This window comes from Sorex fumeus, unplaced genomic scaffold, assembly GCF_029834395.1.
Source record: "Sorex fumeus unplaced genomic scaffold, SorFum_2.1 ptg000125l, whole genome shotgun sequence".
NCBI lineage: Eukaryota > Metazoa > Chordata > Mammalia > Eulipotyphla > Soricidae > Sorex > Sorex fumeus.
This window is the reverse complement of record NW_026606182.1, coordinates 5,158,392-5,291,250: the sequence shown is the minus strand read 5'-3', so window position 1 is coordinate 5,291,250 and position 132,859 is coordinate 5,158,392. Positions and strand designations below refer to the sequence as shown.

General features: G+C 59.3%; 7 protein-coding genes across 9 annotated transcripts; 3 read left to right on the top strand and 4 right to left on the bottom strand.

Moving 5' to 3' along the window:
- Positions 1-11,332: 11,332 nt before the first annotated feature.
- Positions 11,333-30,147, bottom strand: SEPTIN3 (septin 3). Its single transcript, XM_056137411.1, has 11 exons — positions 29,913-30,147; positions 25,390-25,575; positions 23,007-23,135; positions 22,170-22,251; positions 21,090-21,227; positions 19,972-20,089; positions 18,771-18,866; positions 16,271-16,367; positions 14,147-14,198; positions 13,801-13,894; positions 11,333-11,917 (listed from the first exon to the last, which is right to left on the bottom strand). Exons 1-11 carry the CDS (start codon positions 29,920-29,922, stop codon positions 11,852-11,854), a joined length of 1,068 nt encoding a protein of 355 aa, XP_055993386.1. The 5' UTR covers positions 29,923-30,147; the 3' UTR covers positions 11,333-11,851.
- Positions 30,148-40,397: 10,250 nt separating this feature from the next.
- Positions 40,398-42,248, bottom strand: SMIM45 (small integral membrane protein 45). Its single transcript, XM_056137540.1, has 2 exons — positions 41,986-42,248; positions 40,398-40,655 (listed from the first exon to the last, which is right to left on the bottom strand). The coding sequence occupies exon 2, from the start codon at positions 40,636-40,638 to the stop codon at positions 40,432-40,434; it is 207 nt and encodes a 68-aa protein (XP_055993515.1). The 5' UTR covers positions 40,639-40,655; positions 41,986-42,248; the 3' UTR covers positions 40,398-40,431.
- Positions 42,249-45,863: 3,615 nt separating this feature from the next.
- CENPM (centromere protein M) lies at positions 45,864-51,174 on the top strand. The gene is made up of 6 exons (XM_056137500.1): positions 45,864-45,991; positions 46,432-46,511; positions 47,368-47,460; positions 47,950-48,029; positions 49,009-49,100; positions 51,034-51,174. Exons 1-6 carry the CDS (start codon positions 45,935-45,937, stop codon positions 51,172-51,174), a joined length of 543 nt encoding a protein of 180 aa, XP_055993475.1. The 5' UTR covers positions 45,864-45,934.
- Positions 51,175-56,994: 5,820 nt separating this feature from the next.
- Positions 56,995-57,976, top strand: TNFRSF13C (TNF receptor superfamily member 13C). Its single transcript, XM_056137478.1, has 3 exons — positions 56,995-57,161; positions 57,260-57,496; positions 57,795-57,976. The coding sequence occupies exons 1-3, from the start codon at positions 57,026-57,028 to the stop codon at positions 57,974-57,976; spliced, it is 555 nt and encodes a 184-aa protein (XP_055993453.1). The 5' UTR covers positions 56,995-57,025.
- Positions 57,977-65,533: 7,557 nt separating this feature from the next.
- On the top strand, positions 65,534-69,955 carry SHISA8 (shisa family member 8). Of its 2 annotated transcripts, none has more exons than XM_056137499.1 (4): positions 65,534-66,325; positions 68,538-68,659; positions 69,114-69,248; positions 69,555-69,955. In XM_056137499.1, exons 1-4 carry the CDS (start codon positions 65,826-65,828, stop codon positions 69,953-69,955), a joined length of 1,158 nt encoding a protein of 385 aa, XP_055993474.1. In that variant the 5' UTR covers positions 65,534-65,825. The 2 variants fall into 2 exon arrangements, with proteins under 2 accessions (XP_055993474.1, XP_055993473.1); XM_056137498.1 differs by having other exon boundaries at positions 69,534-69,955.
- A 2,795-nt stretch (positions 69,956-72,750) lies between these two features.
- SREBF2 (sterol regulatory element binding transcription factor 2) lies at positions 72,751-118,447 on the bottom strand. 2 transcript variants are annotated; one of them, XM_056137545.1, is made up of 19 exons: positions 118,200-118,447; positions 92,796-93,248; positions 91,715-91,887; positions 91,027-91,173; positions 89,564-89,785; positions 88,442-88,556; positions 88,183-88,364; positions 85,878-86,070; positions 85,297-85,478; positions 83,961-84,237; positions 82,780-82,949; positions 79,922-80,090; positions 78,369-78,486; positions 77,893-78,002; positions 76,462-76,594; positions 74,965-75,133; positions 73,797-73,982; positions 73,122-73,233; positions 72,751-73,002 (listed from the first exon to the last, which is right to left on the bottom strand). In XM_056137545.1, the coding sequence occupies exons 1-19, from the start codon at positions 118,285-118,287 to the stop codon at positions 72,785-72,787; spliced, it is 3,417 nt and encodes a 1,138-aa protein (XP_055993520.1). In that variant the 5' UTR covers positions 118,288-118,447; the 3' UTR covers positions 72,751-72,784. The 2 variants fall into 2 exon arrangements, with proteins under 2 accessions (XP_055993520.1, XP_055993521.1); XM_056137546.1 differs by having other exon boundaries at positions 91,721-91,887.
- Positions 118,448-122,652: 4,205 nt separating this feature from the next.
- On the bottom strand, positions 122,653-132,145 carry CCDC134 (coiled-coil domain containing 134). Its single transcript, XM_056137564.1, has 7 exons — positions 132,097-132,145; positions 129,403-129,627; positions 128,549-128,670; positions 128,297-128,381; positions 126,329-126,510; positions 126,172-126,243; positions 122,653-122,962 (listed from the first exon to the last, which is right to left on the bottom strand). Exons 2-7 carry the CDS (start codon positions 129,479-129,481, stop codon positions 122,837-122,839), a joined length of 666 nt encoding a protein of 221 aa, XP_055993539.1. The 5' UTR covers positions 129,482-129,627; positions 132,097-132,145; the 3' UTR covers positions 122,653-122,836.
- Between the last annotated feature and the right edge of the window lie 714 nt (positions 132,146-132,859).

Sequence of the window (132,859 nt, the reverse complement as noted above, 5' to 3'; positions counted from 1 at the left end):
GACTGCTGAAAGTTCAGGTTTCACACCAGCCTGTTTGGGCAGGTATCACCAGGAGTTGGCTTCTGGGGCCCCTAAGCACCACTCGGAGAGGAACCCCCAAATAGTACTATTTCTAGGTTCTGGAAACTGGTCATAATTTTAGGTGGCCACGCAGGTTTTCTCCCAGTGAAGGAGCTCCCTGGAGCTCTAGCCGTCTGGGTGTCCCCAAGGGCCCCTGCCCCCGTGTCTGCTGTACTCGTGGCCCCAGCTGGAATGCTGTTCTTGTTTCTGCAATTGTGGGTTTGAACCCAGGTCTCCTGAGTGCAGGACGTGCACTTTGCCACTGAGCCACATTCCTGGCCCTCGCGCCCCAACTCTGACCTCCCTCTCGCTATCTGACAACACTGTGGCTTCTGCAGCCACCTCCAAAGACGCAGTACTCTGGGCTGCTCAGACAGACCCTGTGACGAGCCCAGGCCTGCCGCTGAGATGCAGTTTCTGCCTGTGTTTTAAGGGATATTTCCTGGAGACAGTCTGTTCTGCCATATTTTATGGATATATTCTTTCTTCTTATGACACATTTATTTCTCCGGCATCCTGGTTTTTTTTTTTTTACTACTGTATCCCTAGCCAACAGTGACCACTGGTATTAACTCAAGGAATCAGTAAATGAAAAAAATTAATACAGAGAATAAGGCAAGTGATACATGATATAAATCACACCAAAAAAATGGCAACAAAAAAGTCATGGCAAGGGCTGGAGAGATAATATAGAAAGTAAAACCTGCATGCTGCTGACCAAGGTTAGAACCCCAGCACTGCATATGGTCTCCTGAGCACCACCAGGAACAACCCCTGAGCACAGTGCCAGGAGCAAGTCGTGAGCACTGACAGGTGTGGCCCAACAACTGCCCCTGACCATGCCCCCCCGCAAAAAAAAAGAAAAAAGAGTTACAGCAATTTACTGGAAAAAGAAATTTGTTTTTAAATAAACTATATATAACCATATACAAAGGTTAAAATTCGGACTGTTTTCTTTTTTGACTTTTTTGAGGTTTTGTTTTTCTTTTTGAGAGGGAGTGCACAGCAGACAATCCTTTGGGGCTCAGTTCTGGTTCTACACTCAGGGAACTATATGCGGTGCCAGGGATCAAACCCAAGTAAGCTGTGTGTAAGGCAAGCACTTTACCTGGTATATTATCTCTGTGGCCCCAGAATACTTAAAAAAGAGGGCATTTGGGGGGCCAGAGTGATAGCACAGTGGCTAGGGTGAGTGCCTTGCACCCCATATGGTCCCCAGAACCCACCAGGAGTGATCCCTGAGCACAAAGCCCGGAGTAAGCCCTGAGCAGCGTCAGGTATGGCCTGCCAAAAAGCCAAACCAACACAAATGATAGTGTTTTGACCCAGGGATAGAGCTCAGCGGTAGAGCAGTAGGCTCGGATATGTGAGGCCCTGGGTTTGATCCCCAGCACAACAAAATAGAAAAGGCAAGAGAAGAGAGGGGAGAGGCGGGGAGGGGAGGGGAGGGGAGGGGAGAGGGAGTGTTCAGCAGTGAGGTGAGCTCAGGAGATGACTCAGATAGGAGATGAGCAGCCTTCCTGTAAGCACAGAAGGAGCAAGGAGTGCGTGAAAGCAAACTCCCGGGGAGCAGTCAGCGTATCTGCGTGGCTCTATCCAGCACAGCATGGGGAGCGGCCGGGAGGGCCAGCGTTGGGCTCCAGCAGGAGACATCATCCTGTCGGCAAGGAGAAACTGGGAGCTGTAGGAGCTGCCGCCAACTCAGCAGGTCACTCACATGACGAAGGGGGTGGCAGTGAGAGGGATCCGTCAGAGACTTCCGAAAATAGTGCTGATGTGAGGAAAGAAGAACTAGCGCTGCAGTGGCAGTGTCTGGACTGAAAGGGATTCTTAAAGGAATATGAAAATCTGAAGCCCCCGCAGCACCCAGTGGCGGACTCCAACCCCTCGTACAACCCCACACGCCATGTACAAACCGTGGTGAGAAACGGCAACAACTAAGGGAAGGAGAGGAAAATAATACGACATTTAAAACATTAGCAACAATATTGGAAAATGAACCTCAAAAGGAGTCTAGGGGCTGAGCAACAGTACAGCGAGGAGGGTGTTTGCCTGGAACACGGATGAACCGGATTGGATCCCCAGCATCCCACATGGTCTCCCAAGCCCACCAGGAGTGATCCCTGAGTGCAGAGTCAGGAATAAGCCCTTAGCACAGCCAGGTGTGTCCTCAAATAGAAAACAAATGAACTGAAAAGTCCGTCTAGAACTCTAAAGTACAATAATAATGAAAGAGTCACACCCAGGAACTACCTCCGGTGCCAAGTAAGTTCTTTCACCGGCCATGATCCAGAGACTCATAAATAAATCTGGAAAGAGATCAACAAGTTGCAGAAGATTTTTCCGGACACCCACGCCTGGCTGAGTCGTCAAGGGCACCCCAGAGAGGGCTGCGTCAGCCCAGCACCTGCCCAAACAGAGTTCCGGCATCAAAAGCTCCCACACTCCACAATTGCCACCGCGTCCCTGGCCAGACTCCACTGCTCAGGCCAAACCTCACTTTGAAATTAATCTGCTGAAAAATTTGGGTATGTGGGTTTTGTGGCTAAAATTTCCAGGCTTTCATAGATTCGGGATGGGCTACCACCCCACATCTCCTTGTACTTTCGGAAGCCCCGGCAGTCACACACATACCCCCCCAAACCTACCACCAGTTAAAAATCTAACTCCAGCTATATTATCCCATTAAAAATCCTGGACTTCTTGGGCTGGAGCAATAGCACAGAGGGTAGGGCGTTTGCCTTGCACGCAGCCAACATGGCCAACACAGGTTCGATTCCCAGCATCCCATAGGGTCCCCCGAACACTGCCAGGAGCAATTCCTGAGTGCATGAACCAGGAGTAACCCCTGAGCATCGCCGGGTGTGACCCAAAAAGCAAAAAAAAAAAAAATCCTGGACTTCTGGAGTGGTCACACAACATCTCAAATGCTACAACATGAATAAACCAGAAATTGCACAACAGACTGGATGGGAAGTTAACAGAGAAGGCAACCAATCTTGATTAACAAAATATAAACACAGGAGGCTTAACCTGTAACAATTCTTAGTAATTTTTTATACAAAGACTTAAGATACAATGTTGACTAAGTTTCTCCTAAGAAAACATTTTTTGATCATTCTGTTGGCAAATTATTGATAACAAGCAATATAAAATAAATTATTGAGGACCAGTTATGGGGGCAGGCTTAAGGAGTTGTTGGGAAAATTGGAGAAAATGGTGGAGGGGAGGTGTAATAGTGGTGTGGTGAAATGGGTGTCAGAATACTGAATGCCTGTAACAAATCGCCACCATCACGAACAACTTTGTAAATCACAACTTTATAAATAAAATGTGGGCTGGAGCGACAGCACAGCAGTAGGGCGTTTGCCTTACAAGTGGCCAACCCTAGTTCGATTCCTCCACCCCTCTCGGAGAGCCCGGCAAGCTACCGAGAGTATCTCGCCCGCACGGCAGAGCCTGGCAAGCTCCCCGTGACGTATTCAATATGCCAGACACAGTAACAACAAAGTCTCCAATGGAGACGTTACTGGGCCCGCTCAAGCAAATCGATGATCAATGGGAGGGCCTTTACCTTTACCTTTACCTTTACCTTATAAATAAAATGTAAGGGGGAAATGTACATATGTAGGCCTTACCTATTCCTATGTTATAAATATATTAACAAAGAATTGCTTTAGAAGTGTAATTAATGACAGGTGAGATATGATTATTACCATAATGAAATCTAAGTATAAAATAAAATTAAATGTAATTACTTTAGATTTCAGAATTGAAAACGTATACGTGTCTAGAGTTGAAAATGTATATATGTAAATGAGAATAGGCATTTTAAAATATTGTATTAAATGGTTTTAATTTTCTTATTTATATAGAACAAAACCATATAGTAATAATTAATTGGCCCTTATTAACTTCTTTTATTTATTTTTTTGATTTTTGGGTCACACCTGGTGATACTCGGGGGTTACTCCTGGCTCTGCACTCAGGAATTACTCCTGGTGTTGCTCTGGGGACCATCTGGGATGCCTGGGACTGAACCCTGGTTGGCTGCATGCAAAACAAATGCCCTCCCCGCTGTACTATCACTCCGGCTCCCTTAACTTATTTTCTGATCATGTTATTTGCCAGTTCTCAAAGTTTTTCTGGGGTAAACAATATAAAGTAATAATAATAATAAACCCTTATAGTTACTACAGGAATGTTTAATCAAGACAAAATAGCTCTCACTGAGAACTTTAATTTACCCCATACAATCCTCCAGTTCTCAGCCTGACAACAGCCTTGAAAACAACTATTGCTGGTGTAGGATCCAAGCAGAGAGGAAAGAGAAACACTAAAGTAGGTGCAGGAAACGAGAAATAACTCAAACAGGCAACAACAACATACACTGAGGAAGAGGGAGAAACCTGGGAGCGGACTGCTTTTAATCTGGTACCAGATCTGTGGTCAATATACCAACTTTTTGCTTTCAACAAAAAAATTACAAGGCATATAGAGAAACAGGAAAAGACGGCACAGTCACAGAAGAAAAAGAAACCCATAGACACTTCCCCCAAGGAAGGCCACGCATCTGGATTGACTTGGCAAAGACCTTAAGTAAACTTTGAAGTACACGCAAAGTGGTAAGGGAAACTCCGTCTACAGGAGAAAAGGAACAAATGAGAACAGTGTCTAAGTGGAAAATAACAAGAGACAAAAATTACAAAAAGGAACCAAGGGCCAAGGATATGGCTCAGTGGTAGAGCATTTGCCTTACATTTGGAGGCATTGGGTTCAATCCCAAAACTGCAAAATGATTTTTTGAAAGGAACCAAACAGAAATTCTGAGGTTACAGACTATACAATAAGCAATGTGAATATTTAAACAGTGTGGGGGGCTTCAGTGACAGATTCCAGGAGGCAGGAGAATCGATGAAACGAAGGTCATATAGAACCAGAGAACACGGGAGGTTATGGTGCCTCAGTGCCTGGCATTCACCTGACCCTGGTTCAAATCTCTGGCGCCACATATGGTCACCCCAAGCACCTCCATGGGTCACTCCTGAGCACCAAGTATGCCCCCCCACCTCACCCAAAAGATAGGTCAAATAAGTTACTACTCGAGTAATGGAAAGAAAAAAATAAAGGGAATGAGATATAATACATGAGAAAGGTATCCTACCCCTAGGGCCAGAGCGCCCTGCATCCTTGGGTTTCCACTAAGCACTGGTGGAAGAATCATTGCAAGCGATCACCTCGCATTTAGCACCACTGGGGAGGCCCCAAAATGATATAATAATGATGATGATAAGAGGGCCTGAGCAATAGAACAGTGGCTGGGGTGCTTGCCTTGCACGTGGCAGACCCAAGATCCAAGCTCAAACTCTGGCATCCCAGATGGTCCCCCAAGCCCACCAGGCGTGACCTCTGAGGGCAGAGCCAGGAATAAGTGCTGGGCACTGGCAGGTGTGGCCTCCAAACAACAACAAGATAACAATAATAAGGATAATAGGAAGATTAAAATTTTAAAAAGAAAAAGTATTGAAGAAAAAGAAACAGAATCTAACAGACCAAGCATCCTAACACACATGCTGGGAGAGTCAAGAGAGGAGAGAGGAAAGAGACATAACAAATAACTGAAGAAAATCGCAGGCCACTATCCTGGAAAGTTGTAAAATTCCCCAACAAAATCTAGCAAGTTAAATGTAACAGTACACTAAAAGGATTAGACACAATAACCTAAAGGGATTTATTTCTGAATGCAAGGATGGTTCGACATACAAAAATCAATCAATTTAGTAGAGGGTGACAGCAACAGTACAAGTACAGTGACTGCCTTCCATGCAGCTGACCTGAATTAAATCCCTGGCACTCTGTATGTTTCCACAAGTCTGCTAGGAGTGCTCCCTGAGCACAGAGCTAGGAGTAAGCCTTGAGCACTTGTTGCCTTGCATGTGGCCTGGTGTGGCTGCAAAACAAAAAAATCCCCAAACCACATAATACAAATAAAACTACCGCTCAATCCAGAAGTCCCATTTCTGGGTAACCAAAGAAAGTAAAATCTGGATGCCGATGAGAGAGCTCCACTCTCACACTCATTTATTATTAATCATGCATTATTCATAACAGCCATGAAAACAAACAAGGGTGTGCTATGTGTCTGTATGTATAGATGTGTAAATAAACACATACACACAATGGAATTATTCAGTATTGAGAAGGAAGGAAAGCCTGTAGTTTGTGATAACAAACTATTTGTGATAACAAAGATTTTAAGGACATAAAGCCAAGTAAAATAAGTCAGAGAAAGACAGAAACTACATGGTGTCATTTATATGTGGAATGTTCAAACTTATAGGAAATAGTAAAAGAAGAAAACTAAAAAAAAGGCTATTTATGAAAACCTTGAGCAAACATAATAACTCTTTTTTTTTTTTTTTGCTTTTTGGGTCAAACCTGGCAATGCATAGGGGTTACTCCTGGCTCATGTACTCAGAAATTACTCCTGGTGGTGCTCAGTGTTCAGGGGACCATATGGGATGCTGGGAATCAAACCCGGGTCAGCCGCATGCAAGGCAAACACCCTACCCACTGCCACTGTGCTATCCCTCCAGCCCCCAAACATAGTGACTCTTAAGAGAGATGACATTTCTAATCTAAGAGCTGAAATAAGGTAATTTCACCATGTCCAGTCAACAAAATACTGGGAGTCTTAGCCAGAGAGATTAGGCAAGAATAATAAATAAAAGGCATTCATACTTGAAAGGAAGAAGTAAAATAAATGGCTCACAGATGACATGAGCTTATATATGGCAAACCCAGGGGCAGAATAGATAATACAGGGGGAAGAGGCTTGCCTTGCATAAAGCTGGTATGATTCCCAGCATCCCCTACGGTCTCTCTGAGCCAAAACTAATCCCTGAACACAGAGCCAGAGTAAGCCCTGAGGATTGCTGGGTGAGGCCTAAAACAAAAAAAGAGAAAGAAAACCCAAAGTATACACACATGGACAAGAAGTCAACGGCCTATGGCCCTAGAGAGGTTAAGACAGATTAGAGAATAACAGGGCCCAGCACAGAAACCCAGATTATAGGGCCCTGGCTGAACATTCCAGAACTCATACACTGGAGGGAGAACATGCAGGGGCAGGACCAGGATATTACACACTGTCAGCAGGCCAATGGTGCAGGGTCAGGGCCAGGCCAGGATGCAATTCAGACTGGGCATCGGGAGCAGAGTAAGTGACACTGTACACTGGTAAAGGAGAGGCCTGGATATTGGGGATGGACCCAGATCCACCTACTTAAGCTGTAGAATAAACAATAATTGCTTAAGTATCTGAGGGTTTTTTTTTTTCTTGTTTCTGTTGGGGTTTTTATTTATTTATTTATTTGTGTGTGTGTGTGTGTGTGTGTGTGTGTGTGCCGTTGTTATTTTGCCATACCTATTGGTGCTCAGGGCTTATCCCTGCCTCTGCATTCAGGGGATCACTCTTAGCAGGCCTTGGAGAATCATATGAAGTGTCAGGGATCGAACACGGGTCAGGCATATGCAAAGCAAGCACCCTACCTGGGGTACTCTCTCTCAGGACCCAGGCGTATGAGTTTTATTTACGGTTGACTTATTTTTGCCTTGCATTATATATGCAAATCTTTCATGCTCAAGAACTCCATCCAGAGCTCAGGAATAAATCCAACATCGTGATAACAAATCTCTCAGCCATGTGTGGTCACCTAAATTTGGGAGGAGGTGTTGGGTCACCCCTGCAGTACTCAGGGGCTATTCCTATTCCTGGCTCTGTGCTCAGGAGTAATCCCTGGCAGTATTCAGAGGCGTACAGGTGGCGGGAGATTTGAACCAGACTCACAGCAGCGGCAGCAGCAAATGCCTCAGCTCCTGTATACTCCAGCAACACCCCCTTAAATTCTAATTTTTCTGCAGTGAATATATACAGCATCAGCTGCCCACATTTAAGAATAGGCTATTAAAAAATAAAACGTAAGTCAATGTTTTGTTTCAGTAGCATCTGGCCCATTCATTCATTCATTCATTCACAGGCTCCTCTACAAGAGTTGGAGAAAAAAAAAAAACTCCCCACAAGACAGAGCCAAGCAGTGATGAATTGTCCCAACGCGCGTCTTAGGCAGAAGTCAAAACAAAACCATTATTCTTCCTTTCCAGCTCTGTCTCTAAAGTAGTTCCTATTCATGAAGCCAGAAGGCACACAGGACCTTCTTTGAGGAGAGAAACCTGGCAGCCATCCCTGGCCCCTGGGAGGGACAGCTGGAGTGCAGGAGTGAGGGCGCAGGCCCTGAGGTCAGACCCCCGAGCTCTCCCACCTGCCCAGCGCGTCTGACCCTGAGCACCTTCTTTCCCCTCCTGTGCAACGTGGGAGCACGGAGCGGAGCCCCACGGTGGAGGGAACACTCCTAAGCACAGAGCTCTGAGAACAGTGTCTGAAAGCACTCGAGAATGCACCCCCCCAGCGACAGTCAAGTAAAATCGGTGTTGTCTTTGTTCCAGGTGTGCTCCAAGCCCTGCCTCAAACACACACACACACACACACACACATGGTAAAGCAGGGGGCTGAGCGCCGAATCCCCCATCCCGGCGCCAGCAGGGGCGTCACCGCCCTGACACTCAGGCTGCAGGTCAAGGTGCTCTTGTCCCTTGCGGTGGTGGCACGTGCAGGTATGAGAGGGGCGGCAGGCAGGGCAGGGCTCGGTTCCCACCGGGTGACAAACACGGCAGCCCCTGAGGAGGGACGGCGCGCACACCTGTCAAGAGGGGAGGGCGTTTGCCCCGCACGCAGGCGGCCGGCTGGGGTTCGATTCCCAGCATCCCATAGGGTCCCCCAAGGACCGCCAGGAGTCATTCCTGAGTGCAGAGCCAGGAGGAACCCCTGTGCATCTCCGGGTGTGACTCAAAAAGAAAAAAAAAGGGGGGGGGAAGAAAAATAAAAGAAAAAGAAAACACGCCCAGGGGCTGGAGCGATAGCACAGCGGGCAGGGTTGTTTGCCTTGCACGTGGTCGACCCGGGTTCGACTCCCAGCATCCCATAGGGTCCCCCGAGCACCACCAGGGGTAATTCCTGAGTGCAGAGCCAGGAGTAACCCCTGTGCAATGCCGGGTGTGACCCAAAAAGGAAAAAAAAAAAAAACAACAATCCCAAGCATCTCATATGGTCCCCGAGCACCGCCAGGAGTGATTCCTGAGCACAGAACCAGGAGTAACCCCTGTGCATCGCGGGCTGTGACCCCAAAGGGGAAGGAAGGAAGGAAGGAAGGAAGGAAGGAAGGAAGGAAGGAAGGAAGGAAGGAAGGAAGGAAACACGGAAGGAAGGAAGGAAGGAAGGAAGGAAGGAAGGAAGGAAGGAAGGAAGGAAGAAAGAAAACACTCCCGGGCCAGAAGCAGGAGCCAGAGAGCTGGACAGCAGCGTCCGGCACTGTCCACACGGATCTTCCCGACGACCCCCTCAACGTGCGGACTACGGGCACCGAGAGCGCCCGAGGGTGCTCCCCTCACCCTCTCAGCACGGCGAGGCGCCTCGCGTGAAGGTGGGAGCCGCGTCGGGGAGGGAGGCGACGCATCGCATCCGTGAGGGGGTGAGAAGGCGCGCGAGAGGGGCGCGCCGTGAGGGGTGCGAGGGGTGCAGGCGCCCCACCCCCCGCAAGCCCCGAGCCCCCTGTGGTGTGGCCGGCGGCGGCGTCCGTCCTTCTCCTCAGGCGTTGGACGCGCAAGCCCCTCCACACGAGTCCCTTCACGTCAGGGCCCCTTTGACACGGGGGGCGCTGACAGGAGCCGGGGGTCTCTTGGGTCTGAGGGCCGGAGAGAGGCTGGCCCCTGACATTTCGGGACCCTTCCAGAAGGTTCCACCGCCAAAGAGCTCAAGCTTGGGTGGCAGCCCCGCGTGACCGGGAATGACCATGTGTCTTCTGCCCCTTGCCAGCGCGCACCCACCTTTTTTGTGGGGGGTGGGCAGCGCCTCACACCCCCTTCCCCGAACGCCGCCGCCGGAGTCCCCTTCCGGCCTCCTGGCTGGCCAAAGTCCCGCCTCCACTAGGGGCGCTTCCGGCAGGCCCCCCAGGAGGTTAGTGCGCAGGCGCCCTGCCCGCGGGGGCGGAGCCAAGCGGGAAGCCCGCAGAAAAGGCGGGAAGAGCCCTGATTGGCCGAGCCCTCCCGCTCCGCCCCATCCAGCCCAGACCCCCTCTGCTAACGAGGCCCCAGCCGCCCCCATAGGCACCTGTCACCGTAAGGGATTTGAGCCCCCACGCGGCTCTCGGTGTGGTTCTGATTCACAGCCAGCTTGCTCGGGGCACCTCCTACTGACCCTGGGATGGGAAGGGGTGGGGCCTGCAACCACGTGATGGGCGTGGCCTGGAGGGGTGGGCGGGGATTATGGCGCAAGGGGGTTGCTTGCTGCCTGTTTGGGGGTCGGGGAGGGGGCACTTGAACTGTCTCCTTGAACCCTGCGGCTGCTGCTCATCACCTCGACAGTCCCTGTCTTACCCGCCACAGGTGGGTGGGAGGATGTGGGACCCCCAAAGAAGACGCAGGCCAGGCGGCTGTTCAAACAGCAACATTTAGTTATACAACACAGAAAGTCTAGCAACATTTACACAACCAGTTTGAATGTTTGTTGGCTTGGTTGGGAACTTGAATCATAATGTCACCAAAAGGTGGGCTGGGACTGGTCACGTTGAAGAAACAGGTCGTTCTGCATCCCCTAGGCTTGGGCCTCATGCTCCCACAGGACTTGGTTGTAGGTCAGTGGCCCACAAGTCACCAGCCTTTGAGCAAGTTGTGTCCAGGTGGAGATGGGGGGGGTGTTGGGGAGGGGAGGTGTTTCATAAAGACACAGTGAGGGGGGAACTGGCAGCCAACATTCGCGAACATTCATGCATCTGATGGAGGGCTTTGCCCTCTGCGGGGGACTTTCCATTGGCCCACAGTGAGGACTGTGCGCTATTAACTCATGACTCACATGAACTGGGTAGGACTACTCCAGGGGTGGCTGGGAAGAGCTCCCTCTTATTGCTACATGGCAGAAGGATAAGTTTTTCTTCCTCAAATTCACATCTTGTGGGCTTCTGGAATTTTCTGCGTGTTTAGTTCCCTTCCTTTTTTTTTTTTCCTTAAAAGTCTGAGGACAAGGAAGTCAGTTCCAGAAATGTCTCTTCAGGGAAATCACTCTTCCAAAGTAGCTACTTGGTGGGGTAAGAATGGATATGAAACTATACGGCCAAACGTGGTGAGGTGTATTTAAAAAAAAAAAAAGCAAAACAAAATTAAAAAAAAAAAAAAAAGCAATCCTAGCCCTTGCTCCCCCTTCTGGAATGATCCATCCTGACACATAAGCCTTAGGTAATGCAGGAGACACCCTTGTTCCACATCGGGGCTCACACAGCTGACGTCCACAAATCTGACAAGAAGCAAGGTTGCCTTCTTGGCCCCTGCGGGGGATCCAAGAGCGGCGCATGCAGCGAGCGGGGAGGGGGCCGTGCCCTGGGAGATGGTCACAGGTGGCTGGCATGGGGTAGCAAGGGCAGAAGCAGCTCTTGGTGAGTTCCTTCACCCCACAGACAGGCCGGGACCGGCGGACACAGACGATGGAGGGCAGTGCGGCGAGAGCTCCCTTCCACAGGGAGGGGGTGGTGGCGTGGAGCGTGGAGGAAGCAAGGTGTCCTAGGGAGGCAGCCAGCCGCTGCCGCCTGCTCGGGGCGGCCCCCCTCAGCGCCCCAAAGGCCACGGCCCGGGCAGCTCTAAGAGCCGCCAGGCGTGGCGGGAGAAGCGGCGCTTGGAAGGGCCGTCACTCAGCTGTGGGGCAGGGGGTGGCTGGCACCGGTGGAAGGACAGTGCTCAGGAGACCTTCTCCCTGCAGGGGGGGAGGGGGTGAGAACGGGTGAGCTGCACGGAGGCCAGCAGCTGGCCACAGACATGAAAGACAGCTGCTCCAGGGAGGTCTGAGATCAGGGTCATAGGGCTAAGCCTCTCCAGCACCCGCCCCCACCCTGGAATCTACCCTGGAGTCGGGGTCCGCGGGTGTAGGCCCATGTCCATCCCGAACTGGCTATGGAAGCCGGGACAGGCCCTTCTGTGGAAACGCTTGCGTGACTCAGGGCCCTGCTTCCTGCCTCAAGTCCTTGCTTGTGTGTGTGTGGGGAGGGGGGATGCTGTGGGGTCGAGAGCCTCAGCACAGATGGGGACAGGAGCTCAGGGTCACTGGCAATCTGGTCACCCAACCCCTTCTCCTGGTCTGCTGGACCCTGGGCTTTTAAGTCTGTGCGTTTTCCTAGCACCTGAGTGATGAAATGACTCTAATGTCCGGGATTCCCAGAGGCCCAGAAGAGCTGGTCCCAGAAGCGGACCAGAGTCAGAACCGAAGGTTGGGACAGGGTTATTGTGAACTGCATCATTTGGTGCTTCCCAGCCCCCAGATGTCAGCCACCTGAGGGGCTAAAGGAGGAAGGATCTGTGTAGAAAGGCTGCGAGGTTGCGCGTGTGGAAATGTGCATTATAAAGAGAGGGCGGGGGCAGCGGCTGCAGGAGGTTGACGAGGATTGGGGGGGGGCACCGTCGGGAATGTCTGCGGGATTCAGGAGGGGGGCGTCAGGGATGCACAGAGACAGGCAGGCAGACAGAAATGCGGTCAAGTTCAGCACAAAGGCGAGGAGACAGCAATGATGCAGAGCACAGAGCAGCGAGGGGGGTAGGGGGCTGGGAGGGGCAGGTGTGAGCGGAAAGCAGCTTCCGGGGAGAAGAACTGCAGGCCAGGCTGACTCGGGAGGGTTCTGAGCTTTCTTTTACTCGGTTGTAGAACGGAAGGCTTGCGAAAAAGGCTGAGCAGAGCTCGGGCACCCGGGCCCCCCTGCACCTCGGACAGCTCTGGGTCAGGGTCAGCATCCACGTGGCTGTGGGCACTGTCCGCCAGTCTCCCTGCCACCCCGCTCCTGCCAACCTCCCTCTGGACTGGCGGCTGCAATCCGTTTTGGAAGTCGGGGAAGCGTAAGCCCCCAAGTACAGGCAGGAAGATGCGGCTGCTTATCCCTGGAGGGGGCAGGATGAGGAGGAAGGCAGGAAGGGGAGGAGGGGACAGGAAGGTGCAGTGGGGGGGCGCGCAGCCAGCAGTGACAGCGACAGGGATAGCCTTTGGACAGCGACACAGACCCAAGGGTGGAGCTCCCTTCCATTCTGGCCAGCCCTCTGCTCTCCCAGAAATTTCAGCCTGTCCCTAGCATCCCAGACCACCCTGAGCCCCCAGGGAAGGTGGGGAACGCTTCATGCTCAAATGCTTTCCCTCGGAGATTCGGCAGTCTCCCTGGGGGCAGGGTCAGAAACAAGCAAGAGTTTGGGGGGGGGGTCCCTTGCTCCTGTCATTTTGAAAGGAAACGTCCCCCAGGCCTCTTGAGAGAGACCCAGCGCTCTGTTCTGGGACACGGGGAAAGAGGACAGATCACAGACAGCCATGGGGAACCCAAGTGACACAGAACTTTCCCGGGAGGGCCGGGAGAAGACCTCAACCCCCGCGCTCGCTCGCTTGCACACACAGACACACGCGCACACGTGCACACACAGACACACACGCACACAGACACGCAGCGGACACGGCGCTCCACAAACAGCAGACAGACCCTCGGGACAGAGGAGAGTGGGAGGCGGTGTGTGGGATGCTGTTTGTGTGTGTGTGTGTGTGGGGGGGTGATGGGATGGAGGGGGTCAGGGGTTACTGTCGTGGCTGGCCTCCGTGTCCGCGCTCACCGGGGGGAGGCCTCCGTTGTCATTGAGCCGCTTGGCCCGGTAGGTCTCGTAGTGGATGTTGTGCGTCACTTCCTTGAGGTCCTGGAGGTGGGTCCTGAAGGAACAAGAGGTGGTGGGGTGGGGGGAGGGTGGGGGGGGCAGTGGGATGGGGTTAGGGAGGCAGTGAGTGGTTGGCCGCAGAGCTGAGGTGGTTGGTCCCCTTCCAGGCCCACAGCCCCAATGACTGGGCCCCCGTCCCCAGAGCCTATGGGACTTCCTCAGCCCCTCCTGCCTGGGACAGGAATCGGAAGTGGACCGAGAGCCCCCAGACCCCAACAAGTCCGCCATGTCGGGGAGGGCAGCTTACCGGATCACGAAGTCACGAAGCAGGGCAAATTCACAGTGGCTGAGGTTCTCCACTGCGAACAAAACCAAGCGGTGACCCCCAATGAAGACCCCGCCGGGTTCAGATGACCGCCCCACGCCCCCCTGTCCCCAGCAGTCTGCTCCCCCGCTGGCCTGCATCCAGAAACACATCTGTACTAAGTGGCTATAACAGCATCGAAACAGTCAGGCAGCAAATAAGAACTATGACTTTTCCCCTGCTCTACGATGAGGAAACTTGCACTGCCGCAGGCCCGGGGACGCTGAGACTTGGTGCCCACCCTGGAGAGGCCCCTCACGGGAGTGGGAGAAAATCTGCAAGCCAGGGCGAGGGTTCGGGAGACACTGGCCTCACTCAGACTGAACACTTAACCCCAGGGCAGTTTCCAGCTCAGAAGTGTCATCCGAAACCAACTTGGAATTCCCACATCAGCACCACTGAGTTCATCTGCTCTGTAAGACCTGCTCTCTTCCCCAGCAGGGAAGGTGGCTGTTCCAGAACAATCCTTTAGGTTCTGACCCATGTATCGCTCCCTTTTTCTGATGATAAAAACCCTCATTTCCGGGGCTGGAGTGATAGCACAGCGGGTAGGGCCTTTGCCTTGCATGCAGCCGACCCAGGTTCGATTCCCAGCATCCTAAGCACCGCCAGGAGTTATTCCTGAGTGCAGAGCCAGGAGTAAACCCTGTGCATTGCCGGGTGTGACCCAGAAAGCAAAAAAAAAAAAAAAAAAAAAAAAAAATCCCTCATTTCCTGCACAGCTCTGCAGACCTTGTCACTTTCTGCGAAGTCTCCTGATCCCTGTTTCATAAATACTATTAGATTTCTAAATGTCTGAATTTTGTAACGTAGAGAATAAACCATTTTTATTTTATTGGGGGGGGGGGGGGAGTTTGATTTTTTTTTTTTTTTGCAAAGCCCAGCAGCATTCAGGAGCACCGTTCAGGAATTGAACTCCGGCATCTCACATGCAAAGCATGCCCTCAGCCTGCTGTGGTCTCCCTCTAAGATACACCTTCCGTCGGAAGTTGCGGGAGACGTGTCATTCCACATCCATTAAGCGCCTACGATTTGCAAATCCTTTGGCAACCATTGTGGGAGCAGCAGAGAAAGAGGAAGACGGGAGCCCTCCAGGCTTAATGGACAGAACAGACAGGCTCATAAATAATTTCAAGTCAAGAACTAGATGACGATGACAAAACACTATTTTTGTAAAAAGGCTCCCAAGTCCTTTTGTGCGGCTCAGCGGCAGAGCGCGGTGCCTCGCGTGCGTGAGACCCGGGTTTATCCCCAACACCACAAAAGACTGAAAAATTCTAGTGAATAAGGAGAGAAATGGGCTGGAGCGATAGCTTAGTGGGTAGGGCGTTTGCCTTGCATGCGGCCGACTTGGGTTCGATTCCTCTGTCCCTCTCGAGAGCCCGGCAAGCTACGGAAAGTATCCCGCCCGCATGGCAGAGCCTGGCAAGCTCCCCATGGCGTATTCAATATGCCAAAATAATAAGTCTCATAATGGAGACGTTACTGGTGCCTGCTCGAGCAAATCCATGAACAAGGGAAGGAGAGTGTTGTGCTAAGGGGAGAAATAACCCAAGCCGATGGTGTGGACCTGGTAGTGGAGTCAAAATCACCAAGTCTGCCAGGGGTAGCCAGGCTGCCTCCTGCCTGGCATCACGGGGTGTGGTCAGGAAACCAAATCTGAGTCTGAAATCCCAGGATCACTGCTAGCAATTCAGTGGCTTCGGCAGGGACCTTAAGCTGAGATCCGACCGCCTCGGGAGCAGGTACAAAAGCCGTTCTCTGAAAACCATCAGAATCCTTAGACTCGGCCACCATGACTCCTGGGGAGCACCCTGTCAGGCAGGCGCGCTTCCAGGGACAGCCGCTCCCTGGGCCCTTAGCTGTCCCACCACGGGAAGTATCTGACACCACCGAGTCAGTGCCAAGGTGGGCCCAGAGCTTCCAGTCAGGGTTCTCCGCTTCTCCGATGAAACTGTAAACTCCTGACAGCCCCCCGCTGGCCAGCGCATTTCATTTCTACCATTCTCAAGCCGCTAAACAGCTAAATCAGCATCATTCATGGCCAGTTGCTGCAGATCCAGTTACCTTCAATGATTCCCCAGGGCGTCTTCCTGCCGAGCACACGCTTGCCGTTCACTTGGTACTCCTTGTCACTCCCCACCACGGCAAAGGGCATGCTCTCCTGCTGGAGGGCAGAGACACCAGTCAAGGCGCCGGGTCCATCTCCCCCAACAAGTCTGCAGGCCAGCCCTGACCTTTGGACTGGACCATGCTTCTGTCGCCGCTTTGACAGGTTCAGTTTTTTTTTTCTTTTTTTTTTTTTTCCTTTTTGGGTCACTTCCAGCAATGCACAGGGGTTATTCCTGGCTCTGCACTCAGGAATTACTCCTGGCGGTGCTCAGGGGACCATATGGGATGCTGAGAATCGAACCCGGGTTGGCCGCATGCAAGGCAAATGCCCTCCCTGCTGTGCTATCGCTCCTGCCCCAGACAGGTTCGGTTTGATCGGGAGAAGAATGTTATGAGAGATCGTAAAACGGACACCCTTGGGAACTGCTGCTTTCTGCTGTCAGCCCCATAAAACCACTGGGCAGGGCCACTCCTCAGCCGAAGGCTCAAGTTTCAACGCCCACTTGGTGGGCACCAGCTTCTCTGCCCCAGCAGTTGGGTTGCGGCTCACCCCAGCCTGTGTTCCTCTATTTGCCTCACCTAGTGAGGTTTGTTTTTCTTCTCCAGTTTTTTTTTTTTGGTCACACCCGGCGATGCTCAGGGGTTACTCCTGGCTCTGCACTCAGGAATCACCCCTGGCGGTGCTCGGGGGACCATATGGGATGCTGGGAATCGAACCCGGGTAGGCCGCGTGCAAGGCAAATGCCCTACCCGCTGTGCTATCACTCCAGCCCCTCTTCTCCAGTTTTTATACTTTTATCTGTGGCGGCAGAGGGATTGGGCCATCCCTGGTGATGCTCAGAATTTGCTCCTAAATCCATGCTCAGTGGACCATAGTGGTGCCTGGGATGGAACTGGGGTTGGCCACACCCAACGCAAGTGCCTTAGCCCCATCCTATCTCTCAAGCCTCTGTACAAGTTTTCTATTCTTTTGGTGGTGGGGTTGAGGGGAGTTGTTTGGGTCACCCCTAGCAATGTTCAAGGGTTACTCCTGGCTCTACACTCAGGAATCACTCCTAGCAGGTCTGGGGGACCATGTGGGAGGGACGCGGGAGTCAAACCCTGTCAGCCACATGCAAGGCAAACACCCTCCCATCTGTACTCCGTACTATCACTCTGGCCCAACAAGTTCTTTTTTTTTTTTTTTTTTTTTTTTGCTTTTTGGGTCACACCCAGCGATGCTCGGGGGTTACTCCTGGTTCTACACTCAAGAATTACTCCGGCAGTGCTTGGGGGACCCTATGGGATGCCGGGGATCAAACCCAGGTCAGCCACATGCAAGGCAAACGCCCTCCACGCAGTATTATCCCCCCAAGTTCTTAATAGCGGTTCAATTCACTGTCCTGCAGCAGAGGTACCGGGCGACGAGTGTGTAGATGCTGCTTCCTAGAGAATTAAAGTGTTTCAGAAAGGCTGGATAGGGAGCTGGAGGTATGGCACAACGGGTAGGGCGTTTGCCTTGCACGCGGCCGACCTGGGTTCGATTCCCAGCATCCCATAGGGTCCCCAGAGCACCGCCAGGAGTAACTCCTGAGTGCATGAGCCAGGAATAACCCCTGTGCACTGTTGGTTGTGACCCAAAAAGCAAAGCAAACAAACAAACAAACAAAAAAAAAACCAGAAAGCTTGGCTAAAACGAAGCTTCTCTAGCAAAAAGAAGTGGGTTTAGACTCAAAGAAGAGGTCTGGCCTCCACAAGAAAACTGTGTTCAAGGTTTAGGATATGTATGTTCAACATGCCTTTAACCCCATACCTGATCAAATTAAAATAAGTTTTAAATAAATTTTAGATGATTTCCTCCTTTAATGATTTCTTCATTCCTACTCTTTCCATACTATGACCGGGGAAGAAGCTGTCACTGAGAGTAACGTGTTGATGTTGGTGCTACAATCTGTGTGAGGGCCCAGGCAAGTGTGAGCCCCCAGTGTGAGGCCGGCATCAGCTGTTCACCTCACACTCCTCCAAGGAGGGAACGGACCCACACAGGGAGAACGTGTGTGCCAGGTTATGCTAGGCTGAGAGAAAAGTCCAGAATAGAACTCGGGGTTCTGATGCCAAAGCAGACTGCAGAAGGTCAGAACTGGGAAAGAGCTCAATTTCCCAGCCAGGTGGCGGAAGCCCTACACAGTCGGCCCAGGTTCGATCCCGGCACCCCATTATGGTCCCGTGAGCACTGGCAGGAGTGAGTCCCTGAGTGCAGAGCCAGGAGTCAGCCGTGAGCATCGCCAGATGCGGCCCCCAAAAGAATAAAAACAAAAACCCGATGATTCCCCAGCCAGATCCCCTGGAGCTACTGTGAGGCCGCTGGGTGGGATGCAGATGACGGGCAGGGTGGGGGGGACGGGGTTCTCGATGGCCCTCCCAGGGTGACCAGGGAGACCCGAGGGGGCTCTGAGGAGCCGAGATTTACACCCACCCGAATTTTGTCATTCTCCGTCTTGTCCTCCAGGTCCTCGTCGAATTCCTTCTGGGGGTAGAACTCGATGCCGTTCACTTCGAGCTCCTTGCGAACCTGGCGGGAGGGGCGGGAGGTGTGCAAGAGCCATGGGGGCTGAAGGGGGTGCACCCATGTGGCACACATGGTGGGGTTCCTCTGGAACTTGTACCCTGGCACAAGGCAACACAGCCTCACCTGCTGCCTGAGGTGACAGCCAGCACACCCCTGGGAGCAAAACTTGTGACATCCCCCTCCCTGCCCACCTTCCCATTTACAGGGAGCCCAACAGCCACCACTCCTCTCTCTAGCCTGAAATCCTGCTTCCTCCAGGAAGCCGTCCAAGACCTTCCCAGCGCTGGTCTACTTGACTGTCTCAGGGTTAGCTGCTCCCCCCCCTTTTTTTTTTCTTTTTGGGTCACACCCAGGGATGCTCAGCGATTACTCCTGCCTCTGCACTCAGGAAATACTCCTAGTGGTGCTTGGGGGACCATATGGGACACCAGGGATCGAACCTGGGTCGGTTGCGTGCAAGGCAAATGCCTTCCCCGCTATCGCTCCAACCCCTGGGTTAGCCTTTTGGAGGGAGGAGTCCCAAGCATTGCTCAGGGCCACAGGGCAACCCCCAGTGATTCTCGGCCCGGCTGTGCAGGCCTGACAGTTCCATACTCTGCCCAGCGGTGCTGGGGAGCAAACGGGGTCCTAATCATGCCAGAGTTGACTAAGTTTCTCTCTTTTTTTTTGTTGTCTTAGGGCCATACATGGCAGTGCTCAGGGATCACTCCTGGCGGTGCTCGGGTGCCCCATGGGATGTTGGGGATTGAATCCTGGTCAGCTGCGTGCAAGACAAAATAAATAAATAAATAACATAAAAGCCTAACTCACTGTGCTATGGTCCAGCCCCCTGACTCTTAAGTGTTTTAGAGGCAGGAGCTGCCTGTCTGCGGATCTTGCATCTTCCTCCCCAGTGGTTCCTGCACAGGGAGGACTTCTAGAACATTCCACTAAGGTCTAGCTTGATGGTTAGTCCCCATCAAGCAACCTAACAGCATCGTCTCCCGGTCCGGGCTTGTGGGTGGCAGAGAAGCAGGTCCCCACCTTGGCCTTCAGTCCTCAGCCACAGTCCCCTCTGCCCCGGCTCAGGGCTGCACGGGGAGGGGCGGGGGGGGGGGCGGGGCCTCACCCTCTGCTTGAACTCCGACTTCTCCTCCAGCGTCATGGTGTCGGCCTTGGCGATGACCGGGATGATGTTCACGACTTTGCTGAGGTGCTTCATGAACTCCAGGTCCAGCGGCCGCAAGCTGGGGGCACGGAGTGGGCTGTCGGCGCCACCCGCCGCCCCCAACAGCAGACGCCTCCTCTCCTGCCGGCCCCACCTCCTCTCACCTGCTCCATACAGGCCCCTACACCCCCTCCCCCCAGTGTCCTCCACCATCCCCCCCTCCTTTCCAGCCTGGGTACTGCTTGGTCCTGCCAGCCACCACCCCGCCCGCCCGCGACCCGCCCAGACGCCTTTGCCTGCTGGTGTCTTTCTCCTAATGACGGCGTCTCTGCAGGGGCTGTTCCTCTCTCTGCTCAGGCGTCCTGGAGGTCCCTGCCCCCTTCTCAGGGTTCTGGCTGGGACCCCAATCGTGGTGGTGAGGGAGAAAATGAACCTTCCTATGGAGTCTCTCAGCCCCTCCATCAGACGCCCACTGGAGTGCCTGGTTCCTCCAGTGCTGGGGGGGGGGGGGTCTTGGCTACATCGTCATCTCTAGATCTGAGCCCTGACCTGGAAGGTCCCCCAAGCCCACCCATGCTGGGAAGAGGCCCCAGGCCACCCGATGTCTTCATTGTCTGCCCTGCTGCTCGGTTCACACCCATTCAGGCCCAGAGCTCTCACGTCCTGCCCGCCGCTGCCAGCCTGCACCCTGCTCTCCGACGCCCGGGGGGCCTGCTTGCCCTCCAGCTACCCACAGCGTGTCCCCGTCCAGGTGTGGCCTGTGCCACACCCACCCCGAGCAGGCAACAACAATGCCCAGGAGGCCCCATGCACAGCTGAGCACTTTTCCTGGAGCACCATTGTGCAACAGTCCCGGGACTGGTCCTGGCTGCCTGACCCGGCCCATCTTGGCCTCCCGGGCTGAGTCCAGGTCTCAGCGTGGACAAGTGCTGGGGACAGCACTGGGGAGTATGTCCGAGTTTCCAGTGTGGGGGAGAAGCCTTGGGGATGACACCCCCACAGCACTGGGGGGTACAAATGAGCGTCCAGTGGGGGAGAGGAACCCCCAGGGACGCCCCCGCAGCACTGGGGGTACGTACGAGTGTCCGGTGGGGGAGATGAAATAGAGGCAGCAGTGCACGCGCGTGTCGGGGATGCGCTTCTTCCGGGCGATGTTCACCTCCTCCTTCAGGAACTTCTCGTACTGCTCGTTGATGTACTTCTCAATGGGCTCCCAGCTGCGGGGCAGGGAGGGTGGACATGGAGGGCCGGGGGGAGCCTGCCGCCCCCCATCTCCAAGACCCTCCAGACGGCTGGCCCCGGGTCTCTAGGAGCCTGTAGCCCCCACTCTGCCCGGCCCTCCAGGCTGTTTCTCATGAAATGAGGGGCCCTGCAGGAAGGCCCGTAGGGCTGCACGGAGCAGGTAGGGGGGTTCAGCACAGACAGCAGCGGCCATGGAAAGTGCTGGACCACTCCTCGCGGTGACAATCCCCAATTACCGCAACAACGGACCTTCATCTGTGAGAACACACACACACACACACACACACACACACACACACACGGGAGGCAGAGGGTCATCCCCCCTAGCTGGGGCCCTGTCTGTCTGGGGGGGCACCCCAGCTCCTTCCCAAAAGCACATAGACTTGGGGCTGGAGTGATAGCACAGCAGGTAGGGCATCTGCCTTGCACGCAGCCGACCCGGGTTCGATTCCCAGCATCCCATATGGTGCCCTGAGCACCGCCAGGAGTAACTCCTGAGTGCAGAGCCAGGAGTAACCCCTGAGCATTGCCGGGTGTGACCACCCCCAAAAAAAATTTTTAAAAATAGCACATAGACTCCACCCTTGCCTGGGGGAACACTTCAATCTAGAACCTTCCATCTGTATACCATAGTGCCAACTCCACCACTGTCCCAGCTGCCAGCCTTGGCCATGGGCAGCAGTAAGAGCCAAGAAGGGCCCTTTTCCCAAAAAAATTAAATTTTAAAAAAATTTAAAAAAAAAGAAAAAGACTGGCCCTTCTCAGTGGCCCGGAGAGAGTCCCTGCTCAGATGCCCAAGGTCCAGGCCCCCCAGGCCAGCCCCTCAGCTCTGTCACCCCAGCCCCACACTGGGCCCCAGGCGGGCCTCTGCCCTCCCCCTCAGGCCCTGAGCCTCCCCGCCTGCGGCAGACACATACCAGTTCTCGTTGTTGATCTGGTCCCCAAAGCCCGGGGTATCCACGACCGTGAGCTTCATCTTGACGCCGCCTTCCTCTATCACTGGGGGGACATAGCACCCGGGGAGGGGGGTGTCACCTGGCAGGCCAGCCAGGGTGCCCCGGCCCCACCTTCAGGAAAGGCAGCCCTAGAGCTTCCCCGAGCCCGATCTCCTTCCCGGTTTCGGGTACCCAGGTAGGCGCGCCCCCAACGCTGTCCCCCTGTATTTTTGTTGTTTTGGGGGGTGTTTTTTTGTTTGTTTGTTTTCTGCTTTTTGGGTCACATCCATCGATGCACAGGGGTTACTCCTGGCTCATGCACTCAGGAATTAACCCTGGCAGTGCTTAGGGGACCATATGGGATGCTGGGAATCAAACCCAGGTTGGCCGCGTGCAAGGCAAACGCCCTACCCGCTGTGCTATCGCCCCAGCACCGTGGGGGGCATTTTTTTGAGCCATACCTGGCTGTCCTCAGCGATCACTCCTGGCAGGGCCCGGGGGACCATTTGGGGTATCGGGGATCGAACCAGGAAGGCAAGCACCCTGCCCGCTGTACTGTCGCACCAGCCCGCTCAGGCTGTCTAAACCCACCCACCACTCCCGCAGGACCACCCAGCTCAGAGGAGGGGTCACCCCTCCTCTGTCCCGAGCCCCAAGAAGCCCTGATCGCCCTGCACACGCCCCTCCCCAAGTCTGTACACCTGCGCCCCGCATCCCCGCCCAGCCCTAGGCCCCTGTACACGCCCTGCCTGCGGCCTCACCACACCCATGCCCACACTGCTCTGCACCCCACACCCCTGTCCGCGCCCCGAGCCGCACCGTGCCCCACTGCTTTGATCTCCACCGTCTTGGGGATCTTCTCCTCTCGGTTCCAGCTGGAGGCCTTGCGGCTCACCTGGGATTTGAAGAGCGTGTTCACCAGCGTGGACTTGCCCAGCCCGCTCTGACCTGCGCAAGGCGGGGGTGAGAAGGCCGGGTCGGGTCCAGCTCTGAGCCTCGTGCTCTCCCCCGACCCCCCCATCCCACCCCACCCCGCAGAAGTCTAGAGCCGTGAGTCACCGTCACGGGATGGAGCAAGTGGCTTCTCGATGCCCAAGGTCTGGGAAATCCAGTCCCTCCGTGTGGAGCCCAGGAGTTGGGGGGAGGACCCCATCTCTCTGCCTAGTGAAATCCTTGCGCTCCTGTGTGTGTGTGTGTGTGTGTGTGTGTGTGTGTGTGTGTGTGTGTGTGTCCAGCGGAAGTTTCCCATCTTTATCACAGCACCAAGAGCACCACTTTTTTCCCTCCTGCCCTTTTGGCCCTGGTGGTATCCAAGCACCCCTCGGTGATCACGGACCCCACTGGAGTGGGGCTATAGAGGGGGATGCGCAAGTCACTGCGCAGGGAGGGGAGAGGAGGGCAGGGAGGGCCGCCCCCACCCATCCCTACTCCATGGGCGTCAATGTCTCTGCTGGCTGCACCAGAGCTTGTGTTTCCAGAAGTTCCACAGCTGGAAACGGGGCTGGGAACCCACACTGGTCCCCGAGACAGTCCACAGCCAGGCTTGCGAAGGAAACCCCCACACACACCCCAACACATGCAAGAAAAGCTAAAAGCGGCTCCAGCAGCCTCTGTCAAAGTGGGGGACACTGTCCCTCCAGGGGGGACATTGGAAAGATGGGGCCAGTGGCCAAAGGCATGACTGGGGGGCACTTCCCGTTCATACACTGAATGGAGGTGGATTTCCAGCAGGGAGCTGAATCTTTCTTTCTTTCTTTTTTTTTTTTTCCTGAAATGGGGACAGTAGGGCACATGCGGGGGGAGGTGTCACCTTCACTCTCAGGAGCTGGGTCAGGTGGAGGAGACACAAGCACCTGGAGAAGCTGGAAGGGTGTGTGCATATGTGTGTGTGTGTGTGTGTGTGTGTGACCGTGGAACAGTGTGTACAAAAGGCGGGGGGCGGGGAAGGGAAGAAAGAGCCCGGAAAATCCCAGCAAACCGTGTCTGGGAAGGGCGGTGCAGACCCGCCACCCAGGAAGAGGGTAGGGCTGTGTGGTTGGGTGGGGGGGTGGATGAGGCCACTCAGGCTTAGCCAAAGGGAGAATCATGAAGGGTCTGCAGTGGGCTGGGCACTGGGAGGAGTTTGGAGGCTGGGGGAAAAAAGGGGCCTGAAGGATGAAGGATCGAAGTCCTGGAGGAAGGAGAACGCGGGTGAGTGGGTGCCACTCACTTCCGCTGCCTGGCGTTGAGAGATTTGCGCCTACGGGCCAGAGAGGTGCTCACGGGGCTGGCACTATTAGGAGACCCAGCACCCTACAGCCCCCCACGCGTGGCCAGGGGCAAGCCTGGGCCTCCACTGCATAGAGACCAAAACAGCAGGCAGCACCAAGAGGGAAGGGGACCACGCAGAGCCGCCGGTGCTCCTGGGGGACCCACGTGCTGATGCAGGGGCAGACACCCCGCTACCCGGCGCAGGGAGGAGAGGGCAGACCCCCGAGACCCGGGCAAAAAAGCTGACGGAAGCAGTGATGGAGCTCAAGGTGAAAACGCAGGGGGCAAAGACGCGGACCAGGTGCGGGTTGGACCACCGAGGAACCGTGTCCTGCTGTTATGTTCCACAACTCAGGGGCACTGCAGGGACCGAGGTCCTGAAAATCCTAACTTGAAAAGCGCCCCCAAAAGATCAGACGTCCTTCCCCAGCCCGTCACCCCAGCTCATAAGGATGGTGGGGGGGGAGGAATTCAATCAGCTTAATCAATGGCTGAATAAATAGCAATACTGCTACATTATTGGCACTGCCCTCCCGTTGTTCATCGATTTGCTCGAGCGGGCACCAGTAACGTCTCCTTTGTGAGACTTGTTGTTACTGTTTTTGGCATATCGAATACGCCACGGGGAGCTTGGCAGAGTGCAGGCAGGATACTCGGTAGCTTGCTGGGCTCTCTGAGAGGGACGGAGGAATTGAACCCGGGTCGGCTGCGTGCAAGGCAAATGCCCTACCCACTGTGCTATTGCTCCAGTCCACTGCTACATTTAAAAAAAAAAAAAAAAGGACTGAGAGAAGGACCTTGATGCTCCCCTAAACCAAATTATTGAAAAGTAGTGGTGGGAGAGGTGGCCTGGGGGTACCCCCCAATCCACCCCCTGCCACTGCTGAGGCCAGGTCTGAAACCGAGCACTGAAGGGAGGGCCCCTGGCCCCCAGCCCCCCGGCCCCCCATACCCACGACCATGACGTTGAAGTCGAAGCCCGTCTTCATGGTCTTCTTGCGCATCTGCTCGATGATGGTGTCAATGCCCACGTAGCCCAGCAGGCTGGAGTTGACGCTGACATTCACGGGCTTCATGGGCACTGCCGGCTTCGGCCTGGGCTCAGGCACCAGCTCTGACATGGCTGCGTCCGAGAGCCCTACGGGGCCACAGCAGGGGAGGGCTGCAGTCAGCACCCGGGAGCCCCCGCTCCATGGGGACCCCGAGTGCCTCGCCCAGGAAGCCGAGGGACTTGGCGGGAGGGACACTCGCCAGTGCACTTAGAGGGCCCCAAGTACTGGCCTGCGGGTCACTGTGTCTGTAGGTCACTGTGTCTGCAGGTCTGAAAGGGCGTTTCTCCCACAACCCCCCCCCCCAGCCAGGGCATGGTGACATCTGGGGTCCAGAGTGATGAGGGGGGCAGGGGACTGGAGCGATAGGCACAGTGGGTAGGGTGTTTGCCTTGCACGCAGCCAACCCGGGTTTGATTCCCAGTGTCCCATAAGGTCCCCTGAACACCGCCAGGGATAATTCCTTAGTGCAGAGCCAGGAGTTACCCCTGTGCATCGCGGGGTGTGACCCAAAAAACAATAAAACCAAAACAGAGTGATGAGGGGATCTGTCCTGTGTAAGGTGTGACATCCAGGGCATCCCTGGCATCTAACAGATGCTGGCAGGAGCTGCCCTGACCGTGATGGGCTAAGACATAAGCACATCTGCACATGCACCCACTGCCCCGTCCTGCAGAGCAACGCCCCCATCTGCGACAGTCTGCTCCGGTCCCCCTTCCCAAGGAAGCCAAAGGCTTTCCAGAAGCAGCTGCCTAGGGACTCCTGGGCACGGTCTTCCCTGGCATGGTCATTTAGGTATAAAAAGGGCCAAACCCCTTCCTCCTGAGTCCCCTGCCTCAGTGTCCCCTCTGAGAGGGGGTCTGTGCCCGTGGAGTGCCAGCCGCTGGCCTCACCAGATTTCACCTGCAGGAGAATGTCGCCCCTTGAGGTACACAAGGAGAGCATGACACCCAGGCGGGGGCCGTGTGCTGAAGATGGCACGGGGCGGGGCAGGGTGGGGAGGGGTGTGGCAGGGGCTCAGAGGGGTGAAGGCACGCACCCACAGGCCAGACCCCCGCTCGGTCCCCCAGCAAGGCCGGAAATGACTCAACAAGGAAGCAAGAGAAATGGTGCCTGGAGCGTGAAGGAGGGGAGGACGAGGAAAGTGTTCCCTGGGCGGGGCAGGGCCAAGCTACTTCCGTGTCGCCCGAGGAGGCCGTAGGAGAGCGCACCCGCTTCCCAGAAAACGGGGTGTGTGTAAGGCGGACCGTGACCCTGTCCAGAGCCTAGGACAGCGGAGAGGGCGTTTGCCTTGCACACGGCCGACCCGGGTTCTATTCCCCGCATCCCATAGGGTCCCGGAGCACCACCAGGAGTGATTCCTGAGTGCAGAGCCAGGAGGAACCCCTGAGCATCGCCGGGTGTGACCCAAAAAGAAAAAAAAAGGAAAAAAAAAAGAAAGTTGCCCATTGTGGGGGGGATTGGGGGACTCCCTGCTGGGAGCCTGGGGTGGGGGGGCCTGAACAGACAGTGCTGGGAAGCTCCCTAAGGGCCACACAGTCCAGACCCCCTGCCCAGTTTGGGTTCCTGGGCTCCTCAGGGGGAGGCACGAGGCCAGAGCATGCGCGGGCTACAGAGGGTGACCCCCGATGTGACCCCCGATGCTCCCGAGCCCCCCCGCACTCTCCCAGGGACCCTTTGGGCTTGGCCATCCTCCTGCAGAGACTCAGCTCCAGATGGGCGAGAGGGAGAAGGGGTCGCATCACCTCATCCCCATGCCCCCAGTGCCAGCCAGAAGTCTGTTGTTGGACCTTCCACCCCGTGTGCCCGTGGGAAACCTTTCTCCCCGCACCTCCAGGCCCTGCCCCTCCTGACAGGCCTCGGCAGCTCCACGGAGCCTGGCACGGCTCCCTCCGGCTTCCCGGGAAGCTGCCGGCAGCCCGAGGCTCCAGTCGGCGGCAAGATGGGCCCAGCTCTGCAGCAGCTGCCTCCGGGAGGCCCGGCCCGCTGCCCAGCACCCGGCACACCTGCACGGCACCCCGGGTCCCCACGCAGCTGCTCCGGCAGCTGGGCCCTTCTCCTTCCCTCTCAGAGCCGAGTTCATGTAGTCTCCACAGTGCGGGCAGAGAGACTGTTGGTCGGCTTGTGGAGGTGGGGGGGAGTCTCGACTGCTTCAAGGCCTGGGAAAGCAAGTCCTTTTTTTCTTTTTTTTTTTTTTGCTTTTTTGGGTCATACCCAGCAATGCTCAAGGGTTCCTTCTGGCTCTGCATTCAGAAATTACTACTCCTGGCGGTGCTTGGGGGACCCTATGGGATGCCAGAGATCAAACCCAGGCCAGCCAACGTGCAAACGTCTTCCCCGCTGGACTATCGCTCCGGCCCCAGAGTCCATTTCGTTATAAGACTCTAAGACTGTGAGTCTTCTTTGGTTTGTTTTGGGGCCATGCCCAGCGGTGCTCAGGGCTGACTCCTGGCTCTGTGCTCAGGCTCTGTGACTCCTGGCGGTGCTGAGAGGACCATATGGGCTACTGAGGATTGCACCAGGGTCAGCTGTATGCAAAGCAAACGCCCTTCCCGCTGTGCTAGCACTCTGGCTCCCAAGGAGAAGCAGAAGCAGATGGGACCAAGGTCTCAAGCACAGGCCTGGCGGCATGAGGTCCTGAATCCCATCCCGGCACTGCCTGGGCCCTGGGCTCCACCTCGCCCGCGTCAAGCATGGAACCATCCCGCCCGCATTGCACTGCCAGGCCCAGCTCCCCAAGACTGGCCGCTTGACCAGTCCCCCAGATAAACGAAGAATCAAAGGTGTGCTTCCACCGGGACCATGGCCCGCTCGGCCTGTCCTGTCCTCAGCAGTCACCCAAAGGAGACCTGGCACACACCCCAGGCGCGGGCAGAGCCCATCTGTGATGTAGCAGCAAGAATGCCACCTGTCCCCCTCTCTGCACACCAGCTGGAAACAGCCCTGACCATCACCTGCCGACCACATGCTCCCAACCACCGCTGGCCACGAGGAGGGCAGCCACTGGGGGCCCACTGGGCCGCCACCCCACCCCCCACCCCACCCAGGAATGCCCCCAAGGGGCTTCCTGTGCCCCCAGAGTCCCTTGGTCCTCACTCATTCATTCATTCATTCATTCAGTTCTTCCATCCTCTGGGCACCCCATCTGCTGTCCAATGGAAACCTCCTCTCTATACCCCAGACTCAGTGCCAGGGGCACTGGAAGCCAGACAAGGCCGAGTCACCCAGAGAGGCTCTCTGACACATACAAAGATATTCAGGGCGCGGGGCCACCGCCCTGAACCCAAATTCTGTAGTTCCAGCTTCCGCGTCCATGGCCCTGCTGACCTCTGCCAGCCAGCCTCAGCGGGGTGACTGCAGGAAGATGGGGCCTGGTCCCCACTCTCTCAGGAGCCAGGGGGGTTGGCCAAAGGGACGGACATCAGTTACCTGGCCCTGAGCAGGTGTTTGAACCCTGGGCCGGCCGGGGGTGTGTCCCTCCCACCTCTGTGCCTCCAGGTGAGAGCCTAACCAGGTGGCACTCAGCAAGCGAACGAATGAATGACCGAATGATGGCTGAGCACGGAGAATGAATGAGCAGATGGTGACCCCCCTCGGTCCTCCCACGGACACTGACTCCCGGCAGAGCTGCTGACCTCCAGCCCATAGTGGGGACGCTCGAGACCAGCCCTGCTGGTCCACAGATGTCCACAGCGTGGTGGTTGGGGAGGGGGGGGTTGGATGGCGAGCTCAGCGTGGGATCACAGGCCCCGACAGGGTCCTGGAGGCCCCCCTAGACTCTGGGTCCTCAGTAGCCCTGCAGGAGCCCACGGGAGAGGCCTGTCCACCCGGCTCAGTTCTAGCTGTGCCCCCACAGATACAAGATCGCCCCCAGCCCCAGCTCAGGCAAGGGGCCAGCGCCCCTGGCCCGGCTTTGTCTGGTGGGGGGACCCCACTCCTCTGTGGGAAGGAAGCTGCAGGGGGGTCTTTGCAGGGCAGCACCTGTCCTGGGGGCTGGGGGCGGGGGTTAGAGGGGGCACTTTTTTCCTAGCAGGACCCACTCCCAGAGAGAGACAGACAGACAGACAGACACACACACACACACACACACACACACACACACACACAGCCCGCGAGGCGCCAGCCCGGCTCTTAGGAGAGGGATCACAAAAGACGGCTCAGCCCTTTCCCATCTGCAGGAGCGAAGGGGTCTGGGACGCCCCCTTCCCCCGCCCAGCCCTCGGAGGCCGGCGAGTTTCCCTGGGCGACCACCGCCCGGCTGGGTGGCCCGGCGAGCGGGGGGAGGGGTCCCGCGGTGGCCCCGATACCTGCGCGCGTCCCGCTCGCGTGCGCCCGGCGTGGGGCGCTCGGCGCGCAGCCGGCGGCGCGCGTGGGCAGCGCCCGTCCCCGGGTGGGCACCTGGGCCCGGCGCCCCCGCCAGCCCTACCTTTGGACATGAATCCTCCTTTGTCTCCGCGCCTCCGGGAGATGCTCAGGGCGCGGGGCTGCCGGGCTGAGCGCGGCGCGGGGCTCGTCCGGGCCCGAGCGGCCCCCGCAGCCGGGCCTCGCCGCTCGGCCCTCGCCGCTGCCCGCCCCCGGGACTGGCCTCGGCTCGCTCGCGCCGCTGCCCCTGCCCGCGCGCCCCGCCGCCGCCGCCGCCGCCGCCGCTGCCACCCGCACCACGTGACCCGCGCGCCCGCGAGCGCCCCTCCCCCGCCCTCCCGCGGCGCCCGCACGCACGCCCGCACGGCCGCACGCGGGAGCGGGCCCGGGGACGCGCCGGGGGCGCAGCCCGCAAGGTGCGCGCGTCTCCGGCCCGGGGCGCGCCCCCCGCCTGCACCCCGCCCGCTCCCGCCCGCACCCCGCCCGCTCCCGCCCGCACCCCGCCTGCTCCCCGCCTGCACCCGCTCGGGCCTCCGACCCTCCTCTCCCAGCTAGTCACGCGGTGACCCGGACGCCCCGGCCCCGATGCCCGCACTGCCCCAACGCCCGCCCGCCGGGGCCCTGCGGAGTCGAGCCCTCTGACCTTGACCCGCTCTGACGCTTGCCCGTGCCTCAATTTACCCGCTGGAAAATATTGCATGCATGCATGCATGCAACCGACATTCTGGGGAGGTGTTGTGCCCAGCCTGCGGGGCTAGGGGGGCGGCGCGGGGCCCACCCGGGAGCAGGCTGGTCCTCTGCGGGGCGGGGTATATATGCAGGTGGGCACCGTGAGAAAGCCCGCGGGGGAGGATGGTTTGCAGGAAAGGAGGACGGGGAAGGGCTGGCAGAGGGAAGGGGGAGGCCTCCCCCCCAGGAGGTGAGGATGTCTGCGCCTAGGAGGTGAGAGGCTGTAGGGCTGTTAGTGGACCAAGCTGAGCTGTCTAGGAGGGCCGGGAAAATTCCAGTGGGGGCATGGTAGGGAGCTAGAGAGGCTGGAGGTGTCAGGCCCAGCTAGCCAGGCTCAGGGGCAGAACTTATGGGAGGAGAATGGTGAGTCACCAGCGCCAGCAAAAATGCACTGCCCAAAGCACTGCTGGCAGAGGTGAGGCCCTAGTGAGGGCAGAGCAGGCTGAAGGTCAAGTACAGATGGAGGACACACACACACATACAACCCCATGCCCCCTACCCCCCCCCCCATTGAGCACAGGAAGGAGGAGCTACCGTACCTGCATTTAGGAGAGAGCTCAGGGGTTAGGGGAGCCCCCAGACTGGGTCAGGAACTGGATCTCGGGGGTCCTTTGAAAGGTAGGGATGACCCAGGCCAGAGGGGTCATACAGCAGGTACTGTACTTGCCTTACATAGCCAACCTGGGCCCACACCCCCCGAGCCAGCAGGAGTGATCCCTTAGCACAGAGCCACTGGGTGTGGCCCCCAAGACAAAAAAAAAAAGTTGGACTGAATGAGGGCACCGCAAGAGCTGGGTTCCAGCCAGCTTCCAGCCACCAGATTATCTTCTGCCTCAGTGGTCCTGTTCAAGAGACCAGGGGACCAGGGTGGGAGCGATACTCCAACGGGGAAGGGTTTGCCTTGCATGCAACCAACCTGGGTTCAATCCCCAGCATCCCATATGGTCCTCCAAACACTGCCAGGAGTAATTGCTGAGCACAGAGCCAGGAGTAACCCCCCCCAAAGAAAAAAAAAAACAGAGTCTGGGGTACCATATCCCTGTGTATGAGGCACCCACTCACCTCTCAGCCTCAGGGGTGGGGGCAGACCTGAAAAGGTCAGGTTGAAGGGGGTGGTTGAGGGGGGTAGAGGCCAGAGGTCACAGGTGAAGTCATTCAAGAGAGGAACATCAAGGAAGCCCCCCCCATCCGTATCCCCACCCCACCCCATGACTGCAGGGGGACTGTGTTTCATGGGGAAGCCATCGAAGTTGGACTCCCCTAGAACCAGCTGATTATTTCAGATGTTTAGGGAACCGTAGCACAAACTGAGGAAACACTGCAGGAAGTGGACCAAATTGCAGGAGACCCCCAGAGACTTTGGGTCGCTGCCGGCAAGCCCCTCACAGCAGGCTGGACCCAGCTCCGGCCGCGGCCTGTTTCACGCCCCCAACTCACCCCTGCATCCCCAACCACACAGTGCCTTCAACTCTGACCTCAGAGCATCCCCGTTTACAACCAAGCCTGACCAAGCCCCAGGACCCCCACCCGCCCAGCCCCCAAGCCCGGGGCCTTTTACCTGCCATTTCTCTGCTTGGGTCCAGTGCAGCGAGCTTGAGCTCTGGGTCCACTGCAGGCTCTGCTGATGCGAGTCCCAGGGCTGTGCTCGTGCCCAGCTTCTGGGGGGAGGCGGCCGAGTGCCTTGGGGCCGGGTCAGTGCCCTGGGGGGACTCCCCAGTGGCTGGACCTGGGGTGACAGGCACAACCAAACCCGGCGCCCGGCCCAGCCTGCTCAGAGCAAGGGCAGCCCCTGCTGTGTCCTGTGGGGCTGGGTCGGCTGTGCCAGGCACTGCCCGGTCCACGTAGCTGCTGCCCGTGTGTGTGGCACCCAGTGCTCCGGCTTTCCCCAGCTTGTCTGGCGCCGGGGCGATGGGACCCAGGGCCACGTCAGGCCCTGCTGTGCCCCTCATGGGCAAGTTCGTGGCGCTGCCCCCCTTGGTCTCGGGCATGGGGGCCTCTGTGCCGGGGTCCCCTCTGCAGGTGCTGGGAGTGGGTGAGCTGACAGCCCTGTTGGGTCTGTTGCTGGCCCGAATGGCTGAGAATCTGGCCACGCCCGACCGTGCCGTGTCCAAAGCCATGCTTATCCCTGGCCCCACGGCAGGGCCGCCCGGTGGACCCCTTTGGAGAAGCAGCCGAGGCCTCGGGAGAGCCCTGGCCCCCAGCTGGCCTCGGCCCGGGGAAGCTCTGGCAGGTTCTGGGGTTGCAGGCAGCAGAGAGGGGCCCTGACCTCCAGAGCTTGAGCACCCAGGGCCTGCAGGGGTCCGGCCCAGATGCGCCCGGAAGGGGAGACTGAGGCAGGAGCTCACCACGGGCCTGTCTGCCGTGGGGTTCCTGCTGGGCGTGGGCAGCCAAGAGCTCTTCGGGCTCCCTGGGTGCCCCCTGCCCCCCTGGGTGAGGGTCGCTGGGGTCCAGCCCAACAGGGGTGCCCTCCGTCCCCCCTGGGGGGTGGCCTCCCTGCCCAGGTGGGGGTTCAGGGCCCAGGGCCGGCTGGGGTGGAGGGTCAGGGAGACGGAGCTGAACTTTCGGGCCCCCAGGGTGCCGCCCCTCTCACTGTGGGCTCCAGCCCCCAGACCCGGCCGGCTGGGAGTGGGTGGGACATGATTCTGGGGGAACGCTTCCAGATGGATGGTCTTCCTGAGCACAGGAATGAGGGGGGACGTCGAGGGGCGGGCAGAGGGCCCCGGCAGGTGGCTGCGGGAGAAAGAAGCGCCCGGCTCCGGGGCCCCGTGTGGTTGCATCTCACAGTGCTCCATCCGCATCCTGCATTGTCCCAGGGGGGCTGCCAAGACAGAGCCCCACAGGTGTCAGGAGCAAGAACTGGGGTAACCCCCCTTCCCTCTGGCCAGGCATGCTGGTCTAGGCTGTCAGAGTGAGGTGCCTATGTCCCTTCTGGACATATATATTGTACCCCCTGCATGGGCGCGTGCTCATACACACACACACACACACACACACGCACACACACACACACACAGGCTCTGCTGCCCTGTTAGCATCCTGTGGGTAAGAACTTAATGGCTCAACCCCTCTCCCTGTGGAGGCTCTGTGGTGGTCCCAAGGTGGTGGTTGTTGGAAGCGTTCCCCCAGAACCTCTGTCCTTCCAGAAGGAACGGAAGGTCTTGATGTTGTGGGGAGGAGGTGGACATGTCGGGTCTGTGCCCAGCATTCTGGGCAGAATGTCACAGGGGTCAGGCAGCAGGGGACAGCGGAGGGGGGCAGCGCTGCTAGGGACATGCAGGGCTGAGGCTGGAGGGGCTCAGCTCAGGGCACAAAGCAGCAGGATGGAGATGGATGGGGGGTGAGGGGGTTCTGGCTGGTAGCCAGCCAGTGTGGCTGAGACGGTCCCCGAGGGGGGCTTCAGGCCCCCCAGAGTGCCAGCTGGTGCCCACCCCAGGATGAAGCCTTGTCTTTTGCTTCAACCCAGCAGGTCTTTGCGTGACGCTGGGGTGGGGGAAGGAGGGTCCTTAAAGCCAGGAGCTGGGGGGAGGGCGGTCAGCCCTGTTGAGATGCCGCCACCTTGGCTGGGCTCCTTGTTCCCAGGCCTGGAAAATTCGCCCTGTCCCCCCACTGCCCACGGAGCCCCCCACAGGGGCAGAGCTGCTGAGATGTGTTTATTTTGTCGCCAGAGTCTCACTCCTCACCCCCCCATTAGTGGGTCTGTCCTATCCCGTCCCATCTCTCTCTCTCTCTCTCTCTCTCTCACACACACACACTCACACACACACACACAAACTCACACAGACTCACACATATACACACACACACCCCTACCTTATTCGGAGATCACGAAGGGTCCTCGGGCCTGTGTGTGGGGAGGAGCCTCCTCCCTGCCTCCGTGCCCAGAGTTTGGCCACTGTGATCCGCTGAGCGGCCTCGTCCCTCTGGTGCCCCCAGAGACTCCTGCCCAGACCCTGGCCACAGTCCCCTGCGCTGTGGGCCCACGTCCTCTCCCAGTGCCAGCCGGGCAGGGAGGAGCCAGCTCCGGGTGTGGGTGTCAGAGAGAATGGCAGCTCTGGGCCTCTGGAATCCGCGGGTCATGGAGGCTGGCAAGGGCCAGAGGCCTGGCCTGGGGTCTGCGCTCTGCTGCCCGCCCCCAGCCGCACCCCCAGACCTGCTCATTCCCCCACAGACCAGAGAGAAGTCGCAGAAGAACGAGAGTGCTGTGACTTGGCCTGGCTCCGGCGGGCTACACCCTGAGTCCCCCCCACCCCATGGCCATTTTGCCCACCTGCCGGGCTCTTTCCTCCAGCGAGCCGGGGTTCCTGAAGGCAGCAACCCTACAGTCCACACTGCTCTCTAGGGTCCTATTTTCTCCTGCCAGACGGACACTGGGGCCCTGAGGACGTGATGGTGCCCCATCTGGGACCTGAAAGGCTTTTTTTGGTGAGGAGGTCACACCCAGCGATGCTCAGGGGTTCCTCCTGGCTCTGCACTCAGGAATCACTCCTGGCAGTGCTTGGAGGACCATCAGGGATGCTGGGGATTAGAACTCAGGTTGGCCGAGTGCAAGGCAAACGCCCTCCCAGTTGCAGTATAGCTTCGCCCTGAGGAGTCCCTTGAGCCACCAGGAGCTGCCCTGGGTGCCCGCTGGAGCCCTCAACTGCCTTGGCTGTTCAGCCTAGGAATCGCCTTGGGTGTGAGAGCCAGGGTTTTTTGAGCACTAGGGCACGCTGGGCACTGAGCCAGGAGTGGCTGCCACGCACCTGGGCAGACAGCACGTGTGACCACCGGTGGGGGCCTCCTGATGCCACACAAGCTCCCTGAGCCGGGGACCAGGAGACCCGGAGGCCCGGCTCTGCTCACTATCCCACGGGGGCGGTGCTGAGCGTGTCTGGAGCCGAGCCAGCCCCTGGAGGGAAGCCCCTGGACAGTGGAGATGTCTCCGTGCCAGCCAGCCCAGCAGCCTCCAGCCACCCGAGCCTCGGGCCGCGGACGAGCACTTCCAGGCTGGCGGCGTTAGTGAGCTGCTGAACGTCTGATTGGGCTTTAATTTGTGGCTCTCACACTAGGTAGCGCGATTCTGAGAGGACTTGGTTTTCATTGTCGTGGTGTTTTTGGGGACAGACCCAGCAGTGCTCTGCTCGGGTCTCCCTCCTGACTCCAACCTGGGTTGGACTGTGTGCAAGGCCAGCGCCCTCCCTGCTATGCCATATATTGCCCCGGTCCAGAAACTTCGGTCTTACCCATTCTCCCTGCTCCCAGCTGAGGGCATCAACCTGGCTGCACCCTGGTTATCGGGGGCGGGAACTGACTGGGCTGCTCTCCCCATTGTCTCACTTTTTTTTTCTTTTTGGGTCACAGCCGGCAACGCTCAGAGGTTCCTCCTGGCTCTGCACTCAGGAATCACTCCTGGCAGTGCTCGGGGGCCATATGGGATGCCAGGGATTGAACCCAGGTTGGCTGCGTGCAAGGCAAATGCCCTCTCTACTGTGCTGTCACTCCAGCCCCTCTCCCCTCTCTCTTACTCGAGGTCTCAGGAGCAGCCCCACTTGAGGAAGGATTGCTGTCTAGGGCCTGGTGGCAGAGTTCTGCCTGCACACACTGGCCGGGGAGGTGGGGAACCAGCCCCCCCACCCCCACCCTGATTCCATTATCTTCCCACTGTGAGCGAAGGGTCCCAGTTGGCAATGTGCAATACCCCGTCACATCACTTGCCCTGCTGGGCCTCGGTGGACTTTCCGAGCAAGGAACGCCTGTCTCTGTGGCACTGAGTCTCACTGCCACAGCCAGGTGTGGCCTGAAATAAGCGTCTCTGCTCCGGGTCCAAGGCGGGCTCTTGGCCACGTTGAGGCGCTTGGACGCTGCTGCCCTCTAGTGGCCCAGAGTGGCTGAGCCCAGCCTGCGCATGGTCCTCTTCCCTCCTCTTGCCAGCACAGACGTGACCTCCGTGGACCAGGCCTTTCCCGCAAACAGGCATCCGGGTGGTGGCCCCCGCAGACGCGCGACATCAACTCCAGCATCACAAGCCAGCATCGCGGTATGTTCTTAGGTGGGCGGCAAGAAGTGTGGATGTGGGCTGGAGCGATAGCACAGCGGGGAGGGCGTTTGCCTTGCACGCGGCCGACCCGGGTTCGATTCCCAGCATCCCATAGGGTCCCCGGAGCACCACCAGGAGTGACTCCTGAGTGCAGAGCCAGGAGGAACCCCTGAGCATCGCCAGGTGTGACCCAAAAAGCAAAAAGAAAAAGAAGCGTGGATGTGGCTCCCCCCACTTCAAGGGGGCAGGCGTCACCCTGCCAGGTGAGGGTGGAAGCCCTGGATGCACTCGGGACCAGCGCTGACGCCTCCCCCGGCCGGTTGTACAAAGCACCGGAGCCGTTCCAGTCACCCCAGAACCTCCCTCGCTTCACCCAGTAACTCAGATTTTCTTCTTCTCTCCTCCCTGTCACCCAGGACGTGTGCTTGGGCAGTTTTGCGGCCACAGATCCCAAGGGGTACAAGCTTAGGCCAGGGCCCAGAGCCATGGAGGCCTCAGCCAGCCTGGGACCTCTTCTCTCCCTCCTCCCTCTGAGCCCCACCCCCAGCCCCTGGTCCTGAGCGCAGAGCACAGAGAAGGGCGCGAACAATGAGGGGTTTGTGCCGCCCCCAGGCCACCGTCCCCACATTGCAGCCCTTCATTCCGGCACATTCCTGCCACCATCCTGCTGGGGCCCAGCTCCCAGCAGGGCCAGAGGCAAGTTCCCAGGACGCTGCAGAAACCCACACAATAGCCAGCACCCAGGACGCCTGAGCTCCGCTGGCATCACCGGGGAAGACTTGGCAACAGTTACACAGAGACCGCTGCCAGGCAACCAGCACGCCGGGCTTTCACTGACGCCTGCCCAGTGCCAGGCAGGCTGACGGAAGAGGCCACAACACGTGAATAAAATCACAACACAAAATTAGGGCTCTGAGGGAAAAAGCTGCGGGTGGGGTGGGGGTGGGGGAAGGTGGTGAGAGACGGCAGGAGAGGCTTCCTGGAGGAGGTGGTCCCTGGAAGTTCAATCAGGTTCTCTCCCTGGACCAAAGCTTCACTTGAGAAATCACTCGTGGGCTGTTCAGTCTCCTACCCACCACTAACTTCCAGTCTGTGCTTCAAAGTATAAGGCTATCCCTCAGGGCTTCCCACAAGCACTGAGTTCTTGGGGACAGGGATTATGCTTAGTAATAGGACAGCGCATCAGGGCTGAAGCAATAGCACAGCGGGTAGGGTGTTTGCTTTACACACCGACCCGGGTTCGATTCCCAGCATCCCATATGGTCCCCTGAGCACCGCCAGGAGTAATTCCTGAGTGTAGAGCCAGGAGTAACCCCTGATCGCCGGGTGTGACCCAAAAAGAAAAAAAAAAAGTACAGCGCATCTCGGCACAACCTAGGCCCTGACTGACCCCCGGGTTGGGCCTCCCTGGCCCCCCAGGACAGAGTTGACTTTGCCGGCTCTGCTTCCCTGTAGAGGAAAACCACGTTGGGGCCTTGAGAGACGGCGGCAGGCCAGGCTCTTGCCTTATACACAGCTGACCCAGGCTCAATACTGGCATCCCACATGGTCCCCGGGACTGCCAGGAGTGATCCCTGAGCTTGCTCCCAGCAGAGCCCGCTGGCGGAGGGCAAACCTCTCTCGATGACCGCTGGCCTCTTCCCAAGCTCTGCCATGTAGGCCAAATCTTAACGTTACTGTGGGGACTTTTTAAAAAAAATCTTTTTTTGGCTTTTTTTGGATCACACCCGGCAATGCTCAGGGGTTCCTCCTGGCTCTGCACTCAGGAATGACTCCTGGTGGTGCTTGGGGGACCCTGTGGGATGCTGGGAATCGAACCCGGGTTGGCTGTGTGCAACGTAAACACCCTACCCACTGTGCTATCACTCTAGCCCTATCCTGTGGGGACTTTTAAAAAGATATATTTATCTAAGGCTTTTGGACCACACCCTGCGGTGCTCAGGGCTCACTCCTGGCGGTGCTCAGGAGACCATATGGGATGCCAGGGGTTGAACCCGGGTTGTCTGTGTGCAAGGCAAGTGCCCAACCCACTGTGCTATGGCTCCAACCCACTTTGATATTTAAAACCAGAAAATGTCTTTCACGAAGACCCCGTCGACCCCTTCTGTCCCCCCACAGGAGTAAACAGGTTCAAGTCCCCTGCCCTGTGGCGGCGGGGGAGACTGAGGCAGTCCTGGAGCCCAGCAGGGCTCGGCGGCCTTGGCTCCGAGCTGCCCAGCAGGACTGTGGCTCCTTCAGCTTGAAAAACATGGATCCGTCCACAAAGACCAGGCATGGGTCAGCACTGATGTCGCAGGCCTGGGAGAAGGCCGGGAGAAGGCCCTGGGGAGTCGGTTCCTGCTGCTTCCCAGGACAGGGGGGCTCTTAAGAGGAAGCCTGGACCCCATAGCCATGAGGTCTCGTGCACAGCTGCCCAGCTCGGCCAGAGGCTGCATTTGGAGGAGTTTTGGAGACGGCCTGACTTAGAGCTGTGAGCAATCCATTTGCAGTCTGCGACACCCCCCCAAAAAAATGTATGCCATGTTGATCACAGCAGACCTGGCTTTCGGCTAGATGCAGCCTGAGTTCCCCCTGACCTGCTGAGCTGAGCTAGGCCCCTTGGCCCCTCACCCATCCGTCTGTCTCTCCATTCATCTGTCTGTCCATTTGGCTTGTTCCTGGGGTGGGGGGGGAAGCTGTCGATAGTAGTTATTCCCACCCCAAAGACGCGCTGTTCTGAAAAGACACAAATTGGGGGCGAGGTGGGCTGCCCCCCAACAAAGACGGTTGCTTCAGGTGCCCCCGTGGGCGGGGGAGCAGGCTGACGAGGCTAGAGCACAGGCTTCACATCGGGGGTCTGTCTCCTCTCCTGTGACCACATGGCCCCCCCAGTCACAGCCAGGACCCTGAGCACTGAGCATGGAGTACCACCAGATGTGGACCCCCCAAGTGAAAGAAAAGTACCTCCTGCTGTCCCACATAAGACTTACTTGCCTCTGTCCCACACTCCCCCCACAGAGCCACGGGCCACGGGTCTGTGGCACCTGAGAGGAGCCAGTGAGAGGACAGAGCTGGACAGGGAGGGCAGAGACCAGCAGCGGGAGAGACCAGGGCAAGCTTTATTACGGCAGCCAACTCAGTGGGAAGCAGGCAGGCAGCATGGCCTCCCCAGTCGGGGGGCCGGGGACATAGGGTGGACACGCCTGGAGGGGACAACGGCAGGCAGCCCCCCACGCTGCCCGCAGAGCTCCCCAACCCTGTCGGGGGGGCCCTCCATCCCCCTCCTCTTTCTCACCCACACTCCCCTCCCCCTACGTGGGTGGGCCCCTTGGCACTCAGCCAGTCCCAGAGGGCGGGATGGGCCGGGTCACACTGACATGAGCTCTGTGTGAACCTTTCCTGGGCCCAGGCTGCAAGGAGAGCTTGTGGTGTGTGTGTGTGTGCACGTGTGTGCATGTGCGTGTGTGCATGTGTGTGCATGTGCGTGTGTGCGTGCGTGGGTGCGTGTGTGTGTGTGTGTGTGTGTGTGTGTGTGTGTGTCTGTGGTCCAGCATATCCCGGAAGCCTGGAGGCTCAGGACAGGCTGAGGCAAGGTGAGGGAGCGAATGCAGGCGGTTCAAAGGCACTGGGGCCAGTGAGGAGCATCCCCAGAGCTGGGGAGGACTGGCATGGGGTGCGCAGCAGGCTTGAGGCAGAAAGCGATCCTTCCAGGCACCCAGGGACCCCGAATTTGCTTCCAGCTTCGGTGGCACCCGGGGACTTCAGCTGGGGGCCGCCCAGGACGCAGAGGGGCGGCGTGCGGGAGCCCGAGTCTCTTTCCTCTGGACGGCCAGGCTGGCTGGGCATGGAGGGGGTCCGCTCAGGCCTCGGCACCCCCAAAGGCCAGGTTGTCCCGGACCATGAGCGTCTTGCGGAGGTCTCGGTCCACCAGGGGGCGCTGCATGCGCCACTTGTGCGCCTCCTGCAGGCCGGGCTCGAAGTAGTAGATGCAGGCGCCGAAGCCCACCAGGATGAGGACGGAGATGACCAGGTAGAGGGGCACGAACCAGTCCAGGAAGTGTGGCATCGTGACAGCGGCCTGGGCTGGGGGGACGGAGCTGGGAGTCACGCAGGGGCCCTGTCCCTCCCACCTGCCCGAGGGGTGCAGGACCACCCCCCACCTCCCGGTTCACGAAACATCCCTTTACAGGAACACTGAGGCCCAGGAGGTGGGGGGGTCCTAACCGAGACACCCCCCCTCCGTCCCGGCTCCTCGGCAGACCCAGAGGGAGCCCCTCTGCTCCAACCCCCCGAGGAAGAAGAAGGAGCTTCTGGAGAACTCATGCTCAGCCTGTGTGTCCTCGGGAAAGTGGCCTGACCTCTCTGGGCCTCCTGGCTATTCTGAGGGAGAGACCTGAGTGGGAACAGGGGCCACCTGACCTGTAGGCGGGGAAGTGTGGACCTCCAATTTTTCTGGCTGAGACCGTGAGAACGTCTTCGCTGGCCTTAAGTCAATGGCCACGTTTCATAAGGGAGGAAAAGGAGGTTTGGGAGAAGGTCCCCAAGTGGCCTCGGGGGCTTGATGGCCACTGTCAGGACAATCCCGGGAAACAGTCCAGTCACCAGAGGCTGCGGTCATTTTGGGGAGGGGGAAGGGGCTGACTCGGGGCACCGGAGGCTTCCCTGGTATGTCCCCGGGCCCCAGCTCCCTCTGCCCCCACCGCACAGGTGGGTCTTGCAGATGGCTGGGACCCCAGGGGAGGGGGAGATGCCACTTCCTGTCCTGTGTCCCTCCGGCCCTCCCACACCTGGTCTGAACCCCCACTGTCTCCGGGGCCCCCATCCGGGGTTGGTGATGGGAAGAGAGGACCTTGGTCTGGACTCAGGGCTGGGGGTCCCCTAGTCTCTGCCTTTCTGGCAAGTTACAGAGAGCTCTGGATTGGGGGGGGACAGAGGAGACGGACTCCCCTCACCCCACGCAGGACGCCAGCCTAGATCGGCCTGGATGAACCGTGTTCCCGCCGAGATTCCTGTTTCTGTATTTCGGACACAAGAGCCAGCACTTGGGACCCGGCCCTGCTGTGTGCCTGTGCTTTTTGGGGTTCAGGGACCCCAATCAATCCTGTCCTGAGCAAAGCGCCAGGCTCCCCAAGCCAGCTCGAGACCACGCAACATGTCCAGGCTTGTCAGGCCCTTGGCCTGGCTGAAGCCAAACACCGTCCTCCTGTGTGACCTTGGGCTACACCGCACCCTCTCTGGGCTTCAGGGCTCCCAGCGAACAGAAGCATGATGGGGCAGGTTGGGAGGGGGCCTGGGGCCTCAGGGAAATGTTCCAGTCCTGTTCCAGGCCGCCGAGCCCCTCTGCTGCCTCCCAGGCCCCAGCCACCGGGTGCCCCTGCACCCCTGCCCGCCATCCCCCGGCCCGCAGACCTACCTGGAGCCCTGCAGATGCCTGGTGTGCTGCTTCTGAGCTGAGCACAGTGCCCGGGCCCGGGCAGCTCAGCGCTGGCCGGTGGATCCAGTCGTCGCAGCCGCCCCTAGCGTCTCTGCCGTCCGCAGCCGCCCTGGGTGCTGGAGGCGAAGGGAGGAGGGGGAGGCCAAGCCCCCCCGGGAGAGAAGGGCTCTGGCCAGGCCGGGAGGGGACTGTCGTGGGCCCGGCTCCACACCCTGGAACCTCTCCCTGCCCATCGGAGACCCTGGCTTGGGGGGGGGGGGGCCCACTCCCAGGATGGCAGGAGGTGGAACCTGGCTCAGCCAATCAGAAGGACTGGCAGAGCCAGGGCTTTATCCTCCGTTGCCATGGCAACCAGCCTTCATTCTAGATCCGTGTGGTACAGAGATGACGGCGAGGGTGCAAATTCGGGGAGGGGGGCCTGGAGGACGCTTGGCAGGGGTGCGGCTGAGGGGTGGCGCATTTGCCTTTGGAGGGTAGCGAGAGCTTACAGTCCCAGGCAAGTAGGTGTGGACAGAGGCAGTGACCGGGGGAACCAAAGGGGACAGAGGGTTGTTTGAGGAAAGGAACAAGACAGAGACTGAGGGGGGCTGGAGTGATAGCACAGCGGGGAGGGCATTTGCCTTGCACGCAGCCAACCTGGGTTTGATTCCCAGCATCCCGTATGGTCCCCTGAGCACCGCCAGGAGTAACTCTTGAGTCCAGAGCCAGGAGGAACCCCTGTGTATCACCAGGTGTGACCCAAAAAGAAAAAAAAAAGACAGAGACATGGTCTGCACCCATCAGCCCGGGGCAGCACCTGCATCCTAGCACCGGATGCTGATTTCAGGGCCTTATGGAGTTTTACCCTCCAAGGTCACGAAGCCAGAAAGTGGTGAAGCCAGCTGGCCTGTACAGGCCTCACTCCCGTAATTGGCAGGGACTCCCCCCAATACCAGGCCTCAGCTCGGCCGCCCGCCCAGCGTGGTGTTGTGTGGCCTCACCGGGGGTCCTGGGGGTCCTGTGGGCACCATCCTCTGCCCCCGCCCGGTCTGCTCTTGGGCAGCCTTTTTATTTTATTTTTTTAAATCTTTTTTTGGTCACACCTGGTGATGCTCAGGGGTTACTCCCGGCTCTGCACTCAGGAATTACTCCTGGCGGTGCACGGGGACCATATGGGATGCTGGGGATTGAACCCGGGTCGGCCCTGTGCAAAGCAAACGCCCTGTAACTCTCGCTCTGGTCCCTCTTGTGTAGCCTTTACTCGTGTCCTGTGTTCGTGTGCCCCCTGGCAATTCCCACTGGGCCCTCCTATGGCCTCACCTTCCAAATATCTGCTCAGACCTCCCCCTTCTTGGGGAGGCTGCTGTGGCCCCCAGAATATCTTCTTCCTACCTGCCCCTCTTGGTCCATCCCCAGGCCTGCTGGACTTTGTCTCCACTGACTTTTAGGGGCCCCTCCACACCCCAGGTAGTAAGAAACCTAAGCCCCACCAGGCCAGCACCTGGGAAGCATTTACAAAGCAGGACATGCAGTGTCTGGGTCCAGCGGGCACAGGAAGACTCCGGGTTCTCACCGTCTGCTCCCACGCATGGATCAGGGTCTCCGTGTCGGACCATGAACGTCCCGACTCCTCCATGGTCATGGGAGGGGGCGCCAGGTCTGTCCCGGAAATGCCACGAGTCCCTGCCGAGGATGAGCAGGGAGTGAGTCCTGAGCTCCCATATCCCCACCAGTTTATATTCAGAATTGACATCTCCCCATCCCGACCGCCACCACCAAGCTGGGCCCCTCTCCCAGGGCTACCCCCACCCGGCTTCTGTTCGCGTCCAGATCCAAGCCCACCCCTCGTTCGCTGCAAGCTCTGGGGTCTCGGAGCTCCACATTCTGGCCCTGGGGGGGTCTCTATTCCCTCTCTCCCCTCCAGTTCCCTAGAAATTCTAAGTCCTGCCTTCAGTGGAGGTTCCCTCGGATGGGAATGTGCTTCCCGCAGTCACGTGGCTCACTCTCGGCTACGTTCTGGTTTCTGCTCCAAGGGGACTTTTGGGTACGGAGCGGGATCTGACAGGCTCCGTGATGAACTCCATTCCTGAAGTCCCTGCTCATGCCTCTTGTTGCATTTCCCTGTCCCACACGTTCTTTTTCTGGATGGACTGAGGTTCTCAACAGTTTGGCTTTCTCAGGGTTGTGCTCTCTCCCCTGCCCCCAGCCATCCGCAAAAGGAGGACATCTGGGCTGACAGCTCAGCCTTGGTTCTCAGAATTCTGCTTCTTCCCCCTGGGCTGATAGCTCGGCCCTGGTTCCCAGAAACCACCCTGATGAGAGCAAGGGAGGAGGGAACAACCGCAGGGAAATTACCAGGATAAGATGACCTGTCTGTAAGCATGGGCTATGACACACACTGTCCTCCTGTTGTTCACCGATTTCCTCGAGCGGGCCCAGTAACGTCTCCATTTTGAGACTTGTTACTGTGTTTGGCATATCGAATATGTCACGGGTAGCTTGCCAGGCTTTGCCGTGCAGGTGAGGTACTCTTGGTAGCTTGCTGGGCTCTCCGAGAGGGGTGGAGGAATCGAACCCGGCTCAGCCGGGCTGGCTGTGTGCAAGGCAAACGCCCTACCGCTGTGCTATCGCTCCAGCCCGCACACACTGACTATAAAAATTGAAGCATCTCCCTTGCTCGGGGTCTTGCTCTGGCCTGCGTGCCTGAGAGCTTGACCCCCAGCTAGCTGGCTTGAATAAACTCCGCTTGTGTTTTGCATTACTGGCTGGACTCTTTGTGTGGTTCGGAGAGGGGAGATTATCAACCTCGGACCCGAACAGGGACCTTGTCAGTGGGCCCTTCCTTAGCCGTCCCAAATGAAGTGGAGCCCCCCAACAGCCAGGCTCCCCTTTCAGCTTCTATTTTCTCTACAGTCTCGTCTTCCCATTTTGTCCAAAACTGCACAACATCTGAGATTTTGCCCCCAAAACAAATGAGCTTACTGTTTCTGTCTGTTTGGCGACTGTCTGGGACTGTTCCTGGGTTGTTCTGTTTTCCCGACAGTCAAGAAAGCCCTGTTGCTCCTTGGACCACCTTAGTGAAACTACAGAACCCACAGACTTGCTTTGAGATTGGGTGTGGGATATAAAAAAGAAAACCTGAGCTTGGGGCTCAGGTAGCACAGCGGATAGGGCATTTGCCTTGCACGCGGCTGACCCGGGTTCGATATTCCCAGCGACTCATATATGGTCCCCGAGCATCGCCAGGAGTAATTTCTGAGTGCAGAGCCAGGAGTAACCCCTGAGCATCGCTGGGTGTGACCCAAAAAGCAAATAAATAAATGAAAGAAAGAAAGAAAGAAAGAAGAAGGAAAGAAAGAAAGAAACCTGAGCATTTCTTTCTAAGAGGGGAGGCCCCATGATGTGGGGCTCAGGGCTCAATCTCCGTGCTCCCAGGTGCAAAGCAAGTGCTCCATCCTCAGCGCCATCTCCCCTGCCTGCTCCCAGGGCTTTACAGGAACAACCGCAAAGGTGGAATCAAGCTGGGAGAGGGGTGGGGACGTGGCTCAGGGGCTGGAGCAGGAGCCTGGCCTGTGCCAAGGCCTGAGGGCGCAGTCTCCATCACCACAAGCCTTGGTCCCCACCCAATTAACCAAGGTGGAGACGTGGGAGGTAAGGTTTGGAAGGAGGAAGCCACAGGAGAGCGAGTGAGCATAAACCAACAAAAATACACACTGAATCCCCTGACGCCTTCTCTCTCCCAAGCTGTGCCCTAAAAGGATGGTCCCACTGAGCACCTAAGGCCCGCGCGGCCACGCCCCCTTCTGAAAAAGGAGCTGCGGTTCCTTTAATGGCCCCGCCCCTCCCGATAAGCCCCGCCCCTAGGGTCACGTGCGCTTCGGGGCGGGGCTCAGGGGCTTTTGAAAGTCCGGCGCGCACCCCCGAAGAAACGGTCTGGCCCGCGACTGCGATGTCGGTGCTGCGGCCGCTGGACAAGCTGCCCACCCTGAACACGGCCACCATCTTGGTAGGGGCAGCACCCCGTTTCCGCGGCCGCCTGACCTCTCCTGCGGCCCCGCCGCCGGCCGCCGCCCTCTCCGAGGGGCTCCGGGGCTCGCTCTTCCGGCAGGGTGGGTTGTGGGTGGGCGGGAGGGCCGCGCTCTGAACCAATCGGTGCAGCCGCCTTGCGAGACGGACGGACGCCCCCACCAATAGCTGCGCGGCCGGCTCTTCCTGATTGGCTGGGCCCGAAACGGCGCGCGGGCCGGCTGAGTTCGGCGCTCTGATGGGTTTCGGGGGGCCTCGGCTGCAGGGACCCCCGCAGCCCAGAAAGCGCAGGCTGCCCTGGAGAGGGACTGGGGGCGGGGAGGAGGTCTTGTGCGAACGGGGACCCGAGCCTGGAGCGCGCGGCCCGTGCCTGGCGGGGGGCCGCCGGGGTCCCCAGCCGCCCGCTTTCTGTCCGAGCAGCTGGTGAGCACCGAGGATGCGCTTCTGCAGCAGCTGGCCGACGCGATGCTCCGGCAGGTCTGCGCCTCCGAGCTGAAGATGTGAGTGGCGGGGACGCGGGCTCCTCATCACTCACTCCTCGGTGCCCGAGGCGCCGACGTGGGTCCTGCCCCTTGGAATCATCCCCCGAAACCCCGCAGCTCTTGGGGCTCAGCTCAGACCCTCTTTGCATTCTCACTGGCCAGCGCCCCATCTTTGGTGTCACCCCCCACCCCCATCCCTCCCGGCCGCGGTCGTCATCCCCCTAGTGCTTGGCTCGAGGAGAAAGTCTCATGTTCACTGGGCTCTTGGCTCATCCCTGCCCTGCCACCTCCAAGGACCCCAGAATCAACCGCCTCAGGACCAGTCCTCTGACTTCTGATCGTTGGTGATGCTCTGAGAGTGGACTTTTTATTATTTTTTTAAATTTATTTGTTTATTTATTTATTGCTTTTTGGGTCACACCCGGCGATGCTCAGGGGTTCCTCCTGGCTCTGTACTCAGGAATTACTCCTGGCGGTGCTCAGGGGACCCTATGGGATGCTGGGAATCGAACCCGGGTCGGCCACGTGCAAGGCAAACGCCCTCCCTGCTGTGCTATCACTCCAGCCCCGAGAGAGAGGGCTTTATAATAGCCCCCACATGGACGGGGGAGATGAGCTCGAGGGGAAGAGCGCATGCCCAGCAGGCGTGAGGCTGACCCCATTCACCAGCCAGTCCCTCTCGCTGGCCAGCCCTGGGACATCCGGATCCCCAGCTCCCTGCTGCCCGGAGGAAAGAGTCAGGAGTACTTGGAGAACAGGGGCGCCCTGCAGTTCTTGCACCCCATCAGCCGACCACTGGCCTCTGCCCTGTGTGAGGTGCTCCCAGGGGTGGGCACACCTTGTCTTTATTCCTGCCGTTTTTCTGCCCTTTCAGCCACTTGGCAAACTCTCTCCCGCTGCCCTCCGATGTGAACCGGCCTCGGATTGACCTGATCGCGTTTTTGATCAACCTTCACAACAAGTTCAGGTGAGAGCAGGGGGCTGGGCAGCTGTGGGGCTCCGGGGGACCTGGCTGGGGTGGGCTGGGCTGTGACCTCCCCCAGGGTGGGCAGGGGAGCTGTGAGGAGGCTGCAGGGGCATCGCTGAGGGGCTTTGTGCTCTCCTCTGAGGCTTGGTCTGGGTTCCTGCCCTCTTGCGGGAGGACACAGCTGCTTCTGGTGCCCGCCTGGGAAAGGAAGGCTTTGGTTGGGGGCCGGAGAGATAGTACAGTGGGTACGGCATTCGCTTTGCACGCTGCCAACCCGGGTTCAGTCCCTGGCACCCCAGACGATCCCCTGAGCGCAGGGCTGGGAATAAGCCCCGAACACTGCAGGTGAGACGCAAAACAGCAACAACCACAGCAACAAACACAAAAGACTCCTGGGCAGTTTCCTGTGCCCTGATCTGGCGTGAGGAGGGGCCGCTGCTGTCCCCGCATCCGCTCACGCTCTGGCTTCTCTTCTCGGCCTGCCGCCAGCCTGCACAAAGTAGAGCGTTCCCTGCAGCACGTGGACGCCACCTTCTTCCTGGGGAAGGTTCTCTTCCTGGTCACCGGTGGTAAGTGCCCTCCGCCCGCGGGCCCGGGGCACTGGGATTGCCCCTTCCGGAAGAAATCTGAAGAGACCCGCTCTCCTGAGATCATTGACGAGACCTGCCTGGTGGTCCCCTGGCAGCCTCGGAGTCTGGTGTGGACCCCAAGAAAGGCGCCTTGCATTTGGGGGGCTGCCAGCCCCTCAGCTGTGGCGCCCAGTCCCGGGTCTCGTGGGCTGAGGCTCCATCAAGCGCGACCAGTGCCTGACCCCGTCCAGCTCCCCTCGAGCCGGACAGTGCCCTGAGCACTTTGTTTCCGTCCTTTTTTGGGTGGGGGGAGGAGCAAATCCTGCAGTGCTCAAGAGCTACCCCGGGGTGGAATCGGGTTTGTGTGCAGAGTCTGCGCTGCAGCTCTGAGTTTCCCTGGCCTCAGCCTTCACTGGGTCAAGCCTCTGAGGCGCCAGTGGTGTTACCTGTTTTACACTCAAGTAGATGCGTAGATGCGGCCCTCAGCTGGTCATCGCCTAGTGACCTGCCCAGGGCCTGTGACAAGCGTCCTGCTGAATCCAGAGCCCGGATGGGTCTGGACTCAGCTCCCCCAAAGCCTTTTCCTTTCCTTCACCTGCCTGGCGAGCCCCCTGGGACTGGGGTGTGTCTGGGCCCCCCTTCTCCTCTCCATGAGGGTCCCTATTCTGTGTCACCCTCCCATGCCCCACCCTGAAAAATGGGATGAAGGGATCATCGCCCCACTGACAAGAAGACAAGTCCCCAGGGGCCAGAGCTCTAGTCCAGCAGGGAGGGTGTTTGCCTTGCCTGGGGCTGACCGAGATTCAATGCCCTGCGTCCCTTATGGTCCCCTGAGCACTGCCAGGAGTAACTCCTGAGCACAGAGCCAGGAGTGACTCCTGAGCATCACCAGGTGTGACCCAAAATCCAAAAAGGAAAAAAAAGACAGCCCCAGGGGTGTGGCCAGCGCAGTGGTGGACACTGGCACGCCCCTTTGCAGCCAGCCAGGAGGACCGCTGCAGCACGCACCGGAGCACGGTGGAGAGGCTGGCTCGCACCTACCAGAGCCCCCTGCTCTTCTGTGACATGGAGGTGAGGCGGGTGCCACGCACGGCGGGGGGGAGGGGGGGTTGGGGGGCCAGCGGCGGCGTCTGGATCCCGGTGTCTGCCCAGGTCCAGCGCCGGCACTGGTCACTCTGCCTTTTTTTTCCTGAGGGGCAAAAGGGGTCTTCACATTCCTTCTGCCCACCCCTGAGTCTTCCTCGTAGGTCCTTGGGTGTGTGTCACTGAGGGATGGGGATGAGGCGAGGCGGCCCCTGGTCTGCCACTCGCCAGGGCATCTCCGTGCCCCTGGCCTGCTGGGCTGCACCCTGGGCGGCGCCACCTCTGGGGTGTCCTGCAGCTGTGGGACCTGGCCCCAGGTTGAAGGGACGCTAAGTCACACCCCGGCCAGGGAGGCTTTCCCTTCCCTTTCCGGGCCCCAGGCGTTCTCATGCCCAGCCGCCAGGACCGCCCTGACTTCACACTTGGGGTCTAACATGCTGTCCCTGGGCTGGCCCCCCCAGACCTGATGCCTGGAGTCACCAGCCATCCAGTAAGCAGGGTGTGTGTGTGTGTGTGTCTTGTGTGTGTGTGTGTGCGCGCGCATGTGTGTACGTGTGTGCGTGTGTATATGTATGTGTATATGTGTGTTTAATGTGCTACCGAGAGTATCTTGCCCGCACAGCAGAGCCTGGCAAGCTCCTCGTGACGTATTCGATATGCCAAACACAGTAACAACAAGTCTCACGATGGAGACGTAACTGGTGCCCGCTCAAGCAACTTGATGAACAACGGGAGGACAGTGTCTATATGTGTGTGTGCATGTGTGTGCATGCGTTTGTGTGTGTTAATATGTAAGTGTAAGTGTGTGTTTGTGAGTGTGTGTATGTATATATGTGTATGGTTATGTGTATGTGTGTGTGCGCGTGTGTTTGTGTATATGTATTTGTATGCATGTGTGTCTCTGTTTATGTGTAAATATGTGTGTATGTGTGCGTGTGTTCGTGTGTGTTTATGTATATATGTATAGTGTGTGCGTGTGTGTCTCTGTGTGTGTTTATGTGTAAATATATGTGTATGTGTGTGCATGTGTTTGTGTGTACTTATGTGTATATGAGTGTATGGGTGTGCATGTATGCATGTTTTTGTGTGTGTTTACGTATTTGTGTGCATGTTTGTGTGTGTTTATGTGTAAACATATGTGTATGTGTGTGCATGTGTATCTTTATGTTTATATGTGTAAATACGTGTCTGAGTACATGTATTTTATTTTGTGATGGCTGGTGCAGTTCCTCACGTGGCCATGAGGTGGCGGCCCACACCAGCTCCTGGGTGCAGGCCTCTGGCCCGGGCCTACCCCAAGTGGTCCTGTGAGAACCAGGGGCTGGTGGCTGGGGAGGGCACTGGGCAGCGGGCTCACTGGGGCTGCCTTTGCGGCTGAGGCCTCTGTGGCAGGAGTCGGGCTGTTCCTGAAGAAGCAGCACGGCAGTGGCTGTGAGACTCGCCCTGACTGCTGAGTGCTGAGCTGGAGATGGGATGACCAGGGAGGCCAGACCCAGCCCCGGGGATAGTGAGGGGCAGAGCCTGGGCAATGGGGGCGCCGCCCCCTGCCGTGAGCCGGACCCGATCCCAGCACCCGTGGGCCAGCCCCGCCCGAGGGACACGTTTCCTCTGCTGTTCCACAGCTGGAGCCGAGATGTGGCTTGCGCTGGTTTGGGGTGCAGGCAGCGGGTCCCCGCGAGCAGACCCTGGGACGAGCTCAGCACGTGTGGATGGTGCCAGGGGTCAAGCCCAGAGCCTCACAGCTGCAGACGCGAGGGGGGGACGCTTTGCTATCGAGCTGTGCCCTGGGACCTTGGTGGCTGTTCTATGGCCTCTGCCCCGTCACCCCCGATCTCTCAGTCTCGGCTACTGGGGCAGGAACCCGAGGGACCGTGTCTGCCTGGTGCAGGGCCCCCCGCGACCCTCCGTTCTCCCCCCACAGACGGAAGCCCTCCGAGATGCACTGGCCCAGCGTCTGGTCCGCCTACTACTCATCTGTGCCGGCCACGTGCCCGGCGTGTCAGCGCTGGACCTGCTGACCCTGCTGCGGCGGCCTGAGAGCCCCGCCCTGGACGAGCTGTGAGGTGCCTGGCAGCCGCCCCTGGGGGGGTCCCAGCCCCCCCCACCACGGCCTCGTGTCTCCATCTGGAAAATCGGTCCTTTCCCTCGGACCTAAAAGTCGGGGAAGTCCCAGTTCTCATCTACCGCTGGGGTTTGCCAAGAGGGACTGACTCAGGACTGCGGGTACAGGGGGCAGGGAGGGGCTCCCCTTGGCGTGGCCGCCTCTGGACGATCCAGTGAAGTGAGCGGGGCATACTTGAGTGGCCCCCAGTCCCCCATCTTACTATGTCTCCACTTGGTTCTTTCCGGTAGAGCGAGCTGGGCCGGCCGCCAGCTCCCAGCAGGTGTGTAAGAAGCCGGATCCGGATCACGACCACCCGGCACAGCCCAGCTGGGGGTGGGTGGTGGCAGTCACCCCCTCTGGGCCTGGCCTCTCACCTCCCCTCAGACCCTTCCAGAGCTTCATGGGCGCCCCGTGGGGTCCTCAGACCCTTGCCACACCCTCCTTGGACCTCAGGGCTGACTCAGGAGGGCCCCTGCGCCCCTTGCCCCCGAGTTCAGCAGCCACCTGCTTCACGGGGCCCTTGGCATGGACTTGCTCCCCACCCGGCCTGGCCTGGGCTGGAGCCTTGGCATCAGGGGGTGCCTACAGCCAGCTAGCAACTGGCCCGGCGCCCGCCCTCCAGCCGGGTTCCTGTTCCCCCGATGGGTGGAAGGGTGGGGACCCCCTGGCTGAGCCTGAGCTGGGGGGTGGCCCTGGGGACCCCAGCCTGTTTCCTGGAGAGCAACATCCATCCTGCGGGGTTAGCTCTGGGGGTGAAGGGCAGGGGAGGGAGGGAAGGAGGCCTCCGGGGGTCTCGGGGAGGGGATGTCAATGCCCCCCCCACCAGTGTGGGCTCATTGCTCTCTCCCCAACCTCACGGGCACCTTTCTCTGCCTCCTGGTGCCATTTAACAAGAGAAGGGACGTAGTATTTCTGACCAAGGATCTGGGACCCCTCCAGATGTCAGCTCTGGGGTCCCCCGAGGCTGTTCCCCTGAGGCCCCGGGGAATGTGGCTGGGGACCCCCACTGTCCCAGGGGTGTCGCGTCCAAGCAGGCTGGGGCTGAGCAGGCTGCGGGGAGCGAGACCATGCTGGGGGGCTGAGCTCAGGCCGTCACCTCCCAGGGGGGCTCAGGGTTCCCCCCAGTTGGGGCTAGCTGAAGCAGAAGCCAGGAAGCTGCAACTCTGTTCTTGTTAGCCGCTGAACCGCGGGGCCTTGGTGGCGTCATTTCAGATGCCTTTAAAGTTCCTGCTGCCCCCTCACCCCACGGGGCCAGTTCCCCCCCCCACCATGAGACTAGTGTCCCCATAGAAACTCCCTCCCGGGGCCAGTGTCCCCCAGAGAAACAGTATCCCCTCAAGACCATTGTCCCCACAGGGCCAGTGCCCCCCTCTGCGGGACTAATGTCCCCTTCCACCTGGGTTCAATGTCCCCAAGAGAAAAGTGTCCTCACAAGGCCTCCCCCGCCCTGGCCATTGTCCCCCCCTTCCCCCCTCCACAGCACCAAGGTTTGAGTCTGAGCATCAGGGCTCGTTCCAGACCCACACGAGGCCCAGTGGGTCCCATCCTGCTCCGCCCACACCTGCCGCTTGTCTCTGCCCGACTCCTGACGCCTCACCCGGGCAGCCCTCCCAGCTCCGTCTACACCGCAAGGGGCATGTCCATCTCTCCTCGCGCTGAGGAGTGTTCCGGGGCGTAGGGGAACCCCCCTCCTCTAGTCCACATCTGCGGAGTGAACACTGGGGTGACTGCGGGGCCGGTTGCAGCCTCGAGTCCCAGTGGGGGGTCTCGTGTGTTGGCTTCAGGGGGGCAGAGCTGAGTTCCCGAGGCCGAGGGGTCCGTGGGGGTGGCCCCACACAGGTTTTTCCTGCCCCTGTGACTCAGCCACGTGTCCTCACATCCACTGCGCCAGCCCCCAGCGGGCGTGTGAGGAGAAGGGACAGTGGGGAAGGGTCTGGCTTGGGCTTGGGGCCCTTCCCACCAGGAGGCCAGCCAAGGGCTCTCGGGCCCTCATCTGCCGGGCAGCACCCCTGCACAGCCAGGCCAGCAGAGCCCCAGCCTTGGGTGTTCTACTGCACTGGCCACGGGCTCTGGGGGGGGGGGGGCAGCGTCTGACCCCACCCCCAGAGGCTGGAGCTAGAACTGGGGTGTCCTGGAGGGGGTGAGGGGCCATGGCCACCTCTGTGACAGCCTTAGGGACCGCTGTCCCCCAGCCCTTCTCTGCCTCTTCACTCTCACCAGGGCTGTCCTGGGGCCCGCCTGGCCTGGGCACGGATGGAGGCTGGGAAGGGGACTGGCCAGCCCTGCACCTCCCCCTGGGGGTCTGCTTGGTGGCCTCGAGGAGCCTCACGCCCCCCCCCCCCCGCCACTGGCCCAGGGCCCCCATGGCGGGCCAGAGCGTGTGTGGTGGGGCCGACGGGCACGTGGCAGATGCGGGGGGACAAGGGGGGGATTGGGGGCAGCTTGGGCCTGGACCCAGCAGCCCCTGCCTAGCTGGGCTCAGGGCTCCCGCCCCCTCATCCTCCTCATCCTCCCTGTGCCCACGAGGGCGACGCTTCTTGGGGGTCTTCCTTTCCGTTCCAGTTCTCGAGAGTCCGGGTATTACTCACAATGACAGAGAAAACATTGTCAGGACATGCAGCCGAGTACTTTCACACCCACGCCTAGGGGCTGCCCCTGGGGACTGTCCCCCCCCCCCAGCGGGCCCCATGGCTCCTCCTTACCCCCCATCTGTCCCGGGCCATGCTTCGCCGCCAGTGAGCCAGTCATCTCCCCACCCCTCGCCTCACTTCCCCATCTGAGAGAAGGGGCGTCCGTGGGGGGCCTGTGTCAGCCTGGCAGGGGGCTGGGGGAACCTTCACCCTGACAGACACCCCCGCCCCCCAGTGAATCACTTCCTTTCGCTCCCCCTGGCCCCTGCTGGGGTCGCCTCGGGCTTTGCACACACGTGCTGGTGTGGTCGCTGTCACCTGAGCTGCCCCCCCACGCAGCAGGTGGGAGCGGACACGCCTGGTGGGTGAGACCCTGGGCCCATGCAAACGAGGGTGTCAAGCGACTGACTCAGAAGGCAGCGAGACAGCCAAGGGCTTCCCAGCGGCCTCTCCTCTCCGGGGTCGCTACCTTACAGAGGCAGTGATGTGCCCAGTGGGCGAGGGGGAGGATCCTTGGCAGGGCTGCGGGGGTTGGGGGGGGCACCTGGTACCGGGCATCCAGCCCAGGCCTCGCACCTGCGGAACCCGGGACGCAGCAGGGAATTCCCAGGGCCTCGTCCCCTGCTTTCTGCTGAGGAACAGTGGCGGGGACAGCCGTGGGGGGCTGAAGCCAGTTTTGCATGCAGGAGGCCGGGGGTCAAACCCTTCCACACAAGGAACGTCACCTGAGTGCCTGCAAGCAAGGCTGAGAGTATCCCCCACATTCTCGGGCCCGAGACAGATTTTGTTTTCTTTTTTTTTTTATTTGGTAATTTATTCCTTTCTTTCTCTCTTCCTTCCTTTCTTTTTTTCTCTTTCTTTCTCCTTTCCTTTCCTTTCCTTTTCTGAATAAGGCATTTGCCTCGCACACACCAGATGAGTTTGATCCCAGCATCCTGTATGGTCCCCCTGAGCACCTCCAGGATTTATTCCTGAGCACAGAACCAGGAGTAACTCCTGAGCATCGCCAGGTGTGACCTTAAAAGTAAAACACAGAGGGGCTGGAGCAATAGCACAGGGGGCAGGGCGTTTGCCTCATATGCAGCCGACCCGGGTTCAATTTCCAGCATCCCATAGGGTCCCCTGAGCACCTCCAGGAGTAATTCCTGAGTGCATGAGCCAGGAGGAACCCCTGAGCATCGCTGGGTGTGACCCAAAAAGAAAAAAAAACAAGGTGAGCCATGCTCAGTCCTATACGAAGGTCCTCCCTGGCTGAAAGACTGAAAGAGGGGTTCTTTCTCTTCTACTTTCCAATAAACTGTCATATTAAAAAATAAATAAGTAAAGTAAAACACAGAATTGGGGGAGGTGTGAGCCATCAGTGCTCAGGGCTGCAGGGTTGGCCCCAGCTCTGCCACAGACATGTCACCCTAGCCACTGTACTTCCGCTGTGGCCCTTTGGCAACGTGGTTTTACAACTCCGAAAAAAAATTTGTTTTGTTTTGTTTGGGGGCCAGCCCACCCAGCGAGGCTCAGGGCTCACTCCTGGGTCTGCCCTCAGGGATCAAACCCACTTTCCAGATAAACGCCCTCCCTGCTGTGCTGTCTCAACTCCTGAAAATAACTGCTTCCTCATCCCAGCCAAGATCCTGGGCCTCCCCCAACCCGTCCCAGGGACCCAGGAAGGCGTGGTGGGGGGGGGGTCCTGCAGTGTCTCTTCCCGCTGTCTGCCCCCTGCCGAGATCCTGCCCTGGGCAGGCCCGAGGAGATGCCCCTGAAGGTTGGACTCACGCCCGGTTAAGGAGCAGGGTGTCACGGCAGGACAGGCGGCAGAGGTGGCTCACAGCAGTGACCCGGCCACCCTCAGGGGCTGCTCTGCCCCAGGCACACCCAGGTGACCCTCACACAGGCACCCGAGCCTTCCGTCACCACACCCACTCGTGCCCAGGCCCTCCTCGGCCGCCTACGCCTTCCTGCCCCGAGCTGCTCTGGCGCATGGTGGGGGACGGAGGGCCAGGCCGCCTCCGGGCTGGCCACCCAGCCCCGCGGGGTCCCCCTCCGAGTGCCCTCTCCTCCTAGGTGCCTGCTGGCTGCTGCTCTGCCCTGCCCACCTCCTCACGCCCCATCTGGTCGCCCTGAGGCCACAGAGGGCTGGACTCGCCCCCACCAGCCTGCTGCAGCTCCCCCTGCCCTGGGCCCCAGGACAGCTGGAGTCAGCTCTCCCCCTTGCTCGCCTCGAAGGTCCCCCTGGAGCTCTGGAGACTCCCGCACCCCAGCTCAGTGCAGAGGGTGTGGCATGGCGGCCATGGGCACTGTGTGGCAGACATGGGCCAGATGTAAGGTGTGTGTGTGTAAGAGAGAGACAGAGAGACATGGGCCAGGGGTGTGTGGTGTGTGTGTCTGGGACACGGGTCAGGGGTGTATGTGTGTGTCTGACATTTGACAGGGGTGTGGTTGTGTGTGCGGGACACTGATTGGGGGTATGTGTGGTTGTGTGTATGGTCCTTGGGTCAGGGTGTGTATCTGTCTGACCCGGATCAGGGTTGTTTGTGGTGGTGGTGGTGGTGGTGGTGTGTGTGTGTGTGTGTGTGTGTGTATGTGTGAGACACGGTCAGGGTGTGGTGTACGTGCGGGACACTGGCGCAGCCCCTGGCATCCTTGGCAGGCAACAGTGGGGGGGGGCATGTGTGGGTTTGTCCTCGTGCCCCCTCTGCCTGTCTGTGTCCATCTGCAAGTCTACATTTCCCTCCTACTGGACATGGAGCTGCCCCCCCCCAACCAGAGGGTCCCAGCCGACTGGCAGCTCTGAGGTCACTGGGCCAGAGCCCAGTGGGCACCTGCACCCACGGGCCTGACCCCAGCACCGCAGCCTCCGGTCCAGGTGCGCCCTGCCTTGGTTTGGGCCCGGGGACCTTGGCTGACGCCGGCCAGTCCCCCCCCAGCCCTGCCCCCAGGCATCTCGGCTGCCCCCCGTGTCCCCCCCCTGATGAATTCAGCGCTGCCTCCAGGGGTAGGAGCTTTCCAGGGCGCGAGGCAAATGCGGGTTGGCACCCCCAGCCGGTGCCCGGCGGCGTCTGAGCAGAGGAAGCGCCCGGCCCGGGGTCCCACCCCTGCGGGCGGGAGGGCGGGGCCGGGGTGGTCCCTCCCAGCGCCCCGGGCCGCGCGGGGCGCAGCGGGGCACCCCGACCTGGCGGCGCGGCATGAGGCGCGGGGCCCGGGGCGCGCGGGGCCGGGCCGGGCCGGTGCCCCCCGCGTCCGTGCAGCCCACGTGCTTCGACGAGCTGGTGCGCGACTACGTGGCCTGCTGGAGGCTGGGCGCGCGGGAAACCGGGTCGGGTAAGCCGGGAGGGGGGACCCCCCGGGGATGCCGGGGGCGGCAGGGGGGGGCCCCAGCATCGCGTGACTCCCCGCCCCCCGTCTCCCCTCCCGGCCAGCCCCGACCGGCGCCCCCTGCGCGCCCTCGCTGTCCCCCGGGCTCGCAGCCTGCACGGGCAGCCCCGCGCCCGCGTCGCCGGGGCCCGTGGCGACCCTGCGGCTGCCCGCGCTGCTGCTCGGCGCCCCGGCCGGCCTGGGCCTGGCGCTGGCCCTGGTGCTGGTGGCCCTGGTGGCCTGGCTGCGGAGACGGCGCGGGACGGCGGCGCCCGCAGCAGCGCTGGACGAGGAGTCAGAGGGTGAGTCGGGTCTGGGCGACCCCCAGGGCCAGGGGCGGGGAGGGGGACTCCTGAGGGTGCCGGCGGTGGCGGGGCTGGGGGACAGGGCCCATCCAGGCCAGTGGCCAGCCTGCGCGGGCCTCACCTGCGTGGGAACCAGCCCCAGGCTCGCCCCCCTGGCTCCCACTCCCCTCTGTCCACCCTGCACTTCCTGTCCTGACCTCCTCCCCACCCAGGGAAGCTTCCAGAACAGGGGTAGGGAGGGGTGGTGACGCTGGTCCTCTGAATCCTGACCTTGGGTCCCCCACTCCCACTCCAGAGACCCCGGACATTGTCATCGTCCTGTCCCCCGGGGACCCGAAGGCCTCAGAGCCCGCCTGGCCACCACCCACAGGAGACCCAGCCACTGTGGCACCGCCTGCCCACAGCGTCCCCGTGCCGGCCACGGAGCTGGGCTCCACCGAGCTGGTGACCACCAAGACAGCCGGTCCTGAGCAGTAGCAGCGGCGGGGACAGGAGGGGGCAGGCTTGGCTGTCCACCCCACACCCCCTGTCCCTTCTCTGGAGGCCCCGCAGTCAAGCCCAAAGAGCCACAGATCCCATGGCTCAGCCCTGGTGTGGCCACATGCGCGTGTTTGATGGCGCGTCTCTGGCGGCCCTTGGAGGTCGGGGCTGATCCCCTGTGCTAGGGGAAGGTTGGGGTCCCTCTGGGGCAAAGAAGGGAGGATGCCCCGGTAAGGGCAGACTCAGCTAAGGAGCGACGGGGGGCGGGGGGATCCGGTTTGCAGCCTGGATAGTCTCTCTCCCGTTTGCTGGCGGAACTGCCCGCTTTAAACTGACCCAGGAACCTCGGTGGGGCTTTAGGGGAGCTCTGGGGTGCCTGTGCCTGCCGATTCTGATGGGCCTGTTCCCTAGGCTCGGACCCGCAGCTCCCTGGGGGATGCTACAGAAGCACGGGCTTGCCCCCAGGGGGCTGCGGACCCCTCAGGTGCCTCTTGCTGGCCCCAAGCCCCTCTGCCCCCTCCTGGTGCGGGGTGCCAGGGTCCCTGGCTTCATCCCAGCCTCGCCTCTGACGGCAGCACTCCCGGACCGTCCTGACCCACCTCCAGCCCTGGACACATCCTTGGGAGCCTGGCACGACTCAGCGTGTGTGGGAGGAGTACTGGACTGGGAGTCAGACTGGCAAGCCCGTTGACCCGTGTTCATTCGCTCCAGCTGCCTGCCCCGAGCTGCCCACAGACCCGCCATCCTGGCCAGCAGCACCTCAGCTCCAGGGTGGCCGTGCCCCTATTCATGCCCGTCCCTGCCTGGCGCCTGGTGACTGAGGTCGAGGGGCAGGCCCAGAGGGACTTGGGCATCTACTCCCTTCCTGGGGTTGGGACCTGCCCCCGGGGCCTCACCCAGCCCTATTTTACAGATGAGTAAACTGAGGCAAGAGAGGGTGTCAGTATCATCCAGCCAATCAGGGACCCGGGCCCCCGCCCCTGTTCCTGGCTCCTCCTGGCCACCCACGTCCCACCTGGGTGACACACCAACTCCAACCGCACTGTGTTCGCTCCCCCTCACCCCTCCACACAGAACCCCAGCCTCTGGGCAGCTCCCCACCCCCTTCCCCACCCCACCCTCGTCTCAGTTTCCTTTTTGGAAACATCTTCTGACCGGTCTCCCTCAGAGAATAACTAGAAGGAAGAAGCTTTGAGACGCTCCCATTTTACAGATGCAGAAACTGAGCCCCAGAGAGAGGGCTAACATGCATCACTGCCCCCCAGCCCATGGCAGAAGGGGTGTTCCTCAGGAAGGAGCCAGGCGAGAAGGCAACGAAGAAGATGGGGGTTGGTCCCCCAAAGCCTTCCCGCAGACAGCCAGGCAGGGAGAGAGCCGCCTCTGGTCTGTGCTGTCTGTCGGGGGACCTCAGCGCCTCCTTCCTCTACCTTTATTGTTTGATTAACTTGGGGGCCACGGAGCAAACTCGGGTCTCCACCCCCTACCACTGAGCCTTCATCCAGCCCTCCTCTCCTCCCATCTCTGTTTTGTTGTTGTTGTTGTTGTTGTTGGGTGTTTCTGTTTGCTTTATAAAGTCTTATTTAAAACAATCCAGAGGTGTATTTTGCACTTTGAAGAGTTCAGGAGTATCCCACAGGGTGCCCCCCGCTGGGGCTGGGGTGTGTGTCTATGGCCCTTGTGGTTGTTCTGTTCCTAGAGAGTCTTATCTTGGTTCTCCTGTTTGGGGAATTCTGGTCCTTATTATAGTTTTTATTTTTTTTTTGGTGGGGAGGGGGTATACCCACAATGCTCAGGGCTAACTCCTGTCTGGTCAACACTTCACCAAGGTTTACGACATTTGTGAAGTTTCCCCGGATTCCTGCTGTGGCCTGACAAGCTCCAGCCCCCCTGGAAACGCCAGACAGTCGCCAGACAGACAGCCGGACAGCAGGGCTGGGCCCTTGGGTCCATCAGCAGCACAAACGCTCACTAGGGGATGTGCTTGGTCCCCACTGGTTCTCAGGGGTCGTCTCAGATTTCTCTTCCCACTAGTGGCCGGAGGGGTCCGAGACAGATTCAGAGCCAGGAGGCGGCCCCCTCCCTCTGGGTTTTGGGTCTGCAGTCCCCAAGAAGGGGCTGGTCCCCGCAGGTCCCCAGGGCCCAGGTGGGGCGGGGCTGACCCGAGTCTCGGTTCCTCCTGCGCTTCCTGCAGGCACCTTTCACTTCCTGCGGCGGCCCCACTGCGCCGTGGGGGTGGGGAGGCGCGCCCCAGGCCCCCGAAGACCCCGTCTCTGGGCCCACCCCGCTGCCCCTTGCAGCCAGCTGGTCTGGCTCCCATCTCCCGCAGGGGCCCGAGGGCTCCGCAGCCGCGAAGGAAGGGGTCCCCCTCCGCCCTTCCCTGGGGACGCGCCGCTGCCCGGACTCCCACCCTCGGAAACCACGCGGCCCCCCACCCCCCGACGCCGCCTGGCGCCCCCCTCGGCACACGCAGCTCCTCGCCCTGCCGCTAGAGGGCAGCACGTGGGGGGGGGACAGTGAGCCACAAGGACAAGGCTGGGGGATCCTATGTGGTCCTTTCCCTATATGGGGGGAGGGGGAGGGTGGGAGAGGCAGAGAGAGGGAGGAGAAAGGGAGAGGGAAAGAGGAGGAAGAAGGGGAGGGAGAGAGAAAGGGAGAGGGGAACGAGCAAGAGAGGGAGGAGGGAGAGGGAGGATGAGAAAGAGGGAGGCAGGGAGAGGAGGAGAGGGAGGGAGAGAGGAGTCTGCGGGGGAGCAGGGCAGGGTCTTTGCTCAGCGGGTTCCGTCCGGACTGGACACCCCTGGGAGCAGCCGCTCCGTGACAGCGCTGGGCATGACCCCCCAGTAGGAGAGGCAGGGGAGGGGGGAGCGGCGCCGGCCACCGCGGTCAGGACCGCCCAGAGCGCCCCCTGGCGGGCTCCTCTGGGCTCACGCCGGGGTCTCCCTTCCCGACCCCGCCAGACGCCCCTGGCCCGGCCCGGCGTGGCGCCGGACGGTGGGAGGTCACCCCCCACGGGCTGAGCTCCGGCCAGCGTCCCGCGGAGCTGAGATCCGGCCTGTCCCCGCTCTGTGCCGCCGCCGCCGGGCCCGGGGGTCCTAGTGGGGGAGACATGGGGTCGGGGCGGGGGGCGGTCTGCGGAGGGCCGGGGAGGACGCGAGAACACTGCGGGGTCCCGGGCTCAGAGGGCCTCGACAAACTGCCGCGAATTGAGGAGTCCGGCGGCCTCGGACAAGGACGTGGGTCCGCGCGGGCGGCCCGGCGGGGACCACCTGGGCCGCCGCCAGGAGCTGCGAGGGGACCCCTGGCCGGTGGGCGGGGCCGGGCTCGGGAGGGGCGGGGCCAGACACTGGAGGGGAGGAGCCAGATGCGGGGCGGGGCCAGTTATGGGCGGGGCCATGGCAAGGTTGCTAGAAAGGGGCGGGGCGGGAGCATTGAAGGTGGGTTTAAGGCCCAAGGGCTTTGATTTATTTGGGGGGCGGGGACTATACCCCGCCGTGTTCAGGGCTTACTCCTGGGTATGCGCTCAGCGATCACTCCTGGGGGGGCTCTAAAGACCTTCTGGGGTGCGGGAAATGGAAACAAGCCAAGCATTATCACTCCGGACCCCCTGGATCCCCGGGGGCCCCACCCTCCAGACCCTGACCCCCCGCGCTCCACCCAGCTTCTCGCCTCCTCGAGCCTCGCGAGCCTTCAGGAGTCGGACTTGAGGTGGAGATGGAGTGCCCTGAGCTCTGGGCTCCGCGCCGAGTGGCATTTCAGGAACCGCCCCCCCCCCCAGACTGGCAAGGCTTTGGGCTTTGGGGGTGGGGATTTGGGGGGCTAGCCCTGCTGCCCCTGGCCCCTGCTGAGCCCGTCTGTTCCTGGCCCCTACGACTGGGAGGCCAGCTCAGAGTTTGCAAGTTCCCCAAGGGGCTTTGCAGGGTTCCCAAGCCAAAGAAGAGAGACGTCAAGGAGGCGATTCAGGCGTTGGGACCTGGCCGGGATGTGGGAACCAGACTTCCCAGTGGCAGGCGTGGACTGTGCATGTCGGTGGGGAGGTGTGGAGAGGGGTGGGTCCCTGGGGAGCCAGGCTGCGCCCCAGCTCCCACCCCCAACCCCCAGCCCTCCGCTCCCTCGACCTCAGGAGCCCAGGCGCCCCCTCCCTCCCACAGACAGCTGGAGCCTGAGTCACGAGCTGCCTCCCAGGGACAAAGGAGGTGGGGGCCCTTCCCTCCAGACCCCCTCCGGGGAGTAGCTGAGGCATCTGAGCTAGCGGGGAGCCCATCAGCCTCTCTGTTTCTTGGGGAGCCCGCCCCGGCGGAAGGGGACAGAAGGGGGGACAGAGCTCCGGCTAGGGAGAAGGCACCCATGGTGATAATCACCATTGTCTGTGAGGGCTGGGGGGAGGGGTAGCCTGAGTGCACCTGGGGGACTTTTGGCCCCCCACCCCCCATCCCTGAACCCAGAGCAGCCTCAGCCCCATCCAACTGGTGAAAAATCAGAGGCCTGGAGAGGCTGACGCCCGTTCGCCCATTCCAGCAGGAAGGAACTCCAGCCGTCTGGGTTCAGCCCAACCAGGGAGCGGGCTGGAGCACTTCCTGTGGGGAGGTTCTGGGTGCGGCTGCAGCTGAGGTTTGTGGGCTGTGGTCAGCAGGTGGGTAAAAAGGCCCCTCGGCTTCCCCTTGCAGCTGGGGTGGGGCTCCCAATGCCTGCCGGGGGCCTTCCTGGTCATTTCCCTCCTGGGGGTCTCGGGTCGTCTCCAGGAAGCCCCTGATGCTTAGCGCATGAGACCGTGGGAAGTGCAGACGCTGAGGCCAGCACTGGCCCTGGGTGTGTGTGTGTGGGGGGGGCGCGACCGCTCAGGACCTCCTGGGTGGGAGGGGAGCATGTGGAATGTGTGTGTACAGGTGCACGCACCCGGCGTGGGTGTGGGTGCAGGGGTGCCGGCAGGCCCTCGCAAGCACACTCCCCAGCACGGGTGCTCAGACAGCCACACGCACGCCCGAGCTGCCAGCAGTCGGAGCTGGGGGCGGGGCGGGTGCCCTTCACACGCGGAGACTCGGCTCCTCTGCCCGCCCGCCCCTGGGGCCCGCTGCAGATGCCAGGGGTTATTTTAAGCCAGGATCAATGGACGATTTTAGGTGACACAGACTGGGGGTGAGGGGTGGGATGAAGACAGAAGTGACAGCGACAGAGGCGACTGCCCTGGAGTCTGGCAGTGGTGGGAGAGACCCCCAGGGTCCTGGGACCGGCGTGGACAAAGGGGTCACTCTGCCGAGATGCTTTGCCTCTCAGTCTCCTTTGCCCTGCAAGTGGCAAGGTGTGTGTGCGGCAGGGAGGGGTGCGGGGGTCAGTGTCCACTGGTTCCGGGGCTCAGGCCTGTATATGCACGAGGAGAGGGCATTGACCTGGCACCAGGCTCTGGGCTGACCGCCGAGACAGCCCGAGATAGGGAGGAAGCCCAGTGTGTGTGGGGAGGAGGTGGGGGTGATGTCCAGTTTTAGGGGAGCCCAGCCCCTTCACTGGGCAAGTGGCTACCTCATCAATAGCACCTGGTGGGAGGCAGCAGGAGACTGAGGGGCCAGGGAGTGGCCCCTGAAGGGCTGAGCACTGGCTTTGCCTGCAGGGCCCCCCAGGTCCATCCTTGCCGCCACAGGGTCCCCCAAAATAGGCCAGGAGTAGCCCAGAAAACAAGAGAAGACGACATGAAGTTGAACTTGAAGATCAATTGTCCAGGCAGGTGGTGCTGGCTGGGGGTTGCAGAGGGTGGTGGTCCGCAGGCCCTGGGCAAGAGGGCTCAGTGGTCAGGGGCTGGCTACCCCCGCCGCTCCCTGCCTACCTGCAGGGTCTCCTGAGAGCACAAAGCTGGTTTTCCAGGAGGTCAGCCAGAAGCCAGCGCCCAAAGGGTGGGGAAAGTGGCCACTTAGCACCCCAACGACCCCCCCCCCACCGTCCGAAATGCGCGGCCAATTCTGTTATTCCCTTGGATCATTTATTTATTTATTTTTCTCGCTCTAAACTTGGAACAATGTGTCTGGGATGCGACTCCACAGCAAGCCCATTCCTCCCCCCTCACACACAATAATAAAATAGAATTGAACAGTTTTGTTTTTTTCGGGGAGGGGGTGTTTCTGCTGGCAGGGGGAGGGGCATTCCACAGGGAGGGGCCCAGGATCACCTGCAGCTGGCAGCTCAGCTCCTTGCCTGAACTCTTCCCTCGCCAACACCTGAAATTAGCCTGTCAGCCCTTCTGCGCAGGATTCAGGATTCGATTCCCCTTACAGTGGGAACCCTCCCCTTCACGCAGGGTTTGGATCAGCTGATGCGGCCTTGGAGGGCAGAAAGGGCAGAGGAGTGCCAGGAAGAAAGAACTCGACACGGGTGTCCATTTGGGGGGGGGCACAACAGGAGCTGAGGACGGGGGTGGGGGGGCCTGGCTAGGGGTATCACACCTGCCCACCTGGAGGAGGGAGGGACAGGATCCAAGATCGGTCTCTTGCTAGGAAGAGTTTTGGATACTAAAATGAGAAACGGAGGCAGAAAGAAGCAAGGTGCGGGGACTCGGTTTACCACGTTTACTGGTTAAAATCAACTTCGATGTCTCCACTACCCCCCAAACAAACGAACACAGGAACACAGTCCCCAAACCAGCTTCAAAGCCTTGACCGGACTGTGCTGGGCGGAGGGTGCGCCTAAGGGCCCCCTGTCTGTGCCCTCCCGCTCCTACCCGGGGTGGCCGCTGTGCCTGTCGCCGTGGGTGGCCGTATGGGTGGGGACGGGGACCCTGGACCCGGCAGTCGCCTGGCGCAGCCCGCGCTCTGCAGCGGCGGCTCAGCTGCGGGGCTCCTGCCCATTTCGCAGGAGGGGAAACCGAGGCGGCGCAGAGCCGGAGCGAGGCGCGGGGTGTGGGGGGTGGGGGTGGTGGTGGTGGAAAGGGTCGCCCTCACGTCACGGCTCCGTGTCCAGGAGGGCAGAGGCGGCGAGAAGGCGCGGGGGGCCAGGCGGCGGCGGTCGGTCCCCACTGTCCCCTCACCTGTAAACAGCGGCCGCAGGTCCGAACTTTCAGTGTCCCTGAGCGGAGCCACGGCGCGCCAGGCTGCGGGGAGTCCGGAGAGCGCCAGGCGGTCGGGGGACGCCGGGCCGCGCGTGGAGTCGGGGGGCGCCCGGCCACGCGGAAGACAGGCTGCGAGGAGTCCGGGGGGGCGCGGGACCGCGCGTGGAGTCGGGGGGCGCCGGGCCGCGCAGGAGGCAGGCTGCGGGGAGTCCGGGGGGCGCCGAACCGCGCGTGGGAGTCGGGTGGGGGGCGCCGGGCGTTGCGGGAAGTCGGGGGGGCGCCGGGCCGCGCGTGGAGTCGGGGGGCGCCGGGCGGTGCGGGGAGTCCCTGGGGCGCGGGGCCGCGCGTGGGAGTCGGGTGGGGGCGCCGGGCGTTGCGGGGAGTCCGGGGGTGCCGGGCCGCGCGTGGAGTCGGGGGGCGCCGGGCGGTGCGGGGAGTCCCTGGGGCGCGGGGCCGCGCGTGCGGGGAGTCGGGACGGGGACAGGCTGCGGGGAGTCCAGGGGGGCGCCGGGCCGCGCGGGGAGTCCGGGGCCCCGGCTGCGGGGCGTCCCGGGGGGCGCCGGGCCGAGCGCGCCCCCTCCCCGCCGCGGCGGCCGCGCTCCTCCCCCGGCGCCTCCCGCCCGCTCCTCCCTCCCCGCGCGCCCGAGCCGCCGCCAGAGCGCGGGCAGCGCCGAGCGGGCGGCGGGCAGGCAGCGATCGCCGCCGCCCCCGCCAGCCGGGACCCCGCGGCCGGCCGCGGCCCGAGCAGGGGCGAGTCCCGAGGCGGCGGCGGGCGGCGGGCATGCGCCGGGCGCCGTAGCCGAAGGCGCGGGCCCGATGGAGCGGGCCGGGGCGCGGGGGCTCCCGCTGGCGCTCGGGCTGGCGCTGCTGCTGGCGCCGCCGTCGGGCCGCGCGGGGGCTCCCGAGGCGCCCCCCGAGCCCGCGGCGGCGCCGGGGACCGCGGCCCCGGCGGGGGGCGACCGCTGCCGCGGCTACTACGACGTGATGGGCCAGTGGGACCCGCCCTTCAACTGCAGCTCGGGCGCCTACAGCTTCTGCTGCGGCACGTGCGGCTACCGCTTCTGCTGCCACGACGGGCCGCGGCGCCTGGACCAGAGCCGCTGCTCCAACTACGACACGCCCGCCTGGGTGCAGACCGGCCGGCCGCCCGCGCGCGCCCGCGAGCCCGCCGCGCCCCGGGACCCGGCCCGCGAGCGCAGCCACACGGCCGTCTACGCGGTGTGCGGCGTGGCCGCGCTGCTCGTGCTGGCGGGCATCGGGGTGCGCCTGGGCCTGGAGAGGGCGCACAGCCCGCGCGCGCGGCGCACCGTGACCAGGTGAGCCCCGCGGCCCCGCCCCGCCCGCCGCCCCGACCCTCGTCCCGCGCGGCCACCCCGCCGGCTCCCCGCGCCCGTCTGCAGCTCGGCCCCTCCCCGCCGGCCCGTCCCCGTCGCTGTCACTTCTCCGAGGGCGACAGCTGATACCCGCCCGGCGCTGCCTCTCCTTGACCTTCGGCGGGACCGGGTGCGGGTGCTGGGTGCTGGGTGCTGGGGCTGCCGTTCTCCAAGGCCGTGGAGGAATCCGCCTCCTGAACCGGACTCTCGGGCCAGGGCACCCCTCCCCGCCCTTCTAGGGAGAGGGGCACTGGGGGGGGGTGTGTGTGATTGGGTGCCGCTGACCCCCAGGAAGGAAGGGACCTTAGGCTGTGGCTCTCCTCTCCTGCTTCTCCCCCACCTTCGCTCCCTGCTCCCCGACCCCCCTCACCCCATCCCTGTGACTCAGGTCTGACCTTTCCTGGGGTTCTAGGGAGCCTCCCCCGCTCCCCTCCCCTGTCCCCACCCCAGGCCTCCCTTGGACTAAAGGGTGCCGCTGTGTCTGGGACTCCTCTGCAGACAGGTGCAGGAGTCCCACAGGACACAGAACCCTGACCCGAAGACTCTCACTGGCCTGGGCCGGGGGAGTGACAGCACCGTCCATGGAAGCAAGTTGCAATGGAGCAACCCCCCAGGCCTGGGCCAGGTCTGGCTGCTCAGCGGCCTCAGCTAGAGGACCCCCAGACCCCTCAGCCTGCTCCTCCAGGAGAGCTGCAGAGCACGCGTGAGGCTGGAGCCTCTGGGCCCCAGATACGCTGAGCTGAGGGGCGGCTGCACCCCCAGAGCTCTGAGTTGCTTGTGCTGGAGGAGGGCAGGGGACAGGCCACGTCCTTGTCCCTGCGTGGGACGATGGAACGGAAGATCCTGATGGGGCGCATGACTGATGGGGCAGGTCTAGCTCCCTCTCTGGGCTTCCGTCTCCATGTCTCCATCTCCCCTGCTTCTCTCTTCCTCTGGGGAGCCCGGAGAGCTTATATGTACCTGTGTCCTGACCGCCACCCTCCTTCAAATCTTGCCCCCAATTCTGCCATGTTGGAGGGGGGACTGGCCCCGGACACCTGTGCAGAGGCTTGGAGCAAAGGGTCTGTGCAAAAAGCCCGAGGCAGGTGTCGGGGGTACTGGTGGTGAGGCGTCACCCAGGTGTTTGGGGGGTGCTGGTGGTGAGATAGGCGTCATTCAGGTGTTTGGGGGTGCTGGTGGCGAGGCAGGCATTACTTAGGTGTTTGGGGGTGCTGTTGGTGGGCAGGCAGGGCCCGTGGCGGTCTGGCCTCTCTCGTCCCAGCTACCCCAGGTGCCCCCTCGCCTCCCTGAGTCAGTCATTTGAGGCTTCAGCCCTAGGAGGAGGGTCAGACCGCGGAGGCGGAAATCATGGGCTCTGGGCGCTGCAGGCAGCTGGGCTGAGGTTCCGTCAGACGCTGTCACAGCTGGGTGGGGGCTGGGTGTTCTGGTCCCCAGGGCCGGCCGTGCCTGGCCAGGATCACGTGGCCTCCTGGCTGTCCCCTTCCCTCCTCTGTCATCCCTCCTTCATGCTGGTGTTGGGACCCAGCAGAAGCCCTACTGCAGGAGGGGACTTAGAGGGGCAGGAAAAGAGGACTTCCTGGAGGAGAAGGGATTCTAGTGGGTTTTGCAGAATGAGGAGGAGTTTTAGGAGGGGATGGAGGGATGGAGGGAAAAATACTGTGGGCAGAGGGATGAGCCGAGTCCAGGAGCCTGATTTTGTTCACCAGCTCGGGCAGGGATATTTGTCTTGGCCTTCCCGGAAGAGAGTGTGTGTGTGTGTGTGTGTGTGTGTGTGTGTGTGTGTGAGATGTATATGAGCATATGAATGTATGAGTGTGTATGTATGAGTGTATGTTGAGTATCTGGGGATGTGCGCGTGTGTGTATACAAGTATGTGAGTGTGAGTTTGTGTGTGACTGAGTATGTGAATGTGGGTCTGAGTGGGTGCGTGTGCAGGGGAAGCCCCTGATTGTGTAACCCGATGTTTCTCTCACCAGCTCTGGAAGCCACAGGCCATTTGTGGTGGGAAAAAGCAGATGGAGAGGTCGGGGCGGGAGGGAAGGGGGCCCAGAGAGGCTGCTGCGCTGCGGGAGCTGCCTGGCTGGCCTCACACGTGGCGACTGGGAGGCAGGAGACTGGAGCCACGACTGGAGCCACTTCTGTCCACTCCCCACAGGACGCTGACCGAGCTGCTAAAGCAACCCGGCCCGCAGGAGCCCCTGCCCCCGCCTCTGGGCAGCTGTGTGCAGGTGCAGGTGGGGGAGGGGCCCCGGCGGGGCTCCCCGCCCAAGAGCACAGGTGTGTGCCTCCCTTCCTGCCCGGGCCTGGGGGCGTAGGGGCAGGCTGGGGTGGGCGTCAGCCCCAGTGGGAAATCGCTGTCTGCCGCTCCGGGACCCTCTGGGGGCGGGGAGGGGGTGGTCCAGCACCTCCACAGTGGAGGATGTGACTGAGAGACGGTTCCAGATTCCTCTGGCTGTGTCCGGGTCTGCGTGGCCTGGGTGTGTGACCACCTCTTCCAGGCTGACGCCCCCCTCCCCCATATGGGTTCGACTCCTCAACCTCCCCGGGGCGGGGGGCGGGGCGGGCCTGGGTCTCGGCGCATGCATGAGGTCAGCGGCGCATGCATGAGGTCAGCGGGCTCCTCCAAGCCTGGGTCCAGGCTCTGGCGGGCGCGGGGCGGGCGCGGTCCGGCCCGAATCGGGAATTCTCGGTAGCTTGCAAGGCGCCTCTCTTCACTCCCCGCCCCCTCCAGACAAGAAACGCCCCCACACCTCGACGCTGAGGCCCTCGGCCACCCCCGGGCCCCCGCGCTGCCCCCGGCTGCAGGACGGCGGCGGCCTGACGCTGCAGCGCGACTTCGCCAAGTTCGCGCCGGTCAAGGCGGCGGGTGAGTGCGCGGGGCGGGGTGCCCGCAGGTCTAAGCCCCCGGACTGACTCGGGCCCGGGGGGTGGGGGTCTCGGGCGGCGTCGCCATCCCCTCGCCGTGCAGTTGCATCCCCTCGCCGTGCAGTTCCGCAGCCTCTGGGTCGCCCTGCCGAGGTCAGTGCGCTCCCACCCACCCTACCGCCCTCCGGGGTCCGGGCGCCAGGCCCCGCCCCTCACCGAGCAGCCCCGCCCACCAGCCACGCCCACATCACAGGCCACGCCCCTCCCCGGGTCCCCGCCCCCTCAGGGTCCCCACCTGTCCCCGCAGAGGCCGGCCCGCCCGACTTCTACCAGCGTTTTCCTGCCCCGGAGCCGGCTCCGCTGACCCTCCCGGCGCGGGCTCTGCGGCCCCCTGAAGACTTGTCCGAGCTGCTGGAGGCCTGTCCCTGGTCCCCTCCGGGCTACGCGCCCCCCGGCGGCGGCCCCACCCCGTCGGGCCCCTACAGCGCTTGGACCGCCGGCCGCCCGCCCCGCCCCGCCCCCCGCGGCCACCCGGCGGCTCAGGCCTCGCCGCACGCCCGTCGGCCTGGCCACACGCCCCGACGCCAGTACAGCGTGGAGAAGCTGCCCGAGGCCTTCAGCGCGCACCCCCCGGGCCTGTACTACGGCAGCGCGGGCCGCGGGCCCCGGCACCTGAGCACCAACAGCAAGGCCGAGGTCACCGTGTGACGGCGCTGCCCACAGGCCACCTGCCCGCGCGCGGGGCAAGGGGCCTCGACTCCGGGTCTTAGGGACGCACTTGGAGGTCCGTGGTGGGTCCTTGTGTAAATAAACCCTCCCGTCCCTGAGAATAAACGAGCCCCAGCCCCGGCGGTAGAGGCTGACGGTGGAGGCATCGGTCACTGCTGCACAGACGGGCACAGCGTGTGCCCAGGCAGGACTGGCAGCGTGTGCGGGGAGCAGGGAGCAGTGGCTGCGGAGGGCGGGCGGGGCTGCGTGCCAGCCTGAATGTGGATGCCGGGGAGCCCCGGGGAGGGGGCAGTTAGCTGCTGGCCAGCGTGAGGTTTGGGCACGGGCAGGGGGAGGTCCGTGCCCCCGGCTGGGGTGAGGCCCCTCCAACGCGGGGGAGCCTGTGGCTGCTCCTTGACAGTCTGGCCCGGCGCCGGCCCCCTGCCCACAGGCCACTTGGCCAGCTTGGCTCGGAGCCACCCCCCAATGAGTGTGGGCAGTGGGCCGGGTGGACAGCTGGTCTTGGGACGGGAGAGCCTCCCTCCCATAGCTGCTCCGGGGGATGAGGGGCCGGGGGTGCTGGAGCCCCGGAAGTACCCTCCTGGCGTGCCCAGTTCTCCTAGGGCAAGGCCTGTGGACGGTGAGCTTGGGGCTCCTCTGGCCGGGTCCTGGTGGGGTGTCTAGGGGCGGGGCAGTGCCCTCACTGTGACCACCACGGAGCACCCCACTGGCCTTATTTCCTGAGGTAAGCCCTGGGCAAAGTTGAGCTCGGGGTGTGGCGGCTGCTGCCCTCCGCACCTGGGGGCCTCAGGGTCCTGACCCTTCCCGTGACTCCATTTAGGGGCCTTTGGGATTCTGCTGCCACAGTGAATGTGACCGGGACTCGGGGGGCTGCAGGCAGGGAGGGGCCTGACCCACGTCACATGCTGGACACTCCCCTTCTCTGCTTCTGGGAACCCTGGGGGAGGCAGGACCCGAGCTTGCCTTTCCGCTCGTGAGAGTCCCAGTGGGGAGCAGGGGTGCCAGGGTGCGGGTGGGCACCCCTGGGCCCATTTGCCAGCTGTGTAGAGCCGGGGGAGGGGGGTGGGCGCTGAGTCATGGCGCCCGCCGAGACTCACAAAAGGAGGCCCGGGCACCTGGGCCACCCACGACTACCCACCCCGGTGACGCAGGCCCTGGCTGGGCAGGACCCGGGGGGTGGGTGCAACCTCTTTACTCATTCCTAGTTCCAGGGGTCCTGGATCTCCCCACAGAGGGCCAGGCTAAGGCCACGGTCACCTGGGGGGGGGCAGGGAGTGGCTTTGGGACTTGCCTTTTCTCAATAGGGGTGCCCTGAGGGGCCCACCCTGGGCTCAGCCCTCAGGCCCGTTCCCGCGGGATACTCACCCTGTCTGGGGGTGCCAGGAGCCAAACGTGGTCCTGGCACCTCCCGTGGCACTTGGGTGTCTGGCCCAGATGGACACAGGCCTCTTCACTGAGGCCCCAAGTCAAGTGGAGGCCCAGCCTGGTCGTCAGAACTGGAGGTGACCTGTGGGGTCACTGGGTCCGGGAAGAGGCGGCGGAGGGTGTCCAGAGCAAGTTCTCGTGAGTGGTGGACACGGCGAGCAGCGCCGAGACTTGTCCCTCAAAGTGCGGCTGTGCCCTCCGATGCCGCGGCACCCCCAGCCCCGCACAGACCCGCACACACGGCCTGCTGGGTGGTACCAAGCTGTGTTTATTGAAGGATCTTTGTCCAAGACACAGGAATGAAGCCAGAGGCACCCCCATCAGGACCCCCCTCCCATCCCCCAACAACCACGAGAAAAGGCAGTCTACACAGGCGGGGCGTGGGGGACGGGGGTGCAGGCTCCGGCTGCTCAGGGCCCGAACGGGGCACCCCCGTGTGTGGCCTAGCTGGCCCATCCGAGGGCAGGCAGCCCTCAGGCCCTGGTGGAAATGACCTTGGGGTTGGGGGAACCCCCAAAAAGTGCAGCCATGTTCCTCCAGGACCCCCTTCGAGGTAGGGACCACCTCAGGCAACCTGTGTTCACCCACAGAGGGGCCTGCTTGGGGGCGTGGGAGCGTGGGAGTCTGCACCCCTCCCTTGCTCCCGCTTACCAGGGGTGAAATCAGACCGGAGGTAGGGGAGGGGTGAAGGGGATTCGAGCCCATGCTGAAGGCCTGGGGGCTTCAACTCCCCAGCCCCCCAGGGCCTCCCCAGTGCGGGGGCACATCCAGGGGCGGGGCGGTGGGAAGGAACAGGACAATTAAATAAGATACCATTTATTTCTTAAAAAAATTAAAAAATAATGCCGACATCATTTCATCCACCCCAGGCCTGGCCCTGCCTCCCGCCCGTCTCCCGGCTGTCCTGGGTCGCCAACGGGTGCTGGGCAGCACGGGAGGGGACAGGCTCAGGGAGGCGGGCCCAGGGGCCAGCCACGCGGCCCTGCACCACGGCAAAGCAAGCACACTGGTATAAAAACATCTGTATAAAAAGGGGCTGGGGGCGCGGACCCCCCAGAGGAGAGCTCATAAAAACCAGGGGGCGGGGACGGGCCAAGGGCGGGGAGCTCTGTGCTGCTCTCCCGACAGGGGCCCCAGTCCCGTCCCTGCGGCCCCACCCTGCAGCCTCCAGCGGCCCGAGGGGTCCACGCGGCAGGGCGCGCGGGTGTGGGAGCTGGTCCAAGAGCCTTGGCAGGAGAGCTCGGCAGAGAGGGCTCCCGAGGGAGAAACTGAGTCACAGCGGAGAGAGGCAGAGATGAGGGGGCATGAGACAGGAGGAGGGGAGAGATGGGGCAGAGGGCGAGGGGTCAGGAGGGAGACGGAGCAGGCGGGGCGGCCCGGGGGTCAGGAGGCGGCGATGGCTGTGCCACCGCCCAGCCTGACGATCAGCTGCTGGCAGTCTCCGGAGCGCCGGTCGCCCACCTTCTCCAGGGTGCGGGCGGCCTCGGCCAGCAGCACGGCGCGCTGGCCCGGGGACGAGAGGAAGGACAGGGGCAGGTGGCGGCAGGCCAGCAGGATGGCGGTGGCCCGCTCGCGCTGGCCGGGCCAGGCGTCCGCCTCGCCTGTGGGGACGAGACCGGAAGGACGGGTTCACCAAGAGTAGGGGGGGCCATGTATGTGGTGTGGGGGGGCCGGTAGGGGCAGCACCCCCACTCCTGCCCCTACCTTCGGGGGGACTCACCGTGCTTGGTGCTCGGGGCCGTGCGCCGCCGCAGGCTGTGTTCCAGCAGCTGGTGGGTACGTGTGGGGCTGGCGCCCGCCATCAGACGCACCGTGGCCTCGTGCAGGAACACCTGGGGACAGGCCAAGCCTGATGCAGCCTCCTCCCCCGCATCCGGCCCACACGGTAGGCCACCTGTGTGGCCCTCCCTTGGCCCCCCAAAATGAGCTGGAGGGGTGGGAACCCGGGCAGGGGCAAGAACATGCGCTGTGGGGTGGGGCCGGGCACCAGCCTGGGGTCCCTGCCCTCATCATGGGACCCGAGCTCGACTTCTCGCCGTCCCAGCTCACTGCACCCAGTGCCCTTGACGCTGTGGCCCAGGTGACCCGACACCTCCCGGCCCCTGCCCGGCCCCTCCCTGGGTCTGGTGAGAATTCTGGCAGGCGTGACTTCACGGGTCATGCTGACTGCCAATCAACACCAGCCACACAAGGAAGGGACGTGGGCCCAGCACCAGGGCTGTCTCGGGGATGGACCCCGCTGGAGCACTGAGGGCAGAGCCAAGCCCCAGAGGTGCAGGAAAAGGGGCCGCCCCGGCTCAGCCACTCAGAGCTGTCAGGAAAGCCGGGGGTCCTTCTGCCTGCCCAAGTACGGGGTCAGCTCTCAAGGTCCCCCCGCACCCCCAGTGAGGCTGACCTTTCGGTAGGCTGGACGGAAGTTGTGTGCCAGCCGGCGCAGGCTGCCCAGGTCCCGCTGGAAGCCGGCCAGCTGGGTGCCCGACGCGTGGTGGGTGTCGCCCAGGGCCTGGCTGGCTCCCGCCTGCTTCTGCCAGAGCGCTGTCCGCAGGGACAGCAGCAGGTCACAGGTCAGCAGCTGGACCACCTGTGGGGGCAAGACGGAGGGCAAGGGTGACGGCCCGTCGCTGGGTCCAGGTGACAGCTCTGCAGGGACACAGGCCGGCGGCTCTGGCTGAGACCCTCAGGCCTGACACACTGATCTCATCCAGTTCGTGCCGCCCACCCGCAGGCTGAGCCACCCTGTCCGGGGAGAGTGGGCGGAGGGCACGGAGACTGCCCAAGGGGCCGACACCCCTGGCTCCCGGCACATAAGCTTCCCGGGCCGCAGTTTCCCCAGCCACAAAATGGGTGTGCAAAGGCAGTCCAGAGGGCCGCCGTGGGCACTGTGTGTGGGCCTGTGTCTGGTCCTCACGAGCACTGGGCGAAGCGGTTCCTCAGCTGCTGCAAGCGCAGCCGAACGGGCCCTTCCTGTGTCCCGACGCCTCGGCCCCGCTGGTGGATGGCGCTTTCGTAGCCGTGGGGGTGGGGGCCGGATCCTGGCCTGAGGCCCACCAGGCGCCCCCTCTCCCATGGGGCAGCCCCCAGGGTCCCTGCAGCTGCCCCTCATCCCTCAAGGGTGGGGGGAGGGGCTATGGCTAGCCACGAGAACCAACAGGCGGGAAGTGCCCCGAAAAGCACAGAGGGGCCAGGCACCCTCGGGCCAGGGGCCGGCTGCCTGCCGCTCTGCTGTCCCGTCCATCCCTATGGTCACCGGCAGCCAGACCCCAGGGGCAGGGCTCAGGATGTGACCCTCCAGGACACAGCCTCCCTCCCTTTCTGGGGTGAGCCCCGCCTCCTCCCCGACATGCACCCTCCAGGAGGACGCTGCTGTGGCCTTCAGGGGCGGTGGGGGGGAGGGTCTCGAGGGCCAGGCAGGCCTCTGGGATGCACTGCGGGAACATTGCACAGTACGGCCAACGTGCAATGCAACTACAATGCACCGCAGCGGCCCGCGAGGAGGGGCGTGGCGGGGCCAGCGGGGGTGGGCTGGGGGGGACTCTGCACTCCGGGGGGGGGGGGGCACTCACGTGATTGAGAGTGGGGTCGCAGGACGTGCCGGTGACGTTGAGGCTGCTCCACAGGTGGCCGCTGGCCCGCTCGCAGTGGCCCAGGGCGCTGAGCTGCCCGTCGGCCTTCCCGGGCAGGGAGGCGTGCATGGCTCTGCACGTGTGCAGCACGGCCCTCACCAGGGCGCTCCTGCGGGCGGGGACGGGCGACGGTCAGGGCGGGGCAGCGGGCGAGGGGTCCTCCGTGCAGAGGGACATCCGGGCAGGTCCCGGGGAGGGAGGTGGAGGCAGGAGCCGGTGCTTGCCTGCCCCCATCTCACCAGCTTCTGCCCAGCCCTTGGACCCGGCCTTTGGGCTCGCCTCCTTCCCGGGATCAGCTCCGGTCTACGCCCCACACCTGGGCCCCGTGGGGCTCTCGGGGTGGGACATGCTGCCCCCCAAGACCGTCCAGGACAGCTACCCCAAGGAGGGCGGCCTGTTTGCTCGCCTGCAACTCACTTTTTCCCCTTCCCCTCCCCCGATCACTTGCTGGTTTTGAGGGGAGGGGTTAGGTCACCTCTGGCAGGCTCAGGGCATCACATCGGGTTCCGGGGATCGAACCCAGGTTGGCTGTGTGCAAGGCAAACACCTTCCCTGCTGTGCTATCGCTCGGGCCCCCGTGACTCACTCTTTTTTTTTTTGTTTTTGTTTTTGGGTCACACCTGGCGATGCTCGGGGGTTCCTCCTGGCTCTGCACTCAGGAATCACTCCTGGCAGTGCTCAGGGGACCACACGGGATGCTGGGAATTGAACCCGGGTCGGCCGTGTGCAAGGAAAACGCCCTCCCCGCTGCACTATCACTCCGGCCCCCGTGTGACTCACTTGCCAGCAGCTGAGGCCCAGCGTGGCCTCCGCTAAGTGGGCATGGGGAGTGCTGGAAGGGAGGGCTCAGAGGCTGGGGCTCGGCCACCGGGACTGAAACGGTCCTTCAAACAGGGTGGGCCTCAGTTTCCCCTTCTGTATTGTGGGCATAATACCTGCTGGTGCTACACGGTGGTCTCAGACGCTGCCCTGATGTCAGGGGCCCCGTGACATGACTACTCGGGCTGTAGGCTGCAGCCCCAGGTTTGCGACAGAGAAATCTCTGCGTGAGGCCTCAGGGCTGATGGGCCGGGGGCAGGGAAGATGGTTGGATATGAGTCCCCAGGAGTGGGGACAGCTGCGGGGTGGGTGGGGTGCGCTCAGCGTCCCTGAGGCCGCTGTTCCTCTCCATCTCCCTGAGTCCCCGGGCCTCTTATATGACAAAACACGGGGACACAGAACTCAGAACAGTTCCGTCCCCTTGGAGTGCCGCACTTGCCTGGGTTCCAGAAGGAACTGACCCGAGCCGGTTCCGCGGGCGCCTCGAAGGGCCTGTCTAGGGGGCCAGGGCAGGAGAGGCGAGGGTCCCCAACCAGCCCGGCCCTGATGGCCATGGAGACCCGCGCCTCCCTGCCAAGCCACACGAGTGAGCCCCGGAACCCCCGAGTAGCTACGTACTCAGCCACTTCCAGGGCCTTGGGGACGCGCTCCACTTCCGTGAAATGGGTGCGCACGGCCGCGTCGTCTCCCTGGAGCCAGCGGATGGCCATGGTGATGGCAGACACCCACCACCGGCAGACGAGGTCTGGGCCTGGATGGGGAGATACTGACCGTCACCCCCGGCCCCATCCCCTGGGCCCATCATGTGGCACGTGGCTCCCGTGCCCGCTCTCGCACATGCACAGACGGATCGGTGCTGGAAATGCAGGTCAGGCACCTGCCAGCGAGGGGACCCCTTTAGGACCACAAAGACACTGGCCCGGATGGAGGAGGACGTTGAACAAAGGTGCTCACTGTGGGTCCTTGTGTGCGTGGAGCCAGCGCAGTCACTGGGCTGCTCCTGGTTATGCTTGGTCGGCCCCGCAGCCCAGCGGCTGCCAGGGTACTTGGCCCTGCCTGGGCCCCCCCGAGGAGCTGGTAGGTGAGGAAGTGAGCTCGGGACCTCGCCTAGCAACTAGCGTGTCCCCCCACCTGAGTCATCCACCTGGTGTTATAAAGTCAAACCCTGGGAACGGAGCTGGAGGAATGGTGCTGGCCTTGCCTGCAGTTGATCTGGGTTCGATCCCTTATGGTACCCTGAGTGCCATCAGGGGTAATTCTTCCTGAATACAGAGCTAGGATTAACCCTTGAGCATCGCTGGGTGCCAACCTTTCCCCCACCTGCAAATTAAACAACTAAAAAGCCCACCACAACCTAGGAACGACCTAGGTTTCTAACTGCCGAGCACAGGCTCCGGGTCCGTGACTCAGGCCTTTCCCTCTTGGCTGCGGGATCCTGGGTCAGTGGGTGGGGTGCCTGCCACCGAAGGCCCACAGGCACCCCGCTTCTTTCTTCGCTCTTTATTCTTGGGACACACTCCTGGCTCTGCGCTCAAGGATCACTCCTGGTGGGCTCTGGGGACCATATGGGATCTGGGGATGGAGCCCGGGTGGGCTGCAGGTCAGGTGAACGCCCTCCCCTGCTAGACCATCGCTCTGGCCCCGCATGGACTGGACGAGATGTGCGGACACCATGCTCCTCCTGAGTGACCCGAGGGCTCCTGCCACCTTGTCCCTCCTGGCAGCCTCAAGCCTCTGTGCCCCGGGTGCAGCTCACGAACACAGCGGACCGTTCTGCTGCCACTTCGGTGAGCAGCTGCCCGTGCCCCATGGCAGAAGCTGCAGGCTGGTACGGAACGTGACACAGATAAACGGAACTCTATAGCCCCATCAGAAAGGGGAGCCCCTTGTGGCCGGTTCCTGGTGTGGGATGCAGGGCCGGGGAGGAAATTTCTGCTCCCCCACATGCTGTCACAGGTAGCTGCGGGCCCTGGACAGAGACCTCAGCCCGGAGGCGGTTCCGAGTCCCCTCTGTCCCCTAGCCCCGGCCCCTGGCAACAGGAGGCTCACCCAGGGCAGACTTGAGCACGGAGCTGCTGGAGAAGGGGGCGCTCACAGCCTCCACGGAGTCCACGACAGAATGAAGCAGCTTCAGGTACTCCAGAGCACTGGAGAACTCGCTGGAGGAGAGGATCCGCGTGTGAGGGCAGGACCCCGCCGGAGGCCTGGCTGCCGGCGCTCTCGCCCACACGCCTCCAGTCCTCCCCTCCCACCCCCAGACCCTGACTCCAGCTCACGATTCCAATGTCCCTCCCTCCAGAAGCTTCCCCAGCTCCCAGCAAAAATGCCTTTCTGCAGGCAGGCCTGGCCGGCTACGTCGGTCTCTTAGATCTTACTGGGAAGGAGGCCCTGAGGTCAGAAAATAAATGGTCAGGCCATCAAGGAAGGTTCCAGTCCCTAGCGTGGCCAGGCAGAGACCAAAACGGTCCATGGCCCACCCCTTCCCAGCGGAGCCCAGAGCTGCCGCCGCAGTGTTGGGGACCCACCAGCTCTCTTCCTCCTGGTCTCCGGCCTTCTTCTTGGCCTGAGGCTTCACCAGAGACTCCACAGCTTGCTCGAGAAGGTTCCTGCAAAAGGCCTGGTGCACCTGGGCGATGGGATCGGCTGAAGAGGAGATGAGTGCTAGTGAGGGCCAGTTCCGACCGCAGAGCCCAGAGGCCTCGAGAAAACAGCGAACCGCTCAATCCCTTCTCACCCCGCCCTGCTAGGCGCCTGTCAAGGGGTCAGAAGGAGGAGACGTGGGGCCCCAGGCCCCCATGGTTTTGGGTGGGTTCTGGGGTGAGTGTGCGTGTGCACCCTCGCCCTCGGCACGGCGTTCAGGCCTTCCCTTCAAGGCTTCAAGGTTGGGAGCTGGAAGCGGGTGGCGTAGTCTTGTCAGAAACCAGAAAATGGGGGTTGGGGGGCGGCTCACAGGGCTGAAAGCATACTCCACATATGGGGTCCCCGAAGCGAAACGGGCTGCGCCCCCAAGCTCCAAGTCAGGTGCAGCCCCACCAAGCTGCCCGGGGTGGCTCCAAAACCAGAAAGCAGGGTGATGTCACAGCAGATAAGGTGTTCGTCCCCGAGCCCGCCGGGGGTGATCCCAGAGCACAAACCCCAGAGGAAGCCCCGAGCAATGCCAGAGCAAAAACCAAAAATTTAAAAAAAAGGGGGAGCTGGAGCGATAGCACAGCGGGTAGGGCGTCTGCCTTGCATGCGACCGACCCGGGTTCGATTCCCAGCATCCCATAGGGTTCCTTGAGCACCGCCAGCAGTAATTCCTGAGTGCAGAGCCAGGAGGAACCCTGTGCATTGCCATGTGTGACCCAAAAAGCAAAAAAAAAAAAAAAAGGGGGGGGTGTTATGAGCTTTGTCGTTAGACTAGTCATCAGCGAGGGTCAGGCTGAGCGAATTATACCGGGGCCCTGGAGGCGGGGGAGAGCCGTCCCCCACCTCCCATGAGCCCAGAGCGGGGTTGTCCCCTTCCGCCCGCCCCCATGCCCAGAGGCGCCCTCAGTGGGCTGAGGATGAGGCAATACTTCTGAGATTGTTTTTTATTTTTGGTTTTGGGCCATACCCAGTGGCACTCGGGACTTCACTCGAGGGACCACATGGGGTGTGGGGAATTGAACCCTGGGTGGGCTGCGGGCAAAGCGGTGCCTCCCCCCGCTTCTCCCCAAGGGCAGGACCCTTCCCACCCACTCGAGGTGACAGGCAGTGGCTCTCCGTGGTGGGGAGAGACAGTGGGCTGACTAAGAGACTTGGGGTGTCTCGTTCAGCTGCGCCTGGTGGGGCAGTGCACCAGCCTGTCTCTAACCAATGCCGTTGCTAGACACAAAACCCCCGGAAGCCCCCCACGCCTGCGGAACACCAGGCCCGCACTGTCCCCACGGAGAGCCACGGCCGTGCCGACATCCAGTGCGCCCGCCGCCTGGCCATCCCTCCCGGGCGCACTTGTCAGCTCTGATCGCTGTCACACAGCTGGCGTGTCCTTCTGGGCCTGCAGCGCCCGGAGCCCCCGGTGACTGCCTGCTGCGTGGCGGCGGCCGCCCGGTCCTACCTGGGTTCCTCTGGGTGCAGTACAGGCTCTCCTTGGCGGCCGCCTTGGCCGACCAGCTGCGCTCCGTGAAGAACTTCTGGCCCAGGGGGTGGCAGAGCCAGCGCAGGGAGTCGGGCACGGCGCTGCGCTCTGGCCCGCACAGGCTCTGGGCGCGGCTCAGGAAGTAGCTCTGTGGAAGGACAGTCCCGAGGGCGTGGGGGTGACGGAGGGCCAGGCTGGGACCCTGCGGTCCCCCCACCCAACAGGTGGAGGGGGTCCTGCTGCAGCCTGTCCTCGAGCGCTGGCCTGACACCCCCCCCCCCCCCAACGGCTTGTCCAGGACGGTCTTGGGCCTCCCTGCTGCGCTGCTACCCTCAGTCCCAAGAGCGCTCCCGTGCTCATGCCAGGCAGCGCCTCGACACAGGACTCTTGTCATCTGTCACTTTAATGACCGACCGTGTAGGTTGATGAGCCCAGCACAGGCGAGGGAGGCCTCCCTGCACGGTGGGCCTGAGGCAATGCCTGTCCATCCCAGGGCGAGCCTCGCGTGGACACGGCGAGCTGAGAGGGCGCTCAGGGTCCGCCTAGCCTCAGCAGCCAGACTGAAGCGCCCCACCCCGCGTCAGAAATGCCACCTTCGGGGCTGGAGCGATAGCACAGCGGGGAGGGTGTTTGCCTTGCACGCAACTGACCTGGGTTCGATTCCCAGCATCCCATAGGGTCCCCCGAGCACCGCCAGGAGTGATTCCTGAGTGCAGAACCAGGAGTAAACCCTGAGCATTGCTGGGTGTAACCCATAAAGAAAAAAAAAACAAACAAAAAACGAAACGTCACTTGCTTATTGTCTGGGAATGCCTCATTTCCCATCCCTAAAAAGACTTGTTTCAGGGCCAGAGAGAGCACTGCAGAGAGAGCAGAGAGCACTGCAGGCAGGGCACTTGGACGTGGCTAACCCAGACAGATCCCTTGGCACTGCATAGGGGCTCCCTGAGCCTGGAATCCAGGAGGAAGCACTGGGCACTGCCAGGTGTGACCCCAGAGCAGAGGAAAACCTCACTTGCTTCGGGCTGATTGCTGAGGACACGGACAGAGACAGGAAGAGGAGAAGCAGCCACGCGGGGACGGCTCTGACCTTTCCGAGTCGGTGGCTGGAAGTGACCCAAATGCCCGTGTGGGAAACACACGGCCAGGGCCGCTTGAGGCCCAAGGAGCAGGACGCCCTCTTAGTTCCGGGGAGCTAAAAGCCGCCTGAGCCCGGACGGGCGGTTCTCAGACCCACTCGGGCCCACTCCCGGCACCAGGGGCCCCGAGGGCTGTGTGAACACAGTCACGGCGCTGACAGCCCTTCCTCGTCTCTGCGGGAGGGATCACGAACACGCTCAGGAGAGCGGGACCCCCTGCTGGGCCTTCGAGAAAACACTCGCAGACTCAGAGCACAAATCACCACAGAAGACAAGGGCCGGGGGCCGGCGCAGAGGTCCCAGGCGTCAGAGGCGCCACTGTCCCGGGAGCATGTGTGGGCGAGCAAGGGGGCCTCGCGGCGGCTCGGGGCACTGAGGACCCTCACACGGACCCGGACCCCACTGACGAAGGGAACAAACCCATTAGGCTGATTGCAAGCGGAGCCCAGAGGAGCCGTAAAGAAAGCCATTTAGTTCAAATATATTGAGCTTAATTCTTAGAAAAGAAACACCAGCGGTGTAACGGCTCTCAGAGGGGCGGCGGAGCGGTTCGAATTAATAAGCAGCATCAATTCTGGGCCACAGCCCGGCTGCGCTCAGGAAGATGGAGGCAGTCACTTCCACCATCCTTTTCATTTGCATGGGATTATCACCCTCGGAGCGCGTTCCTGGTTTGATGGCTCCCAGAAATCACCCGGCCTGGAGCCCCGAGTCCGCTCCCTGCCACTCACCTGCCAATTACGGAGCTGAGGGCTGGCGGGGGCCACAGACCCGGACTCTCTACACCCCGAGAGTGGTCCTGCTCCCTGGGGCCCAGCCCCAGTCCCGGGGTGTCCTCCCACACCAGTAGCCCTGCGGTACTGTGGTCACGGACCCCAGGGAACTCATGGGGTGCCCCTGGACATTTCACACACCCCTCACCTAGAGCCTAACCTCTTTATACAGATTTTTTTTTTTTAAATTCTGGAGCCACACCCCTGGCAGTGCTCAGGGGACCATCTGGAGTGTCAGGGATAGAACCTGGGTTGGTTGCGTGCAAGACAAGTGCCCTCCTTGCTGTGCTATCGTTCTGGCCTTGAAATAAACTTATGACTGGCTGTCAGTAAAGCCTGGATTTATATATCTATTTTTACAGGCCCAGGGCCGAGAGTAAATGTTTCAAGTGACAGGGGCTGTGAGTGGGCAGTTTCGGGAGCTGTGATGAGCTTCAGAGCCCTCCAAAGTCTCCACAGGGCACCTGCCTATCCGTCTGCAGCCACGCGTGGCTCTGCCAGGATGGACGGTGACAGAGACATGACCTCTCAGTTTCCTCCCCCAAGCGAGCACTGAGTGAACACCACCCCCGTGTCTGCAGGAGTGAGAGGCGGCTCGGGCAGCAGATGCTCTACGAGGGTTTAACAAGGACCAAGAAGGACTGAGCATGGAATCTCCCAGCGCCATCTGAGGGATGCGCAGCGCCAAGTCAGCGAGCCTGACACCTTCGGAGACAACAGCAGCACACCGGGACACACCGGGAGAGGCCAGGCACCCACGGTCGCTTGGAAAGGACAAGAGCCTCTCACTCACCCCCCAATACAGCCCCACTGTCCAGAACCAAGCTGATGCAGGCACTGAACTATCCCGGCTCAGCCGGCGAGGGGCTGGGTCTGTTTGGTCCACTTCATGTCTAGGGAGTGACGGGGGGAGGGGGCCACTCACCGCCAGGAAGCCCAGCTTGCCGCCGCAGCGCGTCTGCAGGCCCATGGCGGCGGCCAGGTGGATCTCGACCAGCGTGCTGGGGGGGATCTTCTCCTCGGCGCACTCGGCCAGGTTCACGGCGCACAGGGCCATGTGCACGTCGGAACAGGCCGAGCCGGCCGGAAGCTTTCCTGTGGCGGCAGAAACAGACACGAGTCTCCACGGATGCCCCCGCAGCTTCTCCTGCTGCCGACGGTGGCCCAGGGCCAACAGCACAGCCACGGTGGCGTGTGGACCATGAGGGGAGAAGGGCCTGGGCAACACCCGGCCTTGGGCTGGGAGTTACATGTTCTTCCCAGTCTGAGATGACTATTGGAGGCGGGGGGCAGAGAAAATGAATGTCAAGGGCTTGGCGCTGGGCACGAGCCTCGGAAAAAATGGAGCTGTTAAGCTCTGGGCCTGTCCTGCTGAGTGAAGCTGGGGACGGCCCCGTGCTCAGAACCCCTGCAGGCATGTGGCCTGTAAGTGGGAATTATGAAGACGACAGGTGGTTCTAAGAATCCCCAGACACACCGTGTTTGCTGGTGACAGGGTTAAGAGCAGCCGCTGCTCTGCCAGGGAGCCCTGCGCCCACAAACACGGTGAGAGAGATTAGGTCCAACAAAACGCCAAGAAGAAAGGGACTCTCGGGGCCAGAGCGTGCGGGAGGGGAGGAGATCGCCTTACTTGTGGCCAGCACTGGTCCCATCGCCAGCACCACAAATGGCCACGAGCACAGAGTCAGGAGTTAAGTCCTGAGCTCCACTCGATGTGGCCCCCAAAACAACAATGATGGGCAAGGTCCCTTGGGCCATGCCTCGGCCTGGAAGGGCTGCTGAGCTCTGGTTCTTGCAGAAACCCCCCCGAAATCCTCCCCACCAAGCCGACGGCCAGCTCTGCCGCGTGCAGCTATACTCCCGAGGTGGCCTGTCCACCTTTCCACACAGCTGGGGACCATGGGATGGAACGGGGTCGAGTCATCGCATCTGAGATGCCACCCACTGTCAAGTTCCCCCTTGATGGATCACTTGGGACAAACGATGCATGTGCCGTGCTGGGCACGCGAGAGACCAGGGTGGGAAGCCGGGGGCGGCTTCTGGGCGCTGCTGCGGGAAGGTTGTGTGCTGTGAGGGCCGTGCAAAGGCCAGGCACCGCGCCCCCACCTGTGATGTGCAGCTGGTGCAGCCTGTGGTAGGCCAGGGCGGCGTCGCGGGCGCTGGTCTTGGCTTCGTCCTCAAAGCCGGCGGCCGTGGCCGGCGTGGCCCGCCAGCGCTGGACCACCTTCTTGAGCAGCCAGCGCACCAGCCGCAGCTTCTGCAGGCTGTAGCGGATCACGTTCCAGGAGAGGCTGCAGGCCAGGTCCAGGCGGGACGCAGGCAGGGCACGGCCCAGCACCGACAGGCACGTCTGCAGGTTGGCAGCGGCTGCCGCGAAGTCCCCCTGGAAAGTGACAAGACGTTCCCTCAGCCTGCCGTGTCCTGGGCTTGGCTTCCATCACAGAAGACGCCCTGAGTGTGTCATCACTGAGGACCCGGAGGCGCGGGCGAAACTGCTCTCCTGCCCTTCCCCTCCCCGTCACGGGGGTGACTGGCCTTTCGGGCCTGCACTTCACAGGACAACCGGGTGGTGGCGCCTTTCCCGGAAGGCGGGTGACCAGCACCTCCCTCCTCCCAGCCCCCTTCTGGCTCCGGGCTGCTCTCTCAACACCAGGTGCCATTCTGTCAGAATCCACGGGGGAGGGGACCCCAGGCCATTTCTCACTCCTCAGGGCCCTCTCGGCCCTGAGTCCATCTGAGCCCCGTGGCCAAGCCCCTGACTCTGCAGTCCACGTCATTGACATTTCCCTTCTGTCTCCCCTCTCCACAGCACCAAAGTACGCCCCCCCCCCCCCATGCCCAGTGCCCACTATTCTGAGGTCACCAGCATGTCTCGATGCACGCCATACCTCCTCCCTCCTCCGGCTGTCGGAACGCCAGGGTGCCCAGACGCGGCCTCTGGGCAGCTCCCAGCCTGGGGACTCTTGGCCCGTCCTGGGAGCCCAGCCCTTCCACATAACTCTCCCTCGTTCATTTCAAAAGACAACTTTCAGCTCGTTTTCTTGCTCTAAAACAGTCACTGTTTCCAGAAAATGTATAAAAGCCCCTAAATTTGTTAGTAGAGAGAGACTCCCCCCAATTTGGGGCCTTGCAGGAGCCCTCAGCTCCCTCTGATGTACTCCACACTGGACAGGCTGGTCCCCAATCTCCCCATTACCCGCTGCCCTCTTGGCAGGCCGTGATGGCCCCCGCCAGGCTCAAGCCCAGGCGCCTGGAGCCGGACACGTCACTTCCCGCCACGAGCCCTGGCAGCGCGCGTGCTCCCAGCCCACAGGGGTTATTCACGGCGCTGCACCCCTCCGCTGTCCTGGGGCTGTGAGAGTCAGGGGACCCTCTTCGTGACCCTGGAAAACACACTGGGAGGTGTCCAGGGCTGAGCCATTAAGATTATGTCCGGACTCACCCTGGCGAGGTCCAGGTCCGCCTGCTTCCGGTGCCTCCAGAAGGCGACGGAGGAGCGCGAGTGTGGCCGGATCACGGGCTCCCCGTGAACCAGCAGCTTCACAAAGACGCTCAGGACGATCACCCCATTCACCAGCCACAGGAGCAGCGTCGGCAACATCCAGTCGAACCAGCCCCCGGAACCTACAGGGAAGCGTTTCCAGTAAGCCCATGGCAGGGGGAGGGTCTGGGGAGCAGCCAGAGATGGGGTGGGGGTGGAGTGACCACGGTGGGCCTACTGGGCAACAGGCCGGGAATAACAGCCACAAATCGGAGCAAGGCTACAGCCCGGTCACTTCGCAGCTGAGGCCGCGGGGACCCATGCCCAGCGGGCACACTGTGCTAGCGGTCCCTGTCTGACACTGGACCCTTGTCCTTCACATAGGTGCCCGCCCCTCACTGCCAACTCCTCCTTTCTCATCTGCAGGGGTTCAGCAGTGCGGGGCGCTGGTCTGTTTCGCTCTTCTCAATGAACTTGGGGTGTTACCGACGCCGCCCCCAGAGCAGCCAGCCCACCTGGCTCCGGTTGAGGGCGCCACTGACCTGCCTCCAGCGACAGGATGCTGCGTCCGGAGCCCGAGTAGGGGTGCTGCTCTGAGTCGCTGGCCCCGCCCCAGCGCAGCAGGACCGTCAGGGGGTTGAAGGACAGGCACAGGAAGGTGAGGAAGCACAGCAAGATTCTCGAGCGGTCCACCATGCCCAGGGCCACAGGGGGAGAGTCCGGCTCATCTTTGACCTTCAAGACAGGGCCGGGAGGACGCACTGACCACTGTGTAGCTCGACAAGGCTTTTCACTCGTGTGATGGTGGAGAATCAGAGAGTTACGGGTGGCATTCAAAGCCAACAAACCGGGCTGGAAGCTAGGAAGTGAGCTAAGGCGTCACAGAACGGACTGTGTACTGCGGGGAGGGAGCTTGCCTGGCACAGGACCGACTGAGTTCAATCCCCAGCACCCCGGAAGGTTCCCCCCAGTACTATCAGGAGTAAATCCTCAGGGCAGAGCCCCGAGCATCGCTGGGTGTGGCAGCTGCCGCTGGAGACTGACCGCCTGGGAAGCAACACAGACCAGGGCCGCTGGGGGCATGCAGGGTTTGAAGGGAGTGCCCGGCTGCAGGGGAACGCTCCGACTGCTTCAGGAGACCTCCCCAAAAGCGAAACCAGAGTGTGGAAGCAGACCACGAGGGTCTGAGCTGGAAGAGGGGGTGTGGGGCTGCTCCTCTGTGGGGGATGGAGATGCTGCCCCTCCTGGTGGAATCACAGTTAAACCTCGCGGGGCTGCACCGTGCTGTCAAGATGGCATATTTTATTTCATATCCACTAGGCCTTGGCAGAGCCTGGCAAGCTCCCGTGGTGTATTCGGTATGCCAAAAACAGTAACCATAACAGGCCTCATTCCCCTGACCCTGAAAGAGCCCCAATACGACAGCATTGGGAAAGACGAGTAAGAAAAGGCTGCTAAAATCTCAGGGCTGGGGCGAATGGAGACGTTACTGGCACATGCTTGAGTAAATCGATGAATAATAGGATGACAGTGATACAGTGATCCACTAGGCCTTAATAGAGTGGACTGAAGACCGCAGTTTGGGGGCCGGAGAGGGCACAGCAGGCAGGGTGCTTGCCTTGCATGAAGCCAACCTGGGTTTGCTTCCTGGTACCACGTACGTTCTCCCGAGTCTCACCGGAAGTGCTTCCTGAACGCGAGCCCAGGAGTAAGGCCTGAGCATCACTGGGTGCGACCCAAAAAATCCAACCCAAACCAACAACCCCCAGGAGCGACTGCTCTGAAAGGGCAGCTGATGCTGCCCCACGCCCACTTCAGAGGGAAGGCGGGGAGGGGGCAGCCCACGAGGGAGGAAGGGCGGTGAGAACCCAAAGTGCCCTGATGCCCAGTGGGCACAGAGCACGCCCTTCCTGTCACATGGTTCTTGGCACATGCTCAATCACTGAGCTCACCCCCTGCTACTTCTCAGCATTTTATTTTATTCTGTTTTGTTTTTGCTTTTTGGGTCACACCCGGCGATGCACAGGGGTTACTCCTGGCTCATGCACTCAGGAATCACTCCTGGTGGTTGCTCGGGGGACCATATGGATGCTGGGACTCGAACTCGGGTCGGCCCCGTGCCAGGCAAACGCCCTCCCCGCTGGACTATCGCTCCAGCCCCTTCTTAGCACTTTAAAACCATCTGAGAATTTCTGAGGAGGCGGATGCTTAATTCAACCGGCACATTGTTACGGCCTGTTATTACAGAATGATATCTACTTCGAAAACAAACCTTCCTCGAAACACTTCGGACACACCACAATGAACAGTTTGGTCCGCCCCACGGGCTCGAGGGAACCTCTTGTTTTTTGGCGTCAGAAACCACCAGTGTCAAGTACGCCGCCGCGCCACCCATTGTGGTTTCCGGGGCTCCCGGGAAGCTCATCAGGCTCAAGCCTCTTTTAACTAATTCCATTAAAGTGCCACTACCGGGGGCTTTCCGGACGATTAAGAGCCCTGGCTGCGTGCGATCTGTGAAGACGGCAGACTGTTATTTCCAGAAGAGGGCCCAGAGGTGGCCCCGGCCTACACGCTGCTCTCGGAGCGTTCTTGCCAGACCCCCTCGCAGGGGAGGGAAGCAATGAGGCGCTACCGAGGCAGCTGCCACCTCTGTGGTGGAGCCGGCCCAGATCGCTCTCTGAGGACCAGTCACGGTGGAGAGGCCCCTGCAGACCCTCCCAGCCTTCCTCTCCCCCAACATTCCTGTCCCTCTCCCATCCCGGTTCTCTGGACACTGGGCCGGGCCGACTACTGTGCCCCTACGGTTATGTGGAGGTGATGGGTGATGTCAGGGCCGGGGGTCCATACCTTTGCATCGTCCAGCAGCGGGCTGCCAGGCTCAGAGTCGATGGAGTAGGGCGAGAAGCCAGCCTGGGAGCCTGAATCAGATGCCGGTGGGGACATGAGGAGGACGTTCTGGTTAAAGTCATCAATCTTCAGGTCCACTTCACTGTCCACCAGGCTGCCGAGGTCAATGCCCTTGAGGAGCTCTGCAAAGCAATCCCCGGAGTCAGCGGGGCTGGGCGAGGGGCCCCTGAGCCCACCCGTGGGCAGCCCTGGCACTCACTGTTCTTCTGGTTGGCCAGCTTCAGGACCATGTTCTCCTGGCGCAGTTTGTGGTTGACCTGCTGCAGGTACTTGATGTAGTCGATGGCCTTGCGCAGGACACCTGACTTGTGCATCTGGAAGGGAGGGCAGGGGCTGAATCAGCGGGGCCAGGGCGAGGGTGGGAGGGGGGGCGAGCATGGCTCTGGGATCTGGATGCTGAACCCCCACTGATGAACTGTGCCACTCAAGAGGAGCCCTGCTTCCCTCTTCCTCCAGACAGGGACAATGGGTGGCAGGAGTCACGGGCCTGCAGGGCAGCAATCACACGTGTGGAAAGCTCAGCCCAGGGTCTGAGGGAATTTAGAGGGCTGAGAGCATGCATCCAGGGTCTCTCCGGCACTGTATACGGTCCCCCGAGCATGACGGGGTCCCCCCTCTCCAAACAAACAAAAGAGCAGGGCCAGAGCAATAGTACAGTGGGAAGGGCGTTTGCCTTGCACGTGGCCGACCCGGGCTCAATCCCCAGCATCCCATACGGTCCCCCAAGCACTACTAGGAATGATTCCTGAGCACAGAGTAACCCCTGAGCTTCACTGGGTGTGAACCAAAAAGCAAAAAATAAAACAAAAAACCAAAAAAGCTTAGCTTGAGGATTAGAGAACACTACAAGGGCTGCAGCATATCATTTGCTTGCAGGAGGCCTGGGTTTGATCCCTGGGCCATGTGATCCCACGGTTCCCCCAAACTCCCCTAAGAAGCTGGTAGCTAGCCTGAGTGCGGTGAGGTGGGCCTGCGTCCCCATCCAGGCAGATCCATGTGGTGAGAGTTCTGGGCTGTCCTCAAATCTCAGTGTATCTCAGAAAAAAATTCTCTGCGGTTGTCACTACATATGGTGTTTTTTGCTTTTTTTGAAGTTTTTGGGTCACCCCACCCAGCTATGCCCAGGGTTTCTTTACACCTGGCTCTGTGCTCAGGGATTACTCTTGGGAGGGGTGCATGGGGGGACCACATGGAGTGCTAGGGATCAATCCTGGGTCAGCCATGTGCAATGAAAGTGCCCTCGCCCCTGTCCTATTGGGGAGATGCATGCAGCTGCCCGCCCACAGGGCCAGGCTCAGATACCATCATTCCTGGAACTTACTTTGGCGTCTGTCCCCATGACCAGGTCCTTTAACTCGATGATTTTGTCATTGATGGAGGAGCGATACCGCTTCTCGATGATGTTATGTGTTGTCCGCCTTTCCCCCTCTTTGGGGGGCTCTAGCTGCTTGACTCCGCCGGGGACCTGCTTAATGGGCACCTTCTCTTGCCCCATCATCACCGGCATTGTGGTAAGAATGGTCCCGTTGCTGCCAACCAGGGTCTGGACGGGCACAGACAGACACAAGCAGAAAGGCCCCGCGGTTAGCCTGGTGGGGATAGCGGCCTGGCACAGACAGCCGCAGGGCTGAGCCCTCCGGCGTCGCCTTCCAGAAACCACACCCAAGGCGTCTGGTGTCAGCCTCTGCTCCTGGGATGCCGGAAACAAGCACTGGATTTCCGCTTTGCCATCACACTGTGGGCCCCGGCTGAGCTCACGGACCCTGTACACTGCACTTGGGCCTGGAACAACTTCTTCCCAGGCCAGGGCACTTCCCCCTCTCTACTGATAATCAACAATCGGCAGCCCCCTCACAGAATAAACAAACACCCAGGGGGCTTCCCTACTGTTCTCAGCTTTCCTTTGTTTCTAATCTCATTACTTTAATTTTCTTCAGTTAATGGACTAAAGATTGAAAAGGCCAACCGAAGGAAAGCTGCTCCACTTTACTGGTCATCAGGAAGCACCTCACGCATGACGGACGGGGGGACACACACACACACACACACACACACACACACACACACACACACACACACTCTCTTACACAAAGCAAGCAGCTCTGCATCTTAATGTGTCTAAAATGTGGGTAAGCGAGAGAACCCAACCAGCCATGGACTTTGTCCCATAGAAAGCTCCCTCGGGCCTTGCCCAGTGGGACTGTCCCTCACACCCCATGATGCTCCATATGGGTTTGGTCACATGGCCACAAACGCACACATCAATAACTGTTTCCTTCTTGTGGGGCTAGAGGTGACTGGATGCCCATATCATAACCCGTTTATTCCGTGGATGAACATCGGCGCTGTTTCTGCGTTGGCCCGATGAACGCAGCTTGCTTTGGGACATTAATCCCTTTCACTCTGCAAAACACTCTTGCCCAACGAGCTGAGCCAGTCAACAATCATGAAGGAAAGGCTCCCCGGACCCTCTCACGGTCCCTCCCTACCGGGTGGCCGAGGCAAATGGCCCTGTGTGGAGCTGCTGCCCAGGCCCTGAGGCCCTCTGCTATCCCTCTGCGCCCCTCTCAGAGTCCAGTGCTCCCACAGAACCAGAACTGGTGGTACTTCAAGGAGGAAGAACGGCAAGAGGCGGTTATCTGCATGTTGGTGAAACACTCCATTGGGTTTCTGTCGCTACCCAGGGTACCGAGGATTTCGAGGCTGAACTCTAACACCTTCCAAAATGTCAGGAAGGAGGAGGGAAGAGGCAAAAAGCAGGGCGGCGGGACGCGCGGCTCTTACCGGGACTTGCAGGGCGGTCGTCTGGATGGGGGCGGCCAGGGCGGTGAGGGCCGGGTTCTGGACGGCGGCCATGACCGGGCTGCCATCTGTCTTCAGTGTGGTCAAAACCAGGGAGTCTGTCTTGATGATCTGAGGCTGTACCAGGACCTGGAGGGTGAGGGAGGAGGAGCGAAAGGCAGGCAGCTCGTTTTCTAAGCTCCCGTTCACTTCTTACCGCATACGCAGACCCATGGCCACGGAATGAAAAGATTAAGGTTTCATGAAAGCAGGCATCCACGAGGGACAGGAACTGTCCCAGAAGCCACTTGGAACGTTGACCCTTTGTGAAACTGACCCAAGGGGCGGGGAGGAAGGGCCTAGCCACAGAGGGTCCTGGGCTTCGGGGAGCAGTGCCAGTGGCCTGGCAGGGCCACCGAAGGCATGAGAGAGGAAACAAGTGTGGAGGAGATAAACTCAACCGGGCTGACAAGCAAAAAAGGCAAACGTGGCTTTTCTTTTTGAGATAAATGAGGCCAGCGTAGTGCGACGGGACACAGCTCGGAGACAGGCCGGCCCCTTCCTCTGGGTTCTCCAGCCCCGGGTGCCCAGGAACAGCGCGGCCACATGGACTGCGACGAGGTGAGTGCCAGGGTCTCTGTGCGTGGGAGCTGGGCCGCGGCTCCCCCTGCCCACCTGGCCAGCTACCTACCGGTACCTGCTGCACTTGGGGCGCGGCCACCGCCTGCACGGCCGCTGGGGCGAGGGTCTGCAGCGTGCCACTGGCCGTCTGCGTCAGCACCCGCTGCGCCTGCACCGTCTGCTGGATGGTGACGGGCTGCACCTGCGAGGGGGTCACCAGGCTCTGAACCTGCGGCTGAAGGACTGGGGAGGAGAGGGGAAGAGTCAGACGGAGGAACGCACTCCGTCCCCACAGCTGTCCGACAGCTGCAAAGGAGGTGCCTCTGAAGGCGCCCCGGTGGGCCCTGCTTCTACGGGGCTGGCCGAGATTCCCGGGCGGCAATCTGCGAGGCAGTGAGTACCCGGGTGCCGAGAGCGGGTGAGCACGCCCAGCTCGGGAGTCAGCAGATGCTGCCGCCCAGCGCTCCCCAGGCTTCCAGGCTCAAGTTTAGCCCTGGGTCGCCTCCACCCTGCAGCCCCCAAATCTCGGAAGTCTATTAAAAAATGCTCTGAACTGGGGTTGGAGCGATAGCACAGCCAGGAGGGCGTTTGTCTTGCACGCGGCCAACCCGCGTTTGATTTCCAGTATCCCATATGGTCCCCCGAGCACTGCTAGGAGTGGTTTCTGGGTACAGAGCCAGGAGAAACCCCTGAGCATTGCTGGGTGTGACCTCCCCCCCAAAAAAAAAGTTCTGAACTGGGCCAGGAAGATGGTTCAGAGGAAAGCACGTGCCTGGCATGTGGGGCCCCCGAGCACTGACGTACACTGGGAGTAGCCACCCGGCAACACCAAACCAAATCAAGAAAAATCAAACGTTGGCTTCTGAGCTGCAGTGTCAAGCCTCCGTTTCTCGCTCTGCAGCCCCGAGGCTGCGAGGCTGGATCTGCTCCGTGTGCTGGCCCAAAGGGTGGCAAGTCTGGGCCTCACGCAGGCACCCGGGTGTGTGTCCCAGGGCGGCACAACAGACACGGAGGAATCCGAGCTGGCCCCACGCTACTGTGCAGATAGTGACCAAGGACACACTGAGACAGGCCCAGGAGCAGACACACTGTCATGCCCAGCCATGAGCACCCTGGAGATGGCCCGTCAGGCTGGTCTCAGGCTGAGTCACCTTGGAAGCTGGTCGCCGCGTTCTGGTATATCAGAGGCTGCTGGATGATCCTCGTCTGGGGTGCGGTGCTGAAGGTTGGGGTGATCATCACGGTCTGCTGCTGCAGCTGGGTGGGGGGCTGGGGCTGGGGCTGGGGGCGCGGCTGGAGCACGGGAGTGGCCCTGGGCGGGGTGGGGACGGTGGGAGGGGACACTTTGACCTGCAGGGCTGGAGCCTGGGGGGGCGCTGTGGAGGGGGAGAAGGAGGTTAAGGGGACCTGGTTAAAGGGGCGGGGCATGGACTGCTCGGCTGTGGCTCCGCTCCGGCTCCCACTGCTGTTGCCGCTGCCGCCGCCACCACCACCACCGCCACCGCCGCTCCCAGCAGTCCCGGCGCCCGGGAAGGAGCTGCACAGCGGATCTGAAAACAAGTCCGAGAACTCTCCCACTTGATTGCTGACGAACTGCAGCATCTCTGGAAAAAAAAAAAAGGAATCACGTTACAGCTGTTCGAACCAGCGCAGCTTTATGGAGCCGATCACCGATCCCCAATCTCTGAGACCGGCCAGGAGTGAGCCCTGGGCACCACCAGGTGGCCCCGAAAAAAACCAAACAAACAGGATCTGAGCTTTTACGTTTGTTTTAGCGGCATGACAACCTGGGGCTCTCCTGGGACACTAGCAGAAACAAGTCAAGAGATGCTCCCTCCCTGGCCAAGGGGCCAAGCATTAGCCAATGCAATGGAGCCGGGGCCTGGGTGTGTATGAGGAAGGGTCCCACTGCTCAGTGGGGACAGCAGGGCTGAAAGCAGGCAGGCCCCATCCTGCAGCTGCCTGGCACCGTGAGGCCACTTCTCTGGACGGCAGCGCACAAGCCATGCCACCATCCTCCCCCTCCGCAGGGGACCGTATGGGGTGCAGGGAATAGAGCCTGGGGTCTGCTGTGTGCAAGGCAAATGTCCTGCTTGTCTGACTATCTCTGGCCCGAGTCCAGGCTTTAAAGGGGACACCCTGGCCTTCCAGTTCTTCTCCCTCTGGGTAAAACTTCTATGAACTCTGACAGCATTCCCGAGCTCCTGGGCCTCAGACTTGCTTGTGGGACTCATCCCTCATTGCTCCATACCCGGATTAGAGCAGGCTTCTTCCTCCTCATGGCTGCACCAGACATACAACCCCCACGCTCCGTGTTCCTTCCCCGTCCTCCCCACGATGTGCTGCTTTTTTTTAGGGGGGGGGGAGGGAGAGTGCACCTGGCCATGATCACGGGCTACCCCTGGCTCTGTGCTCACGGCCCATTCCCAGCAGTTCTTGGGGGAGGGGGTGCATATGGTGCTGGGCACACACTCGGCCCGCTGGACATCTCTGTGCTACTCGGCCATGTAAGTAAGCCCGAAGAGCGAGGGCTTACTCCAGAATGGCGATAGCCTCAGGTTCAGACCCTCAAGGCCAGAGGCTGTTGGGATGGGAAAAAAAAGAATCACCCATTTTCAACCCTCCAGACCAGCTAGTTCCTCCTAGAGCTGTGTGTGTGTGTGTGTGTGTGTGTGTGTGTGTGTGTGTGTGTTGGGGGGCAGTGTTGCACTATGAAGTTTTATGTTGGGCCTGGTGAAAGCTACTGGGGTGTAATACAATGTGGCCTAAGGTGGGCTCATCTAGGATACCCGCGGCTAAGCCCTTCACTTGCACTGTCAGTCATGGAGCCTGCCAGGAAGACAGTGTCACCCCCACTGAAACAGCTCCAGGCCCCGTCCTATTGGCCAACGCCTCAGCTCTGCTCTGTCCCACCCAGCCTGCCGTGTTGGAGGGGACAGGGCCGACTGCCACTGACAGCGTAAACTGTACCCGCCAATTGCAACTCTTTGCACAAGAGGAGAGCTGCCCTCAAGCTCCTCACACAGCTTAAACAAAGCAGTCACTGCCTGCACCTGCCAAGCACAACACAAGCTTAAAAAGAGCTTGAGGAAAATGAAGAATTAGGAGAAACCTAATTGTTGAGCCATCCAGAAATCTCCGCCGGAGAACGAACAACCTTGCTTTGTGAGCCAAAAGAAATCACTCCCTCCTGACTATTTCATCCTTGGCAAGCTAATGAGGCCAGTAGGCAAGGAGGCCTGGGGCCTGGTGGATGGGCACAGCCTTGGGCAATAGGTGGCCCCAAGGCCCCCTTTAGCCAGCTGTGTGAACCCCAAGGTCCCGTGTCGGGCCTACCTAGCCAGCTGTGTGGAGCAGGCAATGACTTCCGGCCACAAATGCAGCCTGGAGGAAAATTACTTGGCTTGTCCGCTGTGAGTTTTTAGGGCTTCCAGCATTCACGCCTGACGCTGGCTATGCCACTAGAGCATGGAATGAACGGGTACCAGGTGCCACCCAGCTCATAGCTCCCAGCTCGCTCCTAAGCCTTTGGTAGGCAGACGATGGCTTGAGGGTGACGCTCTCTGTGGGCGGCAAAGCTTCGTTCACAGAGGGGAACAGGGGACCCAGGCAGAGGGGATACAACTGCTTCCACGGAACCTGAAGCTCCCGCTCAGCCTCTCACGACAAGCTCTGGGCAAGGCAGATGGGCCCGGGTGGAGGGTTTCGGGGCGCGGTAAAACACAGGCGCCTGCAGACAACTCCGGCAGGGAACGCGGGGCCTCCCTGGCCCATCTGGTCTGCAGTGATGGGGAAGGGGGTGCCCGGCTCAGACACAGTTTTGCTCCGGAACTCCCCTGCTGTCCCCACTGTCCTCGCTTCAGCTGCTGTGCTGTCATTACATGGGCTCCGGTCCCGCACCGAGAAACGGGAGGCCGGGTTTTATGGCCGCGTTTTATGGGGCTTTGAAAATGAAGCTGGTTCCGGCACGAAGAGCTGCAGTCCCGGAGCTGAGGGACACACACGAGTCCCCTTGGTTCGGGGTGGGGGGGGTGTATGTATGTGTGGGGGGGAGGGCCCTGTAGGCCTGCAAACCCAGTGAGCTGTCACTTCCTCCATTAAGCCCCTTTCTGTCCCCAGTTCCAACCAAGTGTTAAGTTGTCTGAAAAGCAGGCTGGGTCCCCAGAGACTACCTCGGGGTTTTGGTCTCAGGAACCAAGCTCAGAGGCTCTGGGTGTCACTTGTGCGCTGTGGCCTATCTTGGGCCTCAGACACAGACACCCAGCCCCTAACCCCCTGCCAAGGTCACCCATGCCTATCACTCTGCCCAGCCTGGCCTAATGGTATCTACGAGTAAGGTAACCCCAAATCCATTCAGCTTAGTTCTGTGCAGGAATAAAGAACCCAAAGCCCCAGATGGGGTAATACTGCCTCCCCAGCGCACGGACAGCCCAAGGTCCCTCGCGGGTTCTGTGTTACCTGGCTGTGTTTGAGCCGGCTCTCAAAGGCCATTTATCCTCACTGCTCTTATGGGCTGCACACACTACTCCAAAGTGCTTTGTTCTGCTTAAATATATGTAAAAATTTACTTTGAGGGTCTGGGGTCCACATCCTGCTGGCCAACTAGACCAGGTAATTCAATGCTCATGTCAGAGGACACTGAGGTGCTCTGTAGTGGCTGGGACCACCCCCAGATACCCCAGAAGTGCTCCAGGCCCTTCAGGCTAACATCTGCTGTGCTTGGGGGACCATGTGTACAAGGGATCGAGGCGTGTGCTCCAGACACTGTACTCTCTCTCTCTGGCCCTGATTATTTCCTATTTCCCTTTTTTTTTGGGAGGGGGGTGGGGGTTTGGGTCATACCCAGCTATGCTGAGGGCTTACTCCTGGCTCTGTGCCCAGGGATCACTCCTAGCAGGTTTGGGGGACAGAATACAATATGCCCAAATGTCCTTTTATTAATCAGAAAAACTTCCACCAAGTAAGGACATTTGCTTTTTCTCATGTTTGCCAAACTTTATTTTCTCTTAATTTATTTAGGGGTGAGAATGGCCTAGGGATCAAGTTACCGTATCCATTTAACTCGGGCAAGTTTTACCTTTCAGCACCATGGTTTTCTCTTCCACAAACTGTGGCTAGGGCCAGGGAGATAGTTCAAAGGGTATGTATGAGTCACTGCATGCCCCCAGCTAGGCCTCCCACAGACCTGAGCACCGAAACAGTCCAGGGAAGCAAAGTCAATTCTCTTGCCTCGCTGAAGACGCCCCATGGCACCAAATGTGGCTGCCAGTCAAACCCACAGCGCTGCTCCAAGCTAACACACATTCCATGGCCAGAGCCCGACGCTTTGCTAAGCTCCGCTCACAGTGGCAGGTGTGCTAATCCTTGTTACAGAGCACTGGATACCAGGGCTCAACTGAAATTTTATGTCGACTCACACACAAAGGAACCACTAGAAAACGCAGGAGTACAGACTGTGCCCGCCCGCCCACCGTCCACCTTCCAGGTGGGCTCCAAACACTTCCATCTGATTTCACCGAGCCTGCCCGTGCCCCCCGGTGCAGGGCAATGGACTCAGGGTCTCACACCAGCCAACACTCTCACGGAGCCGCGGTGCCAGCCCCACCGACCCTTCCCAGTAAGACGAGTGTGACCTCCCGAAGCCCACTCCCACGAGCACACATCCCGACTTTCTTAAGTGTGAAACTTATCGTGATATTTTTCTGCATCTCAGCCATTTAACACCCGTAAAACAGTTCCCAGACCCTGCTCCTGTGGCCAGTGCCCACGCTGGACATGTGGACGCAGCGCTGGGATCAAACTCCCAGCTCATGCGGTGCTGGCTCTAGTGACCTTGGGGACGAGGGTGGGCCCCACAACTTTCTGTCTTGAAAGGAACTGTCTTGTCATTTCCTCCTTCTCTCTCTTGGGGTTACCCCTGAAGTTTTTGTTTTGGAGGCCGGACTCAGTGGTGCTCAGGGGACCGTGCAGGGCCAGGGCTAGAAGTTGGGGTTGCAGCAGGTCAAGCACGTGCTCAAGTCCTGAGCTGTTATTTCCCCAGAATGACCTCTAGGTCACAGCTGAACACTTTTCCTCCATCAGCCCCAGGGGTTTTGATTGCTTTATGGCGTTTTTTTTTCCTTTTTGGGTCACACCCAGAGACGCTCCAGGGTTACTCCTGGCTCTACACTCAGAAATTACTCCTGGCGGTGCTGGGGGACCATATGGGATGCTGGGAATCGAACCTGGGTCAGCCGTGTGCAAGGCAAATGCCCTACCCGCTGTGCTATTGCTCTGGCTTCAGCCTTATGGCCTTTACTGAACGTTTTTGTATGAAGTAGTGATTTTAGGGAACTCAGAAATTTGTTTCCTTGCAGCAGAAGTGACCATATATGAGTCTGAGTGCTGCTGAGTGGAAGTACATAATTTTTCATTACTTATCCAAGATCATAAGGCGTTTCGCCTGGATGTTCTTCATTTTGTTTTCTGTCTCTTTCGCATTAGAACTACCCCACACATCTAAGTCCACAGAAACAGCATAGTTTTAATGTGTGCTGACTTCTGAGGTGAGATGGATCACTACCAACCAGCATGGAGGAGGAGGGAATTGGCAAATCTAATAATTGCCAGCAAGTGTCTTATTTTTTTTTTTAAATGTAGGAGTACCACTATTTGTTCAGCCACTCATTAAGCTGACTGAAGCGGGCATAAACTCCACAACCAGCAAGTGTCCAGTGTCCTTAAGGAATAAGTATCCTGTTTTCATGGTGATGACCCTTTCTCCCCACCTACAAGGTTTCTGAGATAATGGGGGGGGGGGGAATCCTAAAATAATAAAGAAAATCAAATGTAGACCAGTACATCAAATATGGGTCAACGGTGAAGATGATGGTTCTCTATCTCTCCCATTCTGTTTGTATTTCATCTCCATTTCTATCTCAAGGACCTTAAATATCAGTCACCCCCGAATTTTCCAGTGACCCAAAGGAACAATTAGGAAGCTGGAACCCATCAGTCACTCGACAGCAGTAACATCAGAAGGCTGAGACAGAACAGGTAATTGGTGTCGACAATCACTCCACCAAACAACTAGAAGGCACATTAATTTGGTAACAAAGCATCAAGTAAGTGGGCTGGAGCAATAGCACAGCGGGTAGGGCGTTTGCCTTGCACGCAGCCAACCCGGGTTCGATTCCCAGCATCCCATATGGTCCCCCGAGCACCTCCAGGGGTAATTCCTGAGTGCAGAGCCAGGAGTAACCCCTGTGCATTGCTGGGTGTGACCCAAAAAGCAAAAAAAAAAAAAAAACTAAAAACAGCATCAAGTACTTCAAGGGGATTCGCTAGAGAATCTCAGGTAAAACACCTCCGTTTTTTATTTTTTTTTTTTTATAATTTATTTATTTATTGAATCACTGTGGGAAAAGTTACAGAGCTTTCGGGTTTAGGTCTCAGTCATGTAAATATTAAACACATTTCCCTTTACCAATACTTATTTTTAACCCCGAACCCCAATAGACCCCCACCTCCCACCCCTCCCAATTCTTGTGAGGCAGATGAGTTCTAGTTAATACTCTATCTACTTTGACTAGATAGATTGTTTCGATAGAAGATGCACAATTATTGTTTAGAGTTTACGACCCACCCCCCACAATCAGACATGCTGAAACAGCGTTGTGAAATGATTTGCTTTCTACAACTTGGTTTAAGAATAAAATGATGTCGCGCGGCCGCAATAGCGGCCGCGCGGTTTTGAATTTCTGCTATTTTACTTATTGACCCTGGAAGAATTTCTATTAAAAGTTAGATAGTTAAGAGATTGGTTTCTGTGCCCTGGAGTCGTGGCCGTGCCGGAGAGTCGCTCGTGGGGGGCAGCTGGCGACCTCGGTGGGGCGTGGGGGACGGCCCACAAAGCCCCCCTTCCCATGAGGTCCCTGCCGCTCCCGCCAGCCCCGGCTCAAACCCGCTGTCCACAAGGCTCCCGTGCGGCCGCCATCTTTCTTTCCAGAGAGCACCTCCGTTTTTTAAATTCTTTATTGACAAATGAACCACAAAGAACAACTGGGTGCTGTGGTAAGGGTTCTCAAATGTTTGTGTTGTAACACATGCCACACACGTAAATGCATCTATTCCTTCACACATGTATGACACAACTACATATCTGAAAATGAAGAGAAAATGAAAGGATACGGGAAAGCCAAAGGAAGTGTCCAGTGCTTTCCTGGTCTGCTCTGGCCTGCTGGGGTGTCGGGGCGCCTCACCTGACCGAGCTCTGGCTGCTCTGCCCCCGAATTGAACCTGGAACACGCTCTTGATTGTTCTTTCTTCCCTCTGTCATAAGTTGAGTTTCTGGCAGGTCACCTTCCACAGTATCACAGATTTCTTTGTTCCACTTCCACACTCCGCCTTGATTTCAATTGCGGCTTCTTACCCAGTGACAGTCCTTGGCTATATCGTGGGTTCAACAGTCTTCCGAACCAAGGGGAATTTCTCAGCCAGGAGCCTCACAGCTTCCTATGATCGATCGCTCCCTCCTACTTGATGGGATTTCTCCCGGACTCATCCCTCCTGGCCTGGGGTGGAGGCGGGTCTGGATCTGCTGGGATTTCCAAGCCTTGACTTTTCTTTTTCTTTTTTCTTTCTGGGTCACACCTGGCGATGCACAGGGGTTACTCCTGGCTCTGCACTTGGGAATTACCCCTGGAGGTGCTCAGAAGACCCACACCCAGCTGTGATCTGGGACTACTCCTGGCTCTGTGCTCAGGGATCTCGCTGGCAGGGTTAGGAGGACCATTTATGGTGCCAGGGATCAAATGTGGGTTTGCTGTGTGGAAGGCAAGTGCTCCATCCACATACATCACTCCGGCCCTTGTCCTCTTTTTGAAAAAGTTATTTTTCCCTCCTTCTGCATGTCACAATTCCATTTCAAAACGCCTGACAACGATTTTCATCAAAGATTCTTTTCTACCTCAGATCTTGCCATCTTTATCTTTTGAACCCAGGTGTGATTTGTTAAGAAAAAATATCCAAAACTTGAAAATGAGGCAACTCCAAAAATAACCCCCTAAAGCCCAACAAAATTTTACCCAAAAACAAAAAACCCGGAAAGTCTCAAACTTTTTTTTTTTTTTTTTGCTTTTTGGGTCACACCCGGCTGTGCACAGGGACTACTCCTGGCTCTGCGCCCAGGAATTACCCCTGGCAGTGCTCAGGGGACCCTATGGGATGCTGGGAATTGAACCCGGGTCGGCCGCGTGCAAGGCAAACGCCCTACCCGCTGCGCTATTGCTCCAGCCCCCGGAAAGTCCTAAACTTGTCTGGTCAAGAGCAACAGAATTTTAGGTGCCAGAAAGGCTCAAGCGGTAAAATGTAGGTGCAAAGTCCTCGGGTTGATCCCAATCATTGCGTGAGGTCCCACGCGTAAAATTTTAAAGAAAATGAAAAAGAAAACAAGAGGCTTTGGTTTTTATTGCCCTGCGGGAAATCTGAATTTGCAATCTTATTCTTACATTATTATTCTTACTGCCGATGTGTCAATCTCTTGCATTTGTACTGGATCCAGTTGCAGTCACTGTGTTATTGTGTTGGGCTCTTCATTAGTGATATCAATAACGCTTTATTTTCTGATGACATATTGGCCTGGGTATGTTTTCAACTTTAAAAAAATTTCATTTGTCATACTACAGACAGTAATTTTTTTTTAAAAGGTTTTCTTGTATCCTGTGTTCCAAAGTGCACAGACAAAAATCTTTGTGCTTCTCCAAGTACAATGTATTCTGGAGGTTTCAAAAGCTGGCACTGATTCTGAACCTCAAACACGGTCTCCTAACAATGAGATATTTTTAAAATTTAGGTTACTCTGGAAAATGTGGGAACATCTATGCAATTTCAATAAAGCTTCCACTTTTGGTGAAGCAGATACATAAATACAAAGAGATTTCAAAGCACCGTTGTGGGCCCCCCCAAATGATGAAACTCACCCTCTGAACTTATGGCATCAGAGAAGGTAACATAATGCAGTCTGGACAGTCGTGGAAGACAGAAATCAAGGAGGACAGAGGGAGGACATGACAGAATCACGGACTCCAGTGGGTTGAGCCAAGCGCTGGTTCGCAGGCGGTGGTGAGGTAAGGAGCAGCCTGTGCCCAGGGCATCTCAGGAGCCAAGGCTGGAGGCACGAAGCCACGTGGGTTCCTGGAGGAACAGGTGAGTGGCAGGGCCCCAAACTGGGCAGGGAGTCACTCAGCTGTCACTTCTCCTCGTTAGGGAAGGCGGAAGCCACAGCACGCAGACAGGAGAGCGCCTCCAGCTCAGGGTTGGGGGTTCGCACTTACAGGGGGCGCATCTGCCCGTAACATCGGGACCCAGAGAGACTCACGCGACACGAAACCCGAAGAGCTCAAGCCTGATGTGAAAGAGAAGGACGTGAGAGCTGAAACAAAAACTCAGGCCATTTCAGCAACCGATGGAGATCATCTGGAAATCGAGTAAAGCCAGTCTGAATGTGCCTGAAGTTCAGAAACAGGCTCTGTGGGAGACAGGCCACCTCCGCGGGACGAAGGGGGGTGGTGAAGAATTGCTTTCGGGAAGAAAATCAAGACAGCAGAAAAGCTAAGCCAAGAACCAGAAAGTCAAGTGGAATAGGGAATTCCAAGCTTAAGCTGCAAGAACGAAACTCCTCAGCAGAAGGAAAACGAGACGTGATATCCCTAAGACCAGGCTGTGAGTCCCAGAATGTGTTTGCTGGGACACCTTGGGAAAACGATTCCTAGTCCAAATTCTGATGCTTATACATATTCATGTAGGGGATAATGTCCTGGTACATGACAAAATGCATTTGATTCTTTCATAAAACTCTCCCTCCGCCACGTTTGGGGGCAACAGTAATGCCCGGGGCTACTCCTACTTCAGTGTGGGGAGTTTCTCCCAGCAAAGTTCAGCCAATCATGCGGTCCTAGAGGTCAAACTGAGGACTCAGGCAAGTAAAGTATGCAATCCAGTCCACTGAGCCATCTCACCCAGAGTTGTAATTTTATTGATTTTTTTTTTAAAAGGAGACTTCTAGAATGTGCCAGGTATCAAACCTAAGTTTTTTTGTTTGTTTGTTTTTTTGCTTTTTGGGTCACACCTGGCAATGCACAGGGGTTACTCCTGGCTCATGCACTCAGGAATTATTCCTGGCAGTGCTCGGGGGACCATATGGGATGCTGGGACTCGAACCCGGGTCGGCCGGCTGCATGCAAGGTAAACGCCCTACACACTGTGCTATAGCTCCAGCCCCACAAACCTAAGGTTTTATACAGAGGCATAAACTGTGTCAGTGAGACTCATAATACTTAACAAATATAGTAAAGGCCCTCCCGTTGATCATCGATTTGCTCGAGCGGGCCCAGTAACGTCTCCATTGGAGACTTTGTTGTTACTGTGTCTGGCATATCGAATACGTCACGGGGAGCTTGCCAGGCTCTGCCGTGCGGGCGAGATCCTCTCGGTAGCTTGCCGGGCTCTCCGAGAGGGGCGGAGGAATCGAACTCGGGTCGGCCATGTTGGCTGCGTGCAAGGCAAATGCCCTACCGCTATGCTATCGCTCCAGCTTAACAAATATATTTACTTTATTTTGATTTGGACACACACCCAGAGATGCTCATGGCTTACTCCTAGCTCTGCACTTTGGGACCAAGCCTGGGGGTCTAGGGGGACCATATGGAATGTTGGGGATTGAACTTGGACCAACTGTGTGCAAGGCAAATGCCTTACCCATATCGTTCCGGCCCCCCCATAACACCTTTTTTTCGGGGGGTATCACACCTGCGATGCTCAGGGGTTACTCCTGGTTCTGCACTCAGGAATTACTCCTAGTGGTGCTCGGGGTACCATATGGGATTCCAGGGATCGAATCCAGGTTGGCTGCTTGCAAGGCAAATGCCCTACCTGCCGTACTATTGTTCTGGCCTCTTTCATAACTTTTTTTTTTGTTTGCAATTTGGGCCACACCCAGCGAGGATCAAGGGTTACTCCAGGTTCTGTACTCAGGAATTACTAGTAGCTGTGCTTGAAGGACCATATGGGATGCCGGGAATCAAACCCAGGTTGCCTGTGTGCAAGGCAAATGCCCTATCCACTGTACTATCTCTCTGGCCCCTCTTTCATAACTTTTTAAAATATAAAGGTTTGGGGGCTGGAGAGATAGTACAGTGGGTTGGGCACTCGCTTAGCACATGGCCAACTCAGCATCCCATATGGTCCCCTGGGCACCACCAGGAGTAATTCCTGGGTGCAGCGCCAGGGGTAAGCCCTGAGCATCACTGGTTGTGGCTCAAAAAGTGAAAAATACATGAAGTAATTTTTTAATATATAAAAAATTGGAGTGGGGGCACACCCAGCTGTGCTCAGGTATCGCTCCTGGCAGGCTCAGGGAACCATACGGGATGTGTAGGATTGAACCCAGGTCAACTGCATGCAAAGTGAGCACTTTACCTGCTGTACTATTGCTCTGGCCCCTAAAATATAAATTTAAAGAAGAAAATTCTCCAGGCTGGATTTCAATTTAATCTTTGACTAAAAGTCACTGGTCACATTATTGTTTGGAGAAACAAAAACAAACACAAAAACAACTCAGTGGCAAATTAACTTCTTTCCAATGTGAAGTCACATTTATAGCTTACTCTTCAAGGCCGTGTTCTCCCTTGGACATTGGCCTCGCCTCTTGTCTCTAGGCCTCTTTGCTTGCTTTTTTTTCACTCCGGAGAAGCCTGTGTTCTCTTGAACATACTTCTCTCTCTCTTTCTTGCCCCTCATGTCTTTCTAATAAGTTTCAATAAAAAAACTATCTTGCTTTAAAAAAAAGCCACAGGCTGGAGTGATAGCACAGCGGATAGGGCGTTTGCCTTGCACGTGGTCGACCCAGGTTTGATTCCCAGCATCTCATATGGTCCCCTGAGCAACGCCAGGAGTAATTCCGGAGTGCAGAGCCAGGAATAACCCTTGTGCATTGCCGGGTGTGACCCAAAAAGAAAAAAAAAAGGCTTTAACTTGGGAGGGGAAGCCCAAGAGGTGCTGGAGGGTGTTGCTCCCACACAAAATTCAACTCCAAGGGAAGGAGGTTAATCTCAGCGTAAGAAACCATGAAATGGACTCACGAGGTATGTGGGAGAGATTGTCTGGCTGTTTTTGATCTTGCAAGAATTCCTTCCTACGCAAACCTGAAATCATTTGGGTCTTACCCAAATAAAACTATGCGTGACAAAATGCTCCTTTCTAAGAAGTCTTCTTTGGTCTTCTTTTCTTTAAAAAAAAAAATCAATAAGTATACAGCCCTTAAAGTGCACTTGACCAAGTCCACTTATGTTCTGGCCACAAAAATAACGCTTTCAAGAGGCTGATCGAGTCACGCTACCGTGCCAGGGCGCATGCTCGGTGTTACGGCAAAGAGCCTCGGGGCAGGGGACAGGGCTCAAGGGACAGAGAAGGCACGTATGACGTCCTGGGTTCAATTCTCAGCACCCGATGCCTGACCCACTCACCCAGCACCACCAATGTGGCCCCCACAATAGCAAAAAAAAAAAGTTACAAAAGGTACAAATCACAGGAGAAATCTCTTGGACTAGCAGAAAGCTTCCGCTGGGTCCTAGAGACAGTGCACGGGCTAAGGCACTGGTCGTGCGTACAACAAACCCCAGTCTGATCCCTGGTATCAGAGGGTCCCCCAGCACCACCGGGAGTCACTCCTAATCAGAGCCAGGAATATAGCCCCGGAGTACTGTCAAGTGTGGCCCAAGTGACCCGCCCCCAGCTTTTGTTACTGACTTTTTTTTTGGGGGGGGGGAGGAGGTTACTGACTTTTACTACTTGATATTTGCATTGTGAATTGATATAAAGCTGAGATGTGATTTTTTAATTGGAAAATGACTTCATTAGTGTTGCCATTCAGCTGTTTTTGCCTCGAACCCTGCTAGCCTTTCACATACATACATAATCTTCAAACCAACCTGTGAGGTGGCTATGTCCAACCTCCTCTTTTCTTTGATTTTCTGGGGGGGGGGGTCTTGGGGATCCCAAGCAGTGCTCAGGAGGCCAAGGAGCTCCTCCTGGCATTTCATGCCTAACTAGGCCTGTAGTTTACTGCAAATTCGGTGCTGCTTGGGCCCATGGTTTAGGGCTTACCCAGGCTGCTTACCCAGGGGGTTGGGGGACCTGCAGGACCAAACCAGGAGCAGCTCCAGAGTTTCCCTGGGTCACCTGGAGAGGCCCAGTGGACACATGGCACTGGGGACTGACCTGGAGTTGGCCGTGTGCAGGGCATGTGTTTAAACCTTGTGCTATTTCCACCCCTTCCCCAGCTTGCTCTAGAGTGTACTCATCCATGTGCAGTGCTCACAGTGGCACCCCATATGGCGTCAGTTCCTGAAAAATGGTGGTGACAGCGGTCAAGAAACAAACAGGAAGATGCCAGGCCGAATCCCAGGGTGGGAGAAATGGGTGAGAGGGGCTAGCGAGGCCTCTTTTTCCTCTTCCTTCACAAGCACCCGGCCCATTGCGTGGTCCCACACCCCAGCTGGGGGTCCTGCAGGGAGTCACCAACCACAGACCTGGCGGCCCCATACCCCCATGCAGGAGCTCCCCTCGAGGGCCAGCCCTTACCGAGCACCCACTTCGAGGCCACACCTAGTGCGCACCCCACTCTGAAGTCCAGCCTGTACCCCTGATGACTCGGAAATGCCCACTCTTAAGAATCAAGACGAGGCTCGGAGAAGAACTAAGAAGGAAAAATCCTTGGGCGAAAGAGTGGAGATCTGGAGCACGGTGCACGGCGAGCACTGCGGGGTGGGGATGGGGGGGCGTCACGCCCTTTGCATTAATTTCCTCCCCGGTGCTGCATCACCAGCACAGCGTCTCCGACTCGGGACGGAGGCTCCTGTTAGGCTCTGCTGGGGCTCCGGCCCCGCATCGCAAGCACCCCGAGGTCAGGGAAGGGGCGTGGGGCCAGGCCGTTTCCTCCCTCACCCTCCTGGAACAGGTGACGGACAGTTGAGCAAGAAGCGAGAGTGAGAGTCCAGGCATGGATCCCGCGGGACCCCGGGTTACACAATGCCAGCTCATGGCCGGTCACAGTGTCAGGAGGGCTTCAGCTCACCTGGCCCAGGGCGCGGTCTCCCCGGCGGACCCTGCCCCTTCCAGTCCTCTAAGCCTTGGAGCAAAAATGAAAGACCCACCCGCCCCTCCAGCAACCTACCTGTCAAATCCCCCCTGCCACTCTCTACCTCAGCCCTGAGACTCAGGACAAAGCTTCTATCTGAGAAGCAGGTTCGCGCTCCGGACCACAGACACCCCTGCAACCTGCGGGAAGCCGAGCGCCCCAAGGGCTGCCGTGCGGGGGGAGGATTCTGGCAGGACTCCCCAATCTCTCCACTGAAACCCAACCAACTCCACCCACACGCCCCTGCGGGGCGAGCGGACAGACTGGCACGTCTGGGCCGCAGTGCGCGGAGCCCAGGGTGGAGAGGGTTAATACCCGGGGGCAGAGAGGGAAGAGGCAAGGCACCAGCATAACCACAGCACCAGGAAACGCCTCTGAGCGGGAGCAGGGGGACACGAGGTGGGGGGTGCTCCTTGGTGGCTGCCGAGGGCCACTGCACAGCCGCTTTGCTTTACCTACACACACTAATGAATAGTGTGCAGGACAGGAACAAGAAAGGGACGGGGACGGGGCCAGCCGCTTCTGGTCCACTGTCCGAGGCTTTTCCACTTTTCTGTTAGTTCTCTGCATCCTTCACCCCATAAACGTCGTTACTGTTCATGCTAGCCAGGGGCAGTTTCTGTTGCTTTCATCGTGACTCGGGCCTTGTGACAAAGTGCATGGGGCAGAAAGGGACTCATGCAAAGCTGGGCCCGAGGAAGATATCTTATCAAGGCTGGATTCTGCAAAGGAACCACCCCCCGCCAGCAGCCTCGAGCCTTCCAAGGTGGCTCCTTCCGCCCCGTGAGCCCTGAGATGCCAGTTTTACAAAGCCCCTTAGAACCCGGCTCTGATTCTGCCCCTCCACTCGCTATGGGCCTCCTGGAAGCTGGGTCGGACCTTCCAGAGTCAGATCCTTGGGAACGGACCTGATGGGCTCCTGGGCACATCCAGGTTTGAGACTGTGGCTGCAAGGATTCCGAATCATTCCCAGTATTGGTCGGTCACCTTCTGCTCACCTACCTTCCACGTCTCAGCTCCTGAGTTTCCCAATTCCCTTTCATAATGTCCCCAAAATTCCAAGTTTGTGCACTGTTCTGGTTTCTGATGTCTATCCCCCCCGCTCCCCCCCCCCCCATATAGCTCTTTATGTTGGGGGGCAACACCAGGCAATGCTCAGGGGACCATATGGCATGCTGGTGACTGAACTCAGGTGGGTCACGTGCAGAGAGACCTCACTTGATGTTGATCTCTCCGGGCCCTGGTGTAGAACTGACTTGTTTAGATAGTGGCTTTTGAAAGTCAGGACTGTTCCACTCACCCCAGAGTCCAGCAATGGAGAGAGCAGACATTCATTCACGCTGAATTAGACTGAAGTAAGGGTTTGACGTGCTTCTACAGAAAAATCAGGGGTCAGGGAGCTGGCGGGCGGGGATGTGCTCAACGGAGCGCACCCGGTGACCCACGTGGTCCGGGGCCCCACAGAAGTCTCCCTCTCCGCCCCACAGTGATCTGCCCGTTTCCTGAACATGGCAAACCCTGAGCAAATCCTATTTTCTGTCTCATCTGATCTTCAAGCAGTAATGAAGTCAGACTCGACTCCAGTAGTGGCAGGAAGAGAGGCGGACCGAAGGAGCCCCGGGAAGTGTAAGGGCTCGGGGCAGGGGCAGGGGCAGGAAGGAGCATCTGAGCAGCCACCAGTGAACAAAGCAGTCCCATATCTGGTTTGGCAGCCGAAATTTCATCACTGTTTCGTGCCAACCCCCTAAACCCAACAGACTTGTTCCACGGGACCAGATGCAGAACTAGATTCTGAGGGACATTCAGACACATATTCATTAGCAATCCCAAAGGCTGGGGACAGGCTCGGCCTTCTCGCTTCAAAGTCCCCGGATGGTTTAGGGTTCGTTTCTAAACGGGGGTTCCCCAGGGAGCTCAGGCTCGCGGATCCGGCTACTAAAAAGTTCCATCAGGTCAACGAGGCTCAACCCTTGACCCTTGCGTGCCAGAAGTGGAAGCCTTCGTCCTGCACTCGGACTGTTCCTGTCTTGCCCCACACCTACAGAAATCCTTTCAACAGGGAAAAATCAACATTTCCAAACCGAGCTCTGAAAAAGAAACATTCCTTCTTCATTCCCAGAGCTCAGAGAGAATGCTGGAATGCTGGTGCCCGTCTCGGGACTTTCTGCTGCCACCTTTCCCTCCCCGTAGTGACTGTGAATCCTGGGGGTATGGGAGGGTGGGTGGCACACACCTTTGGCTGTGGCGAGAGCACCCTTGGCCCGTGGCAGCCCTAGGGATCAAACGCGTGACTCCCGCGTCTCCTCCACTTTCCCGGCTCACCTCATTTCTGCAGCAAAGACAACCCCCAAACCCACCTCACATGGGGAACTAAGGCTCAGAGGAGGCTGGCAGAGGCTCCCAGGCGCTCTACAACGCAACACCCCACATTCACAGCTAAGACGCACACCCATGTCCTGCAGGGGCTGGGGAGAGTGAGGTCCCGTCTACCATTTAGTAGTTCCGGAATCTAGGTCTTCATTTTCTTTCTCTGTAACCAACTAAAATCAGAGAAAGGATTGAAAGCAAAAATACGACAAAAGAATGAAATTTCTAAGGGGGCCGTGTTTCCCCTCCATGCTGTACACGAGGTCAGCATGGATTCCTCGTCACGTGTGTGCATGAAAGAAACCATTCCACATAAGCGACGGTAAGACCGAGAAATATTTTAGAAAGTCTACCTAACTAGCTCAGAAAAACTACCGAGATTGATCTCTCTTTAAAATCCAAGTATTGAGAGCTGAGGCTATTTATATAACGGAAAGGGCCTTTCTTAAAATACCTGCAGATTTTGAAAAACGGTATTAAGAGAATCACAGGGAAAAGAAATTAACTCCTAAAATCCCATTTATGGGGCTGGAGAGAGAGCACTGCAGCCAGAGCCCTGCCCTACACAGCCAATATGGGTTCGATCCCCGAGTGCAGAGCCAGATGTCAACCCCGGGCACTGCTGGGTATGGTCCCCAAACTTAAAGAGAATAAGACACTCATAGTGATGGAAAGCCCCCAAGAATTTTTATGGTACACTTGCGGTGGTTCAGCATATGCTCCACAGGTAGCAGGCCCGGGCTCAACCCTCGCCACACAGGCAAGCAAACCAGGTAGCAGAGGAAGCCTCACGCCAGGAAAAGCAGCTCGGCAGAGGGACAAGACAATCACAAGCACTAGGGTTCTGGGCAAGCTGACAGGACATCTGGGGAAGGGGGAAGGGGGCACCGCTCAGAGAGTGGCTCAGTACCCCTGGGGTGCTCCAGCGGGCTGGGAGAGGCAGTGGCATATAGAGACAGAAGGTTTGATATCTGTCTTGCTTCGGGGCCAGGCATGTTCCAGTTCTCAACTGGCGTGTGCGACACTGCAAAGACAGGAAAGGGAAGAGAGCACCAGAGTGCAGGCCGCCTGGACGCTGGGGGGAAGCGGAGCCTCTCCTACTTGCATGGGAGTGTGAATCTGCTCCAGAGGGCACTGAGACAGGAAAGCCACAAACGCACACAGCCAAGGAGAATTTTGGTTCCTGCCCTTCTTTTTTTTGGGGGGGGGTCACACCGGCGATGCACAGGGGTTACTCCTGGCTCTGCACTCAGGAATCACTCCTGGTGGTGCTTGGGGGACCATACGGGATGCTGGGAATCAAACCCGGGTCGGCTGCGTGCAAGGCGAACGCCCTCCCCGCTGTGCTATCGTTCCAGCCCCAAGGTTCCTGCACTTCTTTATTTTAGTTTTTGTGGTTGTGACTGTTACTCGGCTTTTGGAGGCCACACCTGGAGGCACTCTGGGATCATTCCTGGTGGGACGTGGGGGGCTGTATGTAGTGCTGGGAAAGAACCCGAATGGTCTCTGGGCGTGCAAGAAAAGTGCCCTATTCGATGTACTACTGCTCTGGCCCCTCAGACAACTTCTGCAGCAACTGAGATGTACGTCTCAGCACCCCCACTTTGATCCAGCAATTCCACTTCCGGTCATTTCTCTTGTAGCACCAACTCCATGAATGCGAATCAGTGAATTTAAAAACGCTACGGGACCCCCTTCACTTGTCTACTTAATAGGAACTGGATAACTGAATGTGCAACCATATGAAGAAAAACCATGCAGCAGCGAAAAAGATTCAAGAGATCTCTAAGGCCTATTGTTAGCTGAGGGAACTAGGGGCCGGGTGCAGGAAGGCCAAGTTTCTAACATGCTACCTCACAAAACCAAATCACAAATCATCCTGTAAATCGTCGATTGCCTCGAGCAGGCCCCAGTAACGTCTCCTTCATCCTAGCCCTGAGATTATATTCAAGGCTCTTTCGGAGCATGAGACCCATCATCGTTACTGGTATTTGGCTAGAACCTCCAAACAAACATGCTACCTATCTGTGAAAAAAAGGGAAGCAAAAAAATGAAAACTCACTCTTGATGTGCTTATATCTGCACTTTTATTGGGGGAGGGGGGTCATGGGAAGTGTTTGGGCCACACCCTGAGGTGCTCAGGGTTTACTCCTGTCTCTATGCTCAGGTTCCTAACAGCGCTTAGGGGACCATACGGGGAGCCAGGGATCAAACCTGGGTAAGCTCAAGGTAAGCAAGGGGTAGAAAGATGGTTCAAAGGGCATATTTTTCTTTTTTTTTGGGGGGGGGGAGGAATTTTCTTTTTATTACAAAATTTATTTATTTTGGAGGGATTTTATTATAAAATCTGTTATACAAATACAGTTGACCAGAAGGTCTAAAAACAGCCCAGGCTCCTGGCCCTTCCTGCTGCCTGGCCGTCCAGGTATGTGCCTGTGTGCCCAGTGAGCCCTTTTCAAAAGAGATGCAGTCAGGGCTGGAGTGACAGCACAGTGGGGAGGGCGTTTGCCTTGCACATGGCCAACCCGGGTTCGATTCCCAGCATCTCATATGGTCCCCCAAGCACAACCAGGAGTAATTCCTGAGTGCAGAGCCAAGAGTTAACCCCTGTGCATCGCCAGGTATGACCCAAAAAGGAAAAAAAAAGAAATAAAAAGAAAAGACACTGTCCCCTGGGCAGTTCAAAGTGGGGTCTAGCAGTACAGATGATCCCAGTGGTGGACAGGCCCTGGAAGCAGCCCTTGGGGACAGTGGCTATGGCTGTGAGTCACGTGGAATCCCAGATACAATACCTGGCACCATATAGTCTCCCAGTGATACTGGGGAGTGACCCCCCCCAAAAAAGAGAAACATATACCAGTTTCTGAGGAAACAGGTGTTGTGGGTCCTAAGAAAATGGTGGACATGCCTAAGTCATGTACCCTCTTATAGTTCTGACTTTGAATCATATGAAATATATTAACTCTTGAAGAAAAAACATCTTTTTCAAGTTACTAACACCTAATCACCACAACAATTTAAAGTCACGAAAAATTTACAAAATCAAAGCTTTGGGTTGGGAGACGGCTTTACCATGTGCAAGGCCACGTCTGCCTGGTCAGCGGAGGGTAGTTAGTTCTTACAAAGTAAGAAGAAAGAAAAACATGATGGAGGGAGGGGACAGCTGGCAGCGTTAAAGCTCCCACCTGGCTCTGGCTTGGAGAGCCCTTGTCGGGTCACTCAGCCCGGAGTGCTGTCGCGTTGGGAGCAGAGGCAGCTCTGCCACTGCTGAACTACAAGCCCTCTGCAGGGATGGGACCCAGGGACTAGACTGTCCCACCATTTCAACTCCCAGCAAGCTGCTGTGAGGATGGTGCAACAGTACGCGTACACTTTATTAAGGTCCAGCAATCTGCTGGTTAGGAAGTGCTGCTTAAATAATGTTGCTTAAGAACTTCCTTTTCAATTATGAAATTGAGGAGAAAAAAGATCTACTTGAGGAAGAGGCTCTCAAAAAAAAAAAAAAACAAGACATGAGCTGAATAAGAGAACAGAAAAGACTGTGAATGGTGGTGCTAGGGGACACTGGCCCTAGGTGAGAATGTAGGGAATGTTTGTCAAGGGCGAGGCCAAACAGACCTAGGAAAAATCCGAGCGGACTGGTTCAGAGGTCTAACAACCTCAGAAATGTCCCAGGAAATGGAAGAGGACAGGAGCCAAGAATGGGGGAAACTCAGTAAGCCGCGGGCGACTGATGCTCTTTCACTCCGAACGCGGGTGAGAGCCACAGATGCCCAGGGGCCAGACAAGCTTTTTCTTAAGAAAGGCAGACGCTTGGGTGAAAACCAGCTCTGGGTTTCACCTCATGGAACAGTTTTTTCCCAGGTATGAGTCACTGGAGAATTGTGAAGTTGGTTTCTACACCTCCGAGCTTCCGCCTCCCTGGGGTGAGCCGACCACACCCTCCACACACTCAGCCCTGCCTCATGGGGATGACCACCCGACCTTACCATGGGTGCTGGGCACCAGGCCAGGGCCCACTCACTGCCCAAGTGCGAAGTGCCTTTCTGTGCTCATCTGAGCACTGTGCAGTATCTTTTGGCTGCCGGCCACTACCAGGGCACTCACAATGGAGCAGATCGTCACAGGTAGAAGTCAGCAAGAGTCCCAAGACAGTAGCACTAAAAAGGCTCAGGGAATGGGGGGAGGGAGGGGAAGGGAACGAGGTGGGGACTCCCAGCTAGGGAAAAGCACGGACAGCAGATGTGACAGTGAGCTCAGAGCGCACATGAGCAGGAGCGAGCAGCAGCTTAGTTGCACCATGATCGGTACCAGGGCCTGTAGCAGACCAAGGACAAGATGAGAGAAGTCTGAATTTCCAAAGAAGAGAGACCACACACAAAGGATCAGGAATCAAAATAACAGGCTTTTCAGTAACGAGAAGTTAAAAGACGATGAGTGTTGCACTCAAAATTCTGGCATAAAGTGATGTTCAGGGGCTGGAGAGACAGTCCAGGGGTTAAGATGCTTGCCTTGCATATGTTCAACGTAGGTTCAATGCCTGACGAATGGTTCCCAAACACCGCCAGGGCTAGATAGATAGTATGTAGTACAGCAGGTAGGGCATTTGCCTTGCATCCAGCTGACCCAATTCAATCCCCAGCATCCATGTGGCCCTCAGAGCTCTAGCAAGGAGTAAGTCCTGTGTGTAGAGCCAGGAGTAACTCCTGAGCACTGCCCGGAGTGGTCCAACACCCCCCTAAAAAAGGGTGATCCCTGAGCACAGAATCAGGAGTAGGCCCTGGGGATAGCCAGGTGTGTTTCCTCCAAAACCACATAAAAAAAAAAAAGTGATCCCTTGGGGACAGTTAAGCATAGTTCCAGGACATATAGGGGCAGCTGACCTGTCAGATCGGGTAAAAGGGAAGACTCCAGAAAGACATCAATGCGGACAATAGAACTGACCACCACATTGGGAATTTGTCACAAGATCTCAGTTTACATGTCTAAGCAAGATGCAAATGTCAACCAAAACATGTATCTACCCCCAAAAATGAAAACAGGTCCCCACAAAAACTTGAACAAGAATGTTCAAAGCAGCTTCATTTATAATAGCCCCGAAGTGAAAACAAGCCAAACGTCCATCAATGACTGGATAAACAAAATGAGGTGTGAGATGTACGGGGGATCATGGATGAACCGCGACTTCATGTTCAGTCAAGGAAATCACATATCGCATTATTTCACTAATGTTCATGACAAATCAATTCTCAGGAAATAAACGAACTCACAGAAAGCGTTTCTGACCCCTCTCCAAAGACAAGAGCTGCTTCTACCTGCCCATGACACTCACCCCTCACTCCTCTTGGGCCCTTCCAGGCAACTGTCAGAGATCGGCCGTGATCCTGCAGTCCCCGGCTAGACTATCTCCATCACACACAGAAAGCTCTCACCCTTAGTTCATGAGATTCTGCCACGTGAGCTAACCTCCTGGTTCTAGATTCTTCTGTCAGTTCTAGTCTCGATTCTTTAACAATGACTGCTCTTTCATCTCTGGCCCTAGTTCTGACCTTCTGAGGATCGCTCTGCCTCCCGTTTCCTACTGGACGCCACCCCACGTCCTCACCTCAGTTTTGGCCCATTCAAGGGAAACTTTCATCTCTCCCTGATTTCTTTTTGCGGTGCCAACCAGGGCCAGGGCCCCGCACACACACAAGGCAGGTGCTATACCGCTCACTGCTAAGCAACATCCACTATCCTTCTCCTAGGTTTCTGAACCTCCAGTGCCCAGATCAAAGCCTTGAAGGCACCTTCGCATCTCACTTCTGCTGCCTTCAGAGTCCCAGCATGACGGAGGCCATGGCTTGCCAGGCCCCAAAACAGTCACTCTCCCAAGGATCCTGATGGCTCTCAGTGACATCGGCTCACGTCTGAATGGTTCTTGTTGTCTACAGGTGGGTCATTCTTGCACACCACATTTCATTTTTTTCCTGCTCCTTTTTCTTTTCTTTCCTGGGGGGTCTCACTAGCAGTGGTTAGAGGGCTCAGGGGCCATTCCTGGTGATACTCCACCTGGGCATGACGGCCAACCTCAGCAGTGCTTGAGCGTTACAGCTGGCAGTGCTTTTGAAGTCCCCAGGTTTATGGGTGTTGGTGCTCGGAGAGTTCAGGGACTATACCGGGGCCCACTCATGCAAGGCACGTGTTTCAGCATTTGGAGTTATCTCCGTGGCACTGAATTTTTTTTAAGCCTACAATTTATGTCATTTTCCTAACCGAAAATTCTCAGCAAGTCCCTTCCTACATAGAGTAACACATCTGTTCTGGCATGAGAATCCCACAAGGTGAATTCAACTCTCCTTTCAGGTTTTCGACTGTTTCTTTATACAAAACACACAGTTCATGAAATCACTGACTATCAATATTCCCAAGGAAGCTGATCTGACCGTAAGCCTGTCGTGTTTTTCACTGCCATCATTTTTGTTCCAGCATAAAGGCTGGACCATACCTCCATGTCTGTCTGGTTCGTCATCCCAGTGGAGAAACTGGCCCATCTCTCTGCCCTTCAGCAGACCAGGCTTATCACACTGCAGGAGGCCCTTTCTCACAGGAGATAAGCACCACAAAAGGAAGAGATCGAGATATCCTATCACAAGAGACTTGAAGGCCTTGGACACCAGAACATTCCCTGGTAGGTCAAGGCTCTGATAACTTAGGCTTTGCTGGGCCTACAGTAATGTTTGGAAAAAAAGAAAATGAACACAAAAAGCCAATATACAAAAATCTGAATATTCCACATAAAAACCCAGACTTGGGCATTTCTTGTAAAGGAGATACTGATCCCTCTTTCCAGAGGCCTCTCTTGCCACCCCAGTTAAGTCTCTGTAACATGGCCCCATTCGATTTTCTTCACGGTACCCTGCTACCCTGCCAATGGATTCGATTACCTTACCTAACTTTTGTTTCTTCCCTTGAGAACTGAAGTTCCCTGAGCAAGAAGACACTGTGTCTTATTCAAAGTTGTCTTGGAGGCAGTGGTGGCGGTGGCTGGGGATATGGCTGAAGTGGCAGAGTATAAGCTTAGCCAAGTCCAAGGCCTTGAGTTCGATCCCAGCCACATGCTCGACCCACGCTCACCCCCTGGCCACCCCAGCACTGCAAGGAATCGCTCTATTTTTTTTTTTAAGTTGTCCTTGGCATTCTGTCCACACTGGGCACATCTGCTCCACAACACATACAAACCTCAAGGACAGATTAGTATACAGCCCTGCTCAAGGATGCAAAATTCATTCACGCTCTCCATAAATATTAAGTTCTAGGTAAATAAAACAAAGGCGTTTGCCCTCCCAGTGGGTGTGGAAGGACACCTGTATCTGCAGCCTTCTTGGTGTGGTCCTTCCGGCCAGCCGGCCTCTCCCAAGCACCTTTCTGCTGACTTTCACTCCATGTTCTGGACAGCCCTGAGCGGCGCCGCAGCCAGCGCTATGGTTTTATTGTTACTCATGTCAAGTTCCAATCGGCCATAAAACTCTTGTGTTCTAGCTTACATGTTCCCTCCAGCTCAGAAGCCACTTGAGTGCTGGCTGACCAAGAGCCGAGGGACCTTTGGAGGCCTAGAACTACTGAGGAGTCGTTTCCAGAACGGACCTTTCACTCACAAGTCTGTGGGGGGATCAAGTTAATTCATAACCACTAGCTAACTGAACTGGTTGTAGATGGCAGACAAATAAGGAGCTGCTTGGAGCGTGGAAATGCAAGATGTGCTTGGATTTCTTCTTGGGCGCTTGCTGGCAGGCAACTCCGGGCATACATCTTCAAGCCGTGTATTCTTGGGGAAACTAATGAATCGCCTTGGGAAGGACCCTCTGAAAGATCAGGGCACAGTTTCAGGAACCGTGAGGGGGCGAAGAGAAGTTTCTGTATAACGGCTGTTTCTACCCGGTGGGGTTTTTGAGGATGGAGAATGTGAATGTTGTAGAGAGCAAGCCGCCAGCCACGAATACTCCAAACATGCCCGTCCCCGGGGAGCGGCCGGCTTCCATTCGCTAACCTGGCTCTGAATTTCGGAGCACTGCATAGAGGCGTCTTGGGTTGGAGTTGGCGGTTCAAGAAAGGGTCTCACCAAACGGCACAGGGGGGAAATCAAGCCAAGGGGCGAAATGCTTTACGAAAAAATAGCTACTGGGGAACAGGAGAAACTGGATCTTTTGTGACTAGCTGCTGTCACCAGCCTCTGGCCCTAGGATCCCGAGTCTTTAGATCCACCTGCACAGGAGGGGAGGTGACAGATGCTCCGAAAGAGCCAGCGAGAGATGCAAGGAAGGAGAGCCGGGGGAAGCCCCAGCCACCAGGCAGGGGACCCCAGAGGAGTCACTGTCTCCTGGCCCCGAAGAGGTGGCGCCAGAGAAGCTCGCAGAGTCCCAGGGGCCGGGGGCATCACCACCACGGGGGCCAGCCGCTTGGAGCTGTTATTACTGACCTGTTCACCGGCTCCTCCCCCGCGCGCGCGGGGGACAGGACAGGTGGCAGCCAGAAGCCGCGCGGGCCACCAAGGCTGGCCGGGGCCCTGGGCTCGGGGCTGGGGTGGGGACCAGAGGGTGACCTTGGCCCGGTGGTGGCCGACCCTCCCTCCCAACCCCCGGCACCCCCGCAGGGGCGCCCTTCGGGAGGCGGGTGGCGGGGCTCCTACGCCCGCTCCCCAGCCCGTCCCCGCGGGGGCCACGACCCCGAGGAGCGCGGCGGGCGGCGGCGCGCGTGTCCATCATCCCCGGGAGACGCAGGGGCGCGCCGGGGGCGGGGGGGGGGTCCGGCGTGACAGGTGCGGGCGCGAGGGCGGCGGCCGCGGGCCTGCCCGGGGCTCCCACCCGCGGCGCCCGGAAGGGCTGAGCGGCGACGAGCGCGCGCGCCGGGGGCCGCTTCCCGCGCGAGCCGGGGCGGCCGGGGGGTGGGCGCAGGCGCACCCGCGCGCGCCGCCGCCGCCGCCGCCGCCGTAACCCCTTCCTCCCCGCGCGCCCCCGCCGGCCCCCCAACTCACCGTCGATGTCCCCCAGGGTCAGCTCGTCGCCCAGCTCCGTGAGCGTCTCCATGGTCTCCAGACCGCCCAGCTCGCCGCTCTCGTCCATCGCCCGGCTCGGCGGCGCAGAGGGCCCCCCGCCCGCCGTCCCGCTCAGGGAGACCTGGGGGCGGTGCCGCCGCCGCCGCCCATGACACCCCACAGCCCCCGCCCGGTACCGCCTCACCGGCCGCTGCCAACAGCCGCCATGTTGGCGCCGCGCGGGAGGGGGCGGGGCGGGGCGGGACTTCCCCCGCCCCCCAGCGCGCCTCTCGCGGCCCCGCCCCCCCGGGCCGCGCGCCCCCTTGTTTGTTGTCAATGGGGCCAGGCGCCCGGCGGCCAATCGGCGCGCGCAGCGGCGCGTGGGGTGATGGCGCGTCACGATCAGCAGCTGGGATTTGCATACGGAGGCCCCGCCCCCGCGGCCCGGCAGCCAATAAGAGGCCCGGCCCGCGGCTCCCCGGGCCGGCCCGCTCGCCTCGTTTAAAGCGGCGGCTGCTTTTTCGGCGGCCTCGTCTCGGCGGGCTCGCGCCCCGAGGCGGCGGGGGATGGAAGGGTTAACGCTGCCCGCCGCCGCCGCCGCCTCCCCCACACCCCACAGTGGGGACGACTTTCCCTCAGCTACACCCCCGCCGCCCCCGCCCGGCCGTCCCGGAGGGCAGGGAGACTCGCACCCGGGACCCCAAGGCTGAAACTCCTCCGAGGCCGCGACCTGGACGTCACGTTTTCCCCCCACGCCCCCCCACCCCAAGCCCCTCACAAAGGCGGAAGCGAGTCGGGACCCACGCGCGCCGCCCGTCGCCCACGTGCCGAGCGCGCGACGCTGCCGTCTCTGCCCCAAGAGCTGCCGCGCGACACGGCTGGCCCGATCGCGGGGTTCCCGCCTTGGGGGCCTCGGAACCGCTCGCACATCCTGCAGATGGGTGGTGGTGGTATGGGGGTGGGGGGTCCGGCCCGGCGCGTGGAAAGGACCCTTGGAAAGGGTCGGGGCACAGCCCTCCCGCGGATTCCCTGCCCCGCGTGCATCTCCTCGCCGCCCACCCCCACCCCACGGCTCTGGTCACGATGGAAACTAATGTACAGACTTCGAGGAATTTTCTCCTCAAGACTCCAAGAAAAGTCCACAACGTGCCTTCCTTCGGAGGAGGCGTTCCCGCACGGCCGCCTCTCCCTGCGAAGCCCAATAAAGGGCGGGATGAAAGAACTGAGTCACGCGAGGGAGGAGCAGGAGCGATTAAGGATCGGGACATAAAAACGTGCAGTTACTGACCGGACTTTCACAACGGATGAAGAGGGGAAATTAAGTTTACGGTGCGTCTCCAAAAGGCCAGCCTGGGCTTTGTGGTCGAGACGTGAACGCATAAAGGCCGTGCAGACAAAGGGATCCACTAAAGGGCTCATTGTGTGACCTTAGGCTGCCTAAGTTAACTGTTCTGAGCTTTCACTCCGGGAGGAGTTAAAGCCCCTCTCATCGTGGTGAAGATTAAGCGACTGTCATGCGCATCCATTTGAAAATATTTATTTCACATCCCGTTCTTAGGCAAAGTGCCCTGCCCACAGAGGGCTTCCAGTCTTCGGAAAACAGACATGAAGCCAATGAAAGTACAAGCAAATAAAAGATAATGGCACAAGAGATCAGGGAAAGTAAAGGGTGTGTGCTGAAACTAACAGGCGAGAAAGGACGAGGAAGCCTACAATTAGGATCATTTCTGTGCAGTCAGGGCTCTGGGACCACATGGGCCACAGCCCCCGGGCAAGGAGAGCGGCTGCCAGCCAGCACTTGGCACAGGGCCTGGCACTTTGTAAGTGCCCAAACAAGGTAGCTATTGTGATTGAAGGGACAGGACCCACATTATCGCACGAAGGGCAGAAAGAATGGAAGGAAGTTAAGTCATGGTTGTAGGAGCGGAGGGGTTCAGGGCAACTGGGCGTTTCCATGGTTTACATCATGAGCACATGTGACAGAAATAAAAGGTCACAAATATAAAGCAGCTCCTGGGACCAGCACGATAGTACAAGCGGGGAGGGCTTTGCTCTGCGGCCGACCGGGGTCCCCCCTCTATGGGATCCCGTATGGTCCCCTGGACACCGCCAGGAGTTGTCCCTGAGTGCAGAGCCATCACCCCTGAGAACGGCCGGGTGTGGCCCCAAAACAAAACAAAACACCCTCGGAAATCATGCAGCTTTTGTATTATTTGCATCGTTACATAATGGCGGGGGGTGGGTGGGTGGGTGGGAGGAAGGCAATGTTCTCTTGGTGATTTAGGAGACTCCAGTCCCCCCCAAAGTTCCGCCCCACACAGCGGCACCCAGCACAAGCTGGAGGAGGCTCCCTCAGGCCACATGAAGCTGCCCAGCCTGGGCCAAGGACTGCTTGAGCCTGAGTAGGTCATGGGTCCCCTCCACCCCCCCAGAAGCTGCCCTGACAGGCCACAGCACCTGACAACAAGCTCACTGTCAGGCATAAACGAAGGTTCAAGAGAAATGGCAGAAGAAATGCAGTGTCACTTGGCAAACCACCTGCTGGTCACCCCATGATTCTGGAGGACCCGGGGTCAGTATCAAAAGGGGAGGGACTGGGCATGCTGACTGTTATGTCCAAAGAGGGACCAGAGTGGGCCCTGAGCCCAGGTCCCCCAAGGAGAGCTGGACACGGAAGTCGCCACCTCCTGCCTCTCCCACCTCCCAGTCAGCCTCAGGCCACCCCCTCACTTTCAGGAAGCTTCCTCCGGAGCCATCACCCCATGGTGTCACTGAGGTGGGTGTCTCACATGGGAGTGAGAAATCTGTTTGCTTGGGAATAAGCTAAAACATAAAAGCCAGGCGGGCAACAGGGCAAACGCCATCAGCTGTGGGCCATTAGCTTGCGGTTGCCAAGAAAGGAGGAGGGACACTAAGGTGGAAAAAATGATGTAAGGGGCAGGTGAAGAAAGAGGAGTGAGGAAGAGCGCAGACTCAGACCCAGGGCCAAGAACAGGACGCTACGATGGACCCAGCCGGAAGAGCAGCTGGAGGCGGAGAAGGGGTGCAGCGCCTGAGAATCTGGCCCCTCGCGGACAGACAGCAGTGTCTGGGGACAGGACGGCCTGTCAAAGCCAGGAGGAGGTGACTGGTATCTAGAGCAGGGACCAGGAATGCTGTGAGACATCCCACAATACCCAGGACGCCACCCCCAACCCTCATCACATATACAACCTAGCCCCAAAGGGAAAGAGGGCCAGTGTTTAGGGGTGCTGGGGAGTTCCCAGGCTCTCCTTAGAAACAGGAACAATGTCACGGCCACGTGGAACCTCATGATATCACTGGCCACTGAAACCACTACCGCCCTCCGGCGATGCCCAGTATCCGTGCTCACTGCCTCTGGCTCCTCCCACAAGCTGGTCCATGCTAAGCCACAGACTTTTTTTGGGGGGAGGGGTGGGGGTCACAGTCACACCCGCAGCATTCAGCTGTTACTCTGGAGTGACCCTGGCTGGTACCTGGGGAATTTGTATCTGGATCCCCCTGGCCCAAAGTCACAGAACTCAATCCCAGCTGCAAGGATGCAGTTAGTTAGACTCAAAGCAAAGTGCCCAGAACAAGAGATCAGCACAAACCCTGGCAAGGAAGGGCAGGAGAGGGGGAGAGCAGGATGGTTCTGTTCTATAAGGGTGTCAGGAGAAACAAAACAAAACAAAAAACAGGCGCACCCAAGGGCGAGGGAAGAGATCAACAAATACGAAGGCGCAGAAGGCAGAGCTGGGAGGATGGAGGCACCCCAGGCGGGGGCGAAGGCAAGCGAGACTCGGCCCTGTCTGGCCACGCCTGCCAGGATGCTCCCAGGCCTCCCTGAAAAGGGCCCAACCTCACAGCAGCTGAGGCCTGGCTGGGGCTCCAACACATTCAAACTCACTTACTGGGAAGTCACAGGCCCGGGGAGGGCCCAGTCAGGACTGCCCACCAAGACCACTGGGCTGAGGAGACCCCCGCGGCCCCAAGCGTGCATACCTCTGCAGTGTGGGGGCTTGTGGGCCCCAATCCTGCTGGGGGCAGCCCTGCCTTGACCAGTGAAGCTGGTCAGGACAGCAGGCTCTGCCCTGTGCATGCCCCCAGAGCCCTAAGGACAGAGCTTACTGCTGCAAGCTCTCCCAGGACACTGGCCACTCCTGACCCTTCCAGGGTCTAAGCTAAGTGCCACCCCCCTCCCCCACTGGGACCTGGGGCTTCTCCAGATGGGGCGGGAACAAGCTCAAGGGGGTTCCCTTTAGGAAGCCCGAGGATCCTGTTGTTTGGCCCTGGGGCCCACAGCGGTGTTGTTGTTGTCGTCGCAGACCAGGAGATGGTCCGGAGGTTTGCAGGCTTTTATTGTGGCCGCCTGCGTGCTGGCTCTGCCCTGGTTCTGATACCTCCCCGGCAGGGCGGCAGGCAGCCAGCAAGTGGCCCTCCCCACGAGGGTCCAGCGCAGGACCCAGTGCTCCAGGGTCTGGCTGAGCCCCATGGTCTGAAGGACCCGGGCCCAGGCTCCGCAGATGGACCTGGAAGGAAACGGCCTCGGGCGGGCCTCAGCTGGCGCTCACCACAGCTGGTGACGCAGCAGCGTGGCCTCCTCCTGGCCCTTGAACCCTGGGCCACTCGGGGGGCTACAACTCAGACTGGGACCTGGAGATCCTCGGGCCTTTTCGGATCTCTTTCCGCTTCTCCTCTTTCTTCCGGCGCTTCTCCTCGTCTCTCAGAGCCTTCTGGAAGGGGTCGGTGCTGGACGGGAACTGAGGGAAAGAGCAGAGTGGGGTGCTTGAGCCGCGGGCGGCAGAGCATGGGGGGCCCAGGCGGTTGGTGGGCATAGGGGGGCGGGCCTGAAGAGTGAGAAGCAGGAGGTGGCCACCCAGGCGGGGCGAGGGAAGAGAGGGCCCCCTCCCGGGCAGATGTGTCAGGGAGTGAACCCCGACATGCAAAATGCCAACCCAACTCCCCCCGGGGTGACAGGAAACACCAGCTGCAAAGGCTCTGTGGCCTGCCTGGGGGCAGCTGGTGCCCAGGCTGGTGGCACCCCGCGGAGCAGGGGCTGTGGTGCCCGCTGAGATGAAGGGACACAGGCTGCTCCTCAGATTCCACTGCCATGCGCGAACCTACCAGGAGGGCCCACACTGGGCACGCTCCCTCTCCCCCCCCCACACGCCCTGCCATGGCACCCCCCCAAGCCCACACAGAGCACCCCGCTTTCCACACCGAGTCCTCTGCCCAGCGGTTTCTTCCCCCACCCCCAAGCCCCCCCTTGCCCAGTCACTCTGGGAGCCTCAAGGTCACGCACACCCGCTGCCTTTGTCCCTCTTGGACCATTTTCTCCGGCAAGTTGGATCTCGTCCCAGTGTGCACCTCCGGCCCTCCCCAGCCCAGGCCCAGGGTGGAGTCCCTGCTGTGATGCCCATGGCGCCCTGGCCTCTTCCTCCCTCCCACACTTCGCCGTCTTTGGGTTCTTGGGCTTCCAGCTTCCTCCTACCTCCTGGCCTTTGCACAGGCCCAGAATGCTCCTCCGAGCTCCCACCCTCTTTGGCGCAGGAGAGCCAGGCCTGCTCCTGCCCTCAGGGGGCTGGGTCTGACCTGCTGGGGCCCCCTCTCTTGCCCTCCCTGTTCTTTCTGGTCTATGAGGACAGGACGACATGGCGGCCAAGTGTCGCACTCTGGCACGCGGCCGGGTCCATGTTCAAGGAAGAGTTACAGTGGCCTCCAAACACCGGGAGCTTTGCAAGATTGAGAGGGCTGGGCGGAAACCAGCCTCCATGCTGTGGCGTGATGGGCCCGGGTGTGAGATCCCCCAGGTGTGAGCCGGCAGAGGGGGGAGGCCGACAGCATCATAAAAGCATGTCCCCCTCCCGCTCCCAAGGGAGGGAAACTCAAATCACACAACCTGGAGGTGTCCCCAGCCTCTCCCTGCCTGCCCGGTGCATCCCTTACAGTCTGCCATCCCGGAAGGGAATTCTGATACTTCGAAAGCACCGAGGCACGCGGACCCTCCCCCCATTTGTTAAACACTTCCCGTCCGTATTACAACGAAATGTTGCATGAACAAACGCAAATGGGAGGAAAAGCTTGGGCCTGAGCCTGGCCCCGTGCTGTGGGGGGCGGGGGGTCCGAGCAAAACGCTTCACAGGGCAGAGGGCCCGTCCCCCACCCCCTTCCTGCATGCCAGGGCTCTGATGGTTCCGTTAAACCAAGAGAACGGAACGTTCCCACCATCCGATAGCCGTGTGTGGAAAGGGCTGCTTTCTGGGCTGGCGCCTAAGAACATGGATTTGGGGGGCGGGGGGGAGCCCCACCACAGAGACGAGCGGCTCACTCTAGCCTACATATCTGATTGAGCCCGGAGCTGGCAAGGGAGTCTGCGTGGCCAGCGGCCCTTGCTCGAACCCTGCACACCGGATCTTCACCAAGCTCCCCTGGAAGGCGGCGCTGCTCCTGCGTGGGGCAACGGTCGTGGGAGGACCCAGGAGCCTCCGCGGGCGAGAGCCCTTGGTCGGGCCCTTTTCCCGCCGGCCTTCACTCGCTCTCCCTCCACTGTTTGAACAGCCAGGGAACAGCAAGTCCTGAAGTTCTCCTCAGGAACGGCCACCCGAGATGCTCCCAGGAACCCCGACACAGGTGTCTACGGGGAACAATGTCCAAAATTACTCACTGCCACGAGGTCTGCTGGCGCAGGATGTGAAACCCAAGCCGTTCCCTTTGTAGGGACTCGCTAAACAACCCCGTTTCTGCTGGGCCCCAGGAAGACCGCTGGGCACACACACAGGCAGACAAAGAGAGTTACGCTCATTGGGGCCGCCAAAGGCAGAAGCAAACTGAGGTTGATAACACAGGCCTGGTCACATGTTCCCACGCCTACGGGAAAGCGACTGACAAGAATCAGAATGCAGGGCCGGAATGACAGCACAGCGGGCACAGCGTTTGTCTTAGGCACAACCAACCTGTGTTCGATCCTCAGCATCCCACATGGTCCCCCAGGAGAGACTCCTGAGTGCGGAGCCAGGAATAAGCCCTGAAATAATTGCCGGGTTTGGCCCCCAAAACCAACAAAATTAAAAAGGAAATAGAAAAGAAGCTGGCACCACGCCGGAGAGTCCAGCGGCGGGTGCTGGCCTTACACATGGTCCACCTCGGTTCAATTCCCGACAGGACCTCTGAGCACTGGGCCAGGAGTAAGCCCTGAGTGACAGCCAGGCATGGTCCCCATGCCTGCACTGCCTCCTAAATGCATCAGCATACTCCTCATGGCAACCCACCCCCGACCACGGACAGGCCCCAGGCTGAGGCCTCTGTTCCCGGCTCAAAGCTCGGCTCTGTGGCTGGAATCACAGAACCTGTAATCATTAGGAGAAATACTGGGAGCCAAGCCCCCCGACAGTGCCCCCTACAGGCCAGACGGGGCACTACAACGTGTGACTGACTAAGTACAAGTGCTCGGTGCCCCTCAGCCCTGATGAAAAGTGGAGCCAAATGCAGGGGGAGGGGAAAAGAAGGGGGCGGGGGGCGGGGTGCTGGTGTGGGAGCCACGAGTTCATGCCTTGGGGAAGGGACGTCTTTGATTCCAGAAAGCACAGGAACAATTAATCCTCTGTCCCTTAGATCTAGCACCAACAGTTGGCAAAACAAGCCTCGTGTCTGTCTCAGCCAAGTGACCGCTGCGGCTGCATATGTGACAGCTGTCACTGTGTCACTCTCGACCACAGGGGGAAACTTGCATGGCTGGGGCCAGCCCAAATCATGCCACCAGGCCGAGGCTGGCCCCGCTGGGCCGAGGGTACACAGGTGGGGAGAGCCTGGTCTCGGCGCCCATGGCAGAGACATACCTGCTCCTCCTGACGTCTGAGCGGCCCTGGGTTACGCGCCATGGAGGGCAACCCCTCTCCCCCCCCCGCCACCAGAAGAGGCGTCTTGAGGCTGAGGCAGGAGCCAGCCCCAGCCCCACCCGCCCGCCGCTCACCTGCGTGCGGTCCGCCAGGAAAGGGTTGTGGAAGTCCGAGTCCTTCTCGCTGATCCCCAGCTCCTGGGCCATCTGCAGCGAGGGCCAGCGAGTCCCCTGAGCCTCACCCCATGCTGACGGGGGGCACCGGCTGCTCCCCTCCCGCCCGGCCCCGTACCAGCCGGAGGATGGGCGAGTGGGCGCCCTGGTCAAAGACACCCGACTGGTTGCAGAAGCTGACGCCCCAGCGGATGAGGAGGTTCCAGTTGGAGTTGCGGTCGAAGTAGTGGTGCACGATCCGCGGGAAGCGCAGTAACACATCCCCGAAGAAGGCCGTGTTCTCCAGCACCTGCGAGAAGGCTGCCCGCCGGCACACCCACCCTCAACGACGGAGCCGAGCTGAGCCGGCAACGCCGTGCTGGGATCGAACCCAGGGCCTTGCCCATGCGAGACCAGACCGCAGCCCCAGCCCAGAATATTCTCTCAGCCACCGCTCAGCTGGCTCAAAAGGATCAGGGGCCGGAGAGAGGGCATTGGAAGACCGGCAGGGAGGTGTCTGCCTTGAGTGTGGCTGATCCAGGTTCAATCCCTGACACCCCAAATGGTCCCCAGAGCCCACCAGGAGTCATTCTTGAGTGCAAAGCCAGGAGTCACCCCTGAGCACCACAGCTTGTGGCCCCAAATCCAAAAACAAATAAAATAAAACATCGAGGGGCTGGAGAGATAGCACAGTGGGTAGGGCGTTTGCCTTGCACGCGGCCAATCCGGGTTTGATTCCCAGCATCCCATATGGTCCCCTGAGCACCTCCAGGAGTAACTCCTGAGCGCAGAGCCAGGAGTAACCCCTGAGCATTGACTGAGTGTGACCTCCCCCCCAAAAAAAGCAAAAAAATAAATAAATAAAACATTGAAAAAATAAAAGGATTAGAGCTGGAGCTATAGAACAGTGGGTAGGGCGTTTGTCTTGCACGAGCAAGATTACCCTGAGCACCCTAGGAGTAATTCCTGAGTGTAGAGCCAGGAGTAATCCCTGAGCACTGCTGGGTGTGACCCAAAAAGCGAAAAAAAGAAAAAAAATTAAGGGGTAGGGGCTGGAGCAACAGCACAGAGGGTAGGGCAGTTACCTGGCAGGTGGCTGAACCTGAATTTATTTTATTTTATTTTTTTGCTTTTTTGGGTCACACCTGGCGATGCACAGGGATTACTCCTGGTTCATGCACTCAGGAATTACTCCTGGCAGTGCTTGGGGGACTATATGGGATGCTGGGAATCGAACCCGGGTCGGCCACGTGCAAGGCAAACGCCCTACCCACTGTGCTATCGCTCCAGTCCCTGAACCTGAATTTAATCCCTGGCATCCCATAGGGTCCCTTGAATGCAGAGCCAGGAATGATCCCGAGCTCAGAGCCAGAAGTAAGCCCTGAGTACCACGGGACATGGCCCAAAAATAAAACAATAAAGAAAAGAATTTGGGGGTGGGTGGGCATGGAGAGATGGTACAGCAGACAGGACATTCTTCTGGCATACAGCCAACCTGGGTTCAATCCCTGGCATCTCATAAGGTCCTCCGAGCTCCACCAGGAGTAATTCCTGGTAGGACTTAGAGTAAATCCTTGAGCATAGTTGGTGTGGTCTCTCAAAAAAAAAAAAAAAAGGTTTGTAGGGCCACAGGGAGAGTATTGCTTGCATGCAGCTGTCCCTGCTTTGATCCCTGGCACCATATATGGTCCCTTAAGCATTGCCAGTGAGACGTTGGATGGAGCACAGAGCCAGGAATAGCCCCTGATGTGGCCCAGATGTGGCCCAAACTACCACTCTCCCCCTGATCCCATCAAAACAAAAAGAAGATGAATGAGAGTTGGGGCTCTTCAAAGCAGCAGTGACGCTGGTGACTCCGCCCAGCCTCTTCTCCGGGAGCATCGGGGTGGCCGAGAGGGGGGAGAGAGGGGCACAGGGGCTTTGTCCTGACAAGCCAAGACATCCACAGTAGGCATACAAATACTGGCTCCAAAGCCCAGCCATGCCCAGGGAATCACAGACCAAGTGCCCATCAGCCCAAGCGAAGTGCCACGAAGGGCACGTGCGGAGAGGAAGGAACGGCAAGAAACGGGAGGCGCCAGAGTGCCAGCGAGTGGGCAGACCCTACCTTCCTTCAGCTTCTCGTCCTGGGGGAAGGGCCCATCCGGGAGCACGTCGGCAGCTAGGAGCACCGTCTGGGAGTCCTGTAGCACCTGCGGGACCCCCAGGGTGGGGTGGCTGTGGCCATGCTGCAGACTGACCTATGTCCACCCCGGAACCTGCACCCGCGGTGCTCTCTCGTGACATGCACATCCTCAGAGAACTCCTATGCATCCTTCAATGCCCAGACCGGACACTGCTCCCGCACGCACACACGCACCTTGAAGAGACCCTTGAGCATGACGTCCAGGATCTTGTACTGCTGGTGGATATCACTCAGCTGGACCAGGTTCTTCAGGGCCAGCAGCTGCTCCCGCCGCTTCACCTCAAACATCTTCTTGTCTGGAGAGCACTGAGTTAAGGGGGTTGGAGGCACTTATACTCCTGCCTTGACAGTCCAGGGTCCCCCTCTTGAGGGCTCATAGTCCTATTCCTGACCAGCCACTGCTGGAGGCCCGGGAGGAACCAGCCATGGCAGGATCTGAAGGTGAATGAAAGTGTGTGTCCCTGCACACCATCGTGGAAACGGGCCCCAAACTCTGTACAGACTTAACGCAGCCCACCAGAGGCATCCCCCAAAGAACCCTGGGTTCAGTTCAGGCCATTCTACCCCTACAGGATTGGCCAGGTTCTGCCATTCTCCACCACCCACAGTTCCAGAACTTTGCTCTGGCTCCTCGGCTCCCACGGCCCACACTGCCTGGGAGGGTCAGGTCCCGGTTTTGTCTGTATGCTCAAAGCCAGGCCACAGTAGGTGGTCGCGGGTGCCAGGGTCTCCCCACCAAGCACTTGGAATGATCCGCTGAGCCATGTGGCTGAGAAACACACTTTGCCTTATTCCATTTAACTACGGAAAAGCTGAATGACCCAGGGCTCATCAGCAGGCACACAGGTCCACCAAAGACCTCAGACATGCAAGATGTAAGTCTGGTCATTGAGCCACGCCCCCAGTCCATGACACTGTGACCTGGTCCCCCTGTCAGTGTCACCAGACTGTATGTGGGGGCGGGGGAGGAGAGAGAGAAAGACCCCATTCACAGACCCCTCAGAACCACCTCCAACCCCCAAGGATACAGATCTCCAGGCCCGGGTCCCCGGTGCCCAGCCCGGAGAGCAGCAGGACAAAGACGCAGGCCAGGGCATGCAGAGCCATAGCCACAAGCCCGGGCGAGGGGACAGGAGCGGAGCTCGGCGTCACAGGAAATGGGTGCGGCCAAGTGACTTCCTGACAAAGCGTTGCCTCCAAATATCCAGACCCACACGGCGGAGTCCTGGGAGCCCCCGCGCCTGGCCTGGGACCTGTGACGGGCAGAGACACAACAGAGACTGGGGAGGTGGAGAGAAACGTCGGTAATGCGGGAGGCTGAGGACACCATGGGCCGTGTCTAGGGCGGACGCAGATGGCGACACCTCTCTAGGCATCAGCGTCCTCAGCTGTGAGGAGGGGTGAGGCCTTCACCCCATGGAGGGGAGGGCCATGTGAAGCACTGTACCTGACCCATGCTGTTCTCATCATCGGTCCATCCTGGCCTCCAAGGAAGGGACCTGGGGGAGGACACCCCGGGCGGGCTTTTTTGGGGGGAGAACCACTTCTGATGGTACTCAGGACTTGTTTCTGGCTCCGAGATTAGGGATCACTCCTGGCAGTGCTCAGGGAACCATATGGGATGCTGGGGACTGAACCCAGATTGGCTGCATGCAAGGCAAGTGCCCTCCTCACTGTACTATCGTCCTGGCCCCTGGGACATCCTTTCTACTCTGTCATCAGCAAGGAAGAAGGGAGGCAGGCGAGAAGGGAGTGTCGGGGGAGAGGCTTGTGCACACCCTCTGCATCTCCAGGCATGAGCCCCATTTTCAATATCCCCCTCGATGGAGAAATTTTTCCATGACCCTTGGTTAGAGAGCTACATAAGATAGGTACACAGGGGCTGGGGCGATAGCACAGCGGGTAGGGCGTTTGCCTTGCACACGGCCGATCCAAGTTCGATTTCCAGATTCCCAGCATCCCATATGGTCCCCTGAGCACCGCCAGGAGTGATTCCTGAGTGCAGAGCCAGGAGTAACCCCTGTGCATTGCCAGGTGTGACCCAAAAAGCAAAAAAAAAAAAAAAAAAAAGATAGGTACACAGGGGCTGGAACGATAGCACAGTGGGTTTGCCTCACATGCGGCTGACCCGGGTTCAATTCTCAGCATCCCATATGTTTCCCTAAACACCACCAGGAGTAATTCCTGAGTGCAGAGCCAGGAGTAACCCCTTGTTGTGTCAACGGGTATAACCCAAAAAGAAAAGGAGGTTTATTGGAGAACGAAGTCCTGGAAAGTTGCCGTTTTGAAACTCCTGGGTTCCAGAGCCGGAAACCTGGGACTAAGACAAACTCCCTGCATTCCCGGTATCTGGATCCCCACGCCGGGTCAGAGGCGCTGAGTGGGACTCAGTGGGGTGAAGCGTTACATGCAGTGGCCAGGGAGGCCTCCCACTCACGTGGCAGCTGTCCGATTTTATCAATGAGGACACCAAGGCATAGAAAGTGAGGGGACCCCCAAACTAAAGGGACAGTAGCATACCTTCACACTGGCCACTGTTTGGCCCATATCCGGCCCAGGGGAACCCCACTGGGTTCCTTGGATGTGAACTGGGCTGTGCAGGGTGCTGCTTTCAGCCTGTGCTGATGGGACAATGAAGGTCTGGAGGCCCAACCCAGGACTTCCTGCCTTCCAAGGTCTCAGCAGCACCGCAGGGAACCAGCGCTAGCCAGGGCAGAGGCCGGGGACCAGGGGATGTTATAGGCACACTCAGAACTGAGGCAACGTGAGATAACGCTGGCAGTGTGAGATTTCAGGGTGTGTGTGTGTGTGTGTGTGTGTGCGCGCGCGCCAAAACCTGGGGCTTCATGCATGCATATGCATGCAAGGCAAGTCGTGTGTGTGTGTGTGTGTGTGTGTGTGTGTGAGATAACCTGGGGCAGAGGCCAGGGACCAAGGGGTATTACAGGTGCACTCAGAACTGAGGCAACATACGAAAAAATGCTGGCAGTGTGAGGTTTCGAGGTGTGTGTGTGTGTGTGTGTGTGTGTGTGAGCGCGCACCAAAACCTGGGGCTTCACGCATGCAAGGCAAGTCGTGTGTGTGTGTGTGTGTGTGTGTGTGTGATAACCTGGGACAGAGGCCAGGGACCAAGGGGTGTTACAGGCACACTCAGAACTGAGGCAACACGTGAGAAAATGCTGGCGGTGTGAGGTTTCGGGTGTGTGTGCCAGAACCTGGGGGTTCGTGCATGCAAGGCAAGTCATGTGTGTGTATATGAGTGTGTGTGTACGCATGCAAAGCAAGGTGTGTGTGTGTGTGTGTGTGTGTGTGTGTGTGTGCCAGAACCCGGGGCTTCGTGCATGCAAGGCAAGTCGTGTGGGGAGAGGGGAGAGGAAGAGCTTCGCGCATGCAAGGCAAGTTTCCTGTCCCGGATTCACCTTCCCGACCTGCTTTCTCCACGGTCACTCCCACTGTCCTCCCAGAGCTCCAGCAGGCACAGCGGGCAACTCTGCCCGCGTCTGCAGGGGCGGCTGGTGGTGGCCCCAGAGCCGGCGACCCGGGCTCCCGGGCTCGGTCTCTGTCCCCACCTTCGGCGCTGCGGGACGAGCAACCGTGAAGCTTCAATGACAGGCGCCCCGGAGCGCCGACCTCACCACCGCCCGTCCCGGCGAACCGGGAAACCGGAGACCGGCTCCGGGCCACAGCCCCCGCGCCCACCCCGCGGCCCCCTCCCCACCTACCAAGCCGGGCAGCGCGGGAAGGCGACCGGCAGGTCCCACGGAGCACAGGACAGCGCCGCAGGGAAGCCGGTGAAGCCGGAGCAGAGGAGCGTGGAGCCCGAGCCCCGCCCCGGCGCCGCTCCCAGCCAATGGGCAGAGGCCGCGACGGGCGCTCCTCTGACGTCACGTCCGGTCCCGCCCCGCCGAGCAGAGCGGGTCCCTAGCACCGTGGGGAAACCTGGTTACGCCCACCGGGCGCCCAGCCTGCGCTGGGGCTTCGCGTGGCGCTCTGCTAAAGGTGGGTTGAGGCAGGTTCACGCTGCTGACTTTGCCTAGGGTCCACGCCCAGTTCAGAAGGGAGTCAGCGTATTACCGCGGCCCTTCCGCGCCCCGCCCCCAAATTGTTTCTCCTTTTTTAAATGTTTCATCTTTTTGGTGATGCTGGGTACTGAATTGAGGCTTCATACTTACGGGCTGGGGCCTGCGTTCTATGACTAAAACACATCCTCAACCAGTGTTTGTATGTATGTGTGTGAGAACCTCCGCCCAAGCGGTGCTCGTAAGGCCTGGGACCCTATCTGCAACTTTCAGCCAGTTGGGACCCCAGGAAGGGCTGCTGATTGTGCCCTGCAGGGCGGAATGCCTGGGTCACCCAGGTCAGTCCAGGGAGATGCTTAAGCAGGACTTGAGGCGGGGACCTGAACCCAAGTTCGGCAAATGCTAGGCATCTGCTCTTAACTGCAGCACTGTCTCCTGGCCCCTCTACCATTTGGTGGGGGCACAA

What these genes read in the sequence shown, in the direction of transcription:
- CCDC134 (XM_056137564.1), bottom strand. Translation starts at nt 129,481, where the DNA reads ATGGCTCTGCATGCCCTGGCCTGCGTCTTTGTCCTGCTGCTCTCCGGG. An exon ending in TGCTCAAGGGTCTCTTCAAG is followed by an intron (nt 128,382 to 128,548) that starts GTGCGTGTGTGC and finishes GGGGTCCCGCAG; the next exon opens with GTGCTACAGGACTCCCAGAC. An exon ending in ACTCGCCCATCCTCCGGCTG is followed by an intron (nt 126,244 to 126,328) that starts GTACGGGGCCGG and finishes CCCTCGCTGCAG; the next exon opens with ATGGCCCAGGAGCTGGGGAT.
- SREBF2 (XM_056137545.1), bottom strand. Translation starts at nt 118,287, where the DNA reads ATGGACGAGAGCGGCGAGCTGGGCGGTCTGGAGACCATGGAGACGCTC. An exon ending in CATCCTGTCGCTGGAGGCAG is followed by an intron (nt 85,479 to 85,877) that starts GTCAGTGGCGCC and finishes GCTTCCCTGTAG; the next exon opens with GTTCCGGGGGCTGGTTCGAC. An exon ending in CGTGCTCAAGTCTGCCCTGG is followed by an intron (nt 76,595 to 77,892) that starts GTGAGCCTCCTG and finishes CTCCCCATCCAG; the next exon opens with GCCCAGACCTCGTCTGCCGG.
- SHISA8 (XM_056137498.1), top strand. Translation starts at nt 65,826, where the DNA reads ATGGAGCGGGCCGGGGCGCGGGGGCTCCCGCTGGCGCTCGGGCTGGCG. An exon ending in CTCCCCGCCCAAGAGCACAG is followed by an intron (nt 68,660 to 69,113) that starts GTGTGTGCCTCC and finishes CGCCCCCTCCAG; the next exon opens with ACAAGAAACGCCCCCACACC. An exon ending in CGCGCCGGTCAAGGCGGCGG is followed by an intron (nt 69,249 to 69,533) that starts GTGAGTGCGCGG and finishes CCGCCCCCTCAG; the next exon opens with GGTCCCCACCTGTCCCCGCA.
- SMIM45 (XM_056137540.1), bottom strand. Translation starts at nt 40,638, where the DNA reads ATGCCACACTTCCTGGACTGGTTCGTGCCCCTCTACCTGGTCATCTCC.
- TNFRSF13C (XM_056137478.1), top strand. Translation starts at nt 57,026, where the DNA reads ATGAGGCGCGGGGCCCGGGGCGCGCGGGGCCGGGCCGGGCCGGTGCCC. An exon ending in CGCGCGGGAAACCGGGTCGG is followed by an intron (nt 57,162 to 57,259) that starts GTAAGCCGGGAG and finishes CCTCCCGGCCAG; the next exon opens with CCCCGACCGGCGCCCCCTGC. An exon ending in GCTGGACGAGGAGTCAGAGG is followed by an intron (nt 57,497 to 57,794) that starts GTGAGTCGGGTC and finishes CTCCCACTCCAG; the next exon opens with AGACCCCGGACATTGTCATC.
- CENPM (XM_056137500.1), top strand. Translation starts at nt 45,935, where the DNA reads ATGTCGGTGCTGCGGCCGCTGGACAAGCTGCCCACCCTGAACACGGCC. An exon ending in TGCGCCTCCGAGCTGAAGAT is followed by an intron (nt 46,512 to 47,367) that starts GTGAGTGGCGGG and finishes CTGCCCTTTCAG; the next exon opens with CCACTTGGCAAACTCTCTCC. An exon ending in TCTCTTCCTGGTCACCGGTG is followed by an intron (nt 48,030 to 49,008) that starts GTAAGTGCCCTC and finishes GCCCCTTTGCAG; the next exon opens with CCAGCCAGGAGGACCGCTGC.
- SEPTIN3 (XM_056137411.1), bottom strand. An exon ending in CAGATCAACAACGAGAACTG is followed by an intron (nt 21,228 to 22,169) that starts GTATGTGTCTGC and finishes CCTGCCCCGCAG; the next exon opens with CTGGGAGCCCATTGAGAAGT. An exon ending in ATCTCCCCCACCGGACACTC is followed by an intron (nt 20,090 to 21,089) that starts GTACGTACCCCC and finishes CCGTGCCCCCAG; the next exon opens with CTTGCGGCCGCTGGACCTGG.